This window comes from Microtus oregoni, unplaced genomic scaffold (assembly GCF_018167655.1).
Source record: "Microtus oregoni isolate MIOR12 unplaced genomic scaffold, Mior012 000014F_ref0000157, whole genome shotgun sequence".
Taxonomy (NCBI): domain Eukaryota; kingdom Metazoa; phylum Chordata; class Mammalia; order Rodentia; family Cricetidae; genus Microtus; species Microtus oregoni.
Window position 1 is genome coordinate 23,016,896 of NW_024543073.1, and position 144,179 is coordinate 23,161,074.

At 45.0% G+C, this 144,179-nt stretch overlaps 1 protein-coding gene across 1 annotated transcript; it reads right to left on the bottom strand.

The window, feature by feature from the left end:
- Positions 1-18,155: 18,155 nt before the first annotated feature.
- On the bottom strand, positions 18,156-112,009 carry Serinc5 (serine incorporator 5). Its single transcript, XM_041663391.1, has 12 exons — positions 111,817-112,009; positions 66,454-66,621; positions 51,291-51,469; positions 50,849-50,931; positions 48,977-49,070; positions 42,776-42,987; positions 40,533-40,628; positions 37,804-37,930; positions 29,092-29,158; positions 25,305-25,344; positions 24,537-24,681; positions 18,156-22,261 (listed from the first exon to the last, which is right to left on the bottom strand). The coding sequence occupies exons 1-12, from the start codon at positions 111,841-111,843 to the stop codon at positions 22,114-22,116; spliced, it is 1,386 nt and encodes a 461-aa protein (XP_041519325.1). The 5' UTR covers positions 111,844-112,009; the 3' UTR covers positions 18,156-22,113.
- Positions 112,010-144,179: the final 32,170 nt, after the last annotated feature.

A 144,179-nucleotide genomic window follows, 5' to 3' on the forward strand; every position in this document is an offset into this window, starting at 1 on the left:
TGTTCTCCCTCGCTGCTCAGAGCTGTTCAGAAATGGACCAGGAATCCAGGTCCCTTGACCTTCCCGTCTTTCTTCGTGGCAGCACTGGCACACAGCCTCAGAGACTAGGTGGCATTTGGCTGTGTATCCAAGCCAGACCTCGCAGTTCGTCTTCAGCTAGGGCTCTGGGATCTGTGGATGAGCACAGCCCCGTCTAGGAATGCACCTGAAAAATATCGCTGTCCTCTCCCTGTGGCTTCTCTGTGCCTTCCCTCCCTCCAGCAAGGGCCAGCCAAGCCTCAGGGTGGATGCCTTCTTGGTTAATTCCTTTCTTCCTGGCAGGGCCTCAAAGCTCCTGGAATCTGCCTCTTGTCAGAGGCCGGGTCTCAGCTGACCATCAGTTGACCACTGAGTGCAGGCTGCAGCCAATCACAGGCTCTCGTTCTTCAATGGCACCCTTCTTTTCCCTCCGTAATTATCACACTCGGACAGCCCATTTTAGAAAACTGGTGAAAACACACGGGAAGAACGGATCCTGTAATCCTAGCATTCAGAACCAGATTCGTTCTGTTATAACATAGTTGTGGTTTGTATCCAAGTCTACATTTGTTGAAATACGGAGCGGCGGGCTGTGTCCCGCCACCCGGCTAGCTTTACCTGAAATAATTACACGGAAACTGTATTCTTTTAAACACTGCCTGACCCATTAGTTTCAGTTTCTTATTGGCTAGCTTTTACATATTGATCTAACCCATTTCTATTAATCTGTGTAGCCCACGAGCTGGCTTACCAGGAATGATCTTAACTTGCATCTGTCTGGAGTGGGAGAATCATGGCGACTCCCTGACTCAGCTTCTTTCTCCCAGCATTCCGTTCTGTTTACTCCGCCTACCTAAGGGTTGGCCTAACAAATGGGTCTAGGCAGTTTCTTTATTAATAAGAAATCACTCCCACATCATACATTGGTTCCGCAGTCCCTAAAAGCTAGTGCTGCAGCCAGCCATGACTGTTGGCGTGGTGCACGCTTGTTACCTTTGGTTCTGGACTCTGGGCTTTCACCCGCTTTGTCCCAACCCGTTTCCAGGATCCCGCCTTGGATTAGCACATCCTGCCCTGGTTTCTTCACCTTTTCTGTGCTGTTACAAGGTGAAGCTTCAGATACACACACCCATCAAAGCTCCACTGGCTCAAAATGTTGGCCATCCACAGAAGCTTGTTTCAAGTGGCCCTGTCTAGGAGTCATGCACAAGGGTTTTCAAGTGAATGAGGCAGACACAAATTCCACTTTGTAGACAGGACATTGTCTCTGAAGTTTGTGCCCCCAACAAAGGCCAGAGGTAATGCAGGGATGGGACCATCCAGTCCCCCATCTACGTGAGAATTCCTTCCTTTGAGAGATGTAAAAATTGTCTGAGTCCTGATGACAAACCAAAGGATGATTCTGCCAGAGTTCGCTGTGGGGAACGAGAGAGTCTTTTAGGCTTAATTACAGAGCCGGGTGACATGCAGCCAGCCACACTAGAAGGCCTGTGCCAGGCAGGATGACAGCTCCGTCATGGCTGCACACACAAAGCTTCTCCTGTTAGCCTTTCCCAACCTCTAGAACCTCACTAGATTCCCATCTCTGCACCCCACAGGACCAGGGTAATGTATTCAAATGGCTGAGAGCAGCAACCACTCAGGAGAAGATCCAGTGAGCTCCCCACTCCCCCTTCTCCCCCGGAATGCCAACAACCAACAGCCCCAGCTGTGATGTTTCCCAAGCCCGGCTAGCTGACCTGACGACAATGGCAGCAGTTTGGCTTGGAGGATACTTCCTATTGTGCTTGATGTCAAGGCTCCCTCCCTAGCAATTAGAGAGTTCCACCACCTCCTCTGTGTTCAGTTGCTACATACCCCAAAATCCTAGAAAGTGGCTCCCAGGGCTGAGAGAGTTTTCCTGATAATACACTTCACCATTAAACGAGGTTAGGAGGAAATGAGCTGACAAGATGTTATGCAGGACACACCGTCGTTGCTAGGGTGAAGTGGGTGCGCACAGTATTATGGTTTGGATGGGAAGCATCCACTGTGGGCTCGTGAGTTCATGCTCTGTCTCCAAATGGTGGTGCTGTTTTGGGAGGCTCTGGAATGTCAGGAAGTGAGGCATGGCTGGAGGAAGACACAGGGGCCTGCCTTTGAAAGGAATACCTGGTGCCTACACGTCCTTACTCAATCTCTCCCTGATTCTCCTCCGCTCTGCTCCTGCTTCCATGATGTGTTTCCTCACCGTGGGATCCAACTGAACAGAACCATGGTGGACCTCCAAAGCCCTGGGCTAAAATAAATCTTTCTTCATTTTAATCACTGTGCCGGTCATTCTGTCACAACGGTGTAGAAGGGTCTTCTTTCTATGTCTTTCTATGTGTTGCTTTCATTGGTCAAATAAAAAAACTGCTTTGGCTTTTTGATAGGGCAGAATTTAGATAGGTGGAGTAGGCCGAACAGAATGCTGGGAGAAAGAAAGCAGAGTCAGGCAGACGCCATGGCTCTCCTATCCAAGACGGACGCTGGTTAGACTCATGCCGGTAAGCCACAGTCAAGTGGCAATACACATTAATGGAAATGGGTTAAACTAATATGTGAGAGTTAGCCAATAAGAGGCTAGATATAATGGGCCAGGCAGTGTTTAAATGAATACAATTTGTGTGTTGTTATTTCAGGGTATAAGCTAGCCAGGCGGCCGGGAGCCTGGCGGTGGGAAGCGGCCAGCTGCTCCTTTTACAACAGTGGTGAACAAGTGGACACACAATATACAGGTTAACTACAACCCAGGCCTAGCTCAGTCTCCACCCAAGCATCCAACCGTGTCGTGAAACTCAGTCCTCTGAATAAATAGGAACGTCCTCTGTCTCCTCATTTTAATTTATACTCTGAAACTATCAGCCACCAGTTAAATCTCCTTCTGATTTCAGTTTGCTGTATATACCAGTGCCACTGACTGTGAAATCACATTGCCAGGACCTGCTATAGTCTATGTCTTCAAGCAGACTGAGCAATTAAATGAAGGACTTATCCTTTCTCATGGTGCTAGAATTTGACATTTAGACAGTACACAGCACAAGTTTGTGGACGGAAAGAGTCCTAAGAGGGACGGGGTGTGTGTGGGGGGGGATAGTTCAGTGGAAAAAGTGGTGGTCATACAAGCGTGAAGATAGGAGTTTGGATCCAGGCATAGTACTCCTAGCCCTGGAGAGACAGAGGCGGGGAATTCCTCAGGGCAAGCTGGTTAGCTAGAGCAACCAGATTTGATAAGTCCTGAGCTCCAGAGAGAGACCCTGCCTCGGTAAATACAGACTAAGTGATGGTGGGAGACACTTGGTGCCGCCCTTTGCCTGCTCCATGCACGTGCACACATGTGCCCCTTCATACGCAAAAGTGAATGCATGCACACGCACCACACAGAAATGAAAGAGAACCCCTGAGTTCACTGCATGAAGGATACTTTTGTCATTCCATTCTACATTTACCTCCTCTGAGGGCTAATGACAATATGGTGACATTTGGTCAGGCTGATGTCAATCCCAGACATATCTATGAATGCTGGCCAGAGTATTCCAAACTCTATCAGCAGAGGCGGAGTGCAGTTACCCTCTGCAGCAAGGACATTCAGAGCTCTGGTGTGGCTTTTTTGAGACTAGATCTCACTCTTCGGGCCTCTGCCTCCACCCTCCAGGAACTGCTATCATGAGCATCCACCACCCCAGCCTGCGGGCTCCCTCCCGTGACTGGAGAACATCTTCAGTGAGATCTCAGCCACTGATGACAGCGAGGACACTTACAGAAAGAGAAGCCAATGGGAACTCTTGCAGAATTGGTTACAAAGTCGTTGAAAGGGATGGAAGGCATCGTTCCACACACATGTGAAAGAAATCAGCACCTGCTTCATCTGGGAAACTCATGCAAGGGAGGCTGGGAGGATGGGAGAATGTGGGGCCAGGCTGTGTCTGCTTTGCTACAGCAGTCCAATCCAAGTCCTCCTCCTCCTCCTCTTGGCTTCTCTGGCCCTGCATCTTGTCTCTGTCCTCCTTGGAGAAAAGCAAGCTACACACGCCTTTCTAAATCCTAAAACCAGGCCTTCCTGTCAGAGTTACAGCCAGACAGTTTCCATTCCCTCCTGCACTGACGATTTTACCTGGGTCTGTGTCTGGAACATAGCTAGGTTCTGGAGACGGAACACAAGTGAAAATTAATTTTGTGTCCCTGTACATTACTGAAAAGCAAGTTGGACAGACCCATTAATCCAGAGCACCAAGGCAAACCAGAAGTTCCATTATGAATGGCCCACGCCCTTCTCTAGGAACTGTGTCTGTCTCTCCATGCTACACCATCCTCTGTGGGTAAGGCATGGGCTGAGAGCCAGCGTCTACTTCTTTTCCTCATGATGGGCCAAGGCTCAGTGACAGGGCGCATAAATAGGCACCTTTCCTTTCCAGAGAGTGACAAGTCACTCCAGTGGTCCCAAGGTGGCCAGGACTAGCTGGCACCCCATGCCACACTTCCATAAGCCAGGGGCAGAGGATGCTATACCCTAGAGGTACCTAGTCCACTCCCAGCTCTGGTCTCGTGGAACTGTAGAGCGCTTCAGTACAATGAGCAAGCTTACTACCAAAATCTCAGTAAAAGAGAAGACTGGGTCAGGGAGCTGCGTAGGCCAGGACTGGAGTGCATGGCAGGGCTCCACTGGGTCCTCTCTGTCCCTTCCTTATGTGAGCACAGAAGCAGAACAGCCTCCCTGAGCCTGTTCCGTTTGTAGGCCAGTGCTGGTGTCTATCTTAGAGCGCATGCGGGTTTTGGTGAAGCGATCAGCTTGGTGTCTAGTACCTAGCCCAGACTAAGAACCCACGGACTGATGGCATAAGGTGTCAGTCTCACAAAATGAAGGAAAGGATAGATCCTTACTGGTAGTTACCTAAGCCAACTGATTTCCCAGTGTCAACCACCCTATTTTCTTCTTTCCAGAGTTTCCTCTCATGTGCCTTGTACAAACCTCCATCATTCTGTTGATTCTATGGCACTGAGCCTTGAATCCCGAACCCAGCCCACCCTGGACAAGAGCTCTGCTATCAAGATCAATAACGAGTTCTACTTTTAGTTTTTTATTTGTTTTCAGTACCAGTGGTAATTCTGTATTCATAAAGTCGAGGATGCTAACACTGGTGTTAGGAACAAAACCAAAGTCGCTAACACATACCAGCGGCTTACAGTAGAAACTTGTTCTCTCACAGTTCTTGAGACTGAGGTCTGAAATAAAGTTGTTAGCAAGGCTGCTCACCCTGTGAAGATTCTGAGGGCAATCAATCCATCTCTTGCCCCTCAAAGCTTCTAGTGACCGTCTGCGTTCCTTGACTTTGGTCCCATCCTCTAAGCTCTGCCTGCCCATCAAATCGCCTTGTTTTCTGTGTCTATTTTCTCCACTGTTTCTCATATATGGAATCTTGTCACCACCAAAAAATGCAGAAACATGTCCCTGCTCAAACCCTTCACTACCCTTCTAAGCAGCTGTGGTTCCAGGCTTGTATATATACATGTTTGGACGCTTCCTGTTCCCACCAGTTCAGACATCTACAGAATGCCAGGGACTGGGGGATAACAAACAACAGAGATGACTTTCAGCCATTCTGGAGATCACCGCACTGGTAGATGGGGCCTCAGCTGGGCTATAGCTGAGGTGACCGGGTGTTGAGATGGGGAGAAGATAGGATGTGCAGAAGAGAAGCAGATTCGTCACCAGGTAGAGAAAAGGACATGCAGTGGGCAAGGCGGGGAGGGGAGTGTGTAAATGAAGTCATCATTATCTGAAGTAAGGGGTGAGAAATAGAGGAAGAAGGAAAGGGAGGGTCAGGCACAATCATTTTTATTCCCTCCCTCCCTCCCTCCCTCCCTCTCTCTCTCTCTCTATTTCTTCCTGTCTGGTTTTTTTTTTTTTTTTTTTTTTTGAGACAGAGTTTCTCTGTGTAGCCCTAGCTGTCCTGGAACTAGCCCTGTAGACCAGCTGGCCTCAAACTCACAGCAATCTGCCTGTCTACCCTCTCAGTGCTGGGATTAAAGGTATGCACCACCACTGCCCAATGAAGTCGTTTTTAAAGGATAGTTTTCATTTATTTTTTGACAACTTCATACCCGTATACAATGTTTCTTGTTCATGTGACCCCATGCCTCCCTCCCACTCGCCCTGGGCCCCTCTTCCAATGCATCCATCACCTTCCCATCTCTTTGACTTTAAAAAAAATTTCATTGAGCCCAGTTAGTGCAAGTGTGTATGTACTTGAGCTTGCGTGTAGACCCATTCCCAGTGTGGACAACCTTCCAGTAGCCCAGTCCCTCCTCCTCAGCAGCCATCAACTGCCAATAGTTCTTCAGCTAGGGGCGGGGCCTCATGAACGCCTTCCCCATTGGTTTCTGGAATGCTGACTAGCTTGATATTGGAGCACGTAAGATTTATTACAACAATTAAGTTTTATGCCAGAGAATTGTAATCTCCCCTGGGGACATTAAGTCAGGATGCTTGGGCCAGATAACCACGACAACAATGTATCATGTAATACAAGATGAGTGTCAGCCTCTCCCTGCCCAACTGACCTACACTCACCCCTTGCTGAGTTATTTATTTAACAAGTACATTGTATTTCATTGCCAGGCCTTCACAAGTGATATGCTGGAGCTATATGTAAACCCTAAACTCTGAAAGATATATTTTCCTCCAACATTTTGAGATGTGTTTCTTCAAAGCCCTTTTTGGTACATACCACCTTCCAGTATCAAACTCAGGGCTGGAAACATAGCTTAGCAGTTAAGAGCACTGGTTGCTCTTCCAGGGGAGCCGAGTTCAGTTCCCAGCTGCTGTGGGACAATGGTTTTACCCTGTACAGACTTGTTTTTTTGTACTTATTTAATAAAATTCTTATTGGCCAGTGGCTAGGCAGGAAGTACAGGCAGGGCAACCAGTCAGGAAGTAGAGGCAGGGAAGTGAAAACAGGAGAATTCTGGGAAGAGGAAAGATTTAGTCTGCAGTTGTCACCCAGACTGAGAGAACGCAGATGAGAATGTCTCACTGATAAAGGTACCAAGCCACATGGCTAACACATACAAGAATTATGGGTTAAGATGTAAGAATTAATTAATGAGAAGCCTGAGCTAATAGTCCAACCAGTTTATGAATAATGTAGGCCTCAGTATGTTTCACTGGGACTGAATGACTGTGGGACCAGGGGGTACAGAAAAGTGTCACTAACCAGCATCTATGTCAGAGCCATCTGTAACTGCAGCTACAGGGCATCCAGCGCCCTCTCTTGGCCTCCACAAGCACTGCACTCATGTGCACATACACAACTCGAAAATTGAAAAATTAAAATAAATCTTAAAAAAATTAAAAGTAGGGGCTAAAGAAATGGCTCAGCACTTTAAAGCATTTAGTATTCTTACAGAGGACCCAGGATCAGTTCCCAGCACCCATATGGTGGCTCACAACCATCTGAACTCCAGCTCTAGAGGAGATGATGTCCTCTTTGTATACATGTGGTGCATAGACATACATGCAGCCAAAAACACCCATATGCAGATAAAAATAAAAAACTTTTTAAAAATAATATATATATATATATATATATATATATAATGTTACAGCTTAAACACTCGTTTGTTACAGCAGATAGTTTTAAACAGAAAAAAATTAAGAGTGAATCATTAAAATACAAATTAGTTACCCAACTGTCTTATTTGTTAATCAAAAGTTATACATTTTAATCTGGCTAAAATTTTCAATTTATCTATCTATATCTATCTATCTAGATAGATAGATATAAATATAGTTGTTGCTGTTTTGAAACAGGGTTTTGCTGTGTAGCCTTGGCTGTCCTTGAACTCCTTCTGTAACCAACTAACCTCGAACTCAGAGATCTGCCTGCCTCTGCCTCCCGAGTGCTGGAGCTAAAGGTGTGTGCCACAGGCCTGACTTCAATTTTTATTTTTAAATAAAAGCTTTAATTCATGGGAAGAAAGTTTTCAAAGAATGTCAAAATCACCTCAATTCCAATAACAGGAAAGACTCTGTCCTGAAGGTTAGGACACACTGGTGTTACACACATCGTGGGGACAAAAGTAAATTGTAAGAATCTTTATCATTGTCCTCATTCCCAGTTATGGTAAGCGTGTCAGTGTTGAGAATATTTGCTGCCCACACAGCGGGAGGATGGAGCTTCTCTGGCTCATTACATCAGTCTGAAGTGTTTAGCGGTCCCCTTCTTTTGGGAGGAGCGCATATTCTACCTCTTGCCCTCAAGAGTGTGTGTGTCACTTGTCTTGACCAAAGCAGAAGCTAACAGAACTAATCCTAAGTGAAAGCATTAAGAGCCATCATGTGGCAGGGCCATCTTCTTCCTCCCTTCTAGAGGGAGGAGACACCTTTAGCTGTAGTCCTGGAGCAAGAGGGTTTGGGTCAGAGAGGCAGACAGCCACGATTGATGAGAATGTGAACAAAACCAGCTTTGGTAAATCACTGAGATTTTTGGAGCCTCTTGCTACCACGGATTAATCCAGCCTACACTGACTGATACATCCACCTGCCAATTTCTTTTCTTGTCTGGAAAGCCTTTTGTGCAGTGAAATGTTTGCTTGAGTTTTAACTTGTACCTTTTATATTTAAATTACACACTCACGCACACACACACACAAGCATTCATGTACACAATCATATGGGCATGCACACATACTCACATGAGCATGCACACACATGTGCACATACACATGTGCACACACATACTCGCATGAGCACGCACATACAAGCACACACATACACCCGACCACGTATACACATGCACATACACACTCACATGCTTATGCAGCCTCCTGAAGATCTTAGGTGTGAACCACCATAACGAGCTATAATCTCATTTTAATTGATTTCTACAAGTCAACAAGACAGACTAGAGAGAACTCAGAGGGGAAAGAGCCTACCTTGCAAACATGAGGAAGGAAAAACCAGGTTCAGTACCCAGAGCCTACATAAAATGCCAGATGTGGTAGTAGCCCCACCTCAGGTGTGGTAGAATCCCCATGCTGGAGAGGTGGGGACGAACTGATCCCTGGGTCCATGGTCACCAGTCTAACCTACTTGGTCAGTTCCAAGTCAGTAAGAGATTCAGTCTCAAAAACACGGCAGACGAGCTGAGTCGGGGAGTTGCCATGGTTCTCCCACTCCAAACAGACGCAGGTTAAGATCTTTCCTGGTAAGCCAGCTCGTGGGCTACACAGATTAATAGAAATGGGTTAGATCAATATGTAAGAGCTAGCCAATAAGAAACTGAAACTAATGGGTCAGGCAGTGTTTAAAAGAATACAGTTTCCGTGTAATTATTTCGGGTAAAGCTAGCCGGGTGGCGGGACACAGCCCGCCACTCCGTAACACAACAGAATGGCGCCCGACGTGATGGACTAAATCCACTTAAAAACCTGAGAAGGCTTAAAAATAAGGGAGAGAGACTTTAACACAGATTTTTGCTGTTTGTTGGTGGCGTGCTATAGAGAGATTTCCTGATTCGGCAACAGCAAAAAAAAAAAAAAGCTGCGTCATTTTAAAGTGCGGCTTCTTGGGACTGTGCCGCCAGTGCAAACTCTGGCTTTAAAGCATTTCAATGGATTTTATGGGACTGGATGTTTGTGTTCCCGCTTGGGATCGGAAGGAGAGTGCTCTCAGCACTCCCCGCCTGCACCTGGGCAGATGGTATAATCAGGCTTAGGCAGGCGGAAGAGCATGGTGAAAGAGACGTGTTTTCAGACTGCGCAGTGCTCTGCGTGTCAGATTTGGTTGTAACTTGGATAAAAAGAGTTTCTGTGCTGCATGCTCAGTCTCAAAATTAAACTACTGAGTGCGGCTCCAATGAGGACTTGCTGTGTGCCTGGAACTGTGCACAGCTCAGGGGCACCAAATGGCTCTGAGGCAGGAGCTGCTCGGCTCCGCCATGATGAACTGTGCTGGTCTCAGGCAGGAACTACCGTAATTACCATAAAAACAGCTCAGTTAAGGTTTAGACTGGGCTGTACCTTATTACCGTATTACCTGTACATGGTGCAACTTAAGTTTTTAAGAAGTGCTTAACATTTTAAGAAATGCTCCTGGATAGTAAAAATATTACAGATTCACAATAAAACAGATTCAGACATAACAGACCTCAGTGGATCACAGTGTTGGATGAATGTACATAGGCTTGAGAGAGAGAAGAATAAGAATATAGAGAATAAAGTAAATGTCTTAAAAAAAAAGGGTAAAGTCTTTAAAGAGACAGAGTACAGATAGTTAAGAGATTAAAATAAATAAAGAAAAATAAGCCACGTAAAAATGGAAAATTCACAGAGAGTCTGGATTATGTACATTGTGTTTTCTTTAAAATTTTTGACTGTAAAGGAGCTAAGTACAGACAGACATTTCATTACATGGGCTGCCAAGCTAAACCAGAATGGATATAAAGGTATTACGATTTCAAAATTTGGGTTTAAGAATATGATGCTTTGGAGAGGGTCTTCTTTTGTTTTCACAGAGGACCAGACCCTGTGGATTTCTTCTATTACAATTTGGTATGATAGACCACGCCCTCCTGAAAGGTTGTTGTGAACATCTTCAGAAAATTGCTTCGCTCAACTGCAGACTGAGATGAAACTAGCACACAGGTTATACCATGAAAGACCTAATTAACGACGCCCCCATTCAGCAGGAAGCAGTTTGGAGAGAAAAAACTGTGCCCATGTTCCCAAAATATTGTTTATAAATGTTCTTTTACATTTAAAGGGGGAAATGATATAGGTATGAATAATTTGAATTGGTGTGGATTTTAAGGTCAATTTTGTTATATGTATATGTATTTCTGATATTGATTAAGGTATTGTGATTGTGTAGTTCTTTTAAAATGTAATGTATAATAGGAAATATAGGTTGCTAATGGATAATCATCGATGATAGTAAAGTTTGTAGTCATGTTACTTAGATTTTCTAGATATATAGAGATACATTTCAGTTAGATAGACATTCTTCATATCTTTCAAAGACTGCAGAATATGGCATTTAATGTTTTAATAACTTAGGACTTTTCATGACAATGAGACATATCTGTTCCTGGTGGCACCAATCTACTTTGAGAGGAAGATGGGCATCGAAGAGGATCCTTATGGAGTTGGATAGCCATTTGGGCAAGAAACTGCTCTTGCCTGGACTGTTGCATAAAATGGACACAGAGAACCCGCAGAGAGAGGACTGCTGAACTTGCCTAAAGGTGAGACGGTCTTTTGGGGTTCCTGACTCATGAAAGAGTCTGCGAGACATTCTGCAGGACACAGCAGATAGTGACTGAACTGTCTTTGAAATTTCCAGCTTCATGGAAATGTCTGCTGGATACTTTGGGCCTGAAGGCTGAAGATGGATGCCCCAAAGGTACAAAAGAACTTTGGGTGACTGTCCAGGCAGCAAGATGTCTCTGTCATTTCTAGAGTTTTCTTATTTCTTGTTTACTTAGGTAGTATTATATCCTTCTGGAGTCTTTGATGGAGTTGAAGAATGAATAGATAGTTATAGTTTTCCTTAGTTATGATAAAAGATAAAATAGATATAAATATAGTAACTGTAATTCTTGCTTGATAACTGTTTTGCTATATGTAATTTTACTATGTTAAAGTTAAAGCCTTTCTTTTTTGTTTAAACAGAAAAAGGGGAAATGATGTGGGAGTGATTTCTTATTAATAAAGAAACTGCCTAGACCCATTTGATAGGCCAACCCTTAGGTAGGCGGAGTAAACAGAACGGAATGCTGGGAGAAAGAAGCTGAGTCGGGGAGTTGCCATGGTTCTCCCACTCCAAACAGACGCAGGTTAAGATCTTTCCTGGTAAGCCAGCTCGTGGGCTACACAGATTAATAGAAATGGGTTAGATCAATATGTAAGAGCTAGCCAATAAGAAACTGAAACTAATGGGTCAGGCAGTGTTTAAAAGAAAAAAAAAAAAAAAACACGGCAGACAACATCAGAAAAATGACACCTGACCTCTGACCTCCACACATGTACATGTGTGCATGAACATATTGGCATGTTCTTGTGCTTGGATACACACGCACTAAAAATAGCGAACAAGGCAACATTTCATTTCTAGTCCACAGGGGGAAAAACACTCTTAAGCATTTAAGACACTAAGCCTAAATTTAATGAACAATTATCATTTAAACATTAGGACAGACCCTAAACTTAACCACCTACATCTTATAAGGTTTTGACTAATATTTTGAATCTAAAACATCAGTCTCTGTTCACCCTAGAAAACAAGAAAACATACACAAAATACCAGAGCATACAACAAAATTCATTTCTAGATAAAATTCCTGACTCCACAAAACTTAGCTTGTCATGAAACAGTTTGTTGGAAGAGTTTTGGGGTTCTGGCAAGAACATGATATCCCAGACTCATCCTGATATTTCCTTTCCTAACACACACACTAAGCATCCAACCACGACTATGATGGGTTTGTGGCTGGAGCACAAAAAACACATCTGCGAAACAGTGCCTGAGGGCCACTGAGGGGAAAGCCAGAAATTCACTGCAGTCTACGGCCTCACAGTCAAGAGCAGCTAAACCGCGTTCTCAGGGGCTTAGAGCCCTGCGGTGCAACCGTGACTTAGTGCAGTTCTTCCGGATAAGCAGTTACACAGTGGGAAGGCCAGCAGAAAGAGCTAAAGATGAGAAGGAAGAGGTAGACCTGGCGCAAGGTCCTGGGGTACTCTAAGGGGTAAGGATGGAGAGCGAAGCAAAGACTGGAACCGGGCTGGGAGAGGGAGCCATTTGGCAGTGTCTGTAAGACCAAATGTATACTCCGTAAGGATTTTCTAAAAATCGTCCTTTCTTCTTCATGTATTAAAGGGTGTTAGAACACCGACAGCTATGGAGTCGCTGTGAGAGCGACAGCAGTCATATACTTGCTCCACGTGAACGAGTGCTGCCATTGGCGTCACTCTACCAAGCTGGGCCTCCCATGTGGGTTAGACCCGAAGGCGGGACCTCAGGAGGAAATCCGGACACCCCTTTATTTGTCTCTCTTGCTCTTCCCCATGCTTGCTCCTCTGCGCACCTGTTTGAACTTTCTGTCTGTTGCAAGTGACCTTGTTTTTGGGCTCCATGGTGGCTCAATCACTAATGACATATTCAGCTTTCTGAACATGTCAGACATGTTTCCTTAGAGACAAGGAAAATTACCAGAACACAGTTCAAGCCTCTTCCTGATACCCAGGAAATCGTCCCTTTCCCTAACCACGAGGTTGTCTTCGTTAAGAAAGACCTCAAACAGAAGTTTGTGGGCAATTTTGTTAACATTTACATGGTAAGCCCCAGGGAAGGCAGGCTGTAAATCTTGTCAATTGCTAGGAGGAGAGTAGAGAAGGGGGCAAGCAGCTGTTTGCTATGGTGGATATAAGTCGGTCACGTGGTAGGGGTGGGAGCTTCAGAGAAAGAGGAAGGAAGCCCAAAGCACCAGAAAGAGCACACCAGTTCCAGTCTTCATAAGCAATCGTGAGAAAAAGGATGAGGAACCAGCTGTACCTTTCTGAGTTAGGATTCAAAAGGATGGAAGACCCAAACCAACCTTGTGATGGCTTGGCTTGAAGGAACTACACTGGAGAACATGAATTCTGGAACTAACTGGGGACCTCAGCTTGGGCACCTGGGAGCCCCTCTAGGGTCAGGTCTCTTGCCAACCCTAAAGTGGCTCCCTTAACTAAGAATTGTGGTTCCGTGCTCCCCTGTCCAACCTTCCTTTATCCCAATCCTCCTGTTTTCCCAAGGCCCGACCTCCTTCCCTTCTAACTTTTCTCTCCCCATCTCCCCTTACCCCCATCCCACCCCACCCCCAAGATCCCAATTTTCTCCCCGGCAATTTTGTCTACTTCCCTTAGCCAAGAGGATAACTATAAGTTTTTCCTTGGGTTCCCCTTCTTACTTAGCTTCTTTAGATTCACCTATTGTAGACTCCGTGACCCTTATTTATGGCTAGAAACCAATTATGAGTGAGTACATCCCATGTTCATCTTTTTGGGTCTGGGACACCTCACTCAGGATAGTGTTTTCTATTTCCATCCATTTGCATGCAAAATTTGAGAAGGGGCCACTCTCCTGGGTTCTGTGCTGGTGAGGGGCAGGACCAGTTCTGCCGAGGGTTGCAGCCAGTGAGGGGTGGGGCCAATTCTGTGTGGGCGGCGGCTGGGGTCAGGGCACCCTCTAAGCCTTCATTGGTAACAGGAGCCATCAGGACATCAACCCAGTCAACCCATGAGCTCCAGACATTGGTCTTTGCAGCAGCCCAGGTCCAGACTGTAGTAATAAGGGGCGGCGGGGCTGCATCCCCAGCACCCCGGCAGCCTGGCTAGCTTATGCTCCGAAATAATTACACACAAACTGTATTCATTTAAACACTGCTTGGCCCATTCTCTTCTAGGCTAATTCTCACATATTAATTTAGCCCATTTCTAATCATCTGTGTGTAGCACCCCAAGGTGCGCTTACCGGGAAGTTTCTAGCCTATGTCCATCCTGGGTTGGAGCTTCATCCCGGGAGCGGGGCATGGCGTCTCTCTCAGGCGTCTGCTCCCGAGAGGAGAGCTGTCGAGACTGAGCTCACTTCCTGTTCCTCCCAGCGTTCTGTTCTGTTTACTCCTCCCACCTATCTTCTAACCAATAAAATGGGCCAAGGCAGTTCCTTTATTAGCCAATGACCTTCCTCCATCACCAGACATCACCATGGCCTCCGAGTGCCACATCAAATATGCCTCTCTCTACAGGACATGAACCAGTCTGTCTCCCTCGCTCTCTTTCCCATACCACAACATACATTTACCCACCATAATAGTGCCTGACTATCCTGTACCACAATGCACTGAGTGGGCCCATGTTTTCTCCTCGGTGCCTGGGGCAAACCGCCGGTTTTTATATTTATTATGACTCTCTATTGTACTTTTTTCTTTTGATTTTGTTTATTGAGACAAAGTCTCACTATGTAGCCTGGAACTCACTATGTAGACCAGGCTGGTCTCAAACTCATGAATCTACTTGTCTTTGCCTCCCAAGTGCAGAGATTAAAAGTAGATTCTACCACATCTGGCTTTTGGAATTTTAGATGTTTATTTTGTGCATGTTTTGCGTGTGTGTGTGTGTGTGTGTGTGTGTGTGTGTGTGCACCATGTGTGCTTTGTGTCTGCAAATGCTAGAAGAGGTTGGTGGATCCCCTGGAACTGGAGTTAGTTACAGATAGTTGTGAGCCACCATGTGAGAACTGGAAATTGAACTTGGGTCCTTTGCAAGAACAAGTGCTCTTAACCACTAGGCAATCTCTCCAGCCCCTATTGCATTTTTCAAATTGACTTACAAGGACATATTAGTTACTAAAGATACAGATACTCCAGGATACTATTCATATTTTCCTGGCTTGTCGTAACTTTGGTGTGTTTATCTATATGTCTATATGCTAAGCACTAGCAGTTCCACCTAGCCATGTCCCTAGTCCTCAGCAGGATCTAGGTCTCAACACTTATGTATCTGTGCTCGCCTAAGGATACCAGTCATCCCTTCCCTATCACCACATTCCATACCACACCACCAAACAGTCCAGCCATTTCAATGCCATGAAAAGCCCTCCAGAGTGCCAAAGTTTCACCAGCCTTGTCTTCCACCACCATCATTCACAAATTTTCCCGTCACCCCTCCCTGAGCACCAGAACACGCCCAGGATCATCAGAGAAGCGTGAAGCATGGGAGATGTATGTCCTAGTGTGGAAGAGAAGGTGAATAAGCAAGAATATGAACAGTAGTGGGAGCTGGGTGGCTAATGGAAATGGACACCATAGACTGTTTGAATACTTAGTCCCCAGGCCTTAGAACTATTTGGCAAGACCAGGAAGTATGGCCTTGTTGAAGAAGTGTATCACTCCGGGAGCACATAAGAGGGTTGACAAGACTAGCTCCAGTACCAGTGTGCTCTCTCTGCCTCCTGAGTGTGGATCAAGGTGTGAGCTTAATTGTTCCTGCCACCATGCCTTTGCTCCACTATCGTGGACTCTAACACTCTGACACCCTAAGTCCAATTAAGCACCCTCTCTGTGTTGCCGTGGCTGTCCTGGAACTTGCTCTGTAGACCCGGCTGGTCTTGAAACTCAGAGATCCACCTGCCTCTTCCTCCTGAGGGCTGCGATTAAAGGTGTGTGCCACCACTGCTAGGTGCCTTCTTCTGTAAGTTGTCGTGATCATTTCTGGGGCTTCACTACAGCAACAGAAAAACAACTACGACAGAAGGTGATGGTTCTATGTAAACTGAGAGTGGAGGAGGGGTCCAGGAAGTCACTGGAAAGGCAACACGGGAGTGTAAGATTGGGAAGGACGGCCCACACAATCCTAGGGAGGACTCTTTCAGGAAGGGATGGCACATACATATGATGACCTTGAACAGTCAGGAAGCCAAGTGATGGAACAGACTAGCCATGGGGAAAGTGACAGAGGTACCATCAGCAAGGTAACTGGAGCAAGGGCAACAGGTTGTGCAGGCTTTTACACACCACTACAAAGGATGGCTTCAACTTTGAATGAGACAGCAAGCCATTTAGAGAGCATGATGAACTGTTTCCCAAGGTAGCTGCTAAAGCACATGACTCGGTGTTTTACAAGATGATCTTGCTACTCTCCTTTGCTGAGAAAATACACAGAGTATGAGGTATACATGCAGCAGAATGCTATCCAGCCTTTAACATGAAGGGACTCCTGCAATGTACACCACCTGAAAGAACTTGCAGAACCTTGGTACATAAAATAGTGGAGGTGTAGGCATATGAATCAGGCCCTCTAAGTGCTGGGACTGTCCTCCAACCCAAGCGACCACCATCTTGGGCAGTTCAGTGGCACCCCTTGCAAAAAGATCATTTGAGCAGGGCTTGTTGATGGTCTACTCCTCGTCAGAGGAATGGAGAGGGTCACAGGACCCTTACCTGACTATCCAGACACTCCACCTTAATTTCATGCGGCCCTGGCGTGGGGAGCAGGCTCTGCAGGAAGAGGACTGAAGGAAGAGGGCCCCATCTTTGTTGGGGGAAGGAGCACCTATACTCCTTACATTACCACTCCCAACGCTCTCTGAAGCCTAATAAATAGTTTCCCTAGAGTGAACTTTTACAGGATCGTGCCTGTTTGTGTCTGGGACCTTAGGAGAAGGGAAAGGGGTTTATGATCTTCAAAGAAGGAATTTTAATAATAGCAAGCTAGAGTGAGACAGGGTGGCTGGAGCTGGAGTTCAGTGCTACTGTACCTGCCTACCCTGCATGAGGCCCTGTGTTCAACCTCTAGCACCTGAAACACAAGCAACAAGCAAGGTAAACTCAGACACAGATCGTAAAGCTGTGGTTCCCAAGGACTTTGGGATCATGTTAGAGAACTCAGAATTTCACCTAAGAATAAGAAGTCCAAGAAAAATGTTGTAAAACATGGTGCCTGCACTTAACAGTGTATTTAAAATTGCTACAAGGGGGAAATATATGTGTCCTTACCATAAGAAAGAATACATGTTAATTAGCTTCCTTTAGCAAGTCTATGCTGTGCAACAATCTTGGCACACTGTAAATATGCATTACTCACACTGGTTAATAAAGAACTGATTGGTCTATATCTGGACAGGAAGAGACTGGGTGGGAGAGCCAGACTAGGAGGATGCTGGGAAGAAGGGTGGAGTCTGAGGAGTCCTGAGCAAGATGAAGAGGAAGCAGATGTACATGCTGTACTGAGAAAAGGTACTGCCACGTGGTAGAACACAGATAAAATGTGGGTTAATTTAAGTTGTAAGAGCTAGATAGTAAGAAGTCTAAGCTATCAGCTGAACATTTATAATTAATATTAAGTCTCTGTGTGGTTGTTTGGGAGATGCTGGTGGGATAGAGAAACTCCATCTACAATTCTATTTGTAGTTCAAGGCCTTAAATTGGATACCATAAACAATCCACTTCATTTGTTAAGTATAAACTATCCGTATAGTTGCCAAGTTTGATCCTTGATTGACATGTAAAGGCACAAACCCTGCCACAGGCTAACTGGAGGCTTTAGTCATGTGTCTAATAGAAAGAAAACAAACAACATGGTTTTCAGGTTTAAATTTTATTAAAGTAGAGTTAACAAGTTTGAGTTGTTTTTTTTACATAGGAAAAGGCCAGTCAATTTCAGGTAGTTCATAAAAAAAATAGCATTCAAAAAAAAAAAAACAGGTACAAACCCATAATTGGCGTTGTGGCGAAAAACAGCAATTTTAAAAGGTAGCAAAATCTAACCATGTCAGAAACTTTATAAACCAACAGTAGACTTACCATACAAATTACATTCAAACTCCAATATAGAAAAAAAGTAACCACAAAATTTGGCTACAGCTAATTGTTTCCAAAAAATCTTTTTAAAAAATTAACAGATATGACTATAAAAGTTTTTGTATTTTTTCTTTGCAAAGTAAAAAAAAGTTTAAATCTTTAATAAATGAAGACAAAATGATCCTCTTAAAATTTTTATAAATAGCTCTCAAGACATATATTACTCATCTGCTGTAATCTTTCTTTACCTGAGAGAGTTTCCCAGGAGCCTTTCTCCCAAAGAATTACCTTAAAGAGTTCTTCCATCATTTTGCTCACGTGAATGTGGTTACACTTATGCCGAAGTCTTTTTGGGCAAATGCATTCCTGATTTACCTGCCCTTCCCCAACTAAAACAAAATCAAATACACCTCTTTGGTAAAAGTCAAGTATCTTGGCCTTTCAAAATAACTGTCTCTGAATGATTCACTGATGGACAACATAAGAAGAGTGAGCTAAAGACCTAGAGATCAGCTCTCCTGTCTGCTGATGTTACCACGACACTAGAGAGCCCATCTCTGTAAGAAATTAAAATGTTTACTAGTTAAGTTACACCAAAAAAGCCCTTCAGATTCTAGGCCCAGGTGCCAACCTCATCTCCGATGAAGGAGGAGGGCCCAGCATCCTTTCTGGGCATTCAGTCTCATCTCTGAGTATAAGTGGTAGGCATTGGTATTCACACCGGTACACCAAAACAAGATTCTGCTAAGAAAGACAACAGAAGAAGAAAAGCCCAGCAAGTTTAAATATAGGCTCTGGAGCTCCCTTCCAGAGAAACGTGAAGCACCAATGATGGGCATCTGGCAAAACTTAAATAAGTCCATCATCTGAAAAAGGCAGAAGGTGACAGTTTGGGAAGGGGGCAATTAACACTACAGTGACGTCATCTGTGAAACTGGAAACATTGCCGTCATGTGGAAACTCCTGCTGGCCATTCCTTATGGGAATCAGAACCCCAAAGTCTCAATACCCCACACTCCCTCCAACTCCTTCCCCATCACAGTTACCCAGATATAAAACTTCCCCAAACCTCTGGAAAACAACTCATCTGCTGACTTCCCAAGAAGCCTGGAGCAGCTACCCTGCAGTACAAAAGCTTGACTCGGCAATGATTGGCAGGCTTTCCAAGGGCGAACATGGGGACAGTCTCTAGTCTCCAACCAGGTGTCGTGTCTAAGCAAGACTGCCAGGAGAATCCCCTCCTGGCTTAAGTGTTTTACTCATAAGAACAAGAGGGAGGGGAACACTACAGTGTCTAGCGCTCTGCTGCCAGGTCTGCCACAGTAGAGGGTCAGATCCGCAGCTGCCAGGCATGGAGTTTTATGGTCCTGTGAGCGTGGCAAGAAACAAAGAGCTGCTACCTTTAAAAGTTACTGGTGGATAAGGCAAGGTAACACTGCCGTTGTTAATTTGAAGCAATTGGCATACTTTCCAGTTTCTCAAGTGCAAAAAGCTTTAACAGGGGCCTTGAACCCACACATGGACTACCGCCTGAGTAGTTTCTGACCACGAGTGTCGACTTGCCATTTTGAGACAGGGTCTAGCTGGCCTAGGACTCACTGCTGAGATTAAAGGTTTAATTCTTAACATCTATCTTACTAGGAAGCCCACAAAACTCAAACGTAGCCATCTCACTTCTGACCATCAGCCGAACCCTAGCAGCTGAGAGTAAAGATGGGCGTGGCCAATCCTTCTCGTGGGAGACCTAGCGTCTGAAGGGGAGGGCACACACACACCCCACAACCACTTGGGCAGCTGGAAAATAAGTGGGACCTGGCCGGCTGACGGAGAAGCCACAGGGAGCTGCCGCTGGCACTGTCCTGTGTCTCCCTCAGCTCTTCTCTGCAGAGGAAAGGAGCCCGACAAGGACCAGCCCAGGAGTGTGTATGTGGCTTTGTCAGCTTGACCTTGATCCGCTATGAGGGCCAATTCAAAACTCAGACCCAGCTGCCAGACTCAACAGAGAAGATAGATCTTAGCAGGAGGAAAATATTACTGCTCCATCCCTACCTCAGTTCCCCTCTGCTTCTTCTCACAGGATGGGTCCTTCAGGCTGTTGCCATGGAGCTGGCTCACACTGCCCACTTTCTGAACCAGTCCCCATTGATGGGGCTCCCATTCCCATGGGGTTCACTAGATTTGTTTAGAGTTAGTGTATAGCTATATTGTTTGTGATTTTCAAGTGTATTTAAACTGCTGATCTTAAAGGGTCCTTGACCTATACAAGGAATTAGGATGACGTTTACAAACAAGGAAGGCATCCTTATTTGTGTGCCCTTTAAGACTAGATCTCAAACACTGTCAACCAGGCAAGTTCTTCAGCGAACCCTCCCCTATTATTTTCCCCTGGCACTTTAGTAAGTGGACACAGGAGTGAGGAGAAACAAGAATCCACATTTTGGCACATGGGAACCAGGCTTAGGTGGATCCCAATTCTGCCTGACTTGTTCAGATAGGCACAGAAAAGAACAGCTAGGCTGAGCCCTTCTGAGAGGTCTAGAGAGTATCTCTACTCTACACGAAAGCAGAATATGCCTCCACCAGTGTCTTCGACAGACTTGGCACTGGGGAATCTCCTAGACTACGAACACCAGCATTGAAAATGCATACTTGTGAGCACTACTTTCCAAGAGTAAATCTGAGAAATGCCTATGGATGGAATCCTCGGAGATGCCCTCAGCCACCTACCTCTGCATCTTAGTCCAGTTCCTCACTTCCACAGCCTGTCTAGCTCTGCCTGGTCAGCTCTGCTGAAGCTCCTCACTCCAGCCCTTCTACTTCAAGGAAGCCACGATGCTAGCACTGGGGGGCACACTGCAAGTAGGAAGGCCTGGTGGTAGAGGAGGATGGGTGGGGGCTTCCCGTAACACTCTGAGAAGGGTGTGACGAGCTGCAGCCAAGAAGCAGTGTTTCTGTTAAGATCCTTAAAGCATCCCTGTTAATAACAAGTAAGAGCTGAAATTCTCTGCTGCTCAGACAAAGAAAATAACATTGACTATAATCACATGAACACCACCATAAATAAGAGCCAGTTATTGCAGACTCAGACTGGGTAGGCATAAAGTGGTGGAGAATCCAACGGAGGTGAGATCAACTTGTGCTTTCACATTATTACAAAGATTACCCCGAAAAGAATGAACAACCTCTGCCAAGGGCAGAGGGGAAAGGCCCTAACTCCCAGCATCAGGACCTCACGGGAAAATGCTGCGGCAGGGACACAGGGTCGTAGTCTGAGGGTGGAGGACCTTCCTCTTGTCCTCTACAAACAGGGAGCCGTGAGGGCTTCAGGAGGCAAATGTGAGTGACAGAGGTCAAGACCCACCTGAGGGCTAGGGCCTCAGGGGTTTTGTTTTTGCTTCTTTATACCAAGTATGAGAATGACAGGCTATACAAGGCTATTTTCATCCCTGTGATGGATGCTGTGTCCCGAGTTCTGTTCTGGTTAAAACACAAGAAAAACAGCAACAGAACTTTAGCTACCACATAGGGGACAGCATAAAGAACTAACTGCACCTATCGGCTTGGCTGAAGATTTCAATTCCGGCAGGTCAGACTGCACACTGAGGAGCTGACTGGGCGACTTTGCTTGTTTTTGAGAGTGTTGTCAGACCCGGGGAAGGTAACCAGAGAGCATCAGCTTTTCCCAGGGCATCAGCTGCTGCTCACAGCCCCTGCTGAGCCAAGGGGCACTTGGGCATCCTCACACCGAGAACTGCCTGGAGGGACAGCAAAGAGGGGCCACCAGGGTCCACAGGTAGAGTATCACACACATCCAGCAGGAGGCCATCTTGACCCAGAAGGTGGACCAGCTCCCAGTGAAGAAGGTCTCAATGGTGGCATTTTCATAACTGTTGAGGAAAGGACACAGGTGTGGTGAGAGCGGAAGAGAGTTCCTCTGCTAGGCACTTCCTGCCCCAAGCAGCCGCCAACTTTCTTAGCAATTAATGGGGCTGTAAGTCGTATACATTTTAAATGTATCATTTGATGACTTTTCAAAGACTCACAGGCTTGTAGAGTCATTGCTACAATCAGTTTGAGAACATCGCCATCTCCCCAGACATCCTGTATCCCTTAGCTGCCCCCCCCCATTCCCACTGTTCCCCATTCCCTGCATTCGTTAACTATTTCCTGTCGGTAGGATTTGCCCTAAGTCAATTCATGTAAATGCAGTCATGTGGTCTCTTATAATTGGCTTTTTAAACACAGCAGAATTGTTTCCAAAGTTCTTGGTGTTGTACCATGTATCAGCACTGAGTCCTTATCTGAGATGCCTAGGACCAGATTTTAGAGTTTTTCACCCTGAGATATTTACATGGATGTTATCAGTTGAGCAAGTGCAAAATTGGAACTAGGAACCCTCCCATGTCATGTTAGATTTGAGAAGATATTGGATTTCTGGGTTGGGGATACTCAACTGTATGTCACTCATTTTATTGATACACAGTATTTCATTGTTTAAGAATAGCACACTGTTTCTCATCAGGTATGGACATTTGAGCTATCCCAGACCCCCAGACCTCTGTGTTGTTATGAATTACTATGACGTGAGCATTTGCCTATATTGGTATTTTTTCCTTTTTGTCTTAGATCTTAGGAGGGAAATTGCTGGATTATACTATGATCTTTGCTGAACCTGCAAAGAACTGCCAAACTATTTTTCAAACTATTGCCAAACTGTATTTTCAAATGTGGCTTCTGTTGTAGGACATTTGTACACTGTGACGATGTATTGTTGTGGTTAGCTTAGTGAAGAGCTGAATGGACAACAGCTAGGCAGGAAGAGGGTACTTAGGACTTCTGGGGACAGAGAGGACTCTGGGAAGGAGAGAGGCGGGGACAAGCCAGTGAGACTCTGAAGAAGTCAGACATATGGTACAGAGCAGAGGTAACAAAGATTAATAAAGACAGATCAATCTGAGTTATAAAAACTAGTTAGTGTGGCCGGGCGGTGGTGGCACACGCCTTTAATCCCAGCACATGGGAGGCAGAGGCAGGTGGATCTCTGTGAGTTCGAGGCCAGCCTGGTCTACAAGAGCTAGTTCCAGGACAGGAACCAAAAGCTACGGAGAAACCCTGTCTCGAAAAATCCAAAACAAACAAACAAACAAAAAACTAGTTAGTGACAAGCCTAAGCTACAGGGCAAACTTTTATAATTAATAGTAAGTCTCCATGTCTTTATTTGGGAGGCAGGCAATCTAAAGATAGCCCCACAAGAAAGCTTGCTACAGGCTTCATTTTACATTCCGAGCAAGATGGAAGGACAGCTCTGGTTTCTCCCTAGCTTCTCAGATGCTCCAAGTCAAAAATTCCTCCAGGAGTTTTCAAATGATCACTTGGAAACATCAAAGTCCACCCCGCCCTCAGAAGAATGTCCTCCAGGAAGTGTTTTCTTACCCTAGGTTCTAGACTGTGACTCCTGGTCCATGGAATCCCACTCCCCAGAACCCACCACTACCTGACACAGTGCAGGAGTTTGGGTCACAGTCTGTCTCCTACTAGAGTATAATCTCTGGTGCTTACATCAGTATGGCACATGAGAGCCACACAACACCTATTAACAAACACAGGGATGCAAGCGGAAGCCTGAGTCTGTACAAAAAGCATAAATCTCCATGTAGGAATCAGATCCATTAGGCATGGGCAAATTAAAAACTGGAAATAATAAAACATACGTATTTTGAAGTAGGAAACACCCCACTATATTAATCTTTCTTAAGATAACCTTTCATCTGTTACCACTAGGGTTCTCCAGACTCGCCAAGTGGAATTAGCCCTTCCCGTCTTGTGTGGTTTCTTTCCCAGTACAGAGATGGGACTCAAGGCCTCTCACACGGAGCTCATGCTCTGCCTCTGAGCACCCCCAGCACCTGCCACTTCTTAACTGCAGTAAGCAGTGGGTGTAGGAAAGGTGCTGTTCCACCAGGAAGAACGGTGAGCTATCAGTTACAAAGGCTGTGGGCGCAGTGAGAGCTGGACAAGAGCTGGACTACACACTTAGAGAACCACACTGAACTTGGGGTTCGTTTCTTTGGTTTTGTTTTGTTGCTTCTCAGACAACTATTTGACTCGATAGATAAATTTACTCTGAGCTTGGCTTTAAGGCATTCAAATGGGACACTCACTGGAACCAGCTGGTCAAGGTCATCATCACGTAGAGGGAAGCCAGCAAGAAGACAAAGTGGAAATAGGAGTAGCTGTAGACGGTGCCTTTCTTCTCGTCATAGATGACCCGGGGGCCCTCCTTGACGTTCTGCTGCTCTTCAGTATCTGCAGATGACAAAGGGTGTCAAGGGCAGCGGTGAGCCCTAGGGGGAGCACTATAGCAGCTCCTGCTTGTACCTTTTCATCCTAGATGCTGCTAAGTGGAAACAGTACAAACTCCACCTGTACCTCCGTCACCCTAGGAAATTCCTTGACTAGACAACGTCAACAAATACGTTAATTTAGTAAGGCAGAAGAGAGAACTCTTAAAGACATAGAGACTATTAGAAGCTTAGCAGGAGGGTTACCCATGCGCTTTCAAGCCCCCAGGACTTTCCCTTCTATGAAGAAAAGCAAGTAGATGAAAAGAAATGGTACCCAAAGGAGGTATAGGGACCTCTTGATATTTTCTTATCATTCCTTTAAAAACAGTACACATACTGTACTTTTTTCTAACTCTTACTTAAATTAGACATGAACCAGAATCCACAGCAATTCCCCTGCCAGCTGCCAACAAAACCAAACGCAGCGGCCCTTGAGGAAGATGTAAGAAGTATATAAACAGTGAACCAGCTTTGGATGAAGTGTGGTTTAGGTACCAACATAGTGCCCGAATTGCAGATGCTTACAGAGAGAAATCCCGGTCTGCAAGGCCACGGTCAGGCATAGACGAGAAATGCTGCACTTACCCTCTCCATCTGGGCCGAAGCAAAAACAGCACCGGGCTACCTGTGAGAGCAAAGGCAATGGAGTCAGACGCCTGTGTTCATGTCCCTAGCACTGAAGGCTGCCCACACGGCAAAGCGGCTATCAGAAGCACATGCTGGCATCTCAAAAGGTTTGGCTAAGTATCTGTCCCAAGATACACTGGGTACAGTAAGAGGGAATACCTTCCTGGGCATGGGGATGTCCTAGCTAGGTACTCCGGGAACAAAGCCTGTGTACCAGCTCCTTTAAGCATAGCTTCTGCTGCAGAACTGCTTTGTCCTGTAGCAGCCCTTTCTGGGCATCCTCCGTGGAAGGACTGATCATGGAAGGCAAATAAAGGCCCAGCTAACAGGCCAGCTAGGACTCTGGGGCACCATATATGTTTGGGAACATGCCCTGGGGCTAATCCAGCTAGGACTCTGGGGCACCATATATGTTTGGGAACATGCCCTGGGGCTAATCCAGTTTATACTGCCCTTTAACTTAATCTAGACTCTGTCTAATTCTGTCACCTTCCTCTCCCTTCCTCTCTTCTACGTGTGCTGACCCCTCATAAATTACCCACTTGAGCCACTCTGCCTCAGTTTCTACTTCTGGGTGGCTGAAACATGCAGCAAACAAGCTGAGGACCTTACTTGTCTCACACTTCCTAGTGGCTCGTTCTGCTGCTACCCATCAATTCCGCTCCTGCCTAGGGGCTGGGACTGGGATCCCAGTTGAGGATGCTGAAAAGGGGCAGGTGAAACAGGAAGCCAGCAATCTAGTTTCAAGACAGAGCTGGGATACATGCAGAATGGAGACCTTGGGATCTGTGATTCACAACAACAGCTGGCATGTGGTATTCAGGGGGCCGAAGCTAAAGAGTGTGGCATGGGAACTGGAGAAAGCTGCTGAGCAGGGGTGCTGCTGCTCCTGACCTAGCACCCAGGAGGCAGAAGAATCCCAAGTTCAAGGCTGGCTTGAGCAATGTAGTGAACTCTAGGCTAGCCTGGGTGTCACAGCAGATTCAAACCAGCTTGGGCTACACAGCAAGATCCAGACCAGCCTGTGTTATGTAGTGAGATCATTTATTTTTTTATAAAAATAGAAACAAAACAATAAAAATAAACAGATCAGACTGCTGAGCTGACTGTAGACACAAATAGCTGGGACACTAGCTTTTTCAGAACAATTTGAATTTTATATCCTTTTTCTTACTTGTTCAGAACAAGAAGCTCAAAGAAAATGAAATGAAATTATCTAAGCTTTATTACATAATCACAGAGAGACTGAGTAAGAAGCACAGAACATGCCAAGACTGCCTGGCCCTTGCTGTCTCTAGTGGAAGACAGCTGAACTACAGAAACCAGAGCATCAGCCTTTCATCCACCCTGTTCCCACTCAAGGTCAAGCCCTTGCCCTTGCTCCTCCTTCAACTCCACAAGACTTGGACCGTGTGAGGCGGTCTACAATTCACCAACAGCAGTGGGCTCACTTTAGTCATGCTGAGGTCCTGTTTCTCTTGAAGCTTAAGTTACCACAGAAAATACCAGCTCGGATTTTCGAAGGTATATCCCAGGCAACTCTACTTGGGATCATGAGCCCACCTGCTCAGAGGCAAATGGTGGGCAGCTTCCCTCCCAAAGGAAAAGAACAACATACTCTCTTAAATCTAACCTGGGACTTGCTGCTGTTTGAGATTGAACCGTTCACAATGGGGACATTGAGACCATAACGTCCAACCCTCAGCAGGTGGCCACCCAGTCAGTGTGAGAACAAAGGAGCAAAGGCTTCTGGAGGAAGGGACAGCAGCGACCTATTCAACCCAGCACAGTCTTCCCCTGTGAGTGACAGGAAGCGCTGGTGAATGACACTGGCAGAGTAACAAGCCCTCATTATGGCTCCCTATCTCCAGGTCAGGGGCTGGAAGGGGCATCCCAGACAGCCAGCTGCAGAGCAAAGTGCCAAGTAAACGCTATTCAAATGGAGCCAGTGGCCAGATGCCAGGCCAGGCCAGCAGCAGGGACCAGGGACAGCAGCTGTGCTCCTACGCAATGTGCTGTCAAGAACATTTACCCTGGGGCCACATCCTGAAAAATGGAAATCTCCTTTCTATAAAATGCAAAGGACAGCCCCTCACTGGGCTTTTGTGAGGACTTAAAGGACACACGGAAAGCTCAGAACAGCACCTGGCCAGTGCTAAACAGCTTAGCCAATCACTGAGCTGCCAGGTCCTTACCAATCCTGGGGTCAGGCTGTCTTGTCTTAACTACCCTGTAAGTTTGAGTCTTCTGACTATGGTTTATGGTTCATTAAGAGCTCCAGATAAAGCTCTTGAAAAGGAAATAACAGGGCTTTGTTGACTGATGGTCTGTTGCTGGCTCCGTCCTCCCATCCACATGCTGTGAATGGCCTCATTGGTGTGTTTACAGTTCTGAGGCCTGTGCTGAAGGACACACGTGTGAAGGCACTGGCACACAACTGAGGTGTCAGTGTCTGCTGCTGGCTCCGTCCTCCCATCCACATGCTGTGAATGGCCTCATTGGTGTGTTTACAGTTCTGAGGTCTGTGCTGAAGGACACACGTGTGAAGGCACTGGCACACAACTGAGGTGTCAGTGTCTGCAGGGCACGTGCAGTTCCCTCCCTGTCTTCTCTGTCTTCCTACAGAGCTGCACGGCTACGCTCTCTACGGAGAATACCCATGGGTGTCAGACAGGTGAGCAGTTTAAAACAAAAAGAACATCTGTATCCTGTTACAGCCGAAGAGAGTAAACAAGGAGGAGCTGAACAAGCTTCTGCTCAGACTGGGGGTGGGTGCCAGGGTAACAGGCAAGAGGCCAACACTGGTGATGGAAAATTTAAGAATTCTTTCATTTTAATACACAGGACAATAGTGCTTTTTCTATACAAAAATCTTATTCTTTTTCAGACCGAAAATAGAACCATAAATTCCAAAAAAAAAAAAAACCTAAAAAAACACCAGCACAATGCAAAGTAAAAATGAGTTTTCTTACTGGCTATAGAAAGCATAACAAGGGCAGGTCCCATGACCTGCAGTAGATGGTGAACACAAAGCAAATTCAGTGGCATCTCTGGAGATGTGCTGGCTCATAATGCTTTGCTTGGGCATTTTCTACCTTGCTTGTCTTTTGCTTAACTGTTATGGTTTCTGATTTTATGTTTGTATGGGTTTAATGTGTGTGTGTCTGTTTGAACACACATGTGTGTGCATGTGTGTCTCTGAGTATGTGTATATTTATGTGTACATGTGCCTGTGTGTGTGTGCCTGTGTGTGTGTCTCTCTGAGTAGGTGTTTAAGTGTTTCTTGTGCTTCTTCTATTTCCCCTTTTTGCTTAGTTTTGTTTTGCTTTGCTTTTCAATTGGCCTGTTGTTTTCTAAGGAGAGGGAGAAAGAAGAATGGAGTTCGATGGATGGGGATGGGCTCTGGGAAGAGACAAGGGAGGAGAAACCATGGACAGAATAAACTGTACAAAAAAAATTATTTTTTGCTCTTGAGTTTGGTTGGTTTTTGTTTGCTTGTTTGGTTGGTTGGTTTTGGTTTTTCAAGAGAGGGTTTCTCTGTGTATCCATGGCTGTCCTGGACCTTGATCTGTTGACCAGCCTGGACTAAACCTCAAGAGTCCTCTGCCTCATGGGTGCTAGTATTAAAGGTAAACACCACCACTGCCTGACAAAATTGATTAAAAAAAAAAAAGACACTAGCGCACAAAGGTTGTCCTGCGAAAGGGATCTGAGCTGGAGCAGGGAAAGGGAGGGAGGAACTTACTTCCAGTTCAGGAGCTCCGTATCGCCTCTGCAGAGCGTCCGAGCTCGACCTCGTGGTTGATGTCAAACTAGGAAGAGAAGTCAGAGAGCACAGTGAGAAGCTGTCATGTGGAACGGAGGGGGCGCTGCCTGGCTGAGGCTTACTGTGCCCACAGCTCTGGTGCCTTCGTGCAAGCGCATCTGCCCCCTTGTCTCCATCTGGGGTTTAACTTTGCATAAAGCTGTCTGGGGGGCAAGGGTATGTCTGAAAAGGATGTGCTGAGCATGAGTTGTCTTCCTCCCTCGCTCTTACTTCCTAAGTAATAATATCTTACATAATTTACACTGTGTCAGACATGCCGTCTAGAGACAGCCTAATATATGAAGGATGCATGCAGATCTTTCGTAAAAATAATACTTACACCATGTTATATGCAAGGAACTTGATTTGGTATTTGGGGGAGGAGGGCACTCCTGGAACCAACCCCGCACCAGACACTGAGGGAGGAACACAAGCTACTGTGATATTCCATTTGTTATCCAAGCTTGTTGGCTGATTCTACAATGTTCTTTTTATGTCCACAGTATTAGATCATTTCATCCAGACACAAGTTTGCTGATATCTCTGGTCTTCTATCTTGGTATTCAGCACGGGTCCTGCTGCTCCTTGCTTAAATGCTAGAATCACTTTGTAATTTCACCTCTCTCTCTCTCTGTTGAGTGTGAGTCTTACTTAGAGATCACAGTTACGGGAGGACCCGGAGGAGGCGAGAGAAAAGCAAAGGGCAGCAGAGCGATACTTTCCCTCTGAAGTTTGTTAGAGGAATTACTGGCCTGTATTTTTATTTTTGCTTTTTTCCCCCTTTAAATCCAGGCGATGCAGCTCAGTTAGCAGAGTGCTTGCATAGCATGCTCGAATTTGTGGGTTCAGTTCCCAGCACCACATAAACTGGGTGAGATCATACAGACCTGTAACCCCAGACTTGAGGGAGTGGCTTGAAGATCTGGCATTGAATTCAAGGTCATCCTTGACCTCACAGTGAATCTGAGAGCAGACAGTAGACCCTGCCGCCAAACGTTCCCATCCTTCCCTCCACATGAAGAGGTAAAATGATATGTAGGACAGACTCGCAAAGGTAAAACTATCCACTTGTCCTCACATAAGAGCATGGAAGCACTTTACACAAACCAAGACACTCAGCATCTAGCCTGACTTTATGCACTTATTTCGATAATTCCTGAAGGCCCTGAGTGCTGTATGTGGCAAACCCTGTTCTGAGTGCTAGGGGCTCCTCCATGAGAATGGAGCTACCCTGCCTCACACAGAACCAAGCTTACAAGGACACAGAGGGTGACTGCCGCTGCTCAGGAAGCTAGGCGGCTCCTAAGAGACAGGCAGGAATCAAGATTCATGTCCCCAAACCAACCTCAGGAGGTGGCAGAGGCTTGTGTGTTTGCTCTCAGTCTCTTGCCCGAGGAGAACAGAGATCAATGAACTACGGAGAAGCAATAGATCCCTAGCAAAGAGGTCCCCTGGGACCCAGACCCTAACCCTCCATGCCTCCACTCTACTTCCTGACTCAAGACAAACCTTCCCAGTGCACTTCCGACTGCTGCATGCCAAGTATGCTTTAGTACAGCAGGAAGTTTCGGCAGGGAAACCCAAATTTTAATTTTAGTGTGACATCAGTATCTCAAGTTGTCAACTGAAAACTAAAGAAGAGTCTTTGGAGCATTGTAATAAATACTTCATTTTATAAATTATTTGGAATAAAAGTTTCAGAAAGACAAAACTTTTGAGTCAAGGACCTTTGCCACCTCATTCACCCTCAGACAGCACTAAACCAGGAAAGGCTTGGCTTCTCCGTCTAACTCCTTACACCCAGACCAGCCCTAGGGACCATGTCTTCCTATATGCAGAGAAGATACAGCTGCAGTATGAACCTTTTCCACAAAACTCTTGAAAATTGCCAGGCTGTGGTGGTGCACGCCTTTAATCCTGGTATTTGGGAGGCAGAGGCAGGCAGATCTCTGTGAGTTTGAGGTCAGCCTGGTCTACAGAGTGAGTTCCAGCACAGCCAGGGCTGTTACACAGAGAAATCCTGGCTCAACAAACAACAAAACCAAAACCAAACTTCTTGAAAATTAATGAAAACAATGGTTATGCAAGCTCTTAAAGCCTAGAATATTCTCTCTCTCTCTCCCCTTCCAATCTGTGTCTGTGTGTGATGTGTGTGTCGCTGTGCGCATGTGAAGGTCACAGGACATCTTGGGTGTAAGTCCTTACCCGTCACACTTTGAGACAAGGTCTCATGCTGTTCCAGGTCTCTTGTTGAGCTTCTAGAAATTCTCCCATCTTCCCCAACTCCCCATCTCATTGGAGAAGCACTGGGGTTATAGACACATGCTGCGTCTAGCTTTAGGAATTTGAACTCAGGTAGCTATCTCCCCAGCCAATTAATTTTATTTTTTTATTTTGAGGCACAGTCTTACTATGCAGCCCGTGCTGGTTTGAAACTCACTATGCAGTCCATACTACCCTGGAGCTTATAGACATCCTCCTGCCACAACCTCTTGAGTGATGGGAACAAGGGTAGAAAGATTGACAGCAGGACCGAGTGATGTGATTTTTCGCCACTGAGAGAATAGCTAAGGCAGCATAGCTTGTTCAGGGTCTCTGGATCCCATCCACAAAAACCCAAGTTCCTTATAATCATTGACACAATCACCAAAATACTGCCTTCCTTCCCTCCTCACGAGAAGCCATTGCAATACTCCAAACTCTGCCATATTGTCAGAACAGCGCACGGTGACAAGCCTATGATGTTCTCATGGTGCTGCAATCACTGATTCGTGGCTACCAAAGACCAGCATTCCGTGGGAGCCAGGGAAGGCTACCCCATGCTCCTGGTGCATAGCCATGAAGAGTTCTGGCTAGCTGCTGAGGTAGTGGCAGGATTTCGGAAATTAAAAAGCAAACCACGACCATTCCTTCCTTCTTAAATCAGAGTGGCGGGCCCAGAACAAACAGAAATAACACTCCTCTGCAATTAGCCATTTTTCTCAGCTGAAGTCAGCCTTCTTTACCAGAACATCATACCAGCCTTCTTCCACATGGTGTGCTGGGCTGCTGTGAACAACCAGGAAGTTGCTTAGCTTTCCCACTTTTATATTCAGTGGGCATTTTCCTAGATGGCTTAAATACTAACGGGTTATTTTTTTTCTCTTAAGCATAACTAACATGAGAATAACTAAGGACCACTTTACAACACTAACGCTTCCTAATAGTCTAACTGTGCAGGTCACCCAGCTCAGGACCCGCCTTAGCAATACCATCTCAGGCCATCGCTGGGGTGGTTTCTGTCACATCCATAGAAAGCAACTATAACAGAAAGTGTACCAAAAGAGTGGGCTATTGCTGTGACAAACCTGACCATGTTTTTCCTAGGGATGGTGGTGAAGCATTTGGAACTGTGGGCTGGAAAGGTCATTAGTTCTCAAAGCTTGGCTGATTAAGATGAGAGGGCCCAGCCCATTGTGGGTGGTGACATCCTGGGCAACGGGGTCTGGGTAATACAAGAAAGTAGGCTGAGCAAGTCATGAAGATCAAGTCCGTAAGCAGCATTAGTCCATGGTCTCTGTTTCGGTTTCTGCCTCCAGGATCCTTCCTTGAGTTCCTGCCCTTTATGTGGATTATAAGCTGTAGGTAAAATAAACCCCTTTCTCCATGAATTTGGTCACTGTCTTAAGTTATGGCTTCCATGCTGTGATAAAACACCACAACCAAAAGCAACTTCAGGAGGAAAGGGTTTACTTTGGCTTACAGTTCCTCATCACAGTACACTCAGACAGGGCAGGAGCCTGCAGGCAACAGCATATGCAGAGGCCATGGAGGGCGGCTGCTTGCTGCCTCATTCTTGGCTTGCTCATTTGCCTACGCAGGGGTGGTTCTGCCCACAGTAAGCTGGGCCCTCCCATATCATTATCAATAAGAAAATGCACCACAGGCTCGCCCCAGGCCAGTCTGGTGGGGACATTTTTTCAGTTGAGGTGCCCTCTTCCCAGATGACTCTCCATCTAGGCAGCATGGTCATATTATCTATTAACAGTAATAGAAAGCAAGCCAGAACATTTGGAAACCAGGAGCCAAAATATATCTTTCCTCCCTCATGATTTTTTTGGTCAGGTGTTTTGTCACGGTGATAAAAAAGTAGTATCTACCTATCTATCTATCTATCTATCTATCTATCTATCTATTATATAACTATCAATCTCTCCACATAATCTAGCAAAGGAGGCTCAAGCCAATGGCTCGTAAAGCTGAGGCAGAGTTGCAGATGATACTCCATTCTTTAAGCGTACAAAGGACTCCGGGATCCTCCCCAGGCTGAGAACTTTAGCTGAACATAACAAAACAGCATTCTGAATATGAAGACTAAGGACGACATTAAGGACTTTCCAGTTGTGTCCAGTGGAAGCTGGACTTTGTTACACATTTCAGGAGAGGGTGGGAAGGCTGTACTAACTGAGCAAACTTGGAGGGAACCCTGGCAAAAGGGCCATGGTGACAGTCATCCTGGAGTCCTGGCTGGGGTGACTCTCCACACAGGTAACTCCTTGGCACCAGGCAGAGACTCTAGAGAGAACATGGCCCATGAAGCAAGGTTTGGACAAGACAACATAGAGCAAATTCTCAGGAAGAGCCTGGCAGTAGGACCTGGGCAGACACAGCGCCTAAGGAAGTATTTGGCAGTGAAACAAGGATCCCCAGAGACCACAGACGACGTAAGCAGGCCATAATTTCTAAGACCAAAATGTAACCCCAGACAATCCTGGGTCTTACACTAAGCACTTTAATTTCTTCTTTCTTTTCTTTTAATCTGCACACTACCTAGTATTCTAGCCTATATAATTTCCACCAAGAATTTAACTATCCCTATAATCATGTTCAAATAACAGCTTCTATCCAGACAGTGTGGCCTCAATGAGAGCATCCTCCAAACCCCCATGCTTCATCAGTGTAAACTCTGGAAACAGTTGAAAACCCCCAACGGCACTGGTGCCTTCCCTTAGCATCATGGCCTTTCTTCCAGGCCCTGTGAAGTCTGAGTTCAGTCCCCTTGACCTAGAAGCTAATCCATTTGTTTATAAGATCCTACAAGCTGACTCCTAGTGCTGCAGTGGTGACTACAGCAAGCATCTGATCTCCAGACCTACAGGAAACTGAGCCAACTGCTGAGAGTGCTCACGCAGTGCCGAGTGTGAAGGAAGCACCCTGTGTGCTGCTGCGCTGCGTCTTCATTCCAGGCCCCTATAGCACTGCGGTTTAATTACCAGCACTAATACCAACATTTGCTGCTGGCATTTAAACAGGATAAATAGCAGCTGTCAGCTTTGAAAATTGACATCTTTGGGGAACGTCAAACTACCCTCTGCCACCTCCACTGTGACGGCTCAATTCTCGGAGACTCTCTAGCTCAAAAATGATCTTTCTGGTTTTTCTTGTTGCTACAGTGCTAGGGAATAAATCTAGGATTTATACATATGAAACGGCAGGCAGATTCACTTCCACTTAAGCCCCAAATGAAAAGTGACGGGGGCGGTTTCAAAAGCAGATCCTTGAAAGGCTGAGAGTTAAGAATTAATATGCTAAGTCGTGGGGCCATTACACCCTTCATGGGAAATGGACCTGAATCTATCTTATTGGTGTGTGTTTGTGTTTGTGTGTGTGTCTATGTTTATACAAATGTTTCTGCCACTGAGCCAGACTCCCAGTCCTAAAAGTGACTTAAAAAAAACAAAACAAAACTAGGTTTTGCTAAATTGCTGAGGTTAGCCTCAAACTTGTAATCCTCCTGTCTCAGCCTCCCATATTAGCTGGGATTACAGTCACACACCAACATACCCAGTTGTAAAAGTGAGTCTTTACAACTGGAGAAGCAGGGGGAAATTTTCATACTGTGAGTCGCCCCAACTGTCATCTATGCAGTGTGCCCTGGAGGACTCTGCTCTTCCCACGGACGGTCAAGCAAAGCTACACCTCTGGGCTAGCCTAGGAACAATCACTTCCCGCCCCAGCTTCATTAGACGCTGACTAACCTTCAAAAACACAGCATTTTATTCTGTTAAGTACCCTTACAATTCCTTCTGATAATATCAAAACAGATAAAAAGAAATCTATTTCACTACAAATAAACACAAAGTGAAACACCAAAGAACTAAAATAAAGGAAAACACTTGCCTCTAATGCTACTACAACCACAGGTTTCATCTGTCTCTTCCTGTGAGTTTCTGGGTTTTTTTTAATTGTTTTGTTTGTAAATATTTATGAGTATGAGCATTTTACCTGCAATTATGTCTGTGCACCACATGGGTACCTGGTGGCCAGAGTGGAAAGTGCATCTGATCTGGAACTAGGGTCTGAGGAGACTGTAAGCTGTCATGTGTGCTGGGAACTAAACCTGCCTCCTCAGCAAGAGCATCAAGTGTGCTTAACCACCGAGACTCTCCTGGGAATGTTTATAAACACAACTGGACTTGATATTTTGTAAAAGAGAATGAGTTATAAGCAGTTTAGTAATCTACTTCTCTCTTGACCTATCAATATTTTTGAGATTTTTGTTCATTTTTTATTAAATGTGTCTGAATGTTTTACATCCATGTCTCTCTGTACAGCATGTGTGTGCAATGTCCTAGAGCCCAGAAGAGGACGTCAGATCCCCTAGAGCTGGAGTTACTCCAGCTGTTAGCTGTCAAGTTATTGAATGGAAGAGCTCTGGAGGAACAGTCCGTGTGAACCTGCTGGCCACACCAGCCCTGCTCACCAACACTCACACGCTGGCCACCACACCAGCCCTGCTCACCAACACTCACACACTGGCCACCACACCAGCCCTGCTCACCAACACTCACACACTGGCCACCACACCAGCCCTGCTCACCAACACTCACACACTGGCCACCACACCAGCCCTGCTCACCAACGTTCTCACACTTTGGCTTTCTTTCTGCTGCTTGCTGTGATAAACACCATAACATAAAGTAACTTGGGGAGAAAAGGGTTTATTTCATCTTATACTCTGATATCAGAGCCCATCACTGAAGGAAGTCAGGACCAGAATTCAAGGCAGGAGCTGCAGCAGAGACCATGGAGGATGGCTGCTGACTAGCTCCTCACGGCTCGCTCAGCCTGCTTTCTAATACAACCGCCTGCACAGAGGTGGGATCTCCTCCAGAGGGCAGGACCCTCCCACATCAATCCTTAATCAAGAAAATGCACCCAGGCTTTCCCACAGGCCAACCCAATGGGGTCTCATTTTCTCAGTTAAAGCTCTTTTCCCCAGATTACTCTGCCTTTGACAAACAACTAGCCAGCACACAGCCAGTAGGAAAAGTGGTTGTATCAGGTATGGGCTCACCAGAAATGTAAAAATATTGAATACCCTCACTGTTTAATTTTGTATATGTCAGTGTGTACATGTAGAGACCAGCACGTCCTGGGTACCTTACTCTTTGAGGCAGGGTCCCTCACTGAACCTGGAGCTCACTGACTAGACTGCCTGGCCAGCAAGTCGGGATCCATCTGTCCACATTCCCAGCACCAGGCTAGCAGTGTGGGTCATGATCTGGAGATGCGAATGTGAACTTAGGTCCTTGTGCTTGCGTGGCTTTTCCTTTACTGACTGGGCCATCTCCCCAGCCTCAGCCCTCTCTGTTTCAGTATAGCAGGCACTAGGTAGACAACGGATGGAAGTAAATGTCAGAAGGCTCCCTCAGACATAAGGAAAAGACTGTCGCGTAGCACAGGCAGATTGCGGGTCAGTGCTGGTTAGAGAACCATCGCTTTAACTACATGGCATACATCCAAGCATTTTTGGCTGGTCACAGTTCTGAGCAAACACAGTCTGCAGTGTGCAGATCCTTGCTGGCCGCTTCCTCTCAGAGGATCTGTGGAGAGTGTGTCAATGTACTCAGACATTTTCTTCACCCAGGTTGTCACCACCAGGATTGTTCAGTTTCAACAAGAGGAAAATTATAATGTGCCCATGACAAGCTGAGTTTCTTACACATAGAAACCAAACACAAAACATGCTGAAGTAAAACCTCACTCTGAAAGGCTCCCACCGAAAGGAAGCTGCATTACCAGTGAAGTGCATACCCAGAATAGGTAACCAACCACTTACTTCTGTTCTTGACCTTTCTCTCTAGCAACCTCTCAAGTGTTTTTACAGTAGAGGCTCCTTGGCAAGGGATGGGAGACACCCTGCCTACATTACATGTTTCTCACAGACCCTGGAAGATGCTGCCTGGCCAGCTTCAGAGCACTGATGGTCTCAGCACAGGAGAGGAGGGACACTTCTGTCTTTACTTGACCATGCGTAGAACAACCAGGCTTTCTCTCCACCGATGATAAAACAAAATGCTATTTCCCTTGGATCAGAGCTTTGCCAGAATATTCTGGCATATACTATGTTTTCGTCTTCCTCACTATGTGTTTTATTCTTCAAGGATGCCACAGCAATTAATCTTCAATCATCTTTTAAACAAAGCATTGCTTCCATTTAATTTGCCCCGTATAATGTAGTAAAGCGTACACAGATTTCATGTAGGAGGCCACACAGCAACAGCGCTCTGTCACTTGTGGCTATTTCTCTCTTATGGACAGGGGCTGAAACAACTTTTTCTCTGTAACGTTAAAGCCTGTAAGCAGAACTTCAGTAGCCCTAGAGCTTACCATGAATACGCGATGCACACAATCAAGAGAAAGGTGCCCAGCCAGGTCACCATGTTTTCATCTCTACGCAGGTCTTGGCCGAAGTCAGGCACACATATGGTGACATTCTTCCCATGTTCATCTTGAACTTGAAAATACAAAGCAAGCACAGTCGTCACATTAGGAAGGTCTACTGTAGCCTACAATGTTCACCTGGGAAGATTCGGATTGCTCTGGCATGACTCCTCTCAATGCTGAGACCTTTACTCTGGGGCTTCCACTCTTCCCTCTGATTCTGCACGGCTGCACTTTTGCTAGTTCAGAACACTGCTCTCCCACATCTGCACATGTGAACACCCTGCACCCTCCGTGTTCCAGATATGTGTTCAAGGATGTGATGACTCAGGAGTCAGTCACCCTTACTCTTTTCCTATTTTAAGCAGAAAACAGTAAAAGTGAAGCCAGATCCATTAAAAAATATTATTATGCTTTCTTTTCAACTGGATCCATAGGCTCTAAAGAAAGGGCCAGAGCACAGGCCTCCTGGCGTGAACAACCCACTTAGAGACAGGGTCATGGGTGCCTGAAACTGGGGCTCCTAAGCCAGAGAAGACAGGTTACTACAGTTGGCAAGGGACACAGCCTCTTTCAGACTGTGACCTAGGAACCTCCTGAGGTAGTCTAAAAGTTTAAAGAAATAAATCTGGATATAAATGGCTGGATATAAATGCTCCTATAATATCCCTCACAGTTGCAATTGGCATTGTTTTAAAACACTGAGCTTCAATTATAAATATCCAGCTAGATCTGATTGTCAACTAGACCCCAAAACAGAAAAGTATATAAATCATTCTGCAAACACAGATTCTAAACAGGAATTATCACTGGAGTCCACCTCAAAAGAGTAAATATAACTGTGTCAGCTATGGTTTTAAAACCCTTGATTTTGGAGTTCAGTGGGGGAAATGATTTTTGTGAGATTGAACAAAGTTTAACATTTATATTCAGGTACTACTATTTAAAAAGTGTCTTACTGTTTGGGGAAAATATTTGCTATTTCAAAAGCCATTGTGAACAAAACCTCCATTAAGTTAAAACCAGAGACTAATACATAAGCAATCAGAAAAGGAAGTTTTAAGACCCCAGTCAGGATTGAGCTTTTTTGTGTACAATTAAACTCAGGATAAGCTATACTTACTATAAATAAGACCTCCAATTACTACTTCCTACCATCACTATGAAGACAAGACCTGAGCTGAGTATGGTGGCATGTGCCTATAATTCCAGCACTTGAGAGGCTGAGGCAGGAAAAGAGCAAGCTCAAGGCAGGCCTGAGCTATGTAGTGAGTTCCATGTCAACTTGATTTTATAGTAAGGCCTTCTCTCAAAACAAACAAGACAGATAAGTGCTTGCATCTAAATAATTACATTTGTTTTCTAAATTTAGCAACTATTTTCTATCCAATTAAGACTAAATTTACTTGATTTATAGAAAATCAAATATACCTAAACATTCACATTCATGCATCTGTTTGTATATGCATATGTAAATATGTGTCTATGTATACTTATGTATGACAAGTGATAGATAAAAAATATAATGAGCTAGAAAATTGATACAAAAATTTTGTTCATAAGGTTGGGGGCTCATAATATTATATTAGAATATAATACTACTTATGTAGGTTATAATCTTACTTTTGGCACATGCAAGTTGGTCCCAACACTTAGGAGGCAAGACAGGTGGATTTCTGTGGATTTGAGGCCAGCCTGGTCTACAGAGGGAGTTCTAGGTCCACCAGGATTATGTAACCTACCTTTAAAAGCTTTCAAAATAACCCCTGTAACCACTTTTCGCTAGTAACAGGTAACACCCCACAGAACTTGCTGTGTGTCAGCCACTGTTCTGAGTCATGCACACATCTGAACATTTTCACTGAGCTCTTAAAACCACACATACAACAGCGCCCCAACAGTCACGCTCCTTGCTCTGTGTTCTGTTGTCTCTGTAAAGGAATGTCATCTAGGACAGGCTTTGAGCTTCCCTGCCAGTCAGAGACAGATCCAGATCCAAACTGTGGTTTTTGGCTCCCTCACCTTCACGCTTTGTCCACCCCCTCTCACTGTCAGAGAATAACCTTCTGACATGGGAAAAATTAATAACTAAAAAAAAATCAAAACAAATGAAGCAAAACAAAACAAAACAAAAGACAACAGAATAAAATGAAGTGGTTCTTGACAAAGCAGAACAACAGAATGCAGAGGAGGCCCAAACACAGCTGGAAAGGTGAGCTGCTGATCTCTGGTCACGTCTTTTCTGCACAGCAGGAAGACTCAAAGATGCTGGGGGGTTAGAGAGGGGCTCAGTGGTTATTGGCTTGGTGGCTCCTGTTCCCATGCCAGGTGCCTCACAGTGGCCTGAAATTTAGCTTCAGGGATCACATGTCCCCTTCTGGGCTCCTGAAGCACCTGCACTCACACATGCATGCGCATATGTACACACATGTGTTTGTATACACACACACATGTGCACGAGTGAACACACACACACACACACACACACACACACACACAACTGAAAACCAAAATTTTTAAGAGCAAAAATTTCGTTTTTTCAGTTATTGGCTTTATTTCATTAAAAAGCCTAGATGATCTTGCTTCCTTGACTTATAGACTCCTCGACAGCTCAGGCTCTAGGGAAATGAAGACACATGTACCATCGGCACACACTCCTGAACAATGTTCCTTACCTTGCTCTTCAGGCTTGCTGGTCAGTGCTGAGAAAGTGAGGTATGTGACATAGCAGCTTATCAGCCCTGACTGCAACAGCCCGGAGTGTGGCTGTCCTGGAACAAGACACAGATGAAGACAGGCTTGAAGGCCCAGCAGCAAGATACAGGACCTTAAACAGGTTCCTTTCCCCATCGATGAAGCTCCTTAAACTCGTACACCCACCTTTACCAGCGAAAAGAATCTAATGATGTGTTTGTCTCAGAAAAAAAAATTAAAATTGGGTAAGGATATGCCTACTGATATACTATTATTTTTAAAACATCAACCTCTCCATAAACAATGCTTCAAAACCTGTAGCTATGCAACACAATGCCCAGACCCGTGGAGGTTTAATTGTATGTATGTATGTATGTATGTATGGATGGATGGATGGAAGGATGGATGGATGGATGGATGGAGGCACGCAGGCGCACAAGTGCCATAGCAGGTGTGGACGTGAGGAGGTCAGAGGACAACTTGCAGGAGTCGGTTCTCTTCTTCTACCTTGTCGGTTCAGGGATTAAATTCAGGTTCTCAGTCTTAGGAGGAAATGTTGTCACCCGCTGAACCATCTCTCAGCCCCCCCCCCCTGAAGTTTATAACAGTTCATAAATCACAAGATCAAAAGAAAATCAGCATCACTGTTTGGCTTAGCATGATAGACAGACAAATTTCACAGAACATGCACAGGTGTCCGAGGATTAGACAATCCACGAAGCACAATCACTTAGCTGTCGAGAAAACAAAACAAATCAAAACGACGACAGAATACTCTTGGCTACACTAAGTACAAGGCCTAGTCTAGGCTAAAAAGTAAAAGCTATGGGAAGTGGAATTCACTGGAAGAGGAACTTTTAAAGTTACAATATTTAAGTTACAACTTAGTATTGGAATCATTTAGGGTAACTACAGAATCTGCTGACACATGACCTCTCCTCGCTGAAAATTCCAACCATCTACTAACATGAAAGGATTCAGGCTTCCTTCTCGTTAAAATTCCTTCTTAAATTACTGTTATTCAATTATAATTATCAATAGAAGTACTGTAATAGGCTCTCACAATATTGCTTTTTGGAATAAGACATCCTTAGAACTAATGTGTTAAGCAAAATATTTCAAAATGCTCTGCCTCTTTCAGAAGGTAGCACTGCGCCCAAAGGAGCTTTTAGCCAGATTACTGATAGTTTGCTTCAGGAACTCTTTACTGATCAGTTGCAGATATTGGGAGGATAATCGCCACAATTTCTGTAATGCAGTAGAAAACTTAGTACAGATAATATCTTAGTCTTGTTATAATCATTTGCTACTACTCAGCTGCTTCCTCTTTCCTTGAAGGGGATGAGTTTCCCTAGCCCAGGCTAGCCTCCAACACCCTATGCAGTAAAGGCTGGCTTTAAATTTCTGATCATCTCGCTTCCATCTCCTAAGTACTGTGATCACAGGCATGCGCAAACATGCCTGGCTTTTCAAACCCACCGCGTGGAAAGGATTCAAAGGGGCTATACAGCTATTGTCCATATTTCGTTTTCCTATCCAGAAATCTGAATGGCATGTGTAGACTAGTCACTTATAGAGTAAGAGTCCCTCAAGAGACACCGGACTGGGTACACGTTTGTAACTCTGAAGGCAGTATAGCTTCAGCACACAAGGTTAAGGTGTGAGAGGTACTTTATTGATTTCACACCTCCACTTTCTAAGGTGCTGTCAACTCTGTCTCCTCTATGGCTCTGAAACAGCCTGAGCAAGGCCAGGCTCACACAGTTCTGCTGACTTCACTTGAGTAGACTCTGGTCATGAGACAAGAAACAACCAGGTAAGATTTTCTATTCCTGACTCATGAGCCAGGTTGCCCTCGGTTCGTAGCCACCTGCCTAAGACAATCCCAGAAAAAACCTCCTTCTGGGCTCCATCATTCAGATTTCACCAGGACACAACAAGCCAAATTTATAACTCTCTTGCTTCTCACAGACTAAGCCCATTCCCATGGAACGGCTCCCCATAGTGCACTCTCTCTCTTCCTACGTATTGCCTTAAGTTCAGATCTTTCTGGACACAAAGCAAACCTGGCCATCACTTCCAAATAACCATGGCGACTATGAAGATGAGACTTTAACATCCACAGGAAGTTAAAGAATGACTTGGGCTTAAAAAAGGCACCACTGTGTGTGTTCAAAATCACAAAGGAAAAATACATAAAGAAAAAAAGAAAACCCACGCTTACGATTCTGGACACAGGGCGAGATGGCTGCCAGAGAGATTAGCAGGCACAGGCCACCGTGCGCTCCCAGGAGGATCTTGTTGTCAGTGCAGCCATCCTTCTGTGTGTAAAACACGGCCATCAGAACCAAGCCCCCAACAGCGACAGAGTACATGATGAGCGTCGCCAGGGACAGCGAGGCGTACCACAGCTTATTCTTGTCAGTGCCTGCATTCCTGTTTCTCCAGGAAGGTGGTAGGGGAGGTAGGAGAGAGAGAGAGAGATATCAAGTCAGTGAAGGCTCCCATTCTCCAGAGATAAAAACATCCCTCAGATAGTGACTGACAGGATCAGGCCACATCAGGGACATGGGAACCATGGATCAGAAGACACCTTCAGCAACGATGGCACTCTACCCCAGCTAGAAAGTTCTCACAATCACGCAGACTTGACTTAGGCTTAGAGCTATCTCTAAACATGAGTTTCTTCTCCTGACCCAAGTGTGTTCAACACCTAAAGTGAACATCCTCCAGCATTACCCTGGCGCTCCCCACGCTGAATGCTAGCAGTGCTGGGGAAGGTGGCAGCAGCACTGGGGCATGAAGTGGGATTGGCTTCAAGCTCTCCCTCTCCCTCTCCCTCTCGTGCAGAGCCTGGAGCTTACACGCTCTCTCATTCCATGTGCTGCCAGCAGCTCCTCTGAGGCCACCTTCTCCTGGAGGGGAAACAGCTCCACTCCCAGGAGACTAGCCAGCCCCAGTTCTTTTCCCTATGTACTAAGAAGGGCCTGTATCAGGACCACTCTCCGAAATACCATGAGGAAATATTACAGTAAATAAAATCAGGGAAAGAGGGCTGGAGAAATGGCCCAATGGTTAAAAGCACTTACTGCTCTTGCAGAAGTTCTGGGCTCAATTCCCAGCATCCACATCAGGCTCACCATTTCCTGTAGCTCCAGCTCCTGGGAGCCCAAAGCCTCCAGGGGTAGCTGCACTCGCATGCACACACTCCCATAGAGACAATGCTCACATGTGCAATTTAATACATCTCTAAGTCAGGGAAAGAAAAGCTGTACTGGGGCTGGGGAGGTAGCTCATAACAGCTCGATTCCTGGTGTTCTCTGGACATCTACAAGTCCAGTCTACACGGAGTGTTCCAGACCAAAGGGTGGACAGTATCTGAAGAATGATAACTCATGTTGTCCTCTGGCTTCCACATACACGCACACATATGTTCACCCCATAAACATGAATATGCGCACACATATGCACACAAAAGAAGGAAAGGAAGGGAAGAGGAGGGGAGGGGAGGGAAGGGATGGTTTACTGGGATATACCATAAAGAAACTAAGAGAAGAACCTACTTTGCAGTTTTTATAGATATTAATAAAGGTATGAGTAAGATTAGTGGTGACAGAACTCTGTAGAAATTGTTCAGAACAAAGAGAAGGGCGTTTATAAAAGCTAAGCAAGGAGGACAGAGCAAGGGAGACTGGATGACTGACTGTCATCCACCTCATGATTCAGCTGCTCTTGGTGTCAGCCTCACACTCCCACAACCTCCAGAGAAAGCAGCTTGCCTAATGTCCCCACAGAGCTGGAAAGGGTTCAAGAAGCACAGCTCTGGAAGACAGCTCTGCCAGAGACAGAGAAAATAGGAAGGAAGGCTGAAATAATGACCATCACATTCCTGACACTAAATCAGGCACTCTGATGACCTCAGAGTCACTCCATAAGAAAGATGAACAAAGAAAACGAGAGAGAATAAGACATGGGGGGGGGTGGGAACAAAAATATACCGAGTGACAAGGAGACAAGGTGAAATACACACCAAAAGGTGAGCACTGCACTGCACAGGAGGGAGGGGCAGGCCCTGCTTGCTCCGCCTCTGGTCTTTGGGCTGTTAGCATGTGAGGGATTTCCGGTTATATTGGTAGCCCAGGTTAAGAGTTCAGCCAGAGCCTCTCCCGAGTTCTTCCACCTAGGCCCCACGTGAACCTTGGCAGATCACGATGATTCTGTGTTCACTTCCCTCCCCTCTAGCCTCCGAAAATGGCAACCATACTCTTAACGTTGGGAGAAAGAGAACACAAGCACCACAGGTGTTCTCCTCACCACGCTGCTCCACCCACACCTGAACCCTGGTCAGACCCAGCTCCCCTGGTCAGACCCGGCTCCATCCCCAGTGCGGGAGCACCCCACACCAGTCTCCTTAGCATGCCCTCGGCCCTCTCTAATCTTTGGCTTTTTAAGAATGATTCAGTTACACTCTTCCCTTCAAGACTCTTCTCTCCTAGCATTTCATTTAAACCAAGGCTGTAAGTCTGGAAACGCAGCACAGTGGTGAAGTACTTGCCTAGCAGGTGCAATGCCCTGGGTAAAAAACAACTTTTAAAAAAGCCTTTATACTAGCCTCAAAGGCACTACGTTCTGGCCCAGGGCCATCTCTGATATCATCTTCCCCACTCTTCCCACGCCACTGGACCTCAGACACAGATGTCCCTCTGTTCCTTAAACAAGCCCAGCAAGCTTAAGTCTGAGCAGGGTCCTCCCAAAGGACAGCCTACTCTCCTGCACCCATTATGGTGTAGAACTGCGCGGTTCTGTGATGGGGATCTACCTCTCCACTACAACACTATCAGCTTTGCAGAGCAGGCTGGGCTGTCCCCTGCCTTACTGCTACCATGTAGAACAGTGCCTGGGAAGTGAGCCGCACTCCCTGAGAATGCCCTAAGGAAATAGCACAGGACAGCACGGTTAGCAAGGAGGCTGTCACTCTTGCTGTCCCAGCTTCACCTGTGCTCCTGCTGGCATCCTGCCGGAGGCCATCCCAGTCAGTACTGTGACTAATCACCTTTCCATTTCCATGCCCACCAAAGTGTTGTCTGGACCACAATTGTCCTAAAGATATTGACCGCATGTGGAGAAAGAAACCCGGGACAGAGACCAGAAGAGTACCACACCGGCTGACTGGCAGAGTCTACGCACACCACAGAAAGAGGGCCCAGGCTCAATGAGAGGCAGGTTCAAACTAAACCTAACAAGGGGAATTTAAAATCTTCAATGTTTTTAACATCAACTCTCATTAGCAAGGTAGCTGACTGTACTAGCTACCTTCTGTTATTTCATCAGTTACTTGTTTATGGAGGGGCATGTGGGCAGGTGGCACGCATGTACCGTGGCACATGTATCGAGGTCAGAGGGTGATTTATGGAAGTTCTCTCCTTCTAACACATGGGCTCAGATGTTTAGTGCCACCAACTGAACCATCTGGCCAGCACCTGTATCTTCCATTAGTTCAACTGTAATATAGAGCTGAGCTTTCAAATTGGGAATATGACCTAGACAGTAAAACATAAAACAAAACCACAACTATTAAGCATCCAATCCAACCAACCACACCATTTTATAGTACAGAAATTGGTGTCGGAGATGCCAACAAACATTCCTCAAAGTGACATTCCAGGATGGGGGAGAGAGCAGAAGATCTGTGTTTAGCTGGTTTGCAGGTCCATGGCATGTCTACCTTGTAGCTTTTGGGGTCTTCTCTTTTGATAGATTTATAAAGAAAGTAAAAGAGAAAGAAAAGAGTGGCATCTAGTAAGCCATCCCCCTAAAACCGGCAATCACATTTTCTGGGTTAGCCCTGAATCAAGTCTATTCAAATCAAAGAAAAACAGAAATAAAAAGGGGCATAAAAGTTAAAAGAAAGAAACCAATTCTAGTGAACTCCCCAGCTTACTATTAATTTTAGGTTGACAGTCAACTGCAGGTGTGCTGTCAAAGGTTTGGTTGTCATTCTAGCCTCAAAGCAACATTACCATCTGCAAAGGTCTTTTTTTTTTAAAGATTTGTTTTTGTGTAAGTATTCAACTGTATAAATATATTCCATATGTACGCGGTGTCCAAGGAGTCTAAATGTGATGTAGGGTTCCCTGAAGCTAGAGGTGCAGGTGGTCCCAGCAACTGCAAGCTGCCCTGCATGGGAACTGAAACTGAACACAGCGGGGAGGAAGGGGGTGTCTTTGTAAGAGCAGTGAGTGCTCTTAACTGCTGAACCACCATCTCTCTACTGAGTAATTTCTAGAAAGTTTTCAAAGTGACCAAACTCTTCCAAAGGGCCCATTAAACTTTGGCATTACTCATCAGTCCCAGAAGAACTGGCCCACGGATCAGTTAAAGCACTCAAGTAGAGGCAGAAGCACAAACGTGCCCAGGGGAATGTGCTGTGTGACATACAAGTCAGGACTCGGTGTCCAAGACACTAATAACTCTGCATAAAGCACGCACGTGTGATAGATCTGCAGATTATGTCCAATATAAAGGCGGTATATGCAGCACTGTCAGTTACGACACATTTCTAACTGGTGATGGGTACTTCTGTATAAAGAACAGAGGGCCAAAGAAAACCCCTTAGCTCATCTGTAAGAAAACGCTACTGCCTCAAAATGTGACCTAGAAGATGTACAAATCACTAAATTTTAAAAGTGATTCAAAATGTGGACAGCATGCAATAACTAACTCTTACAAAGGCACAAGTCAACTGAAATATGTAATTGAAGAAGTAAGACTTTATAAAATATCAAAATGTACCAGAAGCACTTGTGTATGACCAATCACTAGGCTGTAAACATTTAATATGTAATTTCATTTGTGTGTGTGTGCGTGCGCGCATGTATGTCTGTGTGTGCCTCTGGAAGAAGGAGTCCGATCCCCTGGAGCTGGGGTTACAGGCAGTTGTGAGCTGCTTGATATGGGTGCTGAGAACCAAGCTTAGATCCTGCAGAGGAGCAGCCAGTGCTCTTAACAACTGAGCCATCTCTCCAGCCCTGACATCTGAAGTCTGGTCCTACCGGGCTGTGCTAACCTACCATCCACTAAGGAGCAAAATGGCTGGCTACACTGTCTTCACTGATGTGCCCCCACCTGCCACGCCATCTCATCATCAAGTTTAGGACACATAAGAGGAACAATGTCCAAGCTGAAGACTATGCTCAAGACAGAAAGTACTGAGAAAATCTGGACAGTGTGCTTTGTCTTATTCAACATAACAATAAAATGCACACTCATGTGGCACTGGTATTTGTTGTTGTTTCGTCAAAATTCAGTATTAAAAAGTGATGCCTACAAAAATCTATAAGAGAGCAGTCATAGTTCCTATACACCTAGGATCATGAATTCACAACCAGCCTGAGTTGCAGAGGCAGACAGACATAAATAAAGCAATGGCTTTATTGAGTATAAAAGAGAATTATTTTAAAAGCAAAGAAGTTAGCTCAGTGGTGAACACCAGCCCAGAGTTGATCACCAACAACACCAGGACAGACACCAAGTCAGAGCCATGGAGCACACTGTTCTGAACCTCAGTATGAGAACAGAATCCGTGTCTGGTTGCCACTTCCTCAGTGTAGCCCAACAAGAAAGAAAGCTATTAATAGAATTTCCCCCGTGGCCTGGGATGCAAACTCTGTTTTCAAGGCACTAAAGAGTCTATAATTTTGCAGGCAAGACAGCTTCCTACAGCAGGACAGCAAGCTTTCCAGACAAAAAATGTTGTGTGTCTTGGAAAGTGGAGACAACAATTTTGTTTTTAAAAGAAGAGAATGAGTCCATCTCATTCTTCACAGAAGAATCTCATGCTCCAAAGGATTTGTGGCTTCTTCTGCTTCTTAACCTTGTAAGACTGGGGGCCTAGATGCAGCATATTCAAGTTACAGATGCACATGTTCCACATACCCAGACTATCATGATCCACACAGCCAGTCACACATGACCCACACAGACGGTCACACATGAACCACAAACCCAGACTGTCATGAACCACACAGCCAGTCACACATGACCCACACAGACAGTCACACATGACCCACACAGACGGTCACACATGATCCGCACAGCCAGTCACACATGACCCACACAGCCAATCACACATGAACCATACAGACGGTCACACATGACCCACACAGACGGTCACACATGATCCACACAGCCAGTCACACATGATCCACCCAGCCAATCACACATGAACCATACAGACGGTCACACATGATTCACACAGCCAGTCACAGAAGGCACAAGCAAGACAGGAAGGCAGAGAAGACAGGAAACAGCATCAGAGAAGAGAAAACGGAGAGATCCAAATGGCCTGGAACCCAGAGTAACCCTTTCTCAGCTAAGGCAGTTTCTTTGACTCCATGAGGGAGAGCTTCCCAGAAAAAGCACATACCAGTTCTTGTTCCATTTATGTGCAAACTCGACAATCAGGAGGAGCTGAATGCCAATGAAGATGAAGCTCCCCACAGTTCCCACATAGCGCCAGGCTGCAAAAGAGCACGGCCCAAAGGGCAGGGAGGTGAGCACTGAATGCACTGAACTCTAAAGAAAATAAACTTTTGATTCAAGGTCATTATACCTCTGATAATTTCATTCCCACACAGCCATACAAGGTTGACACTAATCTCATACTCACTTGTTAAGCAGGAGATAAAAGATGTGAGTTGGTAAGATGGTGTCTCTGACAGAATCTAGAATCACTAAGGAAATGGGCCTCTAGATGCACCTGCAGGGGTTTATCCATGTTAACTGAGACTGGAGGGTCCATCTTATTGTCAGAACCATTCCTTGGGCAGAGGAGTCTGACTGTGTAAACTGGAGGAAGCAACCTGAGTACCGGAGCAGGCATTTGCTACTTTTGTTCCCTGCTTGTGACCAGCTACTTCAGACACTGCCTTGACTCCCCACCCTGAACCACACTCTCAAATACATCCTTTTCTTCCCTGCTTGTAACCAGCTACTTCAGACACTGCCTTGACTCCCCGCCCCGAACCACACTCTCAAATGAGTCCTTTCTTCTCTAAGTTGCTTTTGTTGGGTATTTCATCACAGCCACAGAAAGCGTAGTAACAAGGCATAAAGGGCATGGCTGAGACTTAGACATCAGTCTGGCCCTGGGCACCCAAGCTGAACCTCATGTTGAACTGACAGCTGTCTCAATAGATGCAGGAGTTCACCAAGTCCACAGTGGTCCCTAATTCACAAGCAAAAGGAAATATTGCTAGAAAGATCAAGAGTTGAAACCTTAGTGGGCAGTGAGTCTTGACTATTCAGTATGGAAATGAGGGGACAAGGGCTCGGGTCCTTTGGGCTCTGCTATAAAGTGACTATAATGTCAGATGAACCATGCCATGTGGGATGCAAACTGTCTATAAAAAGACTGAGCTAGAGATGGCCTGAGGACTTTGGGTCACCTCTCACTCTAGATATCTATCTCCAATATGCTAAAATATACATGAAAGGTTTCTCTGTGGAGAATAAAAACTAGTTAACAGCATTATAGCTAGAAGAAAGACTTAGACATACCATTCTAAAATCCTATGAACTGACATATCCCTAAAGATGGAGCTGAACCCTAATAGCTAGGGCATCTAAGGAAGTATGGCTGGTGCCTATGAACTGCCATCTCCGTTAGAAAAGTGAATCGATTTGGGTTGAATGAAGTGTTTGATCCACTTTAATTTAGATGTCATAACATTCTTACCTGATCCTTTCCTAGGAAGAGGCTCTGCTTCAGTTATGATTATTGGCTTCATATTAAATAGAAGTAAGGAGTATAACTCAAGGTTACATAACTTGTGTTTAGGAACAGACTGGGGAACGCCTTCCTTGTCCAGTTTTCACAGCTAACGACTGCTTCATGCTGCCAGGGCTATGGGGTACCTGGAGAGAACAAGGTCCCCTCATGGCAGAGGCATGATCTGATGTGCCAGGTCTGTTTGCAAGCAAACACTAAAGACCTGCTTTACTCTCCAGGCCGATAAGTTCATCACTGCAATTCCTTAGCCAGCAGAGGAACAGGGGACGGGGTGTGGAGGCAGGTAAAGCTGGTGTTAAAATGCTCCCACACGCTGCTGGAGCCAAAGCCAGGGAACTGCATTCGCTAGACATGCACGCTGCCGCTGAACGAAATCCCTAACACCTCAACAGTCTTTAACTCAGGAAAGAATCAGTAGTTCACAACATAAGACACCAGACCATACTTTTGAAGACTTTTACAGGTGTAAAAACAAAATGAGCAGGTGCCCGGAATACCCATGCGTACCGTTCAGGAAGGTGTCCTGATCCGGAATGAAGAATGCCCCTGAGCACATGGCCCCCAGCAGCAGAAGCTTAAAGAACCAGAAGCTGGGAAGAGAAAAACAGGAAATATATTTAAATGATATTCAAAGTAGCACGCCAGCCACGCTGCTGCCCTTGGTAGTGAAGGGACGGCAGAATGCCTTCTCCCATAATTAGACACCTGGCACGGCTCTGATTGTACAAAACACCACTCAGGACAGGGTGGAAATGACCTGAAATGGCCGCGGTAAAAACAACACCTCTCTGTGCACACTGAATTTCTTATCATGCACCAGGCACTACAAACAGCACCATCGCTCTTGGGCTCTCAGAGTCACACAACCCATCTTTGGTTCTCCAGAAGATCGGTTAGTGCTGGTGAGCAGAGGGGGCCTGGAACATCCCTGGGAGGACAGAAGACTCACCCGTTGTGGATGTAGGCCCGGCAACCTTTGCTGTTGTTGACCTTTAAGGTCAGCACGCAAAACACAAAGAAGAAGCAAGCCATTCCAAAGCAGACTCGATACACCGCAGAATATCCCACCAGGTTTTCGCAGGTGTCGCCAGCTTTAATGCCTTTACAGAAATCTTCAAAAAAAGGAATCTGAGGAAGGAGGAGACACAAAAGTTGCCGGTTAGAACTGGGCTAGAGAGGAACTGTCTGTGAGTGTCTGTCCAGCCTTAAGTCAAAAACCAAAAATAGCTATGTGCACAACAAAACCGAAACTGAACACAAAACTAGATACCCTCTAAAGACTTTAAAGCTAGAGAGCAGGCTCGGCGGTGAGGAGCATTGGCTGCTCTTCCAGAGGACCACAGTTCAATTCCCAGCACCCCTATGGTGTGGCTCACAGGCTCTGTAACCCCCTTCCAGAAGAATTGATGCTTTCTTCTGATCTCCAACCGCACCAGGCACACACATACAGGCAAAACACCCTTACACATAAAATCAAAGACATTTCTAAAGTATAAAGACTTGTTCTTAATTTTATTAACCCCCCCCCCTTTCAAAAACACAATCCCAGTAACAGTACTGTTCAGTCTTTAGGGACTCCAGTGACTTTCATTATCAGAATTTCCATTGCATTTATAGGGTATAGGTGGGTGCTTCTTGAAATACACACTATATAACATATATATTATGAGGTGAGAAACTGCCTACAGTCACTCCTTCCTTCAGAGGAGTCAGCGATTTAGTTGGTGGTGAACTTTTACTCACCTACAAATAGAAATGTGTGTATACACATCTATACAACACACATATACACATACATACACCTATACACACTCATGTAGTACTATACACATTATGTATACTTTTTTTTTTTAAGATTTAGAGCTGTGGACTTGGTGCAATTGGTAGAGTACTCATCTAGTACGCACGAAGCCCTGGGCTCAACCCTAAGTGTAACATAAAAATTAGGTAAGGTACAGCTATAATGCCAGCACTCAGGAGGTATATCCCTCCAGTCCCAGAGACAGAGACAGAGATGGGGGGGGAGAGAGAGAGAGAGAGAGCGAGAGAGAGAGAGAGAGAGAGCACAAGCGAGAGCGAGAGAGAGCAGCAGAGAGGAAGAATCTTTCTTGAATGTGCTGCTGTCTGAATGGAAGGAAAGTATAGCCACAAAAGTTCAAGCAGAGAGACAAAGATAGCACAAATTTGATTTTCTTCACAAGCATAACTCGAGGCCCTGGAGAGCACCCGCCTGAGCCGTCCCAAAGAGAACACCTTTTACCACTTCGGAGAAGTGATGAAAAGTGAGCACAAAGACATGGGAGGCACCCAATGGAGGACATGAGAGAAGCCACGTGAGTGTTTGCTACAGGATCTTATCTATTTAATTTTAGCTGGACTGTAGTATGAGTGAGCGCCTAGGTTAAAATGATGCGACGGTGAATCTTGACGGTCGGCTTGATCGGGCTGAGAAACTCCTAGGAGAGCGGAGAAGCACACTTCTGGGTGGGCAGGTGTGACCCTCCAGCAACTGTCTGCTCATGAGAACTGACGTAATGGATTCGTGATACCATGTGTGCTTGGGAGGAGCTGAAAAGTAGGAGATGGAGCATAACTGGAGAAAGGCGGTCACTGGGCAATATCTCAGGCTGTATCTTTTTAGTTTATTTATCTTTGAGAATTTCATATTTTAATCATATTCTCTCCATTCCTCTAACTCCTCCCAGATCCTTACCTCCTTCTCTTACCCAGTCAATTACCTCTTATCTCTTCCCCCCCAAACAAACAAAACAACACAAAAAACATCAAGTCCAATTTGTGTTGCCAGTTATTCCTGAGAATTGAGCCTGCCATGGAGTGTGGCGATACACTCAGTGTTACTCCATTTTTCTGTCTCCCAACAACTATCAGTAGCAAACAGCTTCTTGGCTAGACGTGGGACTTTGTCCCCACTTGCCCATCTCCGTGCTGGAGTTCTGCATCAGTCTGAGTTCATACTGGGCACCAGTCCCCATGCATAGGAAAACCTCGTTTCCTTGGGGTTGTCCACCACCACTGGCCCTTTACAATCTTTCCAGCTCCTTTCCTGCGCTATATCATGCCCTGGCTTCTTCCTGTGTGTTCCTTTTTCCTACTTTCTGTGCCATGCAGAGAACAGCCTCTCCACCACCTCAAATTCCCACAACGGGCCCAGAAATACTGAGTTAAGTGACCACAAATTCTCAGAAACCATGAGCCAAAATGATTCATTTCTCCTGTAAGTTGGATAACTTTTAGTACGCAGTTGAATAACAAGAAAAGTTCATCAATATAAATGGGGCCCAGAAACAAAATGACTTTCAGAGTTCCAACTTGCCCCAAAGAAAGTCACTCTATATGAAGTATTGGTGACAATGAATGTTGCTTTAAACAGTAAAAATTATATTTACAAAGAAGAAACTTGACAACCTCACTTATTAGACTATTTCATTTATATATACCATTTTTAAAACTATGTTTATGTGTGTTGGTGTTTTCCTTGCATGTGTATCTGTATGTCACATGAATGCAGTGCACACAGAAGGGGCATCAGAAACCATGAAACTGGGTATCAGCTGCCATGGGTCCCAGGAACTGACCCATCTCTGCACGAGCAGCCAAGCTTTTAACCACTGAACCATTGCTCTAGCCTGAATGACTTACCAGCCCAGCATACCCACTGTGGTCGGCCTTTGTTTCCTCTTCCTCTCCCTTCCTTTTTTTTTTTTTTCATTTTTTTAAAGACAGTATCTCACCCCGCAGCCTAGGGTAACCTGGGACTACCAGCAACCCACTTGCCTCCCAAGTGCTGGCTTACAAAACTTGCCTTTTCATCTTTGAGCACACAACCTCCTGAACCCCCAAACACACCATTATACATGTACACTGACATGTTCCAACTACACCAGTCCATCCTTCACCTTTGCTCCCACCCCTTTCCTTCCTTTTGTTCTCCCCCTGAACACTGGCAGGTAAGACTTCTGCTACCATTCCCAATAGAGCTGTCCTCTGTTCACCCCAGTCCAGCTCTCCTGTGGCCACAGCCCGAGGCGCTTCCAAGGGTGAGTGTGTGGCGCTGCGAATGTGATCCAAACTAGAAGTGGGCAAACAGCCCCTGCTCCAAATCCTAACCAAGCCTCCTTTATGCTCTGTGGGTGACTTAGCACATTTAGCCCTCAGTAAGTGCTGAGTATTTTTAGGCAATAACCTCCAAGCTGAACAAACCAACACGATTTTAACAAGAGGAATTTGCTCTGATTAAATATTTGCTGTTCCAAACTCTATTCCAGTTTTGGGAAAAGAAAACATGCATCACACACAGAATTCATACTCGAGGGTGTTACCTCTTAAGTCTGCTCTGGGCATCCGAGGACATCACACACTGAGCCTGTGTTGTTCTGTGCCGGCCTCTGGGAACAAGGACTTTCTCCAGCCCCATAGAGAAATCAAACTCAAAGCCAAAACCGTCAAGTAAAAACAAATAGTTTGCAGGGAATTACAATCCTGACTCTGCTGTTCACCTGGGCAAGTCTTGCCTCCTTCACTCCCAATTTCCCTTACTTTAAAATGAAATAATCTCATAGTGCTGCCCCGAACACTCCTCTGGCTAATCCCCGAAGGCTAACTACAGTCCCTTGCCCACAGCAGTCATTACACTCGGGCACTAACACATAAAGGAGCTTTCTGGAGAGGGAGTCAGACTGCTGCAAGGATCGCTGGTAGGTACGTCTGATCTGAACAAGGTAGGGTGAGCATCTTGGAATTCCATGACTGTGCCAAAGGGTTTACTGCAGAGCCACGCCAATGAGAATGGTGGCCGGGTTCTGTACGAACTGGGTTCCAGCAAGGCACAATGGCACTCTACTCTAGTTCTAGTATTTAAGAGGCTGATGCAGGAGTAACACAGGTTAGAAGCCAGGCTTGGACACACACGAAGCTTAGGGCTAGGCTGAGCTTCAAGAGAAGACCCTATCTCAGAACACGAGGGGCTAGAGACGGAGGCCATTGGTAGGACACTTACCAAGCATGTGCAAGGCCCTGGAGTTGATCTGCAGAACTTAGCAAAATGAAACAAAGTTCCAAAAACATAAGCAGAACTCTCGACCTGGTTACCTCCTAAAGAAAGTCCATCTAGGAAATATGTCCAAGGCATGAGCAGAAGCACCAGCCTCGGGCGAAAGAGCTGGGAGTAGAAGCACCAGCCTCGGGCGAAAGAGCTGGGAGCAGAAGCACCAGCCTCGGGCGAAAGAGCTGGGAGCAGCAGCACCAATTATCCTGCCTACAAAGGTGAGAGGTCAGCAATGTCCTTACCGTCTTCAAGTTTGGGTAAGTTCATATCAAAAATTAAGGCAAGAGGAGCCAAGGAGATGGCTCAATTGCTGAAGTGCTCACTATGGTAACTTGAGTACCCAAGTTTGGATCCCCAGCACACATGTAAAAAGCCAGGTACTGAGGAACCCGCCTCTAATCCCATCACTGAGGAGGCAGAATGGGAAATCCCTGAGCTTTGCTGGACAGGCAGTCTGGATGAATCACTGAGCTGATGGGTCAGTGAGAGATCCTATCCAAACAAGTGGAACCCAAATGAGGACACCCAACATCAACCCCTGGCCTCCGTAAGTACACACAAGCACAGGCGCCTGCACAATGAACATGTACACACATGGTAAACACACACACACACACACACACACGCACACGCACACGCATGCTACAGAATGGACTATTGATCTTATCGACTAGAGTTCCAGAAGATGCAAACTTAGGAAAAAATAGATTCTTTGGGAGGGCTCTTACAGAAACAGAGGGGAAGATGGTGGTCATATGGCTCAGAAACAGTATGACGTCAGACATGAAAACGTGATATTGGCAAAGCGAATTAGTCTTACATTTGGTTCTAGCAAATTTCTGGAGTTTCAAATGAAATCACACTGCTGAGACAGCTCTGGGCATCTTGGCATGAGTGAGAAGTTAACTCACAGAAGCGGAAGAACAATATCTAAGAATTCCTCATCAGCTCTCATTTGAGAAGAATGTTCGTGTGTGTATTGGGGGGGGGGGGAGTCTCTCCCTACTCCCTTAGATTTTCTCCCTGAAGAAATTCTGACAGTAGTATTAGGCTGTCACCAGCCAGGGTGCAACAGCTGTGAGACAGGAATACTAAGCCAGTCTCTACCATCTCCTGGACAGAGTGAACACCAGGGTTCTTTCCTTGGTTTGGTAGCATCCTCAGCCCTTCAGGGAACCTAGAAGTATTTAAAAACAGCAATACCAACTAGGGATTGCCTCTCTTTGGGTTAGTCATCTAGCCATATTTGTGTGTGTGTGTGTGTGTGTGTGTGTGTGTGTGTGTGTGTGTGTCTGTGCGCGCGCGCACGCATTGTCTTTATTAAAAGCTAAAAATCCATGGTCTGATTTTACCTGATGCTACCACCTCTCAAACCTGTTCAGAGACCAAAAGCACATAGGCAGACTGACAGTACAGTTCGCACATGTCCTCTGTTTGTGGCTAGTGTGGCCACATAGCCAGACAACAGCTCTAGCTGAAGAGCTAAATAAAAACAAGCTCCCGTCTGAATCAGAAAACTCACAGAAGACTAAGCAGGGCTGGAGGAGGGGCTCTTCCAGACACAGAATGGAGTTGGTGAATTTCACCCTCCATTGGCAGAGAATTCAGTTAAAATGAAGGTAGGCTACATGAGGCTGAACCAGGCGCGTCACAATTCTGAAGGAGAAGCAGGAGGGATTCCCAGTGAAGAACAGTGAGAGCAGGGCCATGAAAGAGGCTGTCCTGATGGACATGACATCATCTGTAATAAAGGCGCAGGGCCCTGGGGGGGAGATTTCCCAGTTTTGCAGCTGACAGGCAATCACAGAAGAGAATCACAGCAACAGTGGGGCAGCAAGTCACTACTGATGGCTTGTCCTGGAGGCGCCTGTATCAAGAGGAAGTGGGGGTGGACAGTCCCACAAGGGGGATCCAGAAAGACAGCTGGACTAGAGACAAGGGGCATGTTGGTACAAGCCTGGAATTCTAGCAGTTGGGAAGTAGACAGGAGAAATAAGTTTAAGACCAGCTTAGTCTGTATAGCACGTTCCAGGCTAGGCAAAAAAGGGATGAGGATTTTGAGGTAGCCAGTATACACATGGTGAAGGAGGCAACCTATGGGTGTTAGTAAAGGAGCAGAGAAAGGTCAGTCCTAAGCCCAGAGAAACAAACACTTAGTGCTAAAGGCCTTGGAGACAAAGCTCTCTGAGCTAATCTAATCAGCTAAGATACTCTTAAATGTGTGAAACATTGTAATGAACAGCCAGCATCACTACTTGGAGCTGTATAAAATGAGAATCACTTGAGTTGGGTATAGTGGCACATTCCTAAAAGCCCACCATTTGGGAAGCTAAGGCAAGTTTAAGGACAGTCTAGGACACTTAGAGAAACCCCACCTTAAAAGAGAGAAGAGGAGGAGGAGAAGAGAGAAGGGGAGGCTAGTTACAACTGATTGGTAGAGTAGTTGTTCAGCATGTACAAGGCCCTGGGTTCAATCCCCAGAACCAATAAACAAGCAAGCAAATAAACAAACAAAATAAGGATTGCTTGAACAAAAGTACTGGCACCACAACAGCAGATCTGATAACCAAGAAGGCCAGTGAGTGACAGCTGGTGGCATAAAGGGATAATTCATATCCTAAGCAGCATAGATTAAGGCAGTGCTGCATAGTTTAAAGATATGAATTATTTATTTCTGGAATTTTCCATGTAATATTTTCGGACGTTAGTTGACCCCAGATAATCAATGCCACAGAAACAGCACCAGGGTTGGGGTGTTACTGTGCTCACAGCATTTATGTGCTTATTCCCGTCCATCAGCCTGCAGCTGCTTCATTCTAGTTCATTCTGCGTTGTGGTGTTTGCTCCTTCAGGCTCCAACTTTATAGCAAAAGATGGTGCTCATGCTAACTGTAAGCACTTCTCTGGTCTCTTTATCTGCAAGTGCTTTGATGGCCACAGGGAAAGGACTAAGAAAAAAGTCACATTCTCATGTCATCATTCTCTCCCTCTCATGGCCAGGGCGACCTGAAAAAACGGTTCAGCTAACATTCAGTGCCTCCAAGAGTTCTGTGTAAGGGATCGGACAGTCAAGGACAATGACAGTTGCCTATTGCTTTATGGCTCCTGGCAAGCTCTTGGTTACTAGACAAGAGTCATCTCAGTCCTTGAGTTTGAATCTAACAAAAGCCTCTCAGCCCAGTACAAAGGGCGGCCTCCTCAAGTGCAGAACAATTTCCCAGCACCATTCACTGTATGGAGGATGGACCCAGCAGAGAGGAGCCAAGGTCGAGACTTGCAGGGACTATTTGCTTCTGGTTTAGATGACCTCAGACCAAAGATGGCATTGTTTTCAAACCTGTGTCCCTCAGACCCTGACTGAGAAAGAATGGGACCCAGGAAAATGTAAGACGTGGAGCTTCATTGCCAGCTCCCCTAACCCTCAGTCCAGTGAAACTACGACCTACATGAACTGTGTTCACCACAATTCTACCCAACTGACCCATAAGGCACACTGACATGGAATTCAATTGATGTTCAGAAAGAGGATTTTTGAAAACCATTTCATCTCAGTTGGGTTAAAATAATAAACTTGAAAATTCTCCAGAATCAAAGAACTAGCAGGATTTCTCTTTATTTGATATTATTCTAACGCACGCACGCGCACACACACACACACACACACACACACACACACAAATAAATAATAATAATAAAGATTTAAAAAACTAACAGGCAGTTTCTGAGAATGAAGAGCTCTGCCTGGGGTTTTGACTCAAACATCCCCAGAGCCTGGATTCCAGCACTCTGAACACCCAACCAATAGAAACCACGTTCACAATTAGAGCCAGACATTTGTACTTTAGCATGGACCCCTGCCATTCTGAGCCAAGCAAACCACATGGTGTCTTGCAAAGCGAAGTATTCTTCACCAGTGCTGTTTGCTTGCTTTAAAAAGACAGACACACGAGCACACCCTGAGGGCAGGTCCACTTTCCGAGCAGCACCAAAAGAGCACTTCTTTTGTGGCTACTCCACTTCAGACCAACAGCCCTTCTCTGAGCCCAGCTTTTGGCTGTAGGCAGGGAAGGAGGCAGCTGGGAAGGTGACCTTTCCAGAAGGTCACCAGATATTTCTTCCTGCCATCGTGTCCAGAGAACACCCAGGAGTCAAGGAAAGCTCTGCTTACTAAATGGATGTCATCTCCTAGATAGGCTCCTTCTCCCTGTCCCGTATCCAGAGTGTTTAGGAGACATGGGAAGCGAGGCTTGCTTTAGGCTAGGAATGCTGTTTCTGCGAGTTTTGCAGGTTATCTGGCTAACAAGCAAACCTAGTTATAAGAGCAAGAAATCACTGGCCAAATACCCAGGACCCTGAATTTCAGTCTCTGCTGTAACTAGTGTTTTCAGCCTTGGACAAGACACTTCACTTCATGGGCCATGTCATCTGTCAGACAACTAGATGGGTAAAATAATCCCTTAGGTTTCTTCCATTTTCCAATCTCCTTTATTCTTCTACCAACTGATTCAAACTATACCCTTTAAAAAGCAAGCCTGTTTCCTCTGTGTAACACTTAACAGAGCCCTGTTTACCATCCCCTCTCATAGATGTGAGCCGTGTTCTTTAATTAGATGCCTTTGCTGCAGATCTTAGTTCATAGGATCACAGAGACTAGCCCAGGAAGGCAAGCCACACACAACATGACAATCATGTCATTATAGCCCTCTTAGTTCTTCGTGCTGATGACAGGAAAGGAAGCAGCTTATCTGCCAATCTGCAGTCTTAAGTATATTACACGGCACTGTCAACTCTAAGAACCACCAAAGTAGTGCAACATGTCATTCAAACTAACTAGACAATTAGATGCTGTACTTAGGAAGCCTCTTCAAAACCCAAGCGACGGAGCCTCTGCGGCTGACAGTTAAGGCCATGGGTGACTCCAATGGGGAACTAGTAGCAAGGGTGTCCTCACCGTGGGATCAATTATCTGGAGAAGGAAGGCTGAGAGCAAAAGTCCAGTGTGGCCAACTCATTTGTGACTGAGTAGAACGCACAGCACAAACAAATTTCCATGGCCTGTCCATGATCAGTACTGTCTGTGGTCAGTACTGGACAAAGGGAAGAGAAGGAAGAAGCTAAGAATGTCCCCAGTTCTGTTCTGAGAGAAGGTACCTCTACCCTCAATTCTTCATAGAAGATAGCCAGAGGCAGAGATGAATGAGCTGCCCCAGGGGAACCATAGTGGTCAGGGTAGCGTTCAAGACACCACAAAAACACCAGGATGGGAGACAGAAAGGATAACAATAAGGGTTGGCAAGGGCACAAGAAACATGAACCTTTACACATTATTACTATGAATGCTTCTCATGATGGTAGGGGTGCTAATGGTGTAATTACTTTGGAAAACAGTATAGCAGCTCCTCAAAGATTAAGCAAGGTATTTTCATCTAGTACAGAAATTCTACTGTATATACCCAGAAAATAATTATTCACACAAAAATGGTGACATTAACATTAAGAGTCAAAAAGTACAAATAACGTAAGTGTTCATCAACTGAGGAATAGACAAATAAAATATGGAGTATTCATAAAGTAGAATACTATTCGGCCGAAGTACTAACATTTGCTACAACATACCTTTAAAAACATGCTAAGTAAAAGACACCAGACACAAAAAAAAGTACAAGTATGTATTAGTCCATTAGCTATTATTATAATAAAATACCTAATACAAGGTAATTATTTTAAAGAAAACAGAATTTGTTTAGCTCATGGTTTAGGAGGTGTCCATTTTGACATTTACGACTCCATCAGAAATACAACCCTATTCCAAGAGTTGCTAAACTTATCATGAACTCTGAGATAAAGGCATAATCCAGGGTTGGGGTCTCCCTGCAGCATGACAGCTTCTCTCAAGGCAGACAACAAGGGAACTTCCCAACCAAAGAAAAGCTAATCTATACACCTGGCCAAAATTTCCAGGCATTTGTCCATGCTTCTGTCTGAATGTGGCCTTGGCCAGGAGTCAGAGCAGGGAGAGCCAACGTCAGCCTAAGTGCTTTCACCAAGGCCAGGGGAAGAGGACAAGACACTGCTTTATTGTGGCCTGCTGGGGTGTGTCTCTGCCTCCCACCCTGCACTCTAGCTCTTAGGAGGGCCCTATCAGGGTCACATGGCCTGTGGTGTGTGGGCTGAGAACAGTAGGTTCTTTCTGGTTTCAGAATGCTGCCTGTATATCTTCGTGAGAAGGAGCTTGGAAGAGGTGCTGAGGCAGCTTTGCCCTGCTTTTGCATGAGGGAAACCCCTCTTCCCATGAGACCGCTGGCTCAGAGAAAGGTCTCTTGTATGTTGAGCCACAGCATGTGGTTTCTCCCTTCTTGGAGCATTTTTTCCTGTGTCAGAATATAGGAGCCATTTTAAGCAGGCTGTTCTTCCCAGTCACTGTGGTGTTTAAGCAAGTACAGAACTTGGGCTGGTTGATGCCTGGTGGCTTTCGTGGACTTCAAAATGTGGATCACAAGAGGAGAAGCAGGTGAGAGAACAGGGCTCCAGATCTGCCTGCCTGGTTTGGAGATAAAGGTGACAGCTCAGAGCCCCAGAAGCTAGTCATTTGGAAGGGAGAACAAAGGAAGGTTCTTGTGTGCTCACTGGCCGATGTGGGAAGAGCCTTCAGGGCTCCAATCTTACGTCTTAGGTCCACATTCTCCCTGTATTCCACTTGGTACTGCACTGCTCTGATTGGGGGAGATGTCTGACATGGTGAATTACAACATTTTAAAACCCAAATACATGATAAACAGTGTTGGGAACTCATTTGTTTGGTATATGGCATGTGGAACATGACACTGTAATACATTTGTTTTAGATTTGAATTGTAAAGAAGTATTCATTTTGCTGTGAAGCATCTACTATGATCTTTATTGTCTTTCTATTGTTCTTTATTCATTTTTAGATGGCATTATGCTTGTCTGTGCCTTCCAATCTCTCTGCAAACATTTTATTTTGCACATTATTTCCCAGAGGAAAGTCTGGGCAGTTCTGAGTGGTAGTGACTTGGAAAATGGTCGACTCTGACTAGTGTCCTCCCGAGGTGAGAGGGTTCTATGCTTGTTTTCAGCATAAGTTGGTAACACCACAGAATATGGAGGGTCTCCAAGGAACACAGCACAAGACACACCCCGTGCAGGCCACAAGTTTGCAGTTCTTTTTCCTCTGCCACTCCCACCTCTCGAACTCCCACAGGCCAACAAAGGGCAGGCAAGGACCCGCAGGGGACCAGCCTGTGCACTACAAGGAGACCTTTCAGGACCCACCCTCAAGTGCCGCCTGGGCACGAGGTCAACCTGATTCTAGCACACCAAAAAAGCTGACTTTGTGGCCAGATAGCTGTCCCCTGAAGGGAAAAGGATTTATTCCACTCAGAGTGACCTCACTCCCTATGTGGGAAGCCTGGCCAAGCCAGTTTTAAATAGGTATATTCAGAGAAAGGCTCCAGAGTTGCACCTCCCCCACTCCATCTGATCTCTGATCCCAAGTCACCCCAGTGTGCTCACGTCCCCCAGGCTCTCCCTGTTCCATGATGATCACCTCTGCTTGGGTATCTACAATGGCTCCTCCTTTACCCATGGACCTGTGGGCTCTGGTCATGTGACCCACGGTCTTTTTCCTGTTTCTCTTGTCCTTGCTCTTCTCTGCCTTCCCAGCTAGACAGCGCAGTAGCTAAGCACATATTCACACAGTTCAAACCCCAACTCTACCTCTCCGGGGCTGTTAAAACCAGACTCATTGCTTCCTCCCTGTAGAACGGGATGTCGACAGCACCTGCTGTACGGGCAAGGGCAGTGGTGAAAAAGAATGAAGACACAGGTAAAATGTTCAAACTAAAATGGCATTATGGTAGTAGCCTATAAAAAGCAGCTCTTAAAATACTTTTCCTTATATATGCTACTTCCTCCATGCAGCCTCCCTGGGCAACACCAGGCAACATTTTCCTGTTGAAGGTTCTGTCAGGAAGCAGAGATAGCAGATGGAGTTGCTAGTGGGTACTGCACGGAGTTGGAGCAGGATACCCGAACAGGAATCAGGTGTGTTTTATAAAATTTATGCCTGAAGTACACACCTTGGGCTTCTACACCACCCATACAATTGCAATTGCAGTGCTTCGCTCCAAGAGATGTCACATACTGGCAGAGTTACAGGTTTTCGTGGACCTAAGGCTTTCATTCTACTTGCACCGAAAGCTTAAGAGCAGGGCTCACATGGCAGCTGGCTAAGATACCGACTTCTTACCACAGGACCACGGCAGGTCATCAAGCAGCTGCTCAGGAGCGGAACTTAAGAAGAGAGCATCGCACTACTAGAAAAATAAACGTAGGAAATGGCGTGCTGGGGTGTAACTCAACGATAGAGGTTCACTGAGCCTTTTTGAGGTTCTTTTCAAATGCATGAATTTAAAGGGAAGATTAAGCAGACCCTCAGCAAAAGAGTTAAAATCTATCCTTCTAGCCTTGTAGCTCTTAAAACTTTTTTAATTTAAAAAGTTTTAATTTTAAAATATATACATTGTATATTGTGTATACACACACACACACACACACACACACACCCCGCACGCGCAAGCAGGCATGCATGTGAATGCAGGTGCCTGCAGAAGCAGAGAGGGTGCCAGATCCCATGGAGATGGAGCCATAGGCAGGTGAGAGCTGTATGAGGAGGGTTCTGGGAACCAAATTCAGTCCTCTGTAAGTGCAGTATGTGCTGAGCCATATTTCCAGGCCCCGTAGGCCCAAACTTCTTTCCCCAAACACACCAAGTTAAAGCATGATGCTAGTAGGGCTGGGTGGTAAATATATCAACAGCACAAAGCAAATCTGGCAGAGCCTCCTCAAGGTAGCCAAACCCTTCGTTTCTACCTCCAAACTTTTACACAGAACCTATTTACCTTGTTTTAGGCCTTAGAAAAGTTCACATCTTTTCTTCTGAGAGACAAACTGCACCTCATCTAAGCATACCATGTCGCCCACTGGGGCGCCTTCACTGGAGGCTCTACAGTAGCACATTCTAATCAAAACCATATGGCTACATTAGACATGTGTCAGCCAACAGGAAGCTCCAATAGGCCTATCCTAACTAAAGGATAAACAGGATAAAAATAGACCAAGAGCTTTGAAGAAAATGTCGTGGGGCTGGGGTGTAGGTCAGTGGAGAGATCGCCTAGTTCATGCCTGACTCTGGGTTGATCCCCAGCATAAAGAGAAGGGAAATGATTGTTTTAAAACAGAGTGCCACTAATTGGCCACAGTATAGCACAGGATTGGGGCTCAGTTTGCTTAGGAGCTGCCCCAGCTGAGGCTATCATCACCACAGAAGAGATGCAGCTCCATTATAGACTCGGCTTCTCTCCCTCCCCACTGCCTGTGAGGATAAAGGGCTGAGTGATGTTCGAGAGGGAAATGGGCCTCGACAGCTCCGCTTTCATCCACCACTTCCCCTGGGATGAGAGCTGCCTTCAACACGCTGCTGCCCTCTCTTCCTGGCTAGTGAGCCCTAGCACCATGCCAACGGAGCACGGGTGAGCGAGCTGCTGGCTTAGGAGCTCAGGAGAAAGCCCACCTCCCTGCAAACTCAAGCTGCATGAGTTCACCTGCCTTGTTGAGTAATGAACATGGTATCTGGACCATACTTGCGGACATTTTAGTCTCCCTTTTCTCCCCCAGAACCTAGGACAGGAAGAATTGTGTTGTTTATTGGGTTTCTTGTGACCACAGCACGCTGCACTCTGATACAGCTCATCAAGAGGCCTGTATGGAGAAACAGGAAAAGGTTCCACATCTGTCTCCATGAACGTCACACTCCAGGCATCCCTGAGTAGACTGCCCAAGAAACGGCTGACCTCTTGCCCTAAGTCCTAGAGGCAACGCCGTCCAAGTGGTCCGTCTAGAAAAGCTAAAAACCACAAAAACCACTTCCTGGTATCTATGGGACTGTCTACGCTATATCATCCTTTCCATCAGCCTAAATTACGTCTTCATAACAAGCTGTGACTTGAAACACTGGCAGTCATCCCTATGACAGAGATGGGCAGAGTTCTACAAGCAAAAACTGTGTTTATCAGAAACAGCTAAACAAAACAGAGACCAAGCACAATCCTCTGACATCAACGTTCTCTACCAACAGCATTCAACTATGCCTATCCTACCACTAAGGACAAAGCTACCAGGGGCTGGAAAGATGGCCCAGTCACTAAGTACTTGCTGCCCAAGCTGGATCCTAGCACCTATGTAAAAAGCTGAGCGTGCCTACCCATGCTTATAACCCCAGCACTGCAGGGATGGGGAAGACTCACTGAGGCTTGCTGGTCTCCAACCACCAACCCAGCTCTAGGTTCAGTGAGAGACCCGGCCTCAAAGAAACAAGGCAGAGAATGAGAGTAGAGCACCTGGTGCTCTCTCCTCTGATTGCCATGAGTGCTCAGACACACAACATACCTCATCACATCCACAGATATACCTAGACATCATACCAAACATTAATCGATTGATTAATTAAAGATCAAGCTGTTGAATGGCTTGCCTGCTTGGCCTGAAGCAGTGGACAAGTTCTGAGACAGTTCAGAGACCAAGTAAAGTGGTTTGCACAAGAAGTGTCCTCCACAGCCTCAGGCATTTGGATACTTGGTCTCCAGTTGGTTGGTGGTGTTGTTTGGGAGGAGATTTAGGTGGTGCAGCCTTACTGAAGAAGTATGTCATGAGGAAAGAGGGGGCCACGAGCTAATTAAAAAGCCTTGCCAACTTCCATTCTATCTCTGCTTTGTGTGTGCTACGGTTCAAACTGTGAGTTTTCAACTTCCTGCGGCCATGCCTACCATGTGCTGCCTCGCCAACCCACCTAAATAAACCCATGTCCCTTTGGAACCATAAGCTAAATAAGCACTTCCTTCTATAAGTTGCCTTGGTCGTGATGTTTTATCTCAGCAACAGGCATGTAACAAACCTAAATTACAATGGTATGGAACCCAGTACTCTAAATCGTGTTTCTCATACAACTCCATCAAGAACCACAAACTTACATGCTCCTTCATCTGCTTAGTCACGGAGGATGACATCATCACACAGCAGAGGCCGATGACCAGGAGGAAGTAGAGTAGATACATGAAGCGGGTGGTCCGAGACTGCCGGATCTTAGGGCAGCAGCCGCAGCAGAGGGAGCATCCAGCAGAACCGCAACAGCAGGCCAGCTAGGGAAGACACAAACATCCTCTCAGAGTGTGTCCTTGTGACTTAGCAAGAAACACAAGACTGTTCTTCAGGGTCATGGAACGTGAGGCTCTGAAATCGCTGGAATTTCAAGGGTGAATGAGAAGTATCTTGTTATTAATAAACCCCGTTAAGCCACACCTGAGTCTATGCTCAACAGCACGACTCTTGGTGAGCCCCTCTTCCCAGTCATTTCAGGACCTGGCTGTCAGAAGTCAACCACATGACACTGAAGATTTGAAATCACAGCTCCCCACTCTCTCCTCTCAGGGAGAGAAGGGGTGACTGAGTTAAATGATCCATGGTTGATGATTGAAGCAGTTGTGATACACACTGACATCTCTACAAAAACCCTCACCAGTGGATTCAAAACATCTGTGTCAATAAAAGTATCCATGTGCACTGGAGATGTGTCCCATCACTGTGGAAACAGATACTACTGGGGTTCACACTTCTGGGGCTCCTCGCCCTGTACATCTGGCTGTGTATTTTTAACATTTATGGTAAGCAGGGAAAAATAAGTACAGAGTTTTTCCTAAACTCTGTGAGAGGTTCAGAAAATTACTGAACCCTAGAAGGAAAGGGTAGGAACTCAGGCTTATACCCAATCAGATAGGCTACGGGATGTTCAGATTATGAGTGGCCTGAGAAGTTGGGACAATTTTGTGAAACTATATACCCAAACCTTGGTAGTGCCAGTCTGAACTAAATTACAGGAGAACCAGCTGGCATCCCATACAGGCCCACTGCTTTACAAACATTTGCCCTAGTTTTCGGATGGTGGACCTTCCAGGCTAAAGGATGACTGCTCTCTCGGTCATCATGACCACAGGACACAAGAAGAGTGTGTGGCAGAGCTTTGGCTAGAAGCAGTCTGTCTGGAAAGATGAGCACTAATGGCTTGGGAGATAACCAGGAATAAGCAGGAAAGGGACTTCCTCAGAAGTACATAGTCATTATTACACTTAAGAGAAAACAAAGGTTTCTAGGATCAGCTAAAAGCAAAAACAGCAGCTAAGAACTAGAAAAGGTGCTACATGAAAAGAGTACATGGGAAGGAAGACATGAGAAACAAGAAGCTGGACCCAACCATCAAAAGACAAAATCCATAACACAAACTGCCACCTAGGAACATGTTGGGAGGACATGGATGTGCTTGTAGAGGGGAGCCTGCAACTCGAAACCCCAAAGACAAGTTCGTAGGTACCTCTTCCACATGTGCTGTTTCTCAGCCTCGTGCCCCAGCAGGGCAATCTTTCTAAGCTAATGAGTGACAGATGAGCTCAGAGAGCTCAGATCTCCTGCTGTACCACTAATAGTACACAAGGCTTTCACTTGGGCCACATGACCCTGTGGATGGCACATACTTGTACATGTATGTGGAGGCTAGAAGTCTATACAGGGTGTCACTCCTCAGCCATGTATCCACTTTATTTTTCAAGACAGAGTCCTACACTGAATATGGGTCTCATCACTTCAGCTCAATGAGCTGGCCAGCAAATGTTCCAGCCTCCTCAGTGCTGGGATCATAGAGGTGGGCTGCCACACCCACTTTGTTACGTGGGACCTAGCAATCAAACCAGTTTCTTGGGCTTGTAGAGTCAGTACTTTTCCAATTCAACGTCCTCTCTGTTCCCCATTATTTGGAAGACTAGGTCTTTGATAAGACACAAGGCAGCAGGGTGGTGGACAGCAGTTCAGGCTAAAAGTCAGTCTCTAGGAGGAGGTTAGGCTCTGCCACCTAGAGATAAAGCCACTTACTCCTTCAAGACTCAGTATACTCACTTATAAAGTAACAATGGTAACAGGACATAAGCTATGCGACCCTTATACACTGCTGTGGGAAGCCTCCCAGGTGCATTTGACTTGAGGGAGGAGCTGTTACCCAACAGGGCTTCTCTGAAAGGAATTACAAAAACTGCAAATTACATCTGAACATGTGAGTATGAACACTGTTCTATACCAGACTTACACCCTAATAATTCAATTTCTTGACAATGATCTAGAAGGAAGTTTGGGACTTTGCAAAGCTTCAACACAAACACCAGTCACAAGAGTACATTGTAAACACCATGCACAATGAGACTAATCAACAGGTATGTAGTTAGGAGAGCAAATTATGATGCTATGGTGGATCCCAGAAGTCGGGTCACAACTCAGGCTACCTCCCTTATGTCGTGAAGGCTCCAGCGTTAGAGCCTCTGTCTCTCTGCGCTGTAACATCACTTCAAATTCTTGCTAATGTCTTCTATGCGCCTTACATTCTACTTTCCGCACATCTTACTCAAAAGGCTCATAAACCTAGGTCATCACTATAAAAGAATCAATTCTCCTTAGGCTGAGCCAACAGGTAGCGTTGCGGTACTACTGCTGCTGCGTGTGTGTGTGTGTGTGTGCGCGCGCGCGCGCGCGCGTGCGAGCGTTTTTTACCAGCCACACTTCCATTTTCTTTACAATTCATTCATCTTTCTGTTTGTATTTTGTTTGGGCCTCAGGCTCCTCCCACGTGCTGGGATTATAGGCATACACATAATGTGCTAGGACTGAACCCAATGTGTTCTTCCCCTCTGCTCCCAAACTAACTGGATTCTCTAGGCTCTCCCTCTTCTTTCCTAGCTTTTGATTAAGTCACATTGTCTCAGATAACCAGATTTGCTGTACTCCAAGTTCAAAGGTGATAATAAATACTTAACCCATAAAACTCCTTTAGAAGCAGTTTTCTATAGTTGGAGCCTTAAGCATCACTTAATGATCACATAGTAAAAGACTGGTGATGTGAGACATCCTTCTGTACATTGTTGCTTTTATTGGTTGATGAATAAAGCTGTTTTGGCCAATGGCTTAGCAGAGTAAAGCTAGGCAGGAAGTCCAAACAAAGATACAGAGAGAGTCGGCAGAGTCGGGAAAACACCATATAGCCACCCAAGAAGTAAGATATGAGGTAATAAGCCATAGCCTCATGGTAAAATATAAACTAATAGAAATGGGTTAATTTTAGAGATAGCTAGCCAGGAATAGCCTAATTCACTGGCCAGATATTAAGCGTCTGAGTAATTATTTGGGAACAGAGAGAAACCAGTCCAGGGGGACCAGTGGAACAGAGAAGAGCCTTCTGTTTACATATGATGCCCAAGGAATTTCCACATAAACCCGAGAGAGCTTTTAAAAAGGTTCTAAAATGGAGCCAAGAATGGCTTCCTAATTCATGTCTCTCATTGCAGGTCACAGTACAGAACCATGTCCGCTGGTAGCAGCGGGCCTCAGCTAAACATGGCACACTCCCTCTCTCACTGGCCGCAGTACAAAGAGGCTTCTTCCAGCTGCTATGTGCAGGCTTGATAGCACAGCCTGAGACTTGAGAACACAGCCATGTGCTGCATGGCAGATTTAGCCTTTTACTCAGATGAAAAAGGTTTATGTGCTATATACTGCTCCCCAGAGTTGGGAGGTGAGTGCGGCTCTCACCCAGTGGTCCCGACACTGGTGGTGAGCGTGTTTCCGCCATCTTAGAGGGCTAAGCACAGGGCCAACAGTCAAAGCCATGGCTGTAGTCTTACCCATGCTCTCTTATCATATTTAAAATGCTCCTGACAGAAAAGGATTATAGATACACAATAGGACAGATTTCAGATAAAGACCTATAAATGTGTCACAATGTGTTTGATAAAATATGCATAGGATCAGAAGAAGGAGAAGGAGAAGAAGAAGTAGAAGAAGAGGAAAAGAAGAGGAAGAGGAGGAGGAGGAGGATAATAGTCAGATTAAAATAATTTAAAAATCCTTAAAAATAGTATAAAATATATATATTAAGCCATGTAAAGATAGAAAATACACAAAGAGTCTAAATTATGTGCACTATTGTGTTTTCTTTAAATTTTTTGACTGCAGAGAGACATTGATTCTGGTGTCTGGTAAGCTAAACCAACATATAAATTTTAAAGGTATCTTAACTTCAAAATTTAAGTCTAAGGATAGACTAAGAACTTTGGGGAAAAAGTTCTTCTTTTGTTTCCACAGAAGATGAGAACCTATTGATTACAGTTCTCCTTAGTTATAATAAAAGATAAATTAGATTTAAATCTTAGACTCACAAAGAATATATGATAAAGTATCTTCTTTAATTTTGCCTAATACAAATAGACTAAATGTTGTAACTGTAATTCTTGCTTAATAACTATTTTGTTATATGTAATTTTACCTTGTTAAAGTTAAAACTTTCCTTTTTAATTAGACAGAAAAGGGGAGATGATTTGGGATGTTCTTCTGCATATGTGTTGCTTTTATTGGTTGATGAATAAAGCTATTTCAGTCAATTAGCCGAGGACAGTTACGTGGAGAATCCAAACAAAGATAGAGAGAGAGTAGGTGAAGTCGGTAAGACAACATGCAGCCACCCAAGAAATAAGATATGAGGTAACAGGCCACAAGCCTTATGGTAAAATATAAACTAATAGAAGTGGGTTAATTTACAGAGAGAGCTAGCCAGAAATAGCCTAAGTCACTGGCCAGACAACTGTAACTGATATTAAGCTTCTGAGTGGTTATTTGGGAACATATTGGCATAGAGAAACTGATCAAGGAGGACCAGTGGGATGGAAAAAAGCCTTCTATTTACAGCCTGGTCTAGAACAATATGCCCCAAATAAGAAAAGAAAAGCAGCTGAGAGGCCCTGGCTCCCTCTGTTTGCTGTATGCTCCCCTAATGAGGCACTACTTGTCATCCCACAGCAGCAGGGACATCCAATCACATTCTAAAACGCTGAGCCCAGTAAGCCTCTTCCCATTACAGGTTGGTCATCCTGGGTGTTTTAGAACTAGCTAGAAAGCTTCAAACTAATAGTAGAACTATACCAGAGCAGAGTCAATAGCTAAGCGCACTATCTCCACAGAAAGGAAAATAAATAAATAAATAGTGACAGAAAGGACACGATTATGGAAGACACTGCAATGATGCAAGCGGTTCCGTCCTACACTGTCACTAAAGCCATGCACCAATGTATGCGCCGTATTTGTCAAACGCTTCTCTTTACTTACAGAGCGACGGCCCAGTGGTAGAGTTTGCCTAGCAGATGCAGCACAATTGGTCTAAACATAGTATTGCCAAAACCCAGACATATGTACATTCATATGTACATATTGAACAAAAATTCTAAAAAATATTGCAATTCAACAGTAGCCTTTCTCTGCTAAACCAAGAGTCACTCTTCAGAGCAAACCAAACCAATAAACAAAGGAATACATGCATGGCCTTAAGCTGAATTCTGACAAATGCACCAGGGGGAAACTGCAAACCGTGTCTGTGAAAGGAAGAGTACAATTCCAGGAAACTGTACTCCACCTGTGCTGACTGGCCACAGTTTTGGAGAACAGAGCTTACTCGTCCTGTTCTTTACCTCAGACAAACCTTGGCTGGTCCAACTCCAAACTGTCACAAGCTTGAAGAGAAAAGCTAGTGTACTGTGTGTGTCTCTAGAGAGCATAAGCCTTTGCCAAACAAGTCAGGCTTATAAAACAAATATCTGTAGGGTTTGCAGCACCAAGACTGAGTAGGGATTTGGGAGGCAAAGAGGAGATAGAGTCATCAGAGAAAACAAAAGAGCCACTGTGCTGGGGATGCTGTGAGGGAGGGTGATCATGGGAAGAGTCTGATGTCACTGGAGAAGCTGATCCTGGAAGGATGCTCGTCAGCTCTGGGAAGATGAACTTCTGTGGTGACAGGGTGTGTGTGAAATGTTTCTGTGTTCTCTACTCAGTTTTGCTGTGAGCTTAAAATCACTCTTTTAAAGCCTTTTGTTTAAAAATAAAAAATGAACAAAGCAGTGATGTCCATTCTTCCTCAGCAATGGATGCTGAAGGAGTAATGTCCAGTGATGAAGCCATGTGAGTGGCAAACTCCTCAAGCCAAAAGCACTAGTGATGTAGGAGGGTCATCTGTCTATGTGTTACTTTCATTGGTTAATAAACTGCCTTGGGCTTGTGATAGGCCAGCCCTTAGGTGGGTGGAGTAGACAGAACAGAATTCTGGGAGGAAGAAAGCAGAGTCAGGCAGATGCCATGAAGCTCCAGCCCAAGATGGACGTAGGTTAGAATCTTCCCGGTAAGACACCACCTCATGGTGCTACACACATTAATAAAAATGGGTTAAAGCAAGATGTGAGAGTTAGCCAATAAGAGGCTGGAACTAATGGGCCAGGCAGTGTTTAAATGAATACGATTTCTAGCCGGGCGGTGGTGGTGCACGCCTTTAATCCCAGCACTCGGGAGGCAGAGGCAGGTGGATCTCTGTGAGTTCGAGACCAGCATGGTCTACAAGAGCTAGTTCCAGGACAGGCTCCAAAACCACAGAGAAACCCTGTCTCGAAAAACCAAAAAAAAAAAAAAAAAAAAGGATTTAAATGAATACGATTTCTGTGTTATTATTTCTGGGGCTAAGCTAGAAGGACGGGAGCCGGGTGGGACGAAAGAGCAGGCCTGCTCGCCTCATTGCTACACACCAGCACTCCCAATCCCTGGGGCCGAACTCACAAACCACATGCTAAACTCTTGAATTTCTTAGTAGCATTATATCACAGAGCACTATAATTTTTATCTTACTTCTTTTATTTTTTGGAGAATATAATTACATCATTTCATTCTTTCCTTGCCTCTCCCTCCCCCAACACTCCTTACTCTCTTTAAAAAACATGACCTCTGATTTCATTATTGTTGTTACATTTTTATGTATGTACGTATGTGTGTGTTTGTATATACAGACGTATATTCCTAAATATATAAAAAAACAACCTGCTCATTCTGTATAGTGTCTCTTCCAAAGTTCACGTGTACTGAGCTCCAGCACCTGAAAATGTGATTCTGTTTGGTCTTTAGAGGCTGATGTTTTTGAGCAGCATCCCTGGAACAGTACCTATCCCAGTGGTGTGTGTCCTCATCGGGAGAGATGAGAACACAGTCACAGCGACTGTCCTGGGAGAAGATGCTAAGGGGCCATTTATAAGACAGCCTGACAAAACCCTGCTCTGGAGTTGTTAGCCTCTGGAAACTACACTGAATTGTTGTTTGAGTCACGTGGTTGGAGAGCTTGAGTGTGGCCCACCCCCCAACACAGTCCGCTTGGCTGACATAAACTACCTGTGCAGAGAGGTACATACAGCCATGTGGGGAGACACAAGGTTATAAACAGACTCCCAGGAGAATGACCTAGATATGGGGACGGGAAAAAAAAACATCTACTTCTTAACACTCAAGCTTTTATTATGTATGTATTACTTTTGTTTTGCTTTGTTTGGGGACAGGGTCTTATGAAGTCCATGTTGGCCTCAAACTCTATGCATCTGAGGCAGGTCTTGTACTCTGGATTCTCCTTCCAAGTGCTAGGATTACAGGCATGTGGCACAGTACGTGACAAGTTGTCGTATTTCTTTTCTTTTTAAAGAGTAGCACATGCACACTGGGCTGTATGTGATCCTGTCAAAGGAAGGAAGGAGGGGAAGAAAGGAGGGAGGAAGGGAAATCTACATATTTTAGAACAGCAAAGAGATTTGAAGATGTTCCTGCAAATGAATGTGTGAACACAGTAAGTACTTAAGTGATTCTCTTCCCTTCTGAGGAGCCTTCTGTCCCTCAAACAAATCACAAAGAGGAATGTGTCACTCCTAGAGTCCTCCCACTGCCCAGCTCATTTCTGAGCATGCTCAACGCAGGCTTTCAGAAGTAAAAGGTGCTTTGTCCCTGCCTGGGAAAGGGTCAAAATGAAGTCAAGCCAGCTGTTCTCACGGCTCCCCCCGTATCAAGGGAGAAACCAAAACACATCCCACAAAAAGTGAATACTATCTCCACTCTCCCTTCCTGGCCTTGCCCACCAGCCCTGGGAAGTCATCATCCCACGGACTGATGGGAGGCCTATTAGGAAATGTACCAGGAAACATGAGCTAGGATTGGGAGTGGCTTCAGGTGCTTCTATTAAGTCAAAACACAATATCCTCATTTCCTGGAAGTCCACGCCAGCAGTACAAACTGAAAATAGCAACGCAGCAGGAAGTGTCTCTGTGTAGGTGCTAACGCAAACATACAGGGGTACCTAACTCACACAAGAGTCTTCTCTGCAGCTCAATCTTCTTTCAGGTTCTGAAGCTCACAGCAGGTAGCTGTGAAATGGAGCAGGAGTAGGTGGGGGTGATCAGGGATGGTGGGGTCCTTGAGCATGAAGCTTAACTCAAGGGTTTGGGTGCCAATGCTCATGATCACACAAAACTTCCATTCTGGGTCCTTTTCTCACGAACTCATGGAGTGAAAGTCATGGTCAAGGATAAGACTTAAAAGAAACTTCTACTGCAGACAGAAAGAAAATAAAAGCAGAATGATCAAAGTTCTGTTGCAGAAAACAGCTCGGGGAGGCAAGCAAAGCCCCCAGAGGGACCCAACAGGGGCTGCCACAGAGGTTCATTGGCTCCTGTAGGGAGGGAGTATGCTGAAATGTTTGTCTATGGGCTCTTAACATGACTTAGGGCGGAAACTCGGAAGAGACTGTGGCAAATTTTATTAAGATTGATTAATTCTCTGAGCATAGTGAAGTTGAGTCAATAGAGACCCACATGTTCTACACACCCTACCGGTTCAAGCAGAAAGATGATCATGCATGTTCACACTCTTACTTAGAGAAGTGGCCATGCTCTGATGCCCTCTTCCACACATCTCTAACTTGCTGCTATGTAACGCCATGGCCAACATAGGTCTGCTAGCTGTTAAGACTATGCTGCCTTTGTTCATGCATTTACATAACCAGCTAGAACTTTATCACGAGCCTTTTTCTTTTGCTGTCTGTGGATAGTTAAGTCTTATCATAGTTTACCAAAAGCTAACTGTAGATTCTCTTGGCTACCTCATGTTTAACTCCTTGCCTACAGGTAGGTCTGTGGTGTTCACCTTTTTGAAATTGGCAAAATAAATAGACGGAAAGGAACATAGACTTTACCTACTTAAAATTTAGTCTATTGTAACTGCCAGCAAAAGAATGCAGGAAAACACAATCGTGTCTACTGGGGGAGCTTCAACTGACCAGCAGTAGCTCAGAGCCTGTCTCTCTCTTATCTGCTCACCTCAGTTATGCCACACCCAGCTGCAAACCCTTTTACTGCTCCTGCATAGTGTTCTGGATCTCGCTATCTTAATCTCGCCTCACACTCCTGAATACTACCTTGTTTTTATTATAATAGAAAGGACTTGTGTAGCCCAGATCTGAAAACTAGAAAGTCAGAGTTTAAACTGGGCAGCCCTAGGACCTGAAATCCTGGACCAGTACTTTGCAGCTCACCTTCCTCACCCTCTGTGTGTGTATGCAGGGCTCATCCTATAGCACAAGGGTTAGGGAGAGGAGTACCAGTGCCTCCATGGTATCGGGTGGTGCATGCTGGGTAATATATGCCGGGCAGTGCATGCCGGATAGTCCATGCTGGGCTCTGCCCTTTACAAACACCTATAAAATACTGAAATGGGGTTAAAAAGATAGTGTGTACCATGTGCCAGGAGATGGAGAATGGAGAACTCTTCTATTCCACACTGTAGGAAGGACACTACACTTACACACCATTAATGAGCTATTGATTCTGGGTTAACTCTCCAGGCCAGGCAGCACTTGGGGAGACACAGAGTTGATACCAGCAGACACTGGCCAGACTCAGTAGTCCAAGACATGCCTGAGACTGTTGGGAGCAGTGAGACCCCAGATCCTGAATTTCTTATAATCCCCTGATCTGAGTGCCTACAGCTGCTCTGAGCACAAGACCTTCAGGAGTTCCTGTTGGCAGGAGAGTGGTTTCTGGTGGGTTTGGCTGGGGCGTGACTATCTCTATATAATCTGCCCCTGAACACAATAAAAGGGGCATTCTTGGAAAATCCAAGGATGACCCGTGTCGCTGTCTCTCTGGCTGTGTGTGTCTGTGTATTTTAACCTCCAGCCCCTTGCCCGAAGCTCGCGAACTGGGTGCCAGTGCACAGAGCGCAGACACGAGGGCGCAGTGTGCGCGGCATTTGGAGGTCTCCACCAAGATAGCGGCATTAGACAGCCAGAAAGAGAAGGGGAAAGTATGAATGGTGGTCACCTGACCAGGGGGAGCATGGCTAAGCTCTGGGATGATAAATAGCCTTTGTTCCCCTCTTTGCAAAAGCTTGTGAGCTAAAGATGAGATGGTTGGGTGTTTCTACAAGGGGGTTAACCTACCACCTCCTCAGATCACCCTAGCTAAAGCACAGCTTAAGAGATTTAGCATCCATTTCTGCTGACATGTAGGATAGCAAACAACTCAAGCTCAAGTAGGATGGTCACAACAGTAGCTAGTCCTTCAGTTACAGCTGCCACTCGTCCCAGACTCACAGAATGACTGTGACAACATGAACTCAACACACAGGCATGCATTAGGAACGTTATTTATCCCACACAGACAAAGCTTACTTATTTGTATTAGCTAACACCTGCCAATCACTTACTCTCTGCAAGGGACGATTACGGTTACTGCTGCCATGGCTGTCATCTCTGTGAAAGAGCGGAGGCCAGGGCTCAGGGACGTGATGCAACTTAAGGTGAGAGAGCTGATAAGGAAAGAGCCAGGGTTTCAGTTGGTGAACTGCGCCCCACTTCCTGTTTGCTTAAGTGCTAACGGGACAGATCACACTGGCCAAACCTTGGTTTTCTCTAGAAGGAAGATGGGAGTTAGAAGGGGCAAGCATGGAAGAAGCAGTTTTTCTTCACTGCTCTACAAAATAAGGGGCCAACAAGTCACCCCTTCTCTGCTCACCCTCTCTGCACCTTAAAAGATGCATTGCTTTGGAGAAGAGGTTCTGCTTCTGTTTCCATAGGAGCAAGAGGCTATGAACTCTTTCCAGGTTAAGATGGACCAACTTTGATCAAGGGAGACCTCCTGAGCCTTGACAGGTGTTATAACAAAGGTTATAACTGGTCTTTCCAAAACTTGGCTATTATCTCAGATTTTCTCAGGGATCCTAAATATACTTCGTCCACAGATTCCTAGCAGTTTGGAGAAAACGACATCCACATTCCAAGAGCTCTGGGAGGTATGGATGGTCTTTTGTTATTTGGTAGGTTATGGGTGTTTGTTATATTCAGGGGAATACAGGATATAAAAAACAACTGTTAATCTCAAAATAATTTATATTGCTATAGATTTTGTTTTACTGATACATATTTAAGGTCAATTGTTTTGTACTGTGTATATGTGTATATATTTCTTTTCTTGTTTAAAATGTTATGTTTATGCAGCACATTTTAAAAAGTAATGAATAGTTAACAAATACAAATTAGTAGCCATCTATAATATCTATAATAGTCAAACTTATTGACTTGTTATTTAGTTTTCTAGATATACAAAGATATATTTCAAGTGGACAGGTAATCTTCAAACACTTCAAAGTCCTATGGATATAACATTTAAACTGTTTTAAGAACTTAGAATTTTTTTGGACATGAGGCATCTGCTTCTGAGAGCACCAAGTACTTCAAGATAATGATAGACGTCAAAGAAACTCCTTTTGGAATTTGCTTTCAGTGTGGCAAGGTTAGTTATTTGGGTAAGAAACTGCTCTTGCCTGGACTGTTTGATGTTATGCTGTACAAACTGGACATGCAGGACCCACAGTAAAATGGCTGCTGAACTTGCCAAAACAAGGCAGGACAGTCCTTCAGGGTTCCTGCTTCATGAAAGAGTCTGCCAGACATTCTGCAGGACACAGAAGTGACTGACAAATTTTACCAAAATATGCAGGACAGCCCTTCAAATTTTCTGCTTCACTGAAAAATCTGCCAGGTGTTCTAGACCTATAGGCTGAAGATGGATGTCCCAATATTATAAAAGAACTCTGGGTGATGGTCCAAGTAGCCTGACATCTCTGTTATTTCTAGAATTTTGGAAGTTGCTTACAATATACTTCCTATTTACTCAGGTAGTATTAAAGCCTTCTGAGGTCTTTGATGGAGCTAAAGACTAGATAACTATTGTTTTCCTCAGTTATGATAAAAGATAAGTTAGAAATGAAACTTTAGACTCACAAAGATAGGACAGATGATAGATTATTTTCTTTAATTTTGCCCAAAACAAATAGACTAAATACTATAACTATAATTCTTGCTTGATATTTGTTTAGTTATATGTAATTTTACAATGTTAAAGTTAAAACCTTCCTTTTTAATTAAAGAGAAAAGGGGAGATGATGTGGGATGCCCTTCTGTATGTTGCAAATATGTGCTGCTTTTATTCATTGATGAATAAAGCTGCTTTGGCCTATGGCAGGGCAGAATATAGCTAGGCAGGAAAGCCAAACACTACTGGGAGGAAGAAGGCAGAGTTGGGTGAAACACCAGCTCCCATAGAAGATGTGAGGTAACAAGACTTGAATCTCGTGGTATAAGCTATTAGAAATGGGCTAATTTAATTGTAAGAGCTAGTTAATAATAAACCTGAGTTAGTAGGCCAAATAGTTTGTAATTGATATTAAGCCTCATTGTGATTATTTGAGAATTGGCAGGTGGGAGAGAAAGCTCCAGTTATAATATGTAAAGTTGGTACTTGTCCATGGTTGCAGGTATCTACTGTGGGTTTTAATTGTATGCCCTAATAGATATATGCCCATAATGACTATGCATTCCAGTTGATTGGAAAAAGGGCTTAAGGTTAAAGGTAAACAAACTTTACCTTTCTCTCAGTTCAACAGAAAACAGGCCTCCCTAAGAGGTAGAACACTGAGAATAAGCTTCCTCGAGTTCAGCATTACTGATGCTGGGGTAAGGGTGGGGGTTTTAATTGTTGTAGAAGATGACCTTGCTCTATGCCACATTCTGCTATGTTCCTGACCTCCTTCGTGGCCTCCTCAGCTAGATGCAGTAGCAGTGTTCCCTCTCCTTCACAACTCAGTCATCAATGCCTCCAGACAGCTGCTCCTTGGCTGAGAACCACAGATTTAAGAGCCAAGAGCAAGAGTAATGGATTCAGATGGGGTTCATATGCTGTAGTCTGAACTGGAGTCTGAACCCAGAAAATTATCCCAGCAACATGGGAAAGGTGATTCTATGCACATAACCACACCTGCATGGGCTCCAACCAAAGCTATCTCCATCCTTTCATTATTAGTGAGGAGAAAGTATGGATGCAGAAGCATCATTTGTACCCATCAAGGGGCAACTATCTATGGTAAAATAGACAAAGGGGTGGGGGTGGAGGGGGTGGGAAGAAAACTTCAAGTTCTAGAAGAAAATGTTGCCAGGAAATGAATCCACGGAATTCAAAATGGAAAAGTCTGGAGAACGGGAGAAAACACTCACTGAGTTTAAATCACTATTGCAAATTAGTTTTAAACACTCTCCTCAAAAGTGGAAAGAGAATCTTGCTTATCTTACTTTATAAATAACAGCTTATCAACTGGCAATTACCGAAACTCTAAACCCCGAATCTGCCTCCTGTGTCATGGGGATTATGCGGCAGTGGAGAGATCTGGTGAGCCCTTTCCAAGAGCCACTGAGTGCCAGCTCAGTTCCCAAAGCCTGCCAAGCCACAAAGCACTCTCCAGGCTGGAGACCAGGTCAGAGAGCCAAGGAGATGGGGAAGTATGCTCTGGCATAGGAACAGCAGTGAGTTCATTTCACTGCTCTCAGAGAGCCGGGCCGGGAGTGCCAGTGTGAAGGGTTTCATGGGGTAAGACACTTGGATGCACCATAAAGCTACAAACAATTCAACATTCGCATGACAAATGTTCGCCAGTGCTGCCTAGCAAAGCAACACTGACCCAGGACCTGACGTAAGATCTCTGCCCTCAGGAAGCTCACATTCTAGTAAATACATTTTATCCACTTGACATCCTAGAAAGCCAACCCAACCTCGGACATGTCTGCAATGTAGGTGGAAAAGCCTTGGATGTAATCCAGTCCTCTCATCTTCCTGAAGTGAGACCGGATGTCCTGAAAGGCTGTGGGTTCAAGAACAAACTTAGTGATGGACAGCGGACAAATAACAACTTGGTATTCTGTAAGCAGGTTCAGCCAGTAACTTGGCCTCTGGGCTCCGCGCTTCAGACTCTGCAGTGCAGACTATGAGACACTTGAAACTGCTGCACGAAGTCATGGCAGACCAACTGGAACAGCACTCTGCTCGTCCCAACAAACGGGCAATAAGAGTCTAGTGCACTTTGAAAGGTTTCCATCACAACCAGAGAAAACCAAAAGATGGAGAACAATGTCCTAACCCCAGGCTGGCCACAAAACCAAGTGGCTTCCCGCAGCTACAGCTGTGTTCTGATCAATGCCTAGCCTTAATGAACCTCCTCCCCCTCTCACCCTCTGAAAAGCAAAGAACAGGAAATTCCCTACCCACCCCTCCTCCATTCCATGCAGGGTCACATCCCCTGCCCACACCATAGAAAAGCTGGTACCCAAGTAAAACCTTGGAACCAAGGGTTTCTCTTTGTGCTCTGTTTTTGAAGCAGGATCTCATACAGTACAGGCCTTGAGCTCACTACTTAGTTGAGGGTGACCTTGAACTTCTGATCCTCCTGCCTCCACCTCCACTATGCCTGGTTTTCCTGGTGATGGAGATTGGCCTGGTGCTTCTTGCATGCTGGGGAAGTACTCTAAGGAACTGAACTCCATCCCTAGCCCCAAGATGGTTCTAAATTTGTCTCACAATGAGAGCTCTGCCCACACTTCACCAACCTTAGATTGCTTAGGGTAGTTGGGATTCCATATAATACTATCCACAAAATGCTCAGTAAACAAGTAAAATGTTCATGTAAATAAACATGTAAATCAGAAAATGAGGTGTCAGGCAACTAGGCTCAGGTTTGAAAATCAACCACTGTGCCATGGTGCCAAGGGCAAGAGCAGAGTCAAGAGACAGCGAGGGGAGGGAAGGAAAGGCCCACACTAACCCCACAGGCCACCCTCACCCTTCCAAGGCACCCTGCTCTGGATGAAGGGTTGCGGGGACGTGAGAGGGCTTACTGAACAGCTTTCCCTTGTAGCTGGGACAGCAACTGCACTCATTTCTACAGCCGAGAAAATACTCTTCACGGTAAATCTTACCATCCGTCAATCCCAAAAACATTAGGAAGCCTCACCCTCACTCTCTTCTCCTCTCATCATGGAAATCCAGCTCCCTTTCCCCTTCCAACGTGAAATGCAAAGAATCAGCGTTGGCCCCATAAAAGGTACCGCAAGTTCATGACCTTTTCCAGGGGCAGCACTGTTCCGTCACCGTGAAGGCTGTCCCAGGACCGTTTACTCCCTTCTGAGCCAGTCCTCTTTCCGAGGCTGGGACCCAACGCTAAACAGCTGGTGCTGGGATGCTTGCCATCAGGGTGCACTGCCTCATCGCAACAGCTGGCAGACAACTGTCACATACATGCAACTCCCCCTGTATAACCAACCTGAGCAGTAGCCTATTTAAAATGTCCCTACAAAGGAACCACGGCCCAGATGAAAATGCAGTTCAATGGCATAGCACTTGCGTTCCTGGGGTTCCTGGATTTAGTCCCCAAAACACAGTACGTCAGTAGGTGAAAGTAAGTAAGAGTCACTTCTACCAAAATACCAGGAGAAATGCAAATAGTCATAAGTAAGGCCTCCTGCTTCAACCTTTATCTTCTGTATTCATTAGGCATCGGGGATCTAAAGAGAGGTTCCCCAGATCACTTTCATGAAACAGATCATTGCACACACTGGAAGCAGTGTCCCCTCTACTTTTAAAGCAGAACTCTTTTATCCTCCCTAGATTATGAAGGCCAGCACTCCAGCATCCAAGTCAAATGTGAGGACCTCAAAGCCAGGCGGAAACATACAATGTGAGCTGTTAATTGGGCTGGGAGGTAACCCGCCCAAGGGAGAGGCAGTTCAGGAAATGAATCTTAATTATTGTTATTTGCACAGTCAAACACAGTATTTCTCCAGTCAGCTGGTGGGATGAATGTGGACTGAGCAAGAGGGGTGCCTTTGAAGACTCTGCACCTGACCTGCCTCATTCATTCCTTCTTGAAGGAAACAACCCAGGGTTGTTGGTTTTCAGGGAGGCCAAGGAGGGAGCCAGCATGGGCTAAGATGGCTGAGTCATAATGCCTCTGAAAGGGAGCTACCACCATCCATGGAGAAGAGGATGGGGGCACCAGACCTGAGCTCTCAGACAGAAGGTGGAGGGGGAGGCAACAGAATAAGACCTTACTGACAAAACACTGAGTTTCTGATTTGGTGGTGATACAGGGGGGTTAGACTAGGAGAAATTAGCCTGTTGGGTCAGCAGGGCAAAGCCTGGGTGGCAACGAGGGTATGTGCCGGGCACAGTTGGGAAGAGCCGGAGCTCTTCAGCAGCCTTGGTAAGAAATGGGACAGTGAGGTAGAAGGCAGTCACCATGCAGATCAGCCCAGAGCAGAGGAAAGCAAGAACTGCTTCCCCACAGAAGACAGGAGCGCTTCTGCTTGTGACACTCCTAATGGCTCATGGGCCAGCAGCGCCAGCATGCTGGGAGCTTCTAGGTTCCATCCTAACCCACAGAATCACACCCGGAGCCTGTACTGTAAGATCACTTCTCCACGTGACCAACAGGAACCAGTCCAACAGCTGTGCAGACTTCAGTTCAACCTGTGATTAAATTACACCACGCCACATGCCTGACAGCAGTGTCCCCATATTTACTCAAAAGACCCCCTCAATGATGGTGAGCATGGCAGAGAGGTCTCCAGGAAGATCAAACACAACTTTGGTGTAATAAGATGATGCAGACAGACTAGGAGGTCATCTTGAAGAAGTCTTTAGTACAGAAATATGCTAACAGACATTCTTGGGAAAGAAAACACCACTCGGGGCTGAGGGATGTAGGAGCCAGCCATGATAAGCTAAATAGAAACAGACCACTCAAAGGAAGTTCTTTACTTCCAACCATATCACCTGCAAGTGTAGGACTCAGCCATAGGTAAGTTTAATGGAGGCCTGAGTCTCAGAAGTTTACCCTGAAGCAACACCTGGTTTCAGAAAGGACCACAACTGAGATTACCTGAGCACCAACCAAGAACAGACCCCCCCCCACACAAAGGAAATGCCTTAAGTTCCAACCGCTGTAGATAGGATCATCTGCCAGCATACACTCACCAGGACACCCCTAGACAAATGTCAGCCAATCAGGGGTCCTGAACCTCAGAAACCCCTAACCCCCACCTTTAACTACTATAAAAACCCAACTCTAACTGATCTCAGGGCTATCCAATTATTCCAATACGTTGGTCACATGAGAGACCAAGTTTGCAAATTTGTATAAAATGAAGGCTCTTTGCTTTTACATATGGGACTCGGTCTCCTTCTTGGTTTTGGGGGTACTTCATGGATCTGGGCATAACAGTGACCTCTGATTCTCTGTCACAGTCCGGCTTTCCAGGTTTTCAACATTAAGCTTGGGTTTCTAAGTTTTATTTCCTTGGGCTTCAGTGTTTGTTTGGGTTTTTGTTTTGTCTTGGTATTTATTTTTTGTAGAACTAGGAATAGAACCCAGAGTTTTGCCAAGCTAAGGAAGTACTACTCTACGCTAAGCTACATTCCTAGTCTGCCTAAAGTTTTTAATTAGATGATTATGTAATTTTTTGTAAATAAAGAATCAAATAATAGAAACTTATAAACCAAAAAATTAAGTCAACTTAATTTGTTACATTCTACATAAAATATGACTTTTATTTATAAAATACATTCTACCAGTATAAATTAAAGATAAGAATGACCCTAAGAAAATCAACAATTATCAGAAGAAAAATACCATAAAGTGAGATTCAGTAATAGCTTTGATAAAATAGTCCAAACCTCACTCTTGGCTGCTGTTGTAAGCAGACACCGCCCTGCCATGGGGAACATCCAACTGTGCTGTCTCGAAGACTCGCACCCATGAGTGGACAGGCCACTGTCCCACGTGACTTCCAACGGGAAGATGACAGGTGTGGTGTCTGCAAAGACACGTGAGAATCTGCAGCTTTCCGTTCCACTGAGAGAAAAATGGAGCCGTGTGGACCCAGTCCTGAAACATGGCTTCTCTCTCTCGTACCTGGACTTCCCACCCAGCTCCTTAGACCACTTATGCTTCACATGCCATCCCACAAGGCTAAAACTCCATTGTGATTTCCTCCTACTTTACAAGAACAGAACATAATACACCTCCTTTCAGATTTTCTGTATTTCCAATGCCCATGTCTCTGAGGTCTTGCTGACCCAGGAGGGCGAGTTAATGCCTAGAAATAGCAAGCTATTTCCCTGATAGCACAACTTCAAATCAACCAAGCAAAAGCTCCCCCTCCACGCTTTCCTCCCCCCAGCCCTGCATTCTAGAAAGGAACAGTCCTCTACCAATTACTCCAGGTTCTGAGTCAGACTAACACCCAGAGCCCACTGAAATTACCCCGCCACCCCACCTCAGCACATACACCCTGGCCTTATGGGCCTGTCTGTCTCAAGGAAGCCATATCAAAGGAACAAGTTCAGCCTGCCTCTGTGGCTTCCCAGGTAGCTGAATGGTGTGCCTTCCCTTTCCCCTTGACAGCTCTCACCATTATTTGTGCATTGTAGTTGTCCCCTGGCCTGTTGACCTCACCCACCTGAATAGTAACAGACCTTACATTACAACACACACACACACACACACACACACACACACACACCAGTTTAATTTTTATTTCTTAATCCCATAAATTTTCCTTAAGCCTTCACCACCTGCTCCCAATTATATATGGGCAGATGGCAAGCAGAAAGAACACAGCACAAACACTAATGGGAAATTGGGAATTCTATGGTATTTAGCTTGCTGTTTTATATACAAATACACGGGGTTTGGGAGAACAGATAAGTCATATTGCTGAAGTCATATCTGATTCTTATCTCTAGCTTTCTCACTGAACACAGTACAAGAAACATGCTCTGCAAAGAATGACACAGCCCGAGAATGGGATTTTCAGTGAGAGTCAATGCTCTGATAACATAAAAATAAACTGCACTGTTACACAGCAAATTCTGGAAAGCGTCAAGCATCCAGAATGGACTAAAAGGAAGCACAGCTGTCAATGTGGCCAGAAATAGGTGAAAATCAGAGCCACAGAGGCTTTCTGCCCAGCACCCACTATATAGAACAGGGGCCTCCATTCTTGATCATTCCTCCTGTTTCAAGCCCACCCTCACCTCACCCCCATCCTACCCCACCCCACCCCTCCCCCACCCCTCCTACCTCATCCCCACCCCCATTAAAGGGCTTTCACTTAATCTTAACAAGACTATGCTGAATCACAATCCCTTTTCAGAAAACCCCAGTCACTGAAAGGTCAACTACTACAGAAACCTCTTTAGAACTGACTGAAACACTGATCTCTGGCCCCAAGTCCATCTGACTTCAGAAATCAGTTCTCCCTTACCAAATCTGAGATATCTAGAATATACTATTTTGGTCTCTCTTCCACCTGGCCCCATAAAAAAGTCTAAAGTCAAGGAGACCTTACAGGCAGTACCTGCAATGAGGCCAGTACAGCAGCATGCTGGAGGTTAGCCTTCCTCACCTGCCCTCACTTAGTGCCAATGGGGAACTCACTCTGCAGACACAGCCACCGCCACAGTGTTCACAAAAGCATTCTTAAAATGTTCTTAAATAATGGAAAACGCATGTGTCAGATCGGGTCCACTTAACCCTCCCAATAATCCTTGATCTACATTGGATCTTGAGTGTCCCCCCAACGCCATGTGTCGCACACCAGACTGTGGGCTAAGAAGAGGAAATAGAACCTTTAAACAGTGGAACCTAGTGGGGAGACTGTTACGGGGTGGGATACCCTTGAAGGGGTTTTGGGGACCTCAACCTCTTCCATGTCTTCTTGGTATGAGATGAGCCAAGCTCTTTCTTATGTATTCCCCTTGACGTATCATGTCATTGTAGGCCCACAGCAACTGAGCAAGAGAGACTGAGGACTGACCCTCTGAAGCCAAGAGGAAAAAAAATCCTCCTCCCATCTCAGGCATTTGTTTAAAAAAACTAGGAAACAGACTAACAGAGAGGGTCCTCAGCTATTGGTGTGGATTCATTTAATCCTTCCACAGCTCACAACACAAATACTCTCAAATACTTCTTACGGACGAGAAAGTATCCTTTTAAAATACTTTGCATGAATATGTGCTACTTTTAAAATCATAACAAAGTAAAAATACATGATGATCTTGAAGAATTCAGGAAAATGTAAAATAAGCAGAAGACACAGGACAGGAGAGAGAAACTGGAGCAATGCCAAGTCCATTCACCCATACACGAGGAAAACCCAGATGGGCGTCTACCTTGCACTCCCCCTGCACAGCTGTGCACAGCTCCTCTACACGGTGCAGCGCCGACCGCTGCCCACACGTGGCATCCTTTTACACGTTAACTAACTTGACAAAAGCACCTTATGAGAGGAAGAGTTTATTGTGGGTCCAGCTTGAGGGTCCAGGCCACCACAGCAGGGAAGTCACAGCAGGAAGCAGGGCGTGCACACTCAACTGCAGCAAATGGTGGCTGCACTCTGTGCAGGGTTTTCCCATTGCTCTGCATGGATCTTGGTGCTGTTGACAAGGAAGCTACAGAGCATCCCAGCCTAGGCTCCCCAGGACTCGAGTCTCATCTCTTCAAACTCAACTTGTTGGTGACACTTGCTCCCAGTGGCTTATCTGGTGGCTTCTCTTTCCACTGCTTAAGGAAATCCCAGGGGATGGGAAAACAAAGATGCCCTTCCTCTGAGGGACAATCTGCTCTCTGGGAAACTGCAGCAGCTTCATGACTCAAACTTTGTATCTGGGCCCCACAAAAAGAAAGACAAACAAACTATTCCTCCTTGCATTTCTGCTTTCCATCTCCTCGACTATCCTTTTCCAGGGGGCCTGAGCAGGTTTTTAACCACGCAGAACAAAGAACAAACATCAACAAAGACAACTGCTCATTATGCAGCATTTGCTGCCAAGGCTGGGACAGATGCTATGCCTTGTGGACAGTTTCTCCCAGCTGCCGGAGCAGTCACTGTCATTACCTTCACTGCGGCTGTGGGAAGCTTAGACTCTTAGCAATGAGATGGTCACAGCGATAGCTCTGCAGAGGTGAGGACAGGACCAACTTAGGAGCAAACTTAAGAAACTGTCCTACCAAACTTACCAAAGTGGAAAAGAACAGGAAAATCACACACACACACACGTGTACAGGCACACATATGTGTCCATACAAGATCTCTCGGTAGCCTGGAACTGACCAAGCAGTGTGGTCTGGCTGGCAAGGGAACCTGAGGATCTACATGCCTGGCCAGGACTGCAATTACAAGCATGAGCTTTTCTTATATGGGTTCTCAGATTGGAATTGGGTCTCATGCTTAGAAAGCATTTATTAACTGGCCTCTCCCTTCCAGACTTAGAACCACACTTAAAAAAAGAAATCAATATTTTTTTACAATCCAATCAAAATGTATTTTTTGTTTAATAAATGACTGTATCAGACTAGAAGCTGAAGATGATCCCTATGGCAGGGAAGTGTGCTTCTGATGACTCCAGGGCTCAGGGCAGTCTTACTGACAGATAGACGGTCCAGTAACAACTGCTATAGTAGATATGTGTAAACAGAACCATCGCTCAGGTTTCCACCAGAATCTATTGCAAGCCTGTGCCAGTAACAATCCAATCTCTATGAACATTTGACATCATTATTATTCACAGAGATGAGTAACCATCTCAGAAAAATCAGTTGCCAGTCCCCAAAGTAAGTCCCTAGCTAGGTGACAGCAGTTTCACCACATTGAAACCTCAAATGAGTTCTTCTATAGGACAATGTTGAAAAATAAAAAGAGAAATGGTCTGGTGGCTATGAACCCTTATTGCTCTTGCAGAGGACCTGAGCTTGGGTTCCCAGCACCCATGTCAGGTGGCTCACGAGCACCTGTAACTCCAGCTTCAGGAGACTGACAGCTCTGGCCTCCGTGGGCACTGCACTCAAGTGCATAGACCCACATTCAATATCCTAGTTAGTTTTCTACTGCTGAAATAAAATACCATGACCCAAAGCACGGGGAAGATGAGGTTTATTTCATCTCTCAGCTCTCAGGTCACAGCCTGTCACTAAGGAAGAAGGGCAGGAGCTAAAGCGGACACCATGAGGAACACTGCTTACTGGCTCAATCTCATGGCTTCCCCAGGGTAGCCAGAACTGCCTAGGGATAGCACTGCCCAGGGGTAGCACTGCCCCCAGTAGGCAAGAAAATGACTCAAAGACTTGACTACAGGCCAGTCTGAAGGAGCAACTCTCAATTGAGATTCCCTTTTCCTAAATGTCTAGGTTTGTGTCAAGTTGACAAGAACCAACTACCACATGCACACACACACACACACACACACACACACACACATTAAAAAATAATAAAAACTGGGGTATGGTGGTACATGCCTAGCACTTAGGAGGTAAATGCAGACAGATCTCTGTGACTCTGAGGCCAGCCTGGTCTAAATAGAAAGTTCCAGGTCAGCCAAGGCTACATAGTGGGAACTACTTCAAAATAAACAAATAAAAAAAAAACAGCAGTAACAATAATAATTGTGTAAGTGAGAAATCTGAGCATTCAGAATAAACCTGATCATCTGCAGACAAGATTAACTAATCTTGTCAACATAATGGAATGAGGGGAAGAAAAGTCATTTCAACCAGTGTGACTAGACCTGAGGATCTAAATTCAGAAGAATAAAGTTGGACATCTTGAGTGTATAAAAGTTAATGCTAAGGTCTGCTTTAAGATCTAAAATGGTGTAAGTCTTTTTTTTTAAAGATTTATTTATTTATTATGTAGACAGTGTTCAGCCTGCCGGTCAGAAGAGGGCACCAGACCTCGTTACAGATGGTTGTGAGCCACCATGTGGTTGCTGGGAATTGAACTCAGGACCTCCAGAAGAACAGTCAGTGCTCTTAACCTCTGAGCCATCTCTCCAGCCCCAAATAGTGTTAAGTCTTAAGAGAAAATAAGATTTAACCCTTTATTTGGACAAAAGGATTTTAGATAAAAGACCTATAGCACAACTCAAAACAGAGAGGTTTTTAAGCATACTTCACCAAAATTAGTAACTTTTCTGTTATAAGCAGTATCATCAAAAAAGACAATTCACAGAATGAAAGTATTTGCAAATTATCCACCTCAGGAGGGACATACCTGGAATCCAAAATATATTAAGAACTAGGAAAGGATCCACATGGGCATGTCTCCAGAAGAGGTGCAGCCACCAGGCTCCTGAAAAGACACTTAGCATTCTGAGTCATGAGTGCTGTGCAGGGACCGAGTGACAGGCTAGTGACATAGGTTGTGAATGAATTGAATGAATGAATGGAGTGTTCTCTGGGAGGGATGGCTTTGCTGGGAGGCAGCTGCAGCTGGAGTGTTCTCTGGGAGGGATGGCTTTGCTGGGAGGCAGGGAGGCCCTTTCCACAGTGGTTAAAAGGAAAGTGGAAAGGTCTTATGGGGCTGACATCTGTGTAGACTCTCGTCTGGATGGCTACGCAGACATCTAACTACTCCGCTAAGATGGAAGGTCTCCAGTGTGGCTTCTCCCTTCTTATGAACAACTATCTGCACAACACAGCACAGTACTCCAACTCCTAGTGGTCAGAGTCTGCTCACAAAGTCTGGAATATTCCGCAGTGTTGTCTAGACAGACTGCAGCCAGGCTTCTGAGGTCAACTCCTCTGGTCATGAGAATGAGAGGAGTTAGGAGGGAACAGGCAATCAGGGAAGAGGCCAGGAAAGCAGAGGCCATGAAGAATTCTGCTTATTGGCTTAATTTCATAGCTTGCTCAGGACAACCAGGCGCACCTGCTCACACACCACCTAAACCACAAAGAGAGCTAACACCCCCCATCTGCAGCTGGGAAGTCGACTCTCTTGCCTTTGTCACCCCTCTGAGCCAAGGACCACCTGGACCAGCTAGGAGATGAAGTAATGGGAGAGGGGAGGAGAAAATTAATAAAGAGAAAGGGGAGGATCAAAGAAGAGAGAGTGCACAGGGGCCCTACAATAGATTAGTTCAGGGCCCGCTAGATGGCCTGCCAGCTCTGACGACCTCACCTGCCACAAAGGTCCTTTCAGCTTCTACTTCAATAAACATCTGTCTTCGCCTCTCCAGAGTCCTTACTTTCTTTGTGACTTGGCTTCAATTCTTCATTACCCTCTAGGAAGACCCTAGACAGCTGGGCAGTCAGCCCGCAGCACCAACATTCTAGGATCCATACTCCTGGTACAAGAACAGCCTGGCTTAAGGCAAAAGCAACCTCGCTGTGAGGTTAGAACACCCCAAGAGCAGAGCCAGCTCACAGCACCAGGACGCCCTTTCTCTTTAAGGGCACGTGGAGCAAGGCTATGTACAAGTTAGAGGCCTGGGACTCTGGTGGTGAGCCAGGACAGACAGCAGTCCCTTTCCAGCTTGATGGCACCCAAAGGGTTAAATCTCATGACTCAGCATTTCTACTCCTACATACAGACTTGAAAAAAATGAACACACATTATTTTGGTTTTTTGAGTGGGTGATTCTCTGTGTAACAGCCCTGGCTGTCCTGGAACTCACTCTGTAGACCAGGCTGACCATGAACTCATATAGGCCCACCTGACTCTGCCTCGTGAGTGCTGAGATTAAAGGCATGAACCACCACAGCCCATCAAATATTTATGTTTATTTTTATGTATGTTTTGTCTGTATCACCTGTGTGAATGTATGTTCACACGTATGCCGATTCCCCAGTTAAGTTAAAGGAGGGTCAGATGCCCAGAGCTGGAGTTACCGGTGGTTGTGAGCGGCCTGGCCTAGATACAAGGAACCAGAGCTGAACTCTGGCCTGCTGGAAGATTAGGAAGGTCTCTAAGGTCTCTAAAGCACTCAACCACCTCTCCGCCCACCTCCCTCACATCTCAAAAAATTAAAACCTAATCTGTTATCATTCTTTTAGGATTAAAAAAAAAAGTTTTACACTTTCAAATAATGTTGAAAAAAATTGGTTTGTGGCCAGCAAGATGGCCCTTTCGTCTCTGTAAGTCCTTTAATGTTTTAAATCGTGATTGTTTTTGTTGGTGATGAAAAATGCATGCTCTGCAACCCTGACAGTTTGCGTCTGAGTCCCCAAAACCCACAGCAAGAAGGAAGAACCAACTCCAAAAAGCTGTTCTCTGACCTGCGCCTGCACCTGCGCAGCACAGCACACGCACACCTGCTCTCTCATGCATGGACTCACACCTGCACCACTCACTCTACCAACAACAACAATAAAACAAAAAAGATTCTTAAATTATTTGGTCGGGCGTGTCTGCCCAAGAGTGAAGCAGAGGTTAGGCGTTTGTCCAACTCCACTTTACAAATAAGGAGGGTCTCAGAACACCTGTTAGTTTAAGTGTGAACCAAGTGCCCCCAAGGGCAAATTCACAGCACTTTGGGGCTGAAAGTGCTTACATTCCTGAAGTTGTAAGCCTGCTGTAAAACGTTTTATAAAGTTTACATGAAGTGTTTTATGGATCTTTCAACGTTTAGCTTTCTTAAGAGCGCATATTTGAAATGGCTCAGTCTTAGCGCTGGGACTCCCGTGTCTGTTTTCTTGTCCTGCACCAACACAGCCCAGGGAATGATACTTGCTGACAACCCACAGCCCAGCTGGAACGGAGCCAAAGCAATGTGATGGCTTAGTTATTATCTTAGCACCCGCTACTCTAGGTGGCACACTCCTTTTCTGTAGCTCTATTGATGCCTCAGTGCTTTGGGGGAAAAAAGACCTCCATTTACATATGTAAATTGTGGGCACGCAGATAAGATTAAGTGACACCACACAGTCACACCAGATGTGCAGCCAGACTGGCATCTCGGTTTCTATCGTAGGCAAAAGTGGGCTGACTCTGTTATGGTCTAGCCCGTTTTCTAAAGGCATCAAGTACCACACCCTCCAGCCCTTGACTCTCCCGGGCAGGAATACTAAAATCACTATCAAAATCAAAGCCATGCTGGGAAATGCAATTATGTAAGATGCCAGTTTTTACACATTTGGCTTTGCTGAAATAAGGTTTGAAATTTTAAAAAGCAACCGACATGTGTCAAGATGAACCGTGACAGCACAATCAACTGTCAGATGAAAACCTAATGTCTAGACATGCCCGCCTACCCTCCAACCTCCTGAGAGGATCCCCTGTAGCGATCCTGCTGCCAGATAACCTCAGAAAGGGTCACACTTGCACAAGGGTCTACACATAGAAGCACGCATGTGCTGGTCTTTGAAAACCAGATACGTGGATTCACCATGTTCTGTCCTCCAACCCCTCCCGCAGGGGAAAATCTTACTCAACACTGTCACAGTCGCCACTTCCTCTCCATGCACCCAAAGTCACCTCATTTAAAAATAATAATAATAATAAGTCACCTGAGCCACATTTAACCTTGTAGTCCATAAGCGTTAAGTACGTCACGATGCTTAGTCAACACAGGTGTCCCCTTTTGCTTCCTGCCCTCCAACCTTTAAGAAGCCCAATTCTGTTGTTTTGGTTTTTGCTTTGTTTGTTTTTCATTTGTTTCTGTATTTGCTTTTATTTGTATTTATTTTATTTGTTTCTGTATTTGTTTTTGTTTATTTCGGTGTTTTTGAGACAGGGTTTCTCTGTGTAGCTTTGGCTATGTTGGAACTCGCTTTGTAGACCAGGTTGGTCTTGAACTCACAGAGATCCACCTGCCTCTGCCTGGGATTAAAGGTGTGCACCACCACTGCCAGGCTGTCACTGTTTTTAACTACCTCAGATACTTCACTTGAATGGAGTCATATGAGACTTGTCCTTTTGTAAGTGGCTTGTTTTGTTGAACGTAACGTCCTTGAGGCTTAAAGTCAGCCACTACTAAAGCACAACCACGTGTCCTCAGACACACAAGCATGTCCAAGTGTCAGCCACCTTTCTTAGTTTTGTCCTTTAATTGTCTAGCTGTTCAGGATTAGGAGCAGGGCAAGCCTGTTCTACAGATTGAAGCTGTAAGAAGAGATCAGGACGTCCAAAGCTCTGAGTACTTTAACTGAGCAGTTGAAGCAATGTTCCACAAAGAACATGCTTGCATAGACCTCCTAGGAAGGACCTGCCCAGGCTAGAGAGATGGCTCAGTGGTTTAGAGCTCTTATTGCTCTTTTAGAGGACCTGGGTTCAATTCCCAGCCCACCCGGGAGCCCAGTTCCAGGGGATCAAACAACCTCTTCTGACCTCCATGGGCACCTACCATGCACATACATGGTACACATACACACACATAGGCAAAACATTTATAAACATAAGATAATTTAAAAAAAAAAAAAAGAATGAATGAAAGAACTATTCTAGCCAAAAAGCCTGCGCCTCTTTCCAGTCAAGACCCTCGCCAGCAATGCTCACCTCTAGTTTCTCAGCTCACAGAATGACATCACAGCTTTTCTTTACTGTGTCTTATCGATACCTAACAGGCTCTATATAACAAATAGGTACTATACATAGATATTACATGTTACATATATCAAGGGGGTGCTACACAGACGGTGAACTGTTCTTTAGACCTTTTACTGTATCACCGAGGCTGGTTAAGACATCAACCTATCAGCCTCGGCATTAGTGGGGATGCTCTGCTTTGGTGGGTTTTTGTTGTTGGTTTGTGTTGGGTTGGGGTTTACTGGGACGTCTTCTTGCTACATAGCTCTGGCTAGCTGGAATTTGCCAGGTATAACCAGACTCTGTGAACTTGCACTGATCCTGTTTTTGCCTTGGCCTTCCAAGTACTGGGACTCAGGGGCTAGACCTCTGCATCTTGCCTCCGCCTTTCGGGTACTAGGGTTATGGACTACACCATTATATCTGACTTAGAATAGATGTTTTCCATCAGGAGCTCTAGACTTTGCATGCAAGTTGCTAATTTTCATACTCTTCAAGATGTTTTTAAAAGGACATTCACTGAGTGAAAGAGAAAGCCTTTTTCCCACTGGAAACAGCTATAGTCCCGCGTGAAAGAGCTGAAGGAGCAGCAGCTTCTCCTTCAGCAAATCCTCCCGGCGTCCACCACCACCAGCACAGCAGCTCCTCTTTAAGCAGTCCACTTTCTGCCACTCCTCCCCGGGGATCAGAAGGGTTGGAGACAGGTCCACTGGACCTCGTTTGCACAAAACTTCCCTGAGCAGCGGCCCTCACCCCGCCCTCCACCCCAGCCACCATAAGGAAATCATTTACTGCTTCATGCTTTTCAAAGCCTCCAGCCAGAAGCCACTGCTGGGCAGAATGATTTGCATAAAGTTACCCATTGGTTAGCTATGCTGTTGAAGTGGCCTACTTCCCCTTACTCAGCAACCTGCAACTTTCCCAGAGAAAATCTCAGGGCAGGACAGCATAGGAAAGGCTGTTTTAAATCTTGTGATCCACATACAGGGTAGAATTTTCTGGAACAATAACAACAAAATAAGCAACTGCCTGGGAGTTTAAGAGACACAAAAAGACAAAAAGCTTAAACCAAATTTATCACAGAAAAAAAAAAGGCGAATATGAGATTTAAACCACAAGATTATGTTTGAAATTTATAGCCATGAGCTTCGATGGGTTGCTCTGAAAAAAAGCCGATACCCAGTCACTGCCTCGCAAGACGTACGTGTCTACTTTATGCTGGACGCTGGTGTGAGTGCAGGAAAGGGGGGCAGGGGAGCATGGCAGCTGTCCATGCGGCAAGCTGCTTAGCAGCAGCAATGTGTGGCCTTCACAGAGCCCCATGCTAGGAGTCTGTTTCCCCTAGTTACTAGAGAAGGGTGCACATCTTTCTGGCTCCAGAAGACCTGTGGCCTCCCAGACTCTCAGGCTCCTAGAGAGCACCTGAAGGCACGGGCAGCATGCCCACAGGAACCTGGGCGGTTACAGGCTTCCGTGTGAAGGCTCTCAACTCCTGATTTTGTTTAAGGATCAGGTAGACACTAAAACTGCTCACGCAGCAGGACTAACAGCCAGACTGGGAGTTTTTGTGACTTGTACGCTGAAGACTCTGAAGGAAATTCCTGGAAAGAAGCTGTGTTTACAGGGGCTGGCTACAAGCATGGTGACGTGGAGCCGCTGCAGCAGCGCAGGTCTGATTATGCCCTCGCCGTGGGGCTAGCTTCAGCTCCAGTAGCCACTGCTCACCCGCTCTGCCTGTGATAGATAGATAAAAACCTCTCAAATATAGTATTAAGTTAGCAGACCACTAACTCCCACCAACCCCAACGCTAAAATGCCATCAGATAGCATCTGAGGCCTGAGGGAAAGCTCCCTCTGCCTTGCTGTAACCAGCCCCTTAACTCAGGACTTCCTTCCCTCTGTGAACTATAAAAACTGTTTCCATAACGCAACATGGAACTTGGAGAGTCTGAGTTACTGCTCTTTTGCTGTGAAAAAAATTATGACCAATGCAACTTTTGTTTTGGTTTGGTTTTCTGTTTGTTTTTTTCAATACAGGGTTTCTCTGTAGTTTTGGCCACATCCTGGAGCTAGCTGGACTTGAACTCAGAGATCCACCTGCCTCTGCCTCCCCAGTGCTGGGATTAAAGGCGTGCGCCACCACTGCCCGACTACCAATGCGACTTTTAAAGAAAACATTTAACTGGAGGCTTGCTTACAGTTCCAGGAGGTTAGTCCATGGTGATTGTGGTATGGAGTCTGGTGGCAGGCAGACTGACATGGACAAGCAGTAGTTCAGAGCTCACATGATCTTCAAGTTGCAGACAGGAAGGAAAGACTGGATTGGCATGGGTTCTCTGAAACCCCAAAGCTCACCACCAGTGACACACCTCCTCCAACAAGGCTACACATCCTAACCCTTCCCAGTCCACTAACTAGGGACCAAGCATTCAAACCTATGGGGGGATATTTTCATTTCCACCACCACATGGGGTAACCTACCTTGTGGTTCCAAGCCATGGCCACTCAGAAGGATCCCAGAAAACAACAACAAAACAAACAAACAAAAAACTATCTCTTATTCTCTCTAAGATGAAATCTGTGTTGTCCACTGACAAGACGACGCTGCCCCTTCTGACTATGATACAGTAATGACTGTGTCCCTCTGCAGGCCATAGCCAAGTTCTTTCGGTCCTGGGCAGCTAGCAGGAAGGATTGCGTCAGAGGCCATGACAATGAAGAAAAGCTGACTCCAAACAGGAAGATCCTGCCTCTGGAGCTGTTTGCTTAGTACAGTAAAAGAGAGCAACACAGAGACGGGTTAGAAGGGCAGATCCTTCCAGCACTAAATTTCTGGGAGCAGATCCAAAGGGAGCCTGCTGGATCAACACCAGACCTTGCAGCTCAACAGAAGTGTGACTTGAGGACATCCTTCATGAAGAAAACGGAAAGTTCAGGGCTTCTTGGCTATTCCAGGCCTCACATCTCAACAGGAATGTGCCTGGGTCATCCTCCTTGAAGAAATCCCACAAGTCCAGAGGTTCTCGGCTATTCTTCCGATACTTACTTTGAAAGTACACACATTCCAACAGGATCTCTGTGTTAGGGATGATCTGAGCTCAACAGGAAGGCAGTTTTCTCTGAGATACCAGAGAACTGGACCCAGGTGAACTGAGCTGCATAATACTTATTAAGATACGCACAAGTCAAATGGTGTTGAGTCACACCAGAGCACACCTGGGCACCAGCCTTCATCCGTGGCAGATGCTCCCCCTCCCCTCCACAGCACCCTGAGGCTGGAACTGCCAACACCTGTTTCAACAAGCACACCAAGTCTTTTTCAAAGTAAAGTGACAAGTTTATCACAGTTTAAGTATTTTTTTTTAGCAACCTTGGATTTATAAAAATATCTTTAATACTATTTTCACCAGGTTCCTTTTTTGTAATTAATTTACTCTATGTGTACAGATGTGTTTTGCCTGCATGTTTGTCTGTGCACCACTTGCATGCCTAGTGCACACAAAGGTCAGAAGAGTGTCAGACCCACAGGGACCAGAATGGCACTTGGTTGTGAGCCACCATGTGGGTGCTGGGAATCGAAACCAGGTCCTCTGGAAAAGCTGACAGTGCTCTTAACTGATGAGCCATCTCTTCAGCCTCGAATGTCCTTTTTCTTAAAAATGTGTTAGCGACAAAGTGCTAATGTTTGATGTTGTGCCCCAGGTTAGCTTTCCCCATGAGGCCTGTGGTTTTGCTTGCACAGCTCTGCACGCAGAATGTGAGCGCACAGTGCACTCTGCGCATTGCTTGCTGAAGCACCACCGCTTCCAGGGCGCTAAGCCTGGGATAAGAGATATTACTTATGACCTTTATTAATGAACTAAATGTCTAAAAGAAAAAGAGTGCAATAGATGTTCATGTTATTTATTAAACATTAATCCTAACTAATTATAGACCTGTGTGAGGTTATGTGAGCATGTGTGTGAGCAGGCTGGTGGAGGCTCTAAGTTGATATCAGCTGACTTCCTGATCACTTCTCACTTTAGTCACTGAGGCAGGATCCCTCCACTGAATGCAGCGCTCTAATTGGCCAGTCTAGTTAGCCAGCTTCCCCGCTACCTCGGCCTCTACCTTGCCCATCTTCTCCACTGAGCCATCTCCCTTGCCTAAAGGTCTGCTTTTGAAGAATTCTTACAATACTGAAAATATTCTCTCCTGTATGAGATTAAATTATAACAACACAGAGTACGGTCCAGTTTGTTGTAGCCCTAGAATGAAATACAACCAAGTACTCACAGGGCTTGCTTTTTCTGTGAGTGAAAGTTGTAACTGGTGACTGCTCGTTCTTTTCCAGGCTTTCCAGACCTGAATAATCATACAAAACTATATCAATTACAACAATGTTTGGCCAGCAGTTTAGACATATTCCTAGCTAGCTCTTACATCTTAAATTAGCCCATTTCTATTAATTTGTGTATCACTGGTCCTTGTGTAAGGCTGGTCTATCTCCTTCAGCAGCTACCTGGCATCTCCCTGACTCTGCCTCTCTCCCTATATATCTCTGTTTGGATTTCCTGCCTGGCTTTATTCTGCCCTGCCATAGGCCGAAGCAGTTTCTTTATTAACCAATGGTAATAAACCATATTCACAGCATACAGAGGGGAATACTAGATCAAAGTTACATTTTTTCTTTATAATAGTATTGCCTAAATGCTTATACTAACCATATGTTTTTAAAGCATAAAGTGCTGAGGTTTTTGTCTGCACTTGATTTGGGGAGGAGACTTCATTCACATTTGTGTGTGTGTGTGTGTGTGTGTGTGTGTGTGTGTGTATGTGTGTATGCCATGTATGCATATGTGGGTATCCTTAGAGTCCAGAAGAGGGCATCAAATTCCCTGAATCTGGAGTTACAAGTAGCTGCCAGCTACCTAGCCCTGGGTGCTGGAACTGAACTCAGGTTCTCTGGAAGAACAGCAAGTGCTCAAACTCTGAACCACCTCTCCAGGCACTTGAGTACTGTTTTAAAGTTATTTTCCAAGTAATATTACTTTAACATTTTAAGAGTCAGGCGGCTAGGGTTAACATGCGCAGCTCAGCAGCATTGGGCTTGCTTGGCATGTCACAAAGCACGGTGCCTTGGTAGTCATCCCCAGCAAGGAAAACAATGTCCCTCTGATATGTACTGTTACTTGGAGGCTTCCCCACTTAGGTTTGCAGATACCCAATGGGTAACGGGAAACAGGATGTGTGCTTACTATGCCCGCCTTCATTGTATACCCGCCTCCTTTGCTAGCTCAAATTCTGGGCAGAATCTGGAGGCAAACACATGGATCGTTCAGAGTACTCCTCTGAAGATGGGACTCCTCCCCTCCAAGACTACATACACCAATATGTGACTAAGGCACTTCTGGGATTTGTAGGGTGTCATAAACGAGAGCTTGCTAACTCCCAGTGTCCAGCTCCAGACCACAGTCTGCCCTAGTGCAGCCACCGTGGTCTGACAGAGAAGCCTCCGGTGGTGGGAACTTCTTGCCACTGTTGCTACTGTTGCTCAGTACTGAACTCCTAACCAAGCAGACTACTTTAAGAATATGATGGCCTGACCATGCCTGCTCCCCCACTCCACCCCACCCTACCCCAATCTCTTGCCCCTCCCCTAAATGACCCAAAGCTCTTTAACTCCTTGAAGGCAGGCACGCGTCGGCTGATCCAGCAGCCATCTCAATAAACTCCACCACTACTTTTGCTGTTTGTGCTTTGGAGCAGACAGCTGACCCTGTCTATTGGTGATAGGACACATAGCCAGATACGAGCAGTGAAATAAGAAAAGGTTAAATCTTGGGAATGGGACATTTTACTGCGGGTGTCCCAGCTGCTTAGGCCCTCCTTTCTTACTAAAACTACTTGCAGGAATAAAACCAAATCTTTAAAAAAAGCAATTCTTAAAATCCAAATTTAGCCCAATTAAGGAGAACGGACTTCAGCTAGACCTGGACGCTGACCAACAATAACCTAAAGCTCGCTGTATCAACCGTATCACTTGCATTGACACTTGGAGCTTCTCAACAACTTTTCAAATAAGTTCTAGGCAGCCGCACGCTCAGCGAGCAGCAACCTACACAGGTCTTTAAGTTATCAGTCAAACTTCAAAACTCTACTCTGAGGGTGGGAAGGGAGAAAATTTAGAATAAAAAAACTGTCCACCCTAGGGACTTCTGGGTCCATAAAAGGTCCACTGTCCAGACTTGACAGTGAATTCCATTTCCTGTCAATACATTTTTATTTCTGCTACTGTCTATATGTTGCTTGAATTCTTTTCCGTGATAGCACAAGAACAGTGACCCAACTTGCCAGGTGCCAATGCCCGCCTGCTACCAAAGCGAGGCTCCCAGGCCTCTGGTATCATTCCTAGCATGCTGACTGCCCTACCTGCTGCATCCATGCTTCTTAGAAAACATCTAAAAGAACAGAAAGACGGTGGGAAATACCTAACCAACTGCCTCCTTGACAACTCAGATGTAAAGGGCTGGCAAGATGGCTCGTCATGTAAAGAGCATGTTTCCATCCTTAGACGCTGCACAGTGGAAGGAGACGATCTAGGTTGTTCTCTAAATCACACACATACACATACACGTACGCGCGCGCGCGCGCACACGTGCGAGTGCATAAAGAATTCATAGCTCTAATGGGTTTTTGATCCTACTGCACGTATTGGCTTTGTAGGAACCTAGGCAGCTTGGATGCTCACCTTACTAGACCTGGATGGAGGTGGGTGGTCCTTGGACTTCCCACAGGGCAGGGAACCCTGATTGCTCTTTGGGCTGATGAGGGAGGAGGACTTGATCGGGGGAGGGGGAGGGAAATGTGAGGCAGTGGTGGGGAGGAGGCAGAAATCTTTAATAAATAAATAAGAATTCATAGCTCTAAACTCAAAAAACAGGAATTTTTAGATCAACTTAGCCAGTGGTGGTGGCACACGCCTTTAATCCCACAGCACTCAGGAGGCAGAGGCAGATGAGTCCTTGAATTCAAGGCCAGCCTGGTCTACAGAGTTCCAGGACAGCCAGGACTACACAGAGAAACCCTGTCTTGAAAAAAACAAAACAAACAACAACAACAAAGGATCAATTTATTATAGGGACATATTTCTGAATGTGCACACAACCTAATGAAGCTTCAGAATATCTTAAGGAAAAAAAAGACAAAGTTTAATGAAAGAAACAGATTCATATTTGTAATTTTAACACCATTCTACCAATAATTAATAGAATTAGACAAAAAAAGGATAATGCAAAGCAAAGCAAATTTATGGAAAGATGGAAATTGGAGCAACACTATCAACAAAATGGAACACTTAATAATTGTATAGTGTTCTTTTCAAGAGAAGAGAACATTCACTAAACTATGCCACATTCTGGGCATGGAACAACAATTCAAAAGGAATATAGACGGATTTAGGGTATGACTAGGTGGTGTTTGTCTAAAATGCATGTGGATTAGATCCACAGCCACACACACACAAATGCATAAAAAAGAATACACACACGTAGAGAATATCCTATAAGCATCAAGCAATTAAATTAAAAATCAGTAGCAAAAAAGCCCCTGGAAAATCCCCCAAATACCTAGAAATTAAAAACACATTCTCTAAATAACCACCAGATCAAAAAAAAAATTATGAGAGAATTAAGAAAAATACTTTGAGCTGAATGATAATAAAAATACATCAAATGTGTGGATTGAGATGCTATAGTTTTAAATGCTTATTTGAGAAAATAATGGTCGAAGCATCTGCCAAAAGTGAGAAAAATAACCAACAAAGCAGAAGTCAGCAAAACAGAAAATGAACGATTGTAGCAGCTGTGGCAGCACACACGTGCAAGAGGGTCCTGAGCCCAAGAGCAGCCTGGATCGCACAGCAAAGCCTTATCTCAGAATTCAAAGAAAAGGGGAAATGAAAGCTGCCACTGGGAAGTCAAGAGCCTTATCTTCCGGAGTAATAAAGCCAGAGACAGGTGCCAGCCAGTGCCACTGTCACTGGAAGATGGCAGCAGCAAGAGGGTGTCTCAACAGACCCAAGGCCAGCCCTTGGCTGTAAAGGAGCTTGCCACAGAGACTGACAAGCTGAGATGAGGGAGAGAACTGACTGCCATGACCTGTCCCAGGACCCCACACATGCGCCTTCGTACAGGTACCCACACACATGAATAAACAGACGTTAAAAAGAATTAAACTCCTTAATTTTGAAGGCTTTAATAAGCTTGGGTTATCTTATCTATAAATCTATTAATTTTATGTTTCTAGGCCAGCCTGAGATATATGTAGAAAAAAAGAGCCTGTCTCAAATAAACAAGGGCAAGGAATGAAGTTTAATGTTAGTTTGTCTAGCGTATGCAGGACCCTGGGTTTCCATTTCCAGCGCCACAATAATAATAATGGTAATAATAACAATAGTCATAGAAATCAACACATACCCTAGCCACATTAATTAACAGACATGACTTCATATATGCATCGAGCAACCTGACATTTAGAATCATAAACTAATAGGAGAGATTCTTTTCTTGAAAGAAAAAAAAAGCTTATCTTTGTTTGTGTGTGCCATGTGTTCTGACACATACAGGTTGCCCTGGAGACCAGAGGGCATCAGATCTCCAGGGAGCTGGAGTGACAGGCAGCTGTAAAGGCACCTGATGCAGTGCTGGGAGCCACGCTAGGGCCCTTTGGAAGAGTAAGTGCTCTTTACCACAGACCCATCTGCCCAGCCCCTAGAAGAGACATTTCCAAAGCACGTGCACTTAGGAAACCCATCACATTCACTTCCTGTCAGTTCAACAAGTCAGGCAGGATGGCATGATTAGTACAGCACCAGCGGCAGCGGCAGCACAGTGCTGGGTGCCTGCATCCTAGACACGCTCATGGCATGCAACCTTTCACGTCCAATTCTGCTAACCAGTGCTGAAGAATCTGTCAATTCAAGCTGCATTTCCCACACTCTGATCTAGAACCCTAACAATGAATACTAGATGGCGACAAATATCTCCCCATCTTCCTCTGTGGCCTCTGTGGCACCAAGGTCCTGGGGCAGGTCCAATCCTGACTACTAGGTAAACTGCAGTCAAGGAAACGGGCAAACCTTGTGCATTTATTGCTAGTTGACTAATTCTAGCACAGTAAAAAGACACGTAGTGTTTATTCCTGGCATAATGGGCTCAGAACAGTGTGGCAGTAGGATTGCAAATTTGAGGCCATCCTGGGGTATAGAGTGAGTTCCAGGCCAGACTGGGCTGTTTTTCTAGTTCTAAGTCTGTCACAGACTTTTTGGTTTGGGTGATAGATAAGTACATAAAAATAAATTCGATAATGAAAAGTGTAAAATCCAATGTGAAGTGCCACAGCTTCTATGGCTATTCTAACTGTACAGGAGCTCAATGAGATGTATATAGACATTTTTGTGCATGGGAGTGGGGAAATAATATGCATGTGGGGATGTAAGGACAAATGCAGGAGTCAGTTCTCTCCTGCAGCCACATAGGTCACCAGGCTTGGCTGCCAGCACCTTTAACCAGCTGAGCCATGTCATGAGCTCTTGCAGACATAGCTGTGTGTACAATTGCAGGGATACATGGGTAGCATGTTTAGGGTACACAGACATAGCTGTGCATACAACTGCAGGGCTACATGGGACAGATACCTCTAGTCCTCCATGTGTGTCCACCCTACACAACCCCACCCACTCTCCTTCCCCAGAGAGTGATGGCGCACAGCTCTCAGTGAGCTCTGAAGAAAGCCACCTGAGGAGAGATATTACCCTAAGAAACTAAGTCCTGATTCACAAGTCTTTCGTTTATATTATCCTGCATACCCAGTGAAGACGTGTAAGCGGCCAGGCTGCTGTAAGGGCTTTGTCAGCTCTTACAAAAAATCAGCAGCCAATGGAGTAAGTCAGTAATGATCCAGGGTGCTCAGGCAGAACACTTGCAAAGTTGAAGAACACACAGATGCGGAATCCTATGTCAGAGAAGTTTCATTGCTATGGTTACAAAGCACTGCCATTGTTTCTGAGAACACCACTGTAGATCCGGGCATGAAGTCAAGAACAAAAGACCGAATTCCTCCTTGGTTCCTGTGAACCAAGATCAGAGCAAGTCAAGAGAGCCAGCCCTCCAATAAAGTACTAACAGAGTCCAAGAGCAAAAGGCTGGGGGGAAATTCCACACAGACTTCCCAAGCTTTGTTTCAAAATGCAATTAGCCAGTCTACAAAAATGTTGTGTAAACAGAAGTCTGAAGTTCCTTCCACTCCTCATCTTCTCATAAACAAGATTGCGGGTGTATGTGAGCTTGCCCCACTTTCTAGAACGCTATCTAATCACTTCTTGCTGTAACATGACTTCAAACCCGCAGTGCTTCCAAACTTGCTCTGTGATACAAACCCAATCCGACCAAGTTTTTCCATAGCAGCTGCTTTCCAAACACTTCAACCTCACAAGGCAAGCTACAGAAGAAAGGCCAAGAGCAAAAGCCTCCTTCCCTTCAAGTGCAGGCAGATGCTTTACAGAAGCAAACCAAACCACCGTTTGAATTTCCTATACATACCACACTGACTCATAGGCTATACTGTAAAAATTGCTTTAAATTATCATTAATAAGAAAAATGACCATTAATATACAAGTTAGAAAATGTATGAAATATTATAAAATATTCTTTTACTAGGGCCACAGAGGGTCACTTTTGAATACTTAGAGAGCCTAGAATTTAAGGACAATCACAGTGGTTTATTTGGTAACTTGACCAATACTGCTCTCAACATTCAATCGTAACACTAAACTCAAATGAAAACAGTAATCTGAAATGGAAACTCACTAGCGAAGCTGCCTGCCTCGGGGTGATGAGGGGGTCCCTGAGCTTCAGTCACCAGGTGAGTGGGACCTCACTTCTCAGCCTCTGAGTAAAGTCAAGGGGACTGGAGCAAGGGCATTTTAGGCAAGTTTTATCACCTTTTCAAAGTACTGGAAACAGCTTAGTCCAGGAAGGAAAAGCAACTGTGTGTAATGCTAGTGCTACAGACCTATCAGCTCACATAAGAACCCCTCTTAGCTGAGCAGAGTGGTGCACACCTCTAATTCCAACATTTGAGAACCCGAAGGAAGACTGCAGTGAGTTCAAGACCAGCCTGGTCTATAAGTACACAGTTCCGGGCCAAAGTAGGACACAGGTAATTCCCTGTCTAGGAGGGAAATTGAAAAGAAAAAAGAATTCCTTTAATTCCAGCATTAAAAAGGTAGAGGTAGGAAGATTGCCACAAATTCATAGTCAGTTTGGCCTAACAGCAAGTAACAGGCTATCTTAGTCACTGTTCTATTGCTGTGAAGAGACTCCATGATCAAGGAAACTCTTATCAAAGAGAGCATTTCATTGGGGGCTTGTTACAGTTTAAGGGTTAGTCCATTGTCATCATGGCAAGGAACATGGTGCCACACGGTAGCTGAGAGCTACATCCTGGTCAAAAGGCTGGGATGACACTGGGTCTGGTTTAGGCTTTTAAAACCCCAAAGCCCACCCCCAGTGACTACTTCCTCCAGCAAGGCCATACTTCTTAATCCTTCTAATCCTTTTAAATAGTGCTACTCCCTGGCGACTAAGCATTCAGATGAACCTACAGGGGCCAATCTTATTCAAACCACCACACAGACCAACCAGGGCTACATAGCAAGACCGTGTGTGTGTGTGTGTGTGTGTGTGTGTGTGTGTGTGTATCAAAATATATCAAAAGATCCAGACAACTGGACATAGACAGCTCTAAAATAAGCAGCCATGCCATGATAATCATTGCTTTATCCTTTTAGGCTTTTAGGATGATTACACTACCACACTTGGGCAACGACTAACAAAGTTGATGAGACTCACTCTACTCACTGCCAGATACCCAATATCTGTGGGAAATCTACTGCCAGTATTTACATGGAAAATAGCAGTCAGGGAACTAGCAGTAGGGCAGGAATGTGACTCTATCTCTTTAGCCCAGAGATGAGTCAGAACCTGCTTTCCATTTCCTACATACTAGTGGCTCCCCAGGCTCCCCAGAACCTATCCCTCTCTGCTCTGCCACAAAGACCAGGCCCAGAGCCATTTGTCAACTAGCCCTGGGCAGCTATCATGCATCCTAAGAAAACAAACACAAGGGAGCCACCTGCATGCCAACTCCCCAGCTCACCCAGCAACCTTCACTGGATTTACTGTGCCAGTGAAGATGGGGCAGAGACTTAGCTCTCCAACACTGGAACGTGGCTGAACCCTGCCACGATACCGCAGCTCCATCAACAGGATAACTGCCTTGCAGTCTTCCTATCTCATAGACATCCTGCTCTCTCAAGCACATGGGATGTTCTTACGAGAGCAGGCTGGCTGCTGATCCGGAGAATTTTTTTAAAGCAAACAGGACGTTCCCCCGGGAGCATGCTAGCTGCGGGTTTTGAGGAGGGGGTCTGTAGGGTCTTTCAAGTGTAGGACTCAAATTTATTGCAGCCAAAACAAAACTAGGCATAATAAAACAGGAAAAAAGTCAAAACTGTGACTCAGTTCATTAGGACAATGGCATCGATAAAGAAAAAGCTCAAAGTTAAAGACTTAAAATGACTGAAATGATCCAGTTTTACAAAATCAGATTACATATATTAAGCAGAAATGACTGGATAGATTAAATATCAAAACATGGCTCTCTCTAAGTAATAGTGATTTTTTTTCTTTTCCTCAATGTTTCATAATACTGCCACATAATTTCAAAAGAGTGTCACTCTTGGAAAGAATACATCTGTGCCTAGATCCCTTCCAAAGGCAGGAGCATCTGCTATGAGCACCCAATAAAGAACAGGGGGACAAGAGCTTTGTGACCAAAGCCTTCATCAAGGTATTCAGCTAGGTTATGGCGCACGCTTTGCACACAAGCTGCAACACACCGTACGAGTCAGGCCACACTTCTGGTGCACTAGAAGCACACATCTAGAGGGATAGAGTCGGCAATACTTTCTGGTATGTAGGCTATATTTTTTTATTTGTGTACGTCTCTCTCTGTGCATGTGTATGGATGTCTGTATATGTGTGCATATATGTGTGCATGTGCAAATGCATGTGTGTGTATGTGCAAATGCATTTGTGTGCGTGTGTGTGTGTGTTTGCCATGCAAGCCTAGCAACCCGAATTTAATACCCCAATCCAACATAAAGGCAAAAGTAGAAAACCTGCTCCACAAGGTTGTTTTCAGACTCCCACAGGCATGCACCCACCGTGGCAGCCATACCCTACACACATCTTACACAAATGATAATTAAAGATGCGTTAAAATACTCTGCAAGAAGACAGAAGGCTGTTGTAAGCAGATTCCGAGAGAGGGAGAGGGAGAGGGAGGGAGGGAGAAGGAGAGAGAGCATTCTTTTATGATAAAACCCAACAAGACTGCGGCTCCAGCTCTGTGGGAGGACAGAGCCTAACACTGCCAGAACCAGCTAGCAGGCAGAGCTGACAGACACGTGTGCAAGAGCCAGCCACATCTAACTTCTTACTACCTAAATGGGACTTGGGCCATTACTCTCCCCTTTCCTATTTCCCCTAAGAGGTCAGCTCTACAGGTGGCCCACACTTGTAGTTCCAACACTTGGGAGGCTGAGGCAGGAGGATCTCAAACTCAGTACAACCTGGGCCAATCAGAGCCACACAGTGAGGCCCAGTCAGACTAACAAGCAGCTGGCGCAGCAGGAAGTGGAAGTTCAGTTCTTTACCCAGGACTTGCCAAATGAAATACTATGCTTTAACAAATGTCCCGGGTAGTTTTGCTTTTTAACCTTCGACAATGGATAATAGTCCCTGGTAGCATTAAAGGCTTTATGAATTAACATAATAGACATTAGAGTGGGTTTTCATTAAGAAAAACCTCAATGATCAAGAAATATGACCTTGGCTAGGCAATGGTGGCGCACACCTTTAATCCCAGCACTCAGGAGGCAGAGGCAGGCAAATCTCTGAGCACAAGGCCAGCCCGGTCTACAGAGCATGTTCCAGGACATCAGGTCAGGGCTACACAAAGAAACCCTGTCTCAAGAGGAAAAAGAAAAAAAGAAAAAGAAAGGAAGGAATGAAGGAAGGAAGGGGGGAGAGAGGGAGGGAGGGAGAGAGGGAGGAAAGGAAGAAAGGAAGGAAGGAAGGAAGGAAGGAAGGAAGGAAGGAAGGAAATATGACTTCATCAGGCATGGTAACACATACCTTTAATCCCAGTACTAAGGAGGCAGAGCCAAAGTCTTCAGTTTGAGGCTCAGGTCAGTCAGAATTACATGAGCAGATGTGTCTCAAAAAAACAAAACAAAACAAGAACAAAAACAAGGCATAAGCCACACAATTGCAACTCCATCACTGGAGAGCTAGAGGCAGGAAGATCAGAATTTAGGGTCACCCTCAAGTTGAAAGCCAGTGTGGATTACATTAGACTGTCTCAAGAAAAAAGGGGGAAGGGGGGAAGGGAGAGAGAGATGTGTCGAGGATGTATAGACCTGTCTGTAGACATCTGGGTGCATCTGCCCTTGCATGCAACTGCTGATGAGATGGACAGAGTCTTTTCTTTATCAATGGCAATCATAGACTGGGCCTGTCCACAAAGCCCCACTCCTGGGGCAGTCATGGCTGCCTGAGCCCATGCAGAAGCTAGCCAAGTCCTGCCCACTAGACGGTGCTCACATCTATCTGCCCCAGAGAACTTTTTGTTCAATATGCAGACCACAGCATCAAGAAGGCAAAAAGCTGCAACTTCCCAGAGCTTAAGGAAAAGCTGCAAGATCAGCAAATGATTACGTGTTTGGCAGAAGTCTGTTAAGTGGGTGTTTGTGACTTGGACCAGGTATGAGGAAGAAACTAAACCTCATTGGCCCTACTGGTAGCCGTATCAACCAAAACAAGGGGCAACTGTCAAACTGAGAAGTCAGTCAACTAGAGCCTGGAAAACCAGTATCCAAAGGTCTGGATCAGGCTGCGGATCTGTTTGTTTGTTTTCCTTTTTCTTTCATACTTCAGTTGTCTCACCTGCGAAAAGCAGGGCTGTTACCTAAGAGGATGATGTATTTGTGAAACCAGACAGCACAGTAAACACTGAAATAAAGTTCTGCTATCACCTTCACCACCACGATTATCGTGAATGCTTACACTTGCCTGCAGGAAACCCTGACAACTCTCAAATTGTCTTGGAAAGGCTGTCTACGTTGTTCTTAAAGTATGCATCTCATCTTAATCTAACAGTGTGCCACAGTTCCCTGACACCTTCATTCCCAGCCATCCCCTAAATCAGAAGAGCAAGGAAGCTTTCTGCTAGTCCCTAGAGGCCCGTGTCAGGGTGCTCTCACCCAGGAGGTACTGTAGGGCTCTCCCCTGTGATCTCTGCCTCCATTAGCGTCCATTAGCCAGCAAGGAGGCAAAATCTGAGTATCAGAGTGGATAGAGCAACCAGAGAAAGATGACTGGCAGACTGTGCAGTGGCAGGCAGGTAATGACAACAAGTGATGTCTTGGAGCTAGGTCTGGTGGCACAAGGCTACAATCTCAAGAAGTTGAGGCAGGGGAATCACCATGATTTCAAGAGCAGCCTAGGCTGCAGGCTGAGTTCCCAGTCAGTCTGGATAGGCTGACAATCTCCACCTGGCCCAGCCGGTTCTCTCACTCTAAGCCAGTCCAGCCCCCCTGCTCCATCCACGGCATCTCACTTCTAGAGGTATCTTCTCTGGCAAGTAAAACCAAGACGGTTTTAGAACTACTGGCCGTGTTGTTGTTTACACGCTGAGCTGATGAAATGCCCCACACTTATGTACACACACAGGTCACTGCCGGCAGAGATGTTTGGTTTCCCACACCATATCCTCCTCCTAGCACTCAGCAGCATTTTTAAGCCAATAAGGATACAACTGGCAGACTTAAATTTCTGGAGATGCTGTGAGGTTTGAGGGGTTCATTGTGTACAATGCTTGGGGCTAAACTCAGGCAAATGCATGCTAGACAAGCCCTCGAACATTTTGCTTCTTCCCCATACCCTCATATAAACTCCTGCTAGGGGGTCTATAGTCCCGCCCAACTATATAAAATCGTGGTGTGATTGGCTGCTCACTACATTGGAACCACAGTGAGGCCTCTGGCAGCACCGAGAAAGCAGAAGTTATTATCCTGTGGGGAATGGCCAGCACTTGGTTCTTTCCAAAGTCCTAAAAGGGGAGTTTTAGAAACAAGTCATAAATCCTAGCAAAATATTACTCATACCAATTTAAAAAAAAATTTATTTACTGACAATAATTTCAGAGCCTGAATTCCGGCACCTGTCCTGAAAGAGCTTCAAAGGGCTTCCAAAGAAGCAGGAACAGACATTTCCAAATATACGCAATTTCTATACAATGAAAAGTGTTGCACTAAATTGAAGAATATCACTTAGAAAAGAACAAGACTAATGAATCTGGATGCTGCTCAAGATAGAGCACTTGCCTAGCATGCACAGGCAGGAGACTCTGTTCCATTTCAGCACCACATTAAAAAAAAGAGAGAATTTGCAATTTTTTTTTAAAGCAATCTCTTCTGGCCCCTCTAGGTCTCAAAAGCTCCCATAAAATGGAGGACACGGAGGGGACATTCCTTTGCTCTCTCTTTTCGGATTTGGGGGAAGGGATATCATTTTACCTCAAATCAAAAAGCCTCAATTTCCTCATCTCTGAAAATGCCAGCATGACTACATGCCAAGCACAGTATTAGAGACCTCAGAAACCAAGATGACTCTCCACATGGCCACCTCAAAGAGCGCAGGCCACTACAACTGGTGGGTTCAAAGACTCAGCTTAACCCCTACAGCACTTACAGATGGCCTCCATTGTCCTGACGCTCAAAGTAAACAAGACCAGTCCCGTCCCTCAATGCCCACCCACCGCGATCGGATGGGGGTTTTTGTTTTTATTTTTAGTAACCCATTAAAACCGAACATAAAGACATAATCAACGTGGGGGGGGGGGACATCCAGATGGCTTTACCTAGTTCGCTGTTGTTTTTCTAACCTTGTCGAAAGAAGGGAAATTAGCATTAAAGGGCTAAAACCTAATAATTCTCTCCTGTTAGAAGACGCCTATAGTTTGGATAACGAGAATTTAACTTGCAAGATTACAAAACAGGTTCCAGCAAGATGAATTGCCAAGGAGGGTGTGAAGGCTCGTGCCCAGTCAGGGTTGGGTCGGGTCCGGTCGGTAAACCCAGGAAGCAGGGTTGACCCTTCCCTGCGCCCAGACTTGTGCCCGGGAGTTTGCAAATCAGGTTTACAGACGTTTTCACGACTACAGAGCCCACGTTCTAGACTTGGAGATGCCAACGCTCTCTGCCTGGACTGACTCGAGTTGTATTCGGAGCGTGGAAGATCTTGTCCGACCCCACGTTTTTCCTCCGGTTCATCCCACAGGCAGTGCAGTGGCAGCAGAGCTGCGGCGCTCACTCGAAGCTCCGGAGGTGACACGTCCCGGGAACCGATGGAATTCTCGGTTCCAGCCAGGCTCGCCCCGCCAGCCGGGAATCCCAGAGGCCTGACGCCGAGGTCGCGGGGGGGGGGGGGGGTGCCTCTCGGGCTTCCCCCGCGTCCCTTCCCGCCCACACGGGTTTTCCTGAACCCGAGCCCGGCGCAAGGCTCGTTCACGGTTCTGACAACCCGCGCGGCAGCCCGTCTCGCTCACCTGGCCAGCACAGCACCGCGCAGACATCGCCGCGACCGACGACCTCGGGGACGCTGCCCTCTGAGCCGCCACTCAGGCCCTCTCGGCTCCGTCCGCGAGCACACGTCTCGGAAGCGAGAATCCCCTGCTAACCGAGAGCCGAGCAGCCCCAGCTGAGAGCAGCCTACCGCGGCCTGAAAACAACCGCCGCCAAGCCCCGCCCCGCGCCACAGGCCCCGCCCCGGGACCGCCCTAGCCTGCGGATTCCGCGCATAGCTTAGGCTCCGCCTCCCTTTCCAGACCCCGCCCCTCTCCGGGCGGCGCAGCGGGCTTCTTCCTCCCCGGCACTTCCGTCCCTCCGGGTTAGGCGGTGGGAATGCGTCTTCAGAGCCTCCGGGTTTTACCAACCCGCTCGGTCGTCGCCTCGTCCCTCCGCCCTGGCTCCGATGAGCGAGAACCGCTTGCCTTCGCTAGTAAAGCCGGGAGCTCTAGTGAGCGACCTCCTCCCGACTCTTCTGCCCGGGTCGCACTACCGGGACACCGCTGGTCCTGGACTACGATCGCCTCTCGCTCTTCAGAGGCGTCCACCAGTTCGTCTTGCCCCCCCCCCCCTCTTCTGCGGGTCTGCCCAGCCTCAGATCCTCAGGCACCTGACTGTTCCACCTGCTGTTCGGCGGAACTCTGGGGGCTCTAAAAAGAGCTCTGCCCCGAGTGTCGGTCTGGGAATCCAGGGACTCGGTTGGCGTCCTCGCTTCCTCTCACCTGACCCACGCTCAAAGGAGGATCTAGCAATTCTCCTTTTTGTTGGATGCCAAGGGAGCGCCGGGTTTTTCCTTCTACCTGAGTATCTCCTCCCAGTCACTTCAAATGTAAAGCTATTTCTGTTAATATGAATTTTACACTAGCCCCCTTTTTACTGAAAGAGTATCTCAGATAAACTTAACGGAGGAAAGTGAGAGGGAAGCCCGAGCACCTCAAATAGTTTGCCCTAGAGTCTAGGGAAGTGAAAAGGTAAAGTTGGTAACCTTGGTTTCTGGTCCTCAGACACACAACCCAAGGCTTGACTGGTCTTGGGAAGTTTAGGAGGGAGAGGCTAAAGGACAGTTTTTTGACAACGCCTAATCTTCCAGGATCCAGGAGCTTGAAGTAACATCCACGCGAAGCAGGCCCTGCTTGGAGGCCAGAAAAGTTGGAAGACAGTAGCTGTAACTAAAACTAAAGGGGTGTGGGCGGTGGCACACCAAATCAAGGCAGCCCTTGCTGGTGGTGGCCTGTGACTCAGAGGCAGGACCTCTGTGGGGCTTTACAGTGAACCTCATTGTTTGCTGCAGGAAGGTTGCTTGACTTAGAAACTCAGCCCCTGGGGAAACCGGTTGGACACCAAGAGTTTCTGTCTTTGTGGAAACCGCCCCAACAGGTGTAGGCGAGGTAAAAACCCACAGCCCTTTGAGCTGGGACTTCTCCACTCCTTTTGGAGAATTCTCATCAAACACCGAAGGGTTAGGATCAGGGACTTCCTACCAGAGTCTTTGTTTTGTTTCGGTTTTGTTTGTTTCTTTGTTTACCAAACTTACGCTAGGATCCAGAGTGTGGGCAGTCAGTGTCTTGTAGAGAAAGCGTGGGTCTTAATGACCTGGAGGTAGGGCTGGGATTGGAGCTGGATGGTAGAGCCTTTGCCCAGCCTGCATGAGTTCCTTCCCAGCATGCCAACGATAATAAATAGCCTGCGGGCATGTGAGGTGTATACCGGGGTACCAAAAAGCGTTAAGAAAAACCCAAGTTTCCCACAGAAAGTTAAAAATCTAGCTTCACTAAGAACAGGCTGGATAACATGACCTCTTTGAAGCTCTGACTTACCACCACTTGTACTAATGAATATGTTTGAGTGAAATGAAGAGATAATTTGTGATTTTCTCTTCTGGCCCCAGCCCCTTCAAGATCTATGTGGATTGTGGTACAAACACCGTGTCAGGCACCCCCATTTTTACAAATGGCATCAAAAAAGCTGGTTGCAGGCTGGGATGTCGCTCAGTGGTAGAAGCCTTGCCATGCCTGGTGTGAACTGAAGCTTTCTGTAGATGCCTTTGCTTTCTGTTCCTTAACACACTGGTGTTGAAGCCTGGCAGCCTAGCCTGGACCTTCATGATTGTGGAAAGAGGGAATGTTGTAGATGGAGAATCAAAGTTATCTCAGGCTGTCTCACTAGACACTTACTGCCCACCTCCAGAATCTGACCTAACATGTTCATGACTATTAGGTAAAGCCTTCGGAATGCGCTGCTTAGCAGAGTGCTGGCTTCCAACCATGAAGCTGAGTGTTATAAACATGTCTGAAACCTGTAGCTATTTCTCCATTCTGCTATGTCCTTCCTATCTGATAGCCCCACCAAAGTGTTTGGTAAATACATTCCTTTATGAGGGTTTTTTTCCCCCTGAGACTATAAAAGCTCATGTGGAATAGAATGTCGTTCAAGTCAACCTGAAATTATGTTCCCAGGCCGTGGGTATTCATATTTGGCCCAGAATCAGCAATCTCTTAATCCCTTGAGAGTAAGAGCTGTTTCACATCAGCACTGACAGGCCCTGCGTCCCAGGTTCCATTCCCAGAAATACTGAAAGAAACATAGAAACCCCAGCAACAGAGAGGAGGATTTGGAGTCCAAGTTTCAGAAGGAAACTCTGTCGAGAAGCACAGTCTAAGAGCTTAGAGTCTGAGAGTGGAGCTCAGCAATACAGCGCTTGCCAGCACACAGGAGACTCTGGGTCCAGGATGCCAAAGCCACCCGTGTGGCTGCTGAAGTTATTAAGGCCTTCATAAAGCCCAAGGAGGCCAAACCTTTTGTTTTCAGAAGTAAGTCCTCTGCACGTTCAGCAGACTTCTGACATCCAGCTCAGCCCAGGAAGAGTGTGTGTGCTGTTCTATGGCCAAGACTAGCTCAGAATGCCAAAGTTCTAGGCTAACCCTCTAGCCAAGGCAGGCTGCAACTCTAAGCTCAAACTCCCCAGGGTGCCCAGCCCCTCCAGTCTCCTTTATATAGACTTCTGTGCTGAAGGCCTGGACTGACCCGTGGGCTGCTGTAGGCATGTTTGTTACTTGTACAAGGAAACTCTACACAGGACTTGTCAGCAGGAAAAAAGAGAAAATCTGTGTACACTCTTCTTTTGATCAAAAATCTCAAATTACTATGGGTAGTCACAGAGGTTTCCCACTTCCCCACTCTGAGGACCTGTCTGGTTGGAGGCACCCTTGATAAGTACAGTTCCCTAACAAGAGTAGAGGAACTGCTAGGAGACCAACAGAAACAGTCTTAATTTACTATTATTATTCCTATTTTTCAGTAGTCTACATACTTTTTGAAGCGAGACACAGTGTTCCTAACTTAAAGGTAGTTGTGCAGACAGGCCCTTTTGATGTGGCTTTTTCAGGAACAAGCAGTTACAGATCTATTTTAGTAAGACTGTAGTTCTTGGCAGACCAGGTAACATATTCTCCCCACAAAAATTTTCTTAAATTAACTAAACTAGCTTCAGTTTGTATAATATAATTATATATGTGTGTTACATTTAAAATTAGAAATAAGTAGCTTATAATTTGCTCTTCTCCCCTCCTTGAATTAGGTTCTTTTTTTGATAGAGGTAATATTTAAAAATACCACATACTGAACTAAAAATAGTGAGATAAATATGTGTGTGTTATTAAAATCAAAATGTAAAATAGACAACACCCTTTCCCCTTTTTAGAGACGACATCTTACTAGGTAGCCCTGGACGGTCCAAAACTCAACATGTAGACCAGGCTGGCCAAAAAACTCGCAGAAACCCACAGCGATCACAGTACTGTCATCAAGACCACCACAGTGATCACAGTCCTGGCATCGAGACCACCACACCCAGCAACAACCTCTCTTTTGAATTTTTTTCAGAAATATTTTTACAAATTTCATTTCCAATTCAAGAATTGACTAAAGGCAAATAAAAAATTTAGCCCCTAAAATTTGAACAACTTTGAGGAAGAAATTTAATGATACATTCTGTTGGTTTTTGATGTTTCTGTCAATGTGAGGGACTGACCCCTGGGCCTGATGCATTTTAAGTAAGTGCTCTACCACTGAGCAATACCCCATCCCCTCTGCTGAATTTTTCTTTTTGATTTTTGGAGACAGAGTTTCTCTGTATAGTCCTGACTGTCCTGGAATTAATTCTGAAAATCAGGCTGGCCTCAAACTCAGAGATCCACCTGCCTCTCTGCCTCCGGAGTGCTGGCATTAAAGGTATGCACTACCACCTTCAGGCTCCAACCGGTGAATTTTAAATATTACATTTTTTTCTATGGTCTTCTTGTATGAAGTCTCTTGGGCCTGTGGTCGTTCAGTTTTTGTCAATTTGACACAAACCTAGGCATATCTGGGATGAGGGAACCTTAATTAAGAAAATGCCTCATCAAATTGGCCTGTAGGCAAATCTGTGGAGATGCTTACCTCTTTGGTGATTCATGAAGGAGAACTCGGGCCATTGTGGGCAGCGCTACCTCTCTGCAGATGGTCCTGAATTATATGAGAAAGCAGGTTGAGCACGCTACAGGGAGCAAGCAGTAAGTGATCCTCCGTGATGTCTGCCTCAGTTCCTGCCTGTAGTTCCTACCCCATCTTCCCTTAGTGATGGGGTGCGGTATGAAAGTTATAAGATGAAATAAATTCCTACCTCCACAGGCTGCCTTTGGTCATGATGTTTTATCACAGCAATAGAAGAACAAAGGCAAAAATTGGTACTAAACCATGGACTATTACGGTGACAGGCCCGACCATGCTGTCTGGGGGATTATGAAGAACTTTGGAACTTTGCTCTAAAAAAGCCATTGAATAATCAGCTCAGAATGAGCTGCTGTGGGAGTGTGGGAGAGAAGAGAGTGCCAAGAGCAGTGCTGCTGATGGAGGCCTGCCTTGTGAGGGTTCGCAGGGAAGTCTGAGAGCCCTTGTAAGACTATCAGGGACATTCAGGACCTTAAGAGTCTATGGCTCTGGTCAACTGAGGCTAAAGAATTGCCTGTAATTAGAAGAGTAAAGAACCACCAAAGCAAATTCTTTGATTTGCTTGAACAATCAATACTGGTCACGGGGGGTCAAAGAATCAACTACTTTTAAGAAGAAATCTGCATCATAAAGGCAGACTCTAGATCAACACACAGAAGCTGTGGTCTAGAGAAGGCCAAGGCTATACCTGGTGCTGGTAATTGAACTTAGTAATGTATAAGAGTCTCTCGGGTGGTACTGGTTGGGAAGGTATAAAGGGGTTATGGGGAACAGCTGATCTTGGTTGCTGGGGCGGGGGTTTAGAAAAGACCATTGGTGAAGAGGCAGGCTCAGTTACAATAGAAGCCCGGTATTGAAGGATTCATGGAGAGAAGCTGAGGCTTGGTGACATGTAGCAGGGTCAGAGTCCCGGAGGAAAGCAGCAACTGAGGCTGCTGGTGAAGGTACAACCCAGTTAGTGTGGAGACCCCAGCTTCTTAGAGATGCCAGTACCATAGAATGACGAGCAAGGACAGCAGCAAGTATGGAGTGGAGCTGGCCAAGCCCGTGTGCGCTGTGGATGGCAAACTGTGTGCGCTGTGGATGGCAGAGCCAGAGGGGTGGCACTGTTCCAAGCTTTTTGGAGCTTGTGAGTCCCAGCACTGATCTTTGCACTGTTGGGCGTTGATGTTTGCTTTGATCTGATTGTAGCTAAGCCCTGGCTTTCCCCTTTCAAAATAAGAAAGAGCTAACTCTTACAAGAGCCCCCACTTAAGAGAGTCTGGAATTCGAGAGAAAGTTTTTTTTTTTTTGGGTTTTTCGAGACAGGGTTTCTCTGTGGTTTTGGAGCCTGTCCTGGAACTAGCTCTTGTAGACCAGGCTGGTCTCGAACTCACAGAGATCCGCCTGCCTCCCGAGTGCTGGGATTAAAGGCGTGCGCCACCACCGCCCGGCTCGAGAGAAATTTTTAATGTTTCAGCGAGACTGAGCATTTTAAAGAGACTGGACTCTTAAAGCGCTTGAATCAGCAAAGCCTGTGGGACTTCTAAGAGTTGGAATGTTTTATACTGTGATATTAACATGACAATTGAGGAAGGAAACGTTGTAGTTGAATAGTGCTGTTGTCTGTGCCTCGAGCTGACGAGGGGTCAGTTGTGCTGGCTAGTTTTTTGTCGGTTTGACAAGCCAGTCATTTAGGAAGAGAGAACTTCAGCTGAGGAAACACCTCATCAGACTGGCCTGTACGCCAACCCGTGGAGCATTCTCTTGATAGATGATTGCTGTGGAAAGCCCAGATCACTGTGGGCAGTGCGGCCCTTGGGCAGGTGGTTCCGAGTTGCACTCTGAATGAGGCATAGGGAGGAAGCCAGTAAGCAGCACCCCTCCATGGCCTCTGCTTCGGGTCCTGCCTCCAGGTTCCTGCCTTGAGTTCCACCCTGACTCCCCTCAGTGATGGAGTGTGACCAGAAAGTTGTCAGATAAAAGAAGCCCTTTCTTCCCTAAGCTGGTTTTAGTTCTGCTGTTTTATCACAGCAATGAAAATCCTAAGTAAGGACTGAATTAGTGGTTGGAGTTTAATATTGATTCAAAACAAACCACTACCAGATATGGTGGCGCACGCCTTTAATTCCAGCACTCAGAAAGCTGAGGCAGGTGAATCTCAAAGTAGTTGAGGTCAGCCTGGTCTTCAAATCAAGTTCCAGGTCAGCCAGGGCTACCTAGTGAGACCTTGTCTAAAAAAAAAAAAAAAAAAAAAATTTATAAATATACCCAGCATAATGGTACATTCCTGTAATTCCAGTATTTAGGAAGTAGAGGCAGGATATCATGAATTGGGATTAGAATGGGCTACATAGTGAGTTTCAGAACGTCCTTGGCTACATAGACTCTTTTGCTAATTGGCATTCTAACTAAGAGCTAATTAAATAGATAGCCTGTAAGTTTGGAGATTCCAGGCAAAAAGAGAACCTCGTGATGTCTCTACCCTACCCTTCTAATAACCTTATTTCTATTAAACCAATATATGAAGAAGTTTTAAAACGCAATTATATTCTAAAACAATAAAATGAATCGTAGTATCTGTCTCGACACCCAACCTTCCAGTTCTCTTCCCAGAAGCACTTCTCCACTGTGTACCACTGTACGTCTAGATAATATCCTTATGCTGATCCATGTGGGGTGAACTCTCAACAGAGAGAGCCTCCACCTACCTGCCTTCTTGCCAATGTAAGTAGATCATAGTCTTCAGAAAGTCAGCAACCAACAACTATATAGTTATGGCAAGTAAGAAATGCCCACTATATAACCACATAATAGATAAAGATATGGTTTCTTTCTTGTTGGTTCTTTACTCATCAACTTATTTTTCAATCCTCACCCCTTCAGCCTTTCTTGGAGTCAGTCTATCCTTTCAGTATATTCTAACCCCACAGCAAGACCCAGGGCAAGCTTGGCTTGGTGTCTCATTTGGTCTCTGGTTTTGAGGAAGATGTCATGCTAGGACCCTGATGACAACCTATGGGGTAAGACCATTTCCCATGCCAGAACAGAGACAGAAAAGAGTCAATTAAAGGATAGACAGAAACACAGCAGGCGATTTCCCAGATAGAGACTCATCCCTAGAAAAAACAGAAGTTCTTTTAGAAGGGAGGAAGGGAAGTTACTTGATCCTATCTCTTGTCTGTGGTCTATATTGAAGAGATACGCAATCACCTCACTCTTGTGTTAATCAGTAAATTTTACAACATCCATTATCTTTTCTGAGGATGTCCATTTGGGGAAGGTCCTGCCCTAATTAGTCTTCACTATCAGCTGGACACGGCCTAGAGACATCTGAAGATCTCAAAGGAGAGACTGCCCAGACCCACTGTCTGGAGGCCTGTGGCCATATCTGAGAGTGTCTTATCTGATGACTGACCAGCCCCAGCACCAGGAAAGGAAACTAGAAGTGACACTGGGCCATTGAGAGTTAGTTTTAGGTGTAGGAGTTGGGCATCACAAGCCACTGGGGCAGGGCTCTGGCAGTCGGGGGCTCATTGTGAAAGTGCCGTATGTTTACTTTATTTTTGGCCTTTTTGTTTCAGTTCACCTCAGTTTCCTTCTGTATAAAATTGGAGGCCTGGGAAGTTCATACACAGTAAGTCCTTAGACCAGTATCTAGCCTGTAAAAGATGTTTGCCCTTGCTTTAAACTGCATGGCTTTCCTTGCACCCATCCTTCATCTTCCTCAACGTGTACATCTACTCTGTCATTGTTAGCTTTTAAACTTTATTATTTGTGTGCATGTGTGCTTATGCACATGCATGTGTGCAGGCTTGCACAAGCCGTTAGCACACATGTGGAGGTCAGAGGACAACCTTCAGGCATCTATTCTCACCGTCTACCCTTTTGAAGCAGAGTCTCTCTCATAGATGCTGCTGCTGCCGTGCCTAGTCCAGATTACCTGGCCTGCAGGCTTCAGAACTGTTTCTGCCTCTACCTTTTGTCTCCCTACAGGAGTCCCGGGATGCCGGGTGAATGCTAAACCATCTCCCATTTCCTGATCTCCCATTCTTATTTCCCAGATGATCAACCATGTCAATTCCATCTTCTCCATCAGCCCTCTCTTTCCCTCAGAGCCCTGTACACCGTCCTAATGTGGGTCCCTCCAGCTCCTGATCTGAGTCATAAGGATGCAGAGTTCGTTTTGCTGGTTCTTAGTCTGGTTGATAAAGAAGGGAACCTGAGGACAATTTTATTGGCATTTGAAAGGAAACCAAATAAACAGAGTAGGTAAGCTGCTCAGAGGAGGAGGCGCAACCTGAAGAAAGCAAACACTTTGGAGTTAGAAGTCAAGAAAGCAGTGGCCTTAGCGGCAGATCTGTGCGGTGTTGCGGTGTTGCGCTGGGTGTGAATGCTGGGAGAAAGGACTGGGAAGGTTAGGGCAAACAGGTGATGGGGTTAGGATTTGAGCTGGGATCCAGAAAAGGGAAATGTAAAAAGAGGAAAGAGGAAAAGGTTAGACCTTCTGAGCTTCAGCTCAGACAGTGGGCAGGCTCAGTGGTGACTCTTTAAGCAGCTGCCCAGAGGGAGGGGCTTTGAGGAATGTTTGAGGACACCCCCATGTAAAGGATAGCTACTTCTCCTGTGTGTGTGGGGGGGGAGGGGGTTGCTCTCAGAATGGACCCCGTGTTAGGCAGGTGCACTCTCCTGGAACTACCTTTCCAGCTCTACCAGGGAGCTACACCCCAGCTGTCCTCCCATTTGCTTATCCCGACTTCAAATGGCTCTTGTTTTGAAGAGTCCAAGAATAAAAAAATAAAAATGTAGACTTCAGAAATAAAAATATAGAAATAAAAAATATAAAGTTACAAGTCTAAAAGAATAAAAACAGACTATCAGCAGCTTTTTCAGCAGATTAAGGATCATTCATTCACAGTGAGCTATTTTCTCAGATGCTTGGGAAGCTTAGGTCATTTCACAACTGTTTTATTTACAAGGCCAGAGCTTCTCCCTGCAAATTGAGAATAGTGTCCTGGCCATCCTTGCTAAATGACCAATGTGAACTAAGTTAACCTTTAGGAGACAGAGATATGTGACCTTTGGGTTAGACACTGTTTCTGTTATGGAAAGCTGGCGCCACCAGAGGCGAGGCATAAGACTCCAGTTTACACCTGGAGGGACCAGGAGACAGTGGACAAATACAATGGGTTAATTACTAAGCCCTGATAATGGAGGTTGTAAAGTATGGCAGTCTGTATCTGAGTTTTACCTTGAGATAGTGTGAAAAGCTTTTTGTTATCTCCTAAGTTCTCAGCCTAAGAACCAGTTAATCCTAATTTATTAACCTTCTAGTATTACTAGCAGTCCCTTTCTGACTAATTGCTAAAGACATCTGTTTTCTCGAAATTAATGACTTTCGTTGTAATCTCCTCTGAAACACATTTCATGATGGCTGCCTAGTTACCCATTGACATTAGTACTCACTCCCCTCTTTAGGGTTTCTGCTGACCAACCCAAGGGTCAGGGCAAGCTTGTAAAAATTCCTTTGTTCAGAGCTAATGCTTGGTGCCCCTAATATAAAAAATGGGTTCAAAAACCGGCCTTTTGCCACAGCCTAACAAACACCATCTCTGGCTGTGGTCTCAACTAGCTGATAAGCTTCGTGCCCCGTGGTGTTTTATTTTTATTTTTTTATTTTTAAGTTTGCTTCTGGTTTTCCTAGGATCTGGTTTCTGGAATAAAGTTTGCTTCTGGTTTATTAGACTTGGCGGTGTTCTCATCTTTGCGCGACCACCCTGGACCCAACAGTTTCTCTCTACCTTCCTGCTCCAGGCTTGTTTTCTTTAGGCTGTGAAGGAAAACTGTCTGCTTAACACCCAAGGGCTCCTCTGTGTCTGGCAAGAGACACCCCACCTTTCTCATCAAGCCCTGAGGAATTCAGTCCACCGGAAACGGCGGTTACTCCCCATCGCTATCTGTGTTACAGGACATCACATGTTATTCTGTGACCCACAGGAATTTCCAGCATGGGAAGCACCTACTGTCCATGTCAAGACAGAGGAAATCTGGACTTGGGTCAGGCCACTTACACCACAGGAAGTTAACATAGATAACGTGGTCCAAATGGGGTCTGGAGAAAAGCTGCCTGCAAATCCCTTCTCCTTTTCTTCTTGCCTGGCCTCCCTGTCATGGAGATCTGTTTTTCAGTCCCTTCTTTTGCACACTGGCTTTCTGGAGGTCACGTCACCTTTCTTAGTTAATTCTCTGCATTTGATGAGAGGCATCAGCAGCTCCATCCAGAAGCGCTTTTCAAGCTCTGCCTTCCTTGAGCTGTCGGAGTTAAGAATGTGTTCCTTTTACCAGATCTCTCCTGTGCCCTGAGTCTCCTCCCACTAGCCCCTTTCCTTTCCCATTTCTCAGATGGCTCAATGGTTAAGAGTTCCTGCTGCTCTTGCAGAGAACCTGGGTTCAGTTCTCAGCACCCACATGGGGTAACTCACAGCCACCCCTAACTGCAGCTCCAGGGAATCCCACACCATCTTCTGCCTCATGAGCACACACCCACCACACATACACACACACAAAATTCAAAATAAAATAAATCTTTAAAAACTCAAGTTATAAATATGATCAAATGTTTCTTTAATTATACAATAATTGTAAATCTCACTTTGGTACAGCTTCCAGCTTTTTCTTTTTTTGCTCGTAAAATGTCTAGAAAGCAAAGGGTGGCTCTTGGCCTGTCTTCTGTATCTCAGTAGCCACCCCGAGTCCAGTGGTGCTCGCTGCAGCCTCATGCTCATGTTTGACAGGAGGACTGACCCCTCCTTCGCACAGTATGCTCTTTATCTACAAAGAGAAAGAAAATCGAATGTAATCCCACTAGTTCCTATGGAGAGGAATTGTCGAAGAACTTTGATTTTCAGGTTCAGTTAATGACTACACATAGGTCACTGCGGTGCTGCCTGGTTATAGCTTAGAGAGCAGGCGATGCAGGGAAGAAATGGTTTCTCTGTGTGACCACCAGTTATGTATGTGCAGAGTGCTGGCAGTTCTGAGGCTCTAAAATAGCGCTTTAAAAATCCACCTTCATATTTAATTTGTGTGGTGAGCCACCTGAGTATAGACAATGCAAAGGAAAGGACTCTTGGGCAACCCTCCAGGGACCCAGATTCCACACTAATAAGGGGGAGGGAGTTGCTCAACAGGCTTGTCAGCCCTGTGCAGTCTTCTGGGAGCAAATTAATTTCAATTTTTTTAGTCCTCTCTGATTATAGGTAGACCTTGTCCTGATGCCAACGATAAGAAGACATATCCCCCATCTATAAGATGTATTGGGTACACTCAGGTTCTTAGGGTGCACTGAAGCTTTTGCTGAATCCCTTTGAAGGAATCCAATGATTAACCAGACTCCATTTGCCTCCTGTGCAGCTGCCCCTTTCTGAGTTGTTCTTGCACTCAATTTATCTGGAATCACAGACCTGTGATAAACTGACACCCTGTGAGGCAAAGGGAGGTTTCCCAGGCAGCAGCAATTTCCTTGACGTTTGCAAGACTGTGAGAACAGTCCTGAGATAAAGAGTGTGACCTGGCCAAGACCTTTCACAATAAACTGCCCCAACTCTGCCTTGGTTAAGTGCCTATGTAGAGAACAAAGAGCCTTGTGCACACAGCTAAGCGCTGGAGAAGCCAGGCAATTTAAACACACAGCTTACATCTTCAAGGGAATGAGGTGCGAAGCTGCTCTTCCTGGAATGCCAGCAATGATGTCGCTTTACAGCCCTGTGATCCTTTGCTGTCTGATAAGATGGGCTTTGCCTTATCTCCCAGAATTTATGTTTTCACTTATCCAAACCTTTCCTCCTAAATATTGAGCACTGATTTTAAGTCATAAACCACTCTGAAAAGTGAGGTCACTTGTGTTTTCCAACAGCCTAAGTGACTTCTATGTTATTATAGGGCCAGGCCAGGCCAGGCCTACAGATGTTATGTTTACCTTTGCCAACCTCCATAGACCCTAAAACTTGGGCACTATCTCAGCTTGATTGCCAGCATGTTTAAAATAAGTTATATTCTTGTGACTCTGGTAAATAATTATCACAGTGCAGACACTATACACGTTTACGATGAAATGTTAAAAGCATTCCTAAAGATGGCTCATTTCTGTTCTTCTACAGAGCAGGGAAAATTATTCTGTCTTCTTTGATTTTACAATTCAATTGTCCAAATGTTTGCTATCCTGATTTCAAGGTAACAGCTTATAGCTGAGACTGACAGATGAGCAAGGGAGACAAAGGCAGTTTACACCAGCCCCCAACTCCCCTGTGCCCCGTGGTGAGCACAGCCTGTGGACTGTGGGGAGCTTGGCAATTAGGATGTCCACACAAGATCTGTCTTTTGAATATGCTCGGTTTATTCACACAAACATTCCTTACAATATCGTGCTAACATGAAATTTAAGCAGCCATCTCCCCAAGCAGGGAACTGTGGTTTGGGCGGAAATGCCGCTGCAGAGTTCCACCCGGGAATCTTCTCTGGTGAGGATGCTTCAGGCGCTTACAGGTCCAACCCGAGCTGCTGTGAAGTCCTTCAGCTGTGGCAGCCTGGAGGATGGCAGTGATGGAGGTCCAGGAGGTCTTAGAGAGCATAAGCCAATGGCTAGGGCTGACAACCAGGCCTGTGTGGGCCAGGGAGAGTTCAGGGGTCACTGAAGCCAGGGCCAGGCACAAAGTCTCAAGTCAGTCCTCTTACTGATGGGTGCCAACACAAGCTAAAGATGAGGCATCTGGGGAGCATGGCAGTGAGATCCCAGAGAATGTTCTCAAAATTCCAATTTTCATGTCACTTCATTGGGTAGTAACTTTGCACTCCCAGGGCTCACAGTTCGGGACTGATTCACATCACACCATGGTTGAAGTTAGCTCATTATATAACAAGGCCTGTCCTGGACTAGGCACATGTGAGCTGCCCGGTGGCCTACCAGGGGCTTGCTCCTGAGGCATAGCTCTTACCAGAGCTGTCTAGTGGCAAACTTCTATCTCCATATTCCAAAATGGTTTTAAAATTACGTTCCTTACACCCCCTCAACCCCTCTCAGCTCTCCTTATTAATCTACTCTCATTTCCTAAAAGTACTAGAGGTGAGATCATTTGTTTAAATAGTATTATGCTGGCCTGTCTTTTCAGTTTGTATGTAAACGCCGGTGTCTCTTTGTGTCTACTCGAGCACCTTTGAAGTATAAGCTCTTTGAAGGTGATTGTTGAATCAGAACCACAGCCAGTTAACTGCCTTGGGAAACCTGTAGCTTCATGAAATCAGTAACAGGCTTTCTCTGAGGATTTCTCTTGAAAGCTGTCTACCTGATTCTGTGCAAGACAAAAGGCAGAATTTCCTCCCTGGGATAGCACAGGAAGAGAATCCCACGAATCCTGTCCGCTTATTCACAGTGGGATTCCAGTTGCACAAGAGCGGTCCTTTTCTTTAGAAACGCTTTTCAAGTAGGTTCAACTGGAGAATCTGTTTGTTTAGAGACAGGGCCTCATGTAGCTTGAAGTTTGTGTAGCCAAGGACAACTTTGAACTCCTAGTCCGTTCATCCAGTACCCCGCCTAGCCCAGAGTATTATTTTAAATTGTTGAAGAAACAGAAAACGTCTGACTAGCGATGTAGTTCATTTCACAGCGCGCTCGCCTCTGTGCACGGTGTCTTGGGTTCAGTTCCCAGCACTGAACGAAACCTGTTATGGTGGTCCATGGGCCTGTAATCCTATCGGTTGGGAAGTGGAGGCAAAGAGGATCATGACTTCAAAGTCATCTTCAGTTACATAGCAAGTTCAAGTCAAGTTTGAGTCAAAACTGGGCTGCATGAGACCTTGTCTAGAAAAGAAAAAATGGTAAAAACAAAAGCTAAAACCTGTTCTTTTTTTAGCCTTGTTTTTCTTTTGAACCATTTTGTTGCTGTTTCTCTGTAGTCTTGATCATCTGTAGCAGGCTAGACAAGCAGCTTAGTTTCAGTCTGGCTGTGGAGACCATGTGTGTGACTCCACAGCCATCGAAGGAATTGACTGGATCAAGCTGTGGCCTGTGTGAGCCCACTGACTGAGGCGGCCAATTTAGTACACTTTAGCCCGTTTATTTTATAAGCTTTAAAACCTTTTAAAATGCACTTTTAAAAGCTCTTTGAATAGTGTAACATTTCTGGGTGGTAAAAAAAAAGAAAAAGATTGTCACAGCTTAATTGGAAATGTTTTTTCTTCTTTATGAGCCTATAAAATAGTGAGCCCCTACAATTATAGTGTTTTAGACTCAGCGACAATAACTGTGCTTCTTACATCTTATATAAGAATTCCCTGGGCCATTCTGCTGCTCCTCGTTTCAGTGCCCTGCCGAGTTTTTAAAGATGCCAGAAAATTTTCCTTTCATAATTAATCCATGCATATAAACTACCCAAGCCTTTCTTCATCCCCAGAGACATGAGTTTCTTTTTTAAAAAGATTTATTTATGTGTATGAACTATTTACGGGCATACTGTTGGATCCCCAGAACTGGGGTTGGGGTTATGTTGGTTGCGAGCCACCATGTGTGTCATGAGAATTGAACCCAGGTCCTCTGCAAGATCAACATATGCCCTTAGCCACTGAACATCTCTCCAACCTCAACACGTTTCTATTCATAGTGAAAGACTGGGCTGGGGAGAGTGAGGATGAGAGTTTAGATTCCCGGCACTCACAGAAAAGTCATTCAGGCACAGGGGCAGAGACTGGAAGGGGATTCTCAGGATGTGATGGGGCCAAACTAGGTGACAAGGCAGCTCTGTTCAACCAAGACACCCTGCCTCAGTAAATAAAGTAGAACGCAATCAAGAATGATATCAGTGCCAACTTTGGGCCTCTGCACACACATGCACTGGTACACACATATGCATGCACACAAGTGAACACGAGAACGTACACTCTCACACACACAAGAATGAACGGTGTATAGTAACGGTGGAAATTTAGAGGGGCTAGAGAGGTGGCTAAGTGGTTAAGAGCACAATCTACATTTCTAGGGGACCTCGGGTCCTAGCACCCATGTCATATGGCTCACAACCTCCTATAACTCTACTACAACTCTGGTTTCAGGGATCAGCCACCTTTGGCTTCGGAGAGTACATTCCATATATATTATGTATATGTATGTATATATATATATATTTAAAAATTTTTAAAAATTATAATAAAACAAAATTGAGAATTTAGGGCCAGAAAGATGGCTCAGCAGGTCAATGCACCTGTCATCAAGTTTGATAACCCAAGTCTGAGCCCAGAACCCACCTGTTGGAAGAAAACAGCCCACGCTTGAATCTTGTCCCCTGACCTCACTGTTTGCCACAGTACCTTCACAACATGCACAAAGAAGATGGAGAAAGAGCTTTGATATGAAGCGTTATCAGGTGAAAGTGAAATGGTTTGGCTTATTTTTGCTGCTGCAAACTTTATTTTCGTTATATATAAAAAAAAAAAGTTCTTTGGTGGTTTGTTAAAGCCCCTTGACCTTGATTTGCTGTCTTCAGGTAGAACAATCATGCTTTTCATATCATAGCTGATAAAACTCTGCCTAGAATTTTTCAAAAGTGACTTCATTTTGAATGGAAGGCATTATTTAATAAGATACTCGAAACATTTAATCAAGCCTTATCTTTAAGTGTTTGTTCCAATTATACTCAAGGCTCATCTCATATAACAATGTTTAATGTTTTCTGTCTCATCTTAAAAGCTGAAATCAAACGCTAGCTGGAAGCTCATTAGTTCTTTAATGCATATTATTGTCACTTTTAAATAAACAAAGAAATTTTGGTGTTAGCAGTTAATGCAATTAATGGTATTATATCTGAGCATTTCACATTTTAACTTAATTACTTCTAAAAAGTAGCACCAGAATCTAATGCACACATTCACAGTATCTGATCATTGATAATTTTCACTGCAAATAATATAATATAAATTAATGAAATGAAAAATTGCATATAGGCTTGCTCTTATTCCAATGATTTCTACAAAAATAGATTAAATATTAACATATTTATTATGATGTTAACAAGACTGAATTTCATATCCTACTTTTTCAAATACATTTTGCAATTTATATCTCTGCATTTTACATTATTCTGTGAAATGTATAACACAATTATTCACATAACACATTATTTTTTCTGGCAGACATTAAGCCTGGTTGGATGACTGCTCAGAGAAGACCAGTTTTGCTAATTATGTCCTAAGGTAGGTATTTTACATAAATGAGTAAAATACAGTTCCATCATTTTAACAAATAGCAAGAAATAGCTTGAGTATTTTAATAGGCTATTTATATTAATTCTTTGAGAATCTTATGCAAGCATACAGTGTAGTTTGATTATATTCACCCCTCATACCTTTCCTCACAAGAGTATTTTATTAAAATATGTTAGCCTTGTGCTGGCAACAATGAGATCGAGGTATAGGGTAAAAGTATCTACCATGCCAGAATTAATACAAAAAATTTAATGAAGAATAGATACTGCAGACAGAAACACAGTGGGCTAATTCTCAGAATGGCTGCCTGCCCCACCCCAGCTCTAACAGTCCCCAAAGAAAGGAGGCCCTTTTAGCTGTCAAGAGAAGTCTCCTGATCTTATCTCCCAGGCCATTAGTGTGAAGCCTTTTAAAACAGAGGTCACCAGCTGGAGGCAGCCCAGTAGGACACCAGTTGTCTTCCTGAGATGAGCTATTTGGGGTGGGATGCCAGTAACCATCAGGAGTTAGGTTCTAACTGTATGCCAGACAAGTAGGGCTCTTGGTCCTTTTATTTGGGACCTTCTATTCCTACAGTTGGCAAAACTGCACTTTTTACATTGAGTTTAATAATTTCATTTTATTCCCAACCCTGTCTGAGTATGAGCATATTATAAGCAAAACACATCTAAATAACACGCACATTCCGTATACATACAGACATGTATACACACACTCAGACACACACATACACACGAAAACTCACACACATATAAACACACATATGCATTCACACATATACACACTTATACGTGTCCACTTATGCACACACACATTTCAACGTATGTGCGTGGTCATACACTCGCACACACATACACATGTACACTTACACATTCACGCACATATACACACTCACTTACAGACGTGTACACTCATACACACATTTAGACATATGTGCATGGTCATACCCTCGCACACATACATACATGTACACTCACACTCGTGTGCACATACATACACACATTCATACACACTCACAATCTCTCATACACATACTCTCTCATACGTTCCTTTCTGAGTAACTCCTCCACTTCCCCCTCGTGCATAGAAAGCTCTAGATTCCTTTGGAATAAAGACAAACATGGTTCACACTTTTCCTCTCCATCCCACCATTGGCTATGCTTGTTTTTACTGCACACGTCTTGGGTCAAAGGGGTTGGGACTATCTTTAGAGAGCCCTTCATGTGACAGTGTTTCTGTGACTCTGCGGTAGAGACTTCGACTGCCTGCTCTAATTCCTTTTCTCTCTCTGATCACTCAAGCCAGAAGTGAACATTAAAAACCATTATTTACTGACAGAATCTCATTCATAAGATAGGAACAGAAGGATCAGATTTCGTTCTTGACTAGGTGGTGAGTTTGAAGCCAGCCTGAGTGACATGAAACCCTGTCCCAAGAGGAGGAGAAGGAGGAACAGGAGGAAGGAGAAGAATCCATTTCGCACATGGAAAAGTCCAAAATGAAACGTAAGAAGTACAACTACTTACATCCCATTGGTCAGAAATATGTAGTCACTGAGACCACACCTATTTACAAAAATGAGACATTTATTCTGGGCCACTCTGGGCCCAAATAAAAATGGGTTTTAAACTTTCCAGGGAGACATTTCCCCTCACGCTCAACGTGAAGGTCCGCATAAGCCAGTTTCCTTACTGTTGTCTGTGTGTATTTCGAGTTTTCGCCAAGGACTGTGCTCGTCTTCCTAGACCAGTTTTACAGGGACTGAAGTGGGCTCTGCAGTGGATTCCTCCCCTCCCCACCCGTAACAGACTTAGCCAGTAAAGACAAGATTCCAGTTCAGTAGGATTGAGCTAGAATTTGGAAATACCCCAGGAAGAATCTGGTTTCTTGCTTCTTCAGAATTTCTAATTTCTCTTGCCTTTTTATTTACTTTTTTTAAGCCAGCTCAGCAAAACATTTGCATAATTTAAGCAATATTCACTTGAACATGTGTAGTCATTTTGCTAAATTTGTCAGGGTGTCTAGACACCATCCGGCCCATGCAGAAGTTCACACTGGAAATTTCAGCAATTTGTTTAGTAAACTTCAAGGGACAGTGAATCTTTGTGTGACAAAGCTTTTTCAGAGACTAGAAATAAGGGAAGTTACACAAAGCATTGTACAAGACTTATTTGAGCCTGATGAGAAACTCAGACAGGGTTAGCACACATAGACACACACTTCTTTTTATCTCTTTTTTAGTTGTTTGTTTCTTTCGTTCTTATTTAATTTACTCATCTTTTCAAGACAAAACCTTATGTATCCCAGGTTAGCCTCACATGCAATATGTAGCAGCTGATAACCTTGAATTCCCAGTCCTCTGTTTGTTTCCTAAATACTGGGATTGCAGGTTTGCACCACTCTGCCTGGATTATGCAGGGCTGGCTTTGAACCCAGGCCTTCATGTAAACTAGGTGAGTGTTCTTTCAGCTGAGCTACATCCCCAGTCCCTTGTTCTCTTTTTAACTAATTCTGTTATGTATATTCAAAATGTACAACATGATGCTTTAGAATATAGAGACAGTAAAATAGTTTCTGTAGTGAAACAAATTAATACAGTTATAAGCTTGTATTGTTAATTTTGAGGGACAAGAACAATTATTGTTGTTACATATGTGTGTGCACAAATATATAAATACAACCTGATGAGTCCGTTCTTGTTGTTTGTGTGTATATGACTTCAGGACTGACACTTTGTATTGGATAACCAATTACAGGACTCATCCCTGAGAGACACTTAATTTCCCCTCCCTCAACAATCGTAAGTTGCCTGTGATTTTTTTTTTTTTGTCTATGGGTGAAATCCCATGAGCTTCTTCCCCCCTCTCTTAGCCTGTCTAATATTATTGTCTTTGTTCAGATCATATTCAAACAACCATTTCTAGGAGATTTCCTGGTCCTCTGGCTCTTATAATCTTTCCATCTCCTCTTCTTCCATCTTCCCTGGGCCCTCAGTGCAGGAGCTGTGTTGTAGATGTAGCCTTGAGGCTGAGCTTGCCATGACCTGTGGTTCTCCATTCACCGTTGGTGGGAAGGCTGAAAGTCAGAATGAAGAATCTTCAAAGAACTAAAGCTAAACCTGTCATACAACCAACTATAGCACCCTTAGCGCATCCTGGAAGGACTCAGACTCCGCAGATGCCTGTTCAGCCATGTTCATTGCACCTCAATTCACAATAGCCAGCCAATGGAAACAACCTAAATGCCCTTCAACAAATGGATGGATAATGACAATGTGGTACATAGATACAATGGGATACTAGTCATCTGTAAAGGAAAATGAAGTTGAAAAAAAAAAATCTCAGAGGTTGCAGGTAGGTCCCTATTGCTGAAGACATTCGCCCACTTAAGACATGACTTGGAAGATTTGAGCTATATCTAACCTGAAGCCTTCTTTTCTGCAAACTAACTTCCATAGTACCATAAAGTACTAAGTTGCTGCCAAGGGAGACTCGGCTAATAGTCCTATCCAACTGTGATGCCTATGAACCACAGCAATGGCCAGCATGGCAGGACAGCCCCAGAGATGCACTGCAATGCTGGCAGTTATGAACTGCTGGCTAAGGAGAGTCAAAGTCCACTCCACAAGAAGAAATCTTGCCTTGCCTGTTTTCTTTCTCTCAAATGCCAACAAAACTGCCCTCAAGTTCTTTCTGGATCCATCCAAATTATTTTGTCAATAAGACTAAGAATCTGTCAGAAGGATCCTGTGTCCCCTCTGACAATTGTTGATTAATGCATTTTGCATCCCCTGTGACAACTGTTGATGAATACATTTTGTGGTCCAGCGCTTGGAGAAGGTAACTGCAAAGTATTCTGGAAAGAGCAAAACCTTTTGAAGAAATGAGTTTATTTTTTTTAAATATTTATTTATTTATTATGTATACAATATTCTGTCTGTATGTCTGCAGGCCAGAAGAGGGCACCAGACCTCATTCCAGATGGTTGTGAGCCACCATGTGGTTGCCGGGAATTGAACTCAGGACCTTTGGAAGAGCAGGCAATGCTCTTAACCACTGAGCCATCTCTCCAGCCCCCAAGAAATGAGTTTATGATGTAATCAAAGGGCTGGAAGGAAGAACTCAAACATCAGTGGAAGACCCAAGTATTGGAAAGCAGAGGAAGGGTAGGGCTGGGGAAGTAGCTCAGTTACTGAGTGTTGCCTCGTATGCACAAAGCTCTGGGTTCAAACCCCAGCGCTTCATAAAACCAGGCATGGAGATGCACAGCTGGAATCCCAGCACTTCAGAGGTGGAGACACGTGGATCAGAGTTCTGGGTCATACTTGGTTGGCTACATGTCATGTGTGTGAATTTTAGGCAAGCTCCAGCAAGCAACACTTTGTCTCAAAACAAAAAAAACTATAGTAGGGTATGCTGGATTTTACAAAGATTTTGGAGAAAGTTCAGAAGTAAAGCTCCCTTAGTGGAGTTCACCCGGGAGACAAAAAAAATCTCAAGTCCACGGGAGGCAGTGGCAGGCGGATCTCTGTGAGATCGAGGTCAGCCTGGTCTGTGAAGCAAGTTCCAGAATAGCCAGAACTGTTACACAAAGATACCCTGTCTCAAAAAACAAACAAAAATCTCAACTCCAAAGGGTTAAAAATAATGTACCAAAGTGAAGCTACTTGAGTGTTTTACCCTAACTTTCATTGTCTCCCTGCCAATGACTTTGAGCTCAGTTTGTACGTTCGTGTTCTAGTTTCCTGATGCATGGAGTATATAGTTAGGTTGTTTGTTTGACGGTAATTTTATTTTTATTTTTAGCATGTGTGTGCATTTGGTGTGAGTGTAACTATGTGAGCTGTGGCAGGTCAGAGGCTAACTTGTTAGTCAGCCTTCTCCTTCCTGTGTGTTCCGGGGTTCAAACTCAGCTCATCGAGCTCACACAGAGGCATCTTCACCCTCCTAGTCATCTCGACCAGGTGGTTTGAAATTCTCTGTTTCCTTCGTAAAAACAGAGTCTCATTTATTTATTTATTTACTTACTTATTACTGATTTTATTGAGCTCTACATTTTTCTCTGCTCCCCTCCTTGCTGCTCCCCTCCCCTTCAACCCTCTCTCATGGTTCCCATGCTCCCAATTTACTCAGGAGATCTTGTCTTTTTCTACTTCCCATGTAGATTAGATCCATGTATGTCTCTCTTAGTGTCCTCATTGCTGTCTAGGTTCTCTGGGGTTGTGATTTGTAGGCCGGTTTTCTTTGCTTTGTGTCTAAGAGCCACTTATGAGTGAGTACATGTGATGATTGTCTTTCTGTGTCTGTGTTACCTCACTCAATATGATATTTTCTAGCTTCATCCATTTGCCTGCAAATTTCAAAATGTCATTATTTTTTTCTGCTGTGTAGTACTCCCTATGTAAATGTACCACATTTTCCTTATCCATTTTTCAGCTGATGGGCATTTAGGTTGTTTCCAGGTTCTGGCTATGACAAACATTGCTGCTATGAACATAGTTGAGCACATGTCCTTGTGGTATGATTGAGCATCCTTTGGATATATACCCAAGAGTAGTATTGCTGGGTCTTGAGAAGGTTGTTTCCTAATTTTCTGAGAAATTGTCACACTGATAATCAAAGAGACTGCACCACCAGCAATGCAGCAGTGTTCCCTTTACCCCACTACCTCTCCAGCATAAGTAGTCATCAGTGAAAAACAGTGTCCTTATGAAGCCCAGCCTGACCTCCTGAATACTCTTAAGTAGCCTGTGGCCCTTCTGTCTTAGCCCCTGCATGCTCATCTCATTTTCCACGGTATACTGCTGGAAACTGCTGTGAGCAACGCTTCTGCTGCATCTCATCACACTGACATAGTATGCACTCTTTCTTGGCTCAAAATTACTCTTTTCTTCCCCCCAATGTTAGGCTCCAACCCAGGGCCTGACAATTGCTAAGCAAGTTTATTATCATTGAACTGCATCAGCCTGGGTTTTTAGAGAAAGGCTTTGCCTGTCACTAAGGAAGCTGGGCTTCCATCTTGGGGGTCTTAGTCTTGTTAACGAATGAATTTAGAGACAGACTTGGAAGGAAGTTTGAGGGCAGCTTTATTAGTTTCTGTGAGAAACAGTACAGGCACACAGGTCATGAATCTCAGCAGCTGCCAGGAAAAGGACATGGGGAGAAGGAAGAAAGCCATGCCTTTTGACTTAGGGTCCATGACAGCCAGCACATTCAGAAACTGGAGGTGGGTGAGCAGCTTTGTGGTAGAGATGGCAGAGACACATCTGAGAACAAATGAGAAAGCCCAGAGTGTCAGGGAAAGCATGCTAGGCTTTTGGCTGTTATCTGTAAGAAAGAGACAAGAAAACGGTAAGGGGAAAATGGTACTCTTTTGATTTAGATTCAGAGAAGCAGACAGGTTTAGGGGTGCTGCATGATGGGAACGCTGAAAACAGTTGCCTTGAGAGAAACACATTCTCTTATTAAAGGAATAAATATTCCTCTAACACCTGAACATATCCTAGGGTGAGTCAGCTTTCCTGTGAGCCAGTCTCCTGTCCACATGATCAGTAGGCACAGCTGGGATAATTTGCTTTTTCTCTTTTGAAAAGGGGTTTCTTCATGTAGATCTGGCTGTCCTAGAAGTCACTCTGTAGACCAGGCTAGCCTTGAACTCACAGAGATCCACCTGCCCCTGTCTCCTGAGTGCTGGGATTAAAGCCGTGCACCACCACTGCCCAACTCGGAATGATTCTTTTTTGTTGTTTGTTTGTTTTTTCTTTTTAAAATAATTCTCAAGCGAGGAGACACTGGTATATAATGTTTTCATCTTTGCAGCAGATTGGAATTCCATGTCTCTATCCAAGGCCAGAGGCAGATTTGATTCTTTTGACCAGGAGGAAGTAGTTTTCCATTAAGGAGTCTCAACAAGGCCCTAATCCTCAAATGGTCAAAGCTGAAGTTTACCTTTCTAGTGCTACCAAGGAAATGGAGGTGGGGTCCAAAGCCAACCATGAGGGAGGGGTGAAACCTTGATGGCCTGCTAATCTCTCTCACATTTTGATTTGAAATCCTAAAGCCAATTGGGTCACAGAAGGTATCTTAGTCACTGTTCTGTTGCTGTGAAGAGACACCAAGACAACTTTTATAAGAAAAGGCATTTGATTGGTGTTTCAGTGGTTCAGCCCATTATCATCACGAGGGGAGTGTGGCAGCATGCAGGCAGACACCGTGCTGGAGAAGTAGTTGAGGACATGGCATAAGAGTGATTACTAATAACCACACTGCAAACAAAGTCAATGCTAGGCTGTCTTTAAATCTCCTTTGCCAACACCTTTAATCTAAAACTCTTCAATTTATCCCCAGGAAGAGCTTTAGGACAAGAGTCAAAGGCTTTGCCAAAACACCACAATAAAGGTCTCTAAAACATTTACTATTATCCTTTCCCTCTGAAACCTCTTGAGCTAGGTCGTAATAATTTACAATGCTTTCAGCACTGCTAGTGCCCATGCTCCTACTAATGTGGCCCATTAAACCCTGCTCAAAGTGTTCAAGCACTCTTCCAATCCAAAATTCCAAAGTCTTCTATATTCCTACAACAAACAGTATGGTCAAGACTGTCACAACAATACCCGAATTTCTGACACAAATTTCTTAGTCTCTGTTCTAATGCTGTGAAGACACAGCATGACTAAGGCAACTCTTACAAGAGAAAGAACTTAACTGGGGGCTTGCTTACAATTTCAGAGCTTTAGTCCATTATCGTCATGGGAGGGAGTATGGTGGCATTAAGGCAGGTACTGGAACAGCTTCATTCTGATCCACAGGCAGAAAGAGGAACATAGAGGGTGGACTTGGCACGGTCATGGTGTCTCTTCATGGCAATAGAACAGTGAATAAGACAGAAGGGTTTGGAGTCCTCATTCTTGCTAACTTTCAGCCCTGGGAGGATGATCAAGGACAGACAGACTTAGATGTCAGTAGGATCATCTAAGTGCAGCTTGAATGTGAATAAGAGGAGATAAAATTAAAGCACCACCTGAGAAACAAGGTCCAGAGGTTGCAGCATCACTATTAAGATTGTCACATCCTCTCAATGTACTGCTCCTTTTAGTATTTAATAAAAAATTACAATTAGTATTTTCTGTGTAGGGGTGTTTGGGCTGAATGTATGTCTGTACATCGTATGCATACCTGGTATCTTTGGAGGCCAGAAGATGTCAGATCCCCTGGGCCCGGACTTACAGACAATTGTGAGTCATCAGATGGATCTGGGAATTGAACCCAGGTCCACTGGCAGAGCAGTCAGTGCTCTTAAGTACTAAGCCATTTCTCCAGCCCCTTCTCATATCACTTTATACTAGCCTTTTGTCTGGGGGAGGGGGGGCTAAGTGTAACACTCCTGCTCCTTTCTGAGTGCCACTTACAAGAACTCCTTTCACATCCATCCGACTCTCGGCTGTCCTCAAGGCTGAAGCGTGCCTCTTGGAGGCAACATTTTGTTGGAACTTGCTTTTTAAAAATATATATTTAGGCATCGAGTGTCTGATTAGACATTCAACTCATTTATGTTTAAAGTAATACTATTTAGTCATTTTTGAGGTGGTAGAGGTCACTTGGTGTAATTATTGATAGGTAAGGCTTACCGTTGTCATTCATTAATGTTTTATAGTTTTATAGCCTTTCCTTCCAACCTCACTGTCTTCCTTTGTGGTTTGTTTAATTTTTGTAGTGACTGCTTTGGCTCTTTTCTCTGCTTTTTGTATGCCTATCCAGATTCCTTGTGTGTTACAGCTAACATCCTAATTCAGGCTTATAATAACTTCAATTCATAGAAAAACTCTATGGTTTTATTTCCCATATAAGCATACACATTCACAATGAGCTATCTGGAAAAAAATGAAGAAAACAAAATCATTTTTAGAATATCAAAAATAATAAAATAAGGGGCTGGAGAGATGGCTCAGAGCTTAAGAGCACTGACCGCTCTTCCAGAGGTTTTGAACTTGAGTTCAAGTCCCAGCAACCACATGGTGGCTCACAACCACCTGTAGTGGGATCTGATGCTCTCTTCTGTTGTAAGGGTGTACATGCAGGAGGAGTACTCATACATACATATAATAAATAAATCTAAAAAAATAATAAAATAAATAGGAATATATTTAATGAATAGGTGAGCTGTCTGTGCAAACCAAAGATGTTGTTAAAAGAAGGTAAAAATCAATGGAAATTTAAAATGGGTTAGAAGAATCAATCTTGTTTTTTTATGCTACCCACATTATCTCTAAGATTCAAAGCAATCTCTATCAAAATTACAACAGTTTTTTCAGAAATCAAAAATAATCCTAAAATTTATGTGGAACTACAAAAGAATCTAAATGTCCAAAGAAATTGTTTGTTTGTTTTTTTAAATGTGCTTTGGTGTTTTACCTGCATGTATGTCTGTGTGATGGTGCCCAGTCTTGGAATTACAGACAGTTGTAAACTGTCATATGGGTGCTGAGAATCAAACCCAGATCCTCTGGAAGAGCAGTTGGTGCTCTTAACTTCTGAGCCATCTCTCCAGCCCCCAAAACAATCTTGAGAAAGAGAAAAAATGAAGTTGGAATCATTATACAATATTACAAGGCTATTGTAGTCAGAACAGAATGGTACTAGAGCAAACAGAGACCAATGGAAGAGAATAGGCAACCGAGAAATAAACTCACACTTGTGATCAACCCATCTTAATAAGGCCACAAGAATGGACTAAGAATGGATATGGGGAACGTCTTGAAAAACAGCAATAACAACAAACCCAAGCACAAAAATACAAGGGTCGCATGTTCTCATATGTGAATGCTAGCTTTGAATCTTTTGTGTGTTTTGCCTGGAGTATGTGTGAAGTCAGGAAACTAGAAACATGTTCACAGAGAAGAGGGACTTTTAGGGAGGAAGGATATAGAACACAGTTGACACAGAAGATGAGAATATTGAGGGCAAGGCAGAAGATGAAGATCTGGCCTGAGAAGTTTCAGAGGGAAGTTTAAAGACTCTGTCTGCCAGAGGCAGGCGGATCTCTGTGAGTTCGAGACCAGCCTGGTCTACTAGAGCTAGTTCCAGGACAGGCTCCAAAACCACAGAGAAACCCTGTCTCGAAAAACCAAAAAAAAAAAAAAAAAAAAAAAAAAGACTCTGTCTGGACCATTGCATATTTTGAGTTGAGATTCTGTGGTTCTGGTCAGCTAGAGTGAAGAATAGGCTGTGATTTAGAGGAGACCAGAACCTTTGCTTTGCTGGACAGTGGGTGCTGGTCAGCAGAAGCTGAGAATCAGCTGTGATGAAGAGACCAGCATTGTTGAGGTAAAGTCCTCTGGGAAGTGTTTCCTCAGAGTCAGCACACAGATGCTGTGTTCCAGAGGTGGCCAAGGCTGTAGCTTATGCTGGCAGCAGAACTTGGCCAAGTGCAAGAGTCTCCCAGGTGCTGCTGGTTTTGAAGGTATAAAGGAGTCATGGAGAATAGCTGACCTTGGCACTGGGGAGGACATTGGTGAAGGCACGGCCTCAGTAGCATCTGGATTGAAGGGGTCATGTAGAGAAGATGGGGCTTGGCCCAATGAAGAGTCTATGAGATGCTATTGCAGCCCTGTTGGAGCAGAGACCCCAGTACTTTGGAGATGCAAGTACCAGGGGATGACCACCACTAGCAGCAGCAGTGGAGAGGAGCCTAGAAGACAACCTGTGTGTGCTGCAGAGGGCAGAACCAGAGCAGTGACCCAAGACCTTTGGAGGAACCCAGAAGATCATGCGTGAGTCACCGATACTGGACATTGATTTACTTACACTGTTGAGTTTGGCTTTCCTTTGTTCAGATTGTGACTGTGCCCTGGTTCTTCTTGAAGTAAAAAGTATTTATTTTTGATTTTACATGAGCCCACAATTGAGGGACTATTTTTTTCTAAGACAGGGTCCTATTATGTGACCCTGGCAGCCTTCACAGGCCTACCTCTGCCTCCTGCGTGCTGGTATTAAAGGCATGTGCCCTCATGCCTGGTTGAGGTATTTTGGAGTTTTACAGAGATTTTGGATTCTAAAAGAGACTGTGTATTTTTAGAGACAACTTTTAAAGTGTTTGACTTTGTAAGACTATGGAACTTTTTGAGTTTGCAAAATGTTTTATACTGTTGTGTTTATATAAATGTGTGATCTTGGGATGAACAAGAAAGGAAAGGTTGTGTGTAGAGTTGCCAAGGGGCCAATTGTTCAGGACAGTTTTATGTCAACCTCACATAAGCTAAACTTATCTGAGAGGAGGGAGCCTCATATAAAAAAAAATGCCTCTATGAAAAATGCCTCCACGAGATCAGGCTGCAGGTAAGCTTGTAGGCCATTTTCTTACGTAGTGATTGATGAGGGCCCAACCTGTTGTGGGTATTTCTAGCTCTAGGTTTGTAGATGGAAGTTACTGCCCCATCCAGTCTGCAGTTGTTCAGTCCCAAATAAACACACAGAGGTTTATATTAATTATAAACTGTTTGGCCTATTGCTCAAACTTATTACTAACTAGTTCTTACAACTTAAATTAACCCTTTATTCCTTATCTGTGTTTAGCCATGTGGATTGGTACCTTTTTTTCAGTAAGGCATTCTCATCTTGCTTCCTCTGCATCTGGCTGGTGATTGCATCTACCTTTCCTCTTCCCAGAATTCTCCTAGCCTGGTCATCCCACCTATACTTCCTGCTTGGCTACTGGCCAATCAACATTTTATTAAACCACTAGGACTGACAAATCTTTACAGTGTACAAGAGCATTTTCCCACAGCATCTAGGTTGGTGGTCCTGGGTAAGCAGGCTAAGTAAACCACAGGAGCAGTCAGTAAGCAGCACCCCTCCATGGTCTCTGCATCGCTCTTGCCTCCAGGTTCCTGTCCTATGTCCTGACTTCCTTCAGTTATGAACAATGATGTGGACTCATAAGCCAAACAAAGCTTTCCTCCCAAATTTGCTTTGGTCGTGGTGTTTCATCACAGCAGTAGAACCCCTAACTAAGACAATGACCAAGATACATGAAAACGTATATGAAATTTAAAAGAAATTTTTTTAAAAAGACTCTAGATATTCATATAAAAAAGAATGAAAGTGAGCCTTTGTTTTATGCCATATACAAAGATTAACTCAAAGCATATTAAATACTGAAATGAGAAACGGGAAATGTTAAATTCTTAGAAGAGAACCAAGAATGCAGCTCAGTGATAGAATACCTGCCTGTCATGCATAATGCAATAGCCATCAAAACAAAACCTCGAGGAAGGAAAGATCCAGCTGCCTAGTGTGAGTGACTTGCAGTGCTCAGCGGAGGACAGGTCATCTGTATCACACACCCCATCCAAGGCTTGAGGACAGGTCAGTGTATCATCCTCCCCAGCCAAGGCTCAGGGAGCATCACTGAAGAGGCTGAGGGAAAAGCCTAGATGAAGCCAGCTGTGAAATGTTGTCCCCTGGACATAACACAGCTATTGGACACATGTTCCCACAGTGGCTGTGGTTATCTGCAAAAGATTATGCCAGTCAGAATTCCAGCATGGGCAGAGGATGGGCCCTCGAGGCCGCACCCTTAGCAGAGGGGCCCTTGGCATTTGGAGGCCCTTGGCATTTTAAGTTTTAAATGTGTGTATGTATGTGTATATGTACACATGTCTATCATTGCATATATGGAGGTCAGAGGACAACTCGAGAGTCAGTTCTTTTCTTCCACCACGTGGGTCCCCGGAACAGAACTTAGGTCACCGCACTTGGTGGCAAACTCCTTTACCTACCGATCCATCTCACTACATAATCTTCATAGGAAATTAAATATGCATTAAATATTTGTACTGCACTGGGGATATAGCTCAGTTTGTACAGTTGGCAGAGTGCCTGCCTCTCGTGCAGGAAGCCCCAGCAGCACACACAATAGGTGTGGGAACACAATCCCATTACTCAGGAGGTGGGGGTAGAGGACTAGAAGTTCAAGATCATCTTCAGCTATGTATGGGGTTTGAGGCTACAGGAGACCCTGTCTCAGAAACAAAACAAAACAAAGCAAAATGTTTGCTGCTGTTGCTACTGCTGCTGACTGAACCCAGGCCTTACACGTGCTAGGCAATGTTCTATCACCATGCTACAGTTGTGTGTGTGTTGGTGTGTGTGTGTGTTGGTGCGCTTGTGCACGTGTAGCGTGTGCATGTGCATCTGTGTGTGTGTTTAAAGAGAGGCTTGAATATTTATAACAAACAGAAGACTGAAGTGACTGCAATGAGCCAAATTAGCGTTGTCAGAAATTTCCAAAACATAGCAAGCGCTCTCACAGAAAATGGAATTCAGATCCTGAGCCGCCGTGTTGTGCAGCTGAAGTCGCTGGCAGATGACCAAGCTTGGAAGGTAAAGGCAGATGACGGATGTCTCACAAAAGAGGGTTTTGTTAACCATGGCTGAAGACAGATGAAAGGCCATTTCCATCCCAGACTGAATGGAAGTCGAGTTGATAGCTCAGCACAGGAAAGAAGTGCAACACAATCTTGCTCACTGTGGTAGCCAATACTTTTCTGGAAAATGAACACAAAACGTCGGAAGGCTGATATCCTTTATAAACTCCTCAGCAGAAAGTCTGCGCTCTTCCAATAAAGCTCTTTCAGGAAGAATAAAAGAGAAGAAGAATCAGAAATTCCAGCTGGAGAAAAAAATCCTATGCACAGAGACTTCAGAGTGGAGGGTGAGGAATGGAAACCAGACCTTAGCTAGATTTCTCTTCCTGGTAAGCAAGGTCAGTCATGACAGCAGGCTGGACCGAGTGCTGGGCTTTAGCCAGTGGGAAGGCGCATGCTGTTGACCTGAGCCAGACACACATGCTTCAAAAGCCAGTACCTGTTACAAAACACAGGGAACGTCAACAAATTCCAGGAAGACCACGACAAGTCTTTCTGAGAAGCTTGCAATGAGACTTACTATGATAAAGTTGCTTGTTGGCCTGTCCTTTGAAACTGGTGGAGCCCCTACAGTTGCCGATGTGGTCTTCACCTGGACTGTCTTACTGTCTTTGTGAAAAGATGGGTTCAAGTGAGCCACTATCTTTGGATGGCCTATGCCTCATCCTAGGTGGCCATTTAACGTACTCTAAGCACACCATTTTCTTTTTCTCCTCCTCTTCCTCCTCCTTTTTCTCCTTGCCTCTTCTTCCTCCCTCCTCCTCTTCCTCCTCCACTTTCTACAGTTGGAGACAGAGTCTCACACTATAGCCCAGGTTGACCCTGAACTCATGACAATCTATTTCTTATCTGAGGATGAGTCATCAGTAAACTTTGCTTGGGTAACTCACCAACATTTATTTATCCACACCACAAGAGGTATATATAATAATAAATATCTTTTGTGTGAGTCATGAATTTAATATGTTTAGAGAAACAACAGGAAACAAGACAAAGGCATTGGCTTCGTGGAGTTTACACTCTAATAGATCAGGGTTCTCAGCCTTCCTAATGCTGTGACCCTTTAATACAGTTCCTCATGTTGTGGTGACCACAACCATAAAATTATTTTCTTTGCTACTTCATAACTGTAGTTTTGATACTGTTCTGAGTTATAATGTAAGTACTGATATGCAGGATATCTGATATGTGAAAGGGCCAGTAGACCCCTCAAGGGGTTGCAGCCACACATTGAGAATTGCTATGATAGCAGAAACAAAGTAATAAACTGTCCAAAGCAGGATGTGGCTGTAATCCCATACACAGGAGGCCGAGGCAGGAGGATCATGAAGTCATGGCCAGCCTGGGCTCTATAGTGAGACCCTGTAATAGCACACAGTAATAATAATAATAACAAAAAGAGACTGACAATAATTATGATCTTGATAGGATAAAGGTTGGAGAAAGCAAGTGATAAAAATAAGCTATGTTCTCGTGTGTGAGAGAATGATGTTTCTAATGTCTCTGAGACACTGCGCAAAGAGGGCAGGTTACTCTAATTGCACACTAATGTACCTTAAGTCTGTCCCGTCAAAGACTTGGAACTTCAGTACAACGATATATTACACTGTCATCTGTGGATTCCTTACTCCACATCTATCAGGATAGTAAATTATTTTCTGCAGAGTGCCAAATGTCCTCCAGAGACCCATGTGCAAAGGCCTGGGTTTAAGAAAGCAGCTGCTCAGTGGTGGTGTAAAAGCCTTAGAGGGTACAGCCTAGAGGACTAGTAGGTGGCCCTTGGATCACTAGGGGTATGTTCTTTTTAATTTATACACACACACACACACACACACACACACATAATATATATATGCTTGTATATGTATGTTGTGTTAGTGTGCACATGTGCATGTGTGCTTGTGAGTGTGTGTGTGTGTGTGTGTGTGTGTGTACATGCATGTGCATGTAGGTGTACTCATCCTCAGAAGCTAGAAGCACCTGATCCTCCTGGAGCTGCAGTATCAGACAATAGTGAGCCTATGACATGTGTGCTGAGAACCAAATTATTTGAATCCTCTGGAAGAACAGTATGCTAAAAACTGAGCCATCTCTCCAGACCCAAAGGCAGATATGTTCTTTAAATGGATTATGGACCCCAGCCCCTTCCTTTCTTTGCTTCTTGGCCATGCTGGTTGGTATGCTGTGTATTCCCCACCATTG

Excerpts from the sequence above, each read along its gene's own strand:
- Serinc5 (XM_041663391.1), bottom strand. The coding sequence starts at position 111,843 with ATGTCTGCGCGGTGCTGTGCTGGCCAG. Across the intron at positions 50,932-51,290 it reads CGGGCCTACATCCACAACGG|CTTCTGGTTCTTTAAGCTTC; the intron begins GTGAGTCTTCTG and ends TTCTCTTCCCAG. Across the intron at positions 25,345-29,091 it reads ACGGAGCTCCTGAACTGGAA|GTAGCCCGGTGCTGTTTTTG; the intron begins GTAAGTTCCTCC and ends TTGCTCTCACAG.